The sequence below is a fragment of the Thunnus maccoyii genome, chromosome 8, assembly GCF_910596095.1.
Source record: "Thunnus maccoyii chromosome 8, fThuMac1.1, whole genome shotgun sequence".
Taxonomy (NCBI): Eukaryota; Metazoa; Chordata; class Actinopteri; order Scombriformes; family Scombridae; genus Thunnus; species Thunnus maccoyii.
In genome coordinates this window covers 378245-522423 of record NC_056540.1, presented here as the reverse complement: position 1 = coordinate 522423, position 144179 = coordinate 378245, and the positions used below count along the sequence as shown (strand labels likewise).

Sequence of the window (144179 nt, the reverse complement as noted above, 5' to 3'; positions counted from 1 at the left end):
AGCTGTAGTTAGCCTGAATTCACATCAGTTAGAATAGATTCCAAAATTGACCCTGAGTCATGAGAAAAAACACATCAAACCATCCATAGAAACTTCTCAAATCACCCCTGTAGCATAGTCCACTTCTATGCTGATCCCCACTGCTTTACCAAATAAATAGTTAAATATAATACTTCCAATGGAACTTTGAAGCTATGGAGATGACAGCGCAACACAGAAATAGTGTATTTAGCTTTATTGTGGAGAAAGAATGAGTTTGGAAAACACTGAACATACATATATCAACATGGGAGAGGTCAGTTACGCTTCAGGAGTGGTTTGAGAAGTTTGTTATGATACTTTTTTTGCTGCATCTCCATTGGGATCCATTGTAAGTGCTGTGAATCCATGCTGAGAACAGCTGCTGTCTTCTGCGAAGGCGCAAGCTACAAATTTCCTCTCCCAGATTTTCAACACAAGGCAGGGTATTGAATGTCAATACATTTTTCATACAGAGTATCAAAAACTATCGAATACTAAAAGCTGAATATCTGGTTAGATTCATAATTGACATTGACAAAAAGATTTTTTAGAAAAAAAACATGTTTATACTTCTCAATGTGAGGGAAAAAGTAGTTTTGATATCTGCATCAGCACAAGCATACATTTCAAACAATACCCAGTCCAACCTGCCAAACTCTCACTAGTAACAAACAATAGCAATCAGAGATTGATTGTGTGCTTGAACACACAATGAAGTGGTGAAGACAAAATGGGACATCTCATTCTGCCCAAGATCCCAAATACCCAAGCAGTAGTGTTGTGATTTTTGTATATGTGTGATGCTGAGGTATCAAACATATGCAGCAAGTTACAGACAAAACAACTTATTCAAAAATAAATTACAAACCTAATGCAAGTTGTAATTCTGCTTCCACACAATTAGATTGCAATTTTTGACATTAACATGAAAAATATGAATATCAGATGATATGTTGTTAAAATCTCAATATCTGTATTAGCCAAAAGAATACATAATATTTTGGGCTTTACTGTATTTATACAAACTTTCTGTCTGTATTTGAACCACAAATAACCAATGTTACTGACAATGCACATGTTTGTTGTACTAAAGACATGCTCTGCCAGTCAGTTATATTACAAAGAGCACAATCATCATCAGATCCTGGCAAACTAAGGGCTGTTTAAATTTCTTCTTTTCAGATTTTAAAACCAAAATACAGAGTCAAAACAGTTAGCTTGTTGGCAAGTCACTACTTACAGCCGTATGATGACATGTAAGTAGCCATCAAATGCATCCTGAGCCCTTGTCAGGCATCTAAGTTTTGAAAATTCTTCATTTTTAAAACCAAAAAGCCCACTCTGGTCCACTTTGGGAAATCAAAAACCCAAATAGGTTACTAGTGTGTGATGGGGTGTTAACTTACAGTTGGTCTTTGGGTTTACGATAGCCATGTAAAAGGTTAGTCAAGGAATAGAAAATATTTTCACAGATAACATACCAATTTCCATGACATCAGATAAAGATAACAAGAAGACATAATCATATAAACAGACGACAGAATTATGATGTATATCAGAAGATTTCTTAATTCTCTCTTCTACCCACTTCCATGTATGTGCATGCTGCAAGCAAACAAATACACTCTTTAATATTTATTGATTATGCTTGCAAATTATTGATTGTGCCTGCAAACCTGTTAGCCTACTATATGTTCAAGGTATTAGATTAACACTGAATATACACACTTAATGGAACACCACACTAATTTTACGCAAGAAAGTCAGTTTACATGTCATGGGGAGTACTTCAGCCTGTGAAAACAGTTGTATAATGTCTTCTGTGGCTCTGAAAGAGCTTTGTCAAGTCTGATGTGAAAAAAGTGAAGGGGTCTGAATACTTTCTGAATGCACTGTATCCCAGCTTGACCTTGGAGACTGTAAATCTATAAGCCTAAAAGCCTGTGTTTCAAATCAGACGTGGAGTTTAAAATACATTGGGATATTATATTAGTCTAATGAAGTATTGCATTATGGGCATTAGTGTTTTTGGGGTGTGACCCACACTAGGAACTAAAAGTTAGAATATCCTCATTTTTTGTCTGTTTTGGGTATCATAACTCGACGTGATGGAAGCGCAACATTAAACCACTGAAGTGCCCCTTTAAAGCAGCAGTAACCTGTCATGTGACCATTTACCATTTGTCATACTACTTACTAGCTGAAGTTCCAAATGATCAAACCAGAAAAATGCTATAATTTATGATTTAGCTTGTATCTTTTCAAATTCAAACAGCACACAAATGTTTCAGAGAATAATATAACCTTTTATAGATATGGTTATAATTTTATTCTACATAATCAAAACTATACACAGCTAAAAGTGCCATAGTATAAGTTGAAGCACAGTAGGATGCAGACAATATAGGGTACCAGGGGCTGTCCATGAGAATTATTTTCGAGGGAAATTAACAAAATTAACAAAAAAACAGCAGATGTGAAAAAACAAGAGAAGGATATAATAAGGGTTCTCCAGAAGCAGTGAAGCCATTCCTGTCTCTTTAATCATGGGCCTGGCCATCAGGGTCCTCCGACGCCAGAAAAACTACACACACACACACACACACACACACACACACACACACACACACACACACACACACACACACACACACACACACACACACACACACACACACACACACACACACACACACACACACACACACACACACACACACCAATGACACCAGTTCTTTTCATGTTAATACATGGAAACTGAAACAGTACATATACCAATCCTCCACTATATTCATCAGTGTTGCACAAAGATAACCATAAAGCATTTTTACTTCTATAAAAGAAGACTGACTTGTCCACTGATTTTCAATATTTGTTCAGACAGGCTCAGTGGGCATATTTATTAAATAGGTAGTACAGTCATTAACTAACATGTCTTACATAATTATATAGTAATAACTGGCTAAAAATGTGTTTATCTGTAGGACGTAGCAGGAAATAACATAGTAGTAGCTAATCATTTGTCACTAAACAATTCTAAAAAGCATAAATACTCAAAGTTCCCCTCCATTCAAAAATATTTTTTTCTTGTTCCTACAGTTGGATGTTTGAGCTTCACACTGTGCAGAGTTTGACACTGGAGGGCTGTTTTCATGTTTATTTGTTGAAGGTGGAAATTTATCTGTGCTTATTGAAAATCTGGGGGTGGGCCTATGAGCTTGATTTGTGACATCACGATTAGTTTGGAGACAATCCTGGTCCAATATTCAACTTACACAAGAGTGATGTGGAAACTTGAAGCCTCCAGTGCACATACACTGAGAATGGACTTTACAGTAAAGTAAGACGGGGGCACTTTTAGGTCTTGAAAAAGATCTAGGGCTAAGCCAAATTTGTCCAGGAGTTGATACGACTTGATGTAGACCTAAGAGAGAAAACATGTTTTTGGGCGACCTGGCCCTAGTTAAAAGGCCTAGATGTATCTGTGGAACAAAGAAGTTAATTTCTGTGAAGAACCAACCATCAAGTCCCAAAACACAATAATACCACTTCCTGTTTGTGCTTAATGATAGACCTATTTGTCTTATCAGGCAACACACACACACACTATGGTACAATAAAAAGTGTTTCTATAAGGATTTAAGGCTGTGTTCAGTATATGGAAACACGGATGCATGCCGTAATGTCACTGCAGCAAATATTGAGAAAAACTGCAGTTAAGCAGCAAAACTGAAATTTAAGATAACAAACTTGACAGGAGACAGTGAGTAGACTTTTAGCTACTTGTGATAAAAATGCCCAGACAACTCTGACGGACTTCCGGATTCATACTGAGAAGGGCCTCTTATTGTATAAACCAAGAAAAAGATCTGTTGGATGTGTATAAGAACATCTGAACAATACTGTAAGATCCTTACCAATCCGGTTGGCATGTTGGGGTGAATTTAAATAATTAAAGAAATTACCGCTACTGTGCCATGTGCCTCTTAATTTGGAGACGTACCAGTGGAGGCTGGTCCATAGAGGCAGAGGAGGTTGATCCTCCTCTATTTTTTTGAGAGGTAAAAGGGAGATCAAAATATAAAAAAGAATATTTGGTTGAAATAAACCATTACCAAATCTCAGTATTATTTATAAAGTATTTTTTCTCTCTTCTAAGGAAAAAATCCATTACTGAAATTCTGTTTTAAATGCTTCAACAGCGACACATGCAGGGTGGGAGGTGAAAGGGCAATGTGTGAAGTGTGGGGGGTGGGGGGTGGGGGGCGAGGGTTGCAATTGATGGAGGTGGAGTGGGGGACAGAGGAGGATGGGTGCATGCTGTCCTGTGCAGGGCGGGATCTCTTACATTGGACTCAATGTTTTTCTTTTTTTTTTCATGCTAATCTGTGATTGGCCATGACACGTAAAATGACACTCCAAGGGAGGCTGTCCTCCCTTACCAACCAACAACCAGAATGCAATATTGACATCGAGTTGGTCCAATGATAGTTTCCAGATGTCATCTTCAGTTCTCTCCACTGCACGGCAGAGTAGCAGCAGTAGTTAGCTCCTTGCGATAGCCAATGCAACAGCTGGCTTGTTGTAGCAGCCTGAAGGACTCTTTATACATCCATGGAGGGACTATTAAGGACTGTTGTTAAACTAATGGGAGAAATTATCTGGATTGTGCAGCGCAGCAGCAGCAGGACGCTGCCAAGGAGGCTGGAGAGAGAAGCAACTGGAGAAACAACCAGGAGAGTTAGCTTGTTTGTTATTGTTACTAATGATATCAGACTGGTTAACCAGCAGCCATAAATTTCTGTTAACTAACGTACAAGATGACTAACGTCAGATAACGTGAGTCAGATACAGCTTCTCTCTCTCTCTGTCTCTTTGGTCGCTAATTTCATCTCTGATGGTTAAATGTCTCTGTGTGGCTTTTTTGTGTTCTTTATTTCCTTAACAAGAATGCAGCAGAGATCATATAATGTGTTGTGGGTAATGTTAGTTTGCTTGTTGAAGTTACAGTGAGCTGTCTGGACTCACTCATTCATTTGTTTTTAATTGAGTGGTTGTTCAGTCACCTGTTGATGTGTGATTAGTGAATGAGTGCAGGAGGTCTGGCTGCTTGGTTCTGACAGTTTCTTTAGTTCATTTTTAAGCTGAGCCGTATATTGAGTAATAAGCTTAAAGTAACTAGAATAACAAGTGTTAACTAGTGGTGTAACAGATGGTAGTTGATCCGTGATCTGTACGGATCACCCCCCATGGTACGGCAGGTATATGAACTGCAGATTAATTGCAAAATTTAATGTCTCATTTAAGACAAAGTAAACAAACTGCTGTAAATACAAGTCATGGGCAGACAGCGTGTCGCTAACAGGGATTTTGAAGAGCAACGATCAAACCAGCATCTAACGGGTCCGAAGTGACATTTGAGTTATGTTTACCTGCTGTTTAATGTGCTGCAGCTGAGCAGCTAATTCGCTATCTAGCTGCTAACTGACATTAGCAGTGAATGTTTGTTATCATCAAGTTTTGATGATGTAGACAGAGGCTGTTTCATTCATTGTTTAAAAGAGGAAGGTTTCATGCCTCATATTGCAATAACTGAGCATTGAATATTTTATATATTTTATTTTATTTAATTTAAACATTGGACATCTTAAATGTTGTTTTCATTTAAGACCATGGGCAAAAGTTCCTTGCTGTTTCTGGCTGTAAGTGTGTTACAGATAAATAGAAAAAAAGTTTTATTTGTCTGCCCCCTTTTTTTCGCTGATCCTAATAATGATCTGATCCGTGACTCAAATCCGTGATATGATCCGAACCGTGAGTTTTGTGTTCATGTTAACACCCCTAGTGTTAACATGTCAGCTTTTTAGACTATATTTTGTATATCATACATATAGATAAGAGTGTGTAAGTCATGTAATTGACAAATGCATTAATACTTTCTGATGTGAACCTACACTTATAGATCTGTGAATGTTTTTAAGTGTTGAATCTTTCTAGTATTCAGCGCTGATCTGAACCTGTATCACATTATAAGCTTTGTGCTACTTTATATATTTCTGTATACTAAGAAAATATATAGGAAACACATGAAAATCATGTGATATGTTGTCTGTTTTTGATGAGAACATACATTTGTTGTCACAATAGAACATTACTATAAATTTGAATTTCACTTTGTTGGTAAAATGACACATTTGATCCACTCCATGGCTAAAATGAGCACTTCTTTGTTTAGAGACATTATGTATATGCTAAATGTCTTTAAAGAAGCAGCCTTTTCACCACTCAAGCAAATTGTTTTATTGGAATATAATATTGCCCCCCACCCCTCCGATTTCATTAGGTGGGACAATGATATAGTTTGATGCAGTTTGTTGTAAGATTCCATGTTGGTTTTCCTCTTGTCCTCCCCAATTCTTTGAGTCACCAGCCGCCACTGAGACGCACATATCACTTTCAGCTGCTGTGTGATCACTGCACGTATTTCAAAAACTCAAAGGGAAGAATTCTACTCACAGTCAGCTGTGGGCAACAAAAAGAACATCAGTATTGATTCTGCAGCAACCTCACAGATTATATTCAGTGACATGTGACCAACATTAATTAGTAAGATTCAGACATTAACCTCTTACAGACCAGTCTGAATCATTGTCCAATATTTCAAAAGACTAGATGAGAAATACTACAAAGAAATAAAAGAGGCAAAACTCAAGTTCATTTGTGATTTTGGAGAGCTCTGTGTGCACCTCTACTAATAAAACCCAAGCAGACTTTTGCAGAACTGAAATGTGGAGAAAACCTGGACACTGGAGGCAGCAGCTCACTGTAACTTTCCTGCCTGTCTGTATGCGTCTTGTCATGTGCAGCGCTATGGTGCAGACCCACAGACTCTGGCGACAACAGCTCTGGACCAAGCCGCAAGCTCCAGGGCTGAAAAACGAAGCCAATCCAGAAGTGCCAAAAACTGTAGTTCCTTGAATGGCCACTTGAGGCTGGCTAAAAAAGCAAGTCAATCCCCATACACCCCCATGTTAAAATGCCCAGCTTTACAGCAGAAATAAACATGTTTACAGCCTGGTACAAGAAACGGTTTTGGTTTCTTTAGCTAATTTCCCCTATCATGACAACTGTATGGGGGGTGAATTTTTTTTATAACTCACCCATTTACATTTTTTAAAGCCGTAAATTTATGCATAATTAAGGAAGTGGCCACTTTGAGTGACAGGTCGCTAGCCACTGGGTGGCTTGTTTCTGAAGTATGTTTCTGAAAAGATCAGAGGCGAGAAATAGGCAACAGAATAGTGATTCATATTTGATCAGCCTTGCCTAGTTTGATAGTTTGATCTGAGTTTCGAGGACCACCCCATTCCGCCGGATGGACCTTGTTTGCATAAAGTTGAGGTGGAGTCTTGATTTTGCAAATTTGGATACGGAGGTTGGTCCGTGAACTCGCCATGCCATATCTATCATGCACCATGCAGCTGGCTTTCTTGCACTCCATAGAAAACTAGAAATGCATTTCCTGCAGGAAATGCGTGTGAATGCAGAAAACTGGAAGAAATCGCAAAGCACTGCTGAAAATACTTAACACTTGTTCAGGATCCCCATCCATACAAATAGAATTCAATTACCATGGCATGTTACATTTAAGAGATTTCGTAGTTAATAAGTTGTGGTGTTTTATCTATGACCACAAGGTGGGACTACTGGTGCCATGATTCAGTATGTGGTGCACATTCTCATGGAAAACTTGTGTACAAAGTTTCATTTCAATTAAGACAACAGAATTGCTGAAATATCATGCTATAAAGTTACATAATACGATTCAGTATTGAGGAGTTACTGACCATTAAATGCATTAGGCCACGCCTTCAAAATTTTGCTAACCAATACAGACAAACTGTAAGTGATATCCGAAAACAAATGAATACGTTTTGTTTGGGGTCCTCTAAATATGGTATGTACTAAGTTTGGTGAAGATTGGATGAAACATATGTCTATTAAAAAAAACAACATGGCGGAAAAATTTGGAGGCACAAATGGGCGTGGCCTGTATCAGTCTAATCAGTATCATCCAAAGAACATCCTGTCCAAAATTTTTTCTGATAGGATTTACCGTTCATGAGTTGTTAGGCAAAGCACAAAAAACATATTAAAACATTTAATAACCGACCACATGGTGGTGCCATTGTTACCATGTTTTAATATGTTAAGCAAACATCTGCTGAATGAGCTGCACAGATTGACAGTTGAATGGTTTTTATAGCACAAAGTATGCAGCAGTTGAAACGCGGCATAAAACGTACGGAAGACGGAAAAAGAATAAAGAGTGAGAAGAACTAGAAAATGCAATTTCTGTAGAAATTGTGTGTGATTGCTGAAAGCGGATTTAGACTGCATAACTGGAAGCTGAACACTAATGAAAAATCTACCAAGATTAAAATCAGCAATGGGTGGAACTGAACCTACACCCTTATGTTTGTAAGACAGACATGCTATGCACCGAGCTAACATGTCACACAGTAATGCCAGGCCAGATTCCGGTGTTTAGTCTGTCAATTGCATGAAATTGACAAAAAAGCAGTCTCATTAAGCAGATTGACATCACCTGTGGACTCCTGCATCCTTCAACTCTACTGAGTTATGTCCTAAGCGGGGCTTGAACTCACAGTTTTTTTGATTTAAAAGGAGTTCAGAAGTGACATAAGCTCACACCACTGCACTACTCAGACATGCTTTGTAGCACAGGAAAAGATGTGTTTAACAAGCATATCAATCCACATTTTAGGTAATTTGTTTGATTTTAATCTTGGTAGATTTTTCAATACTCTTCAGCTTCCAGTTATGCAATCTAAATTCGCTTTCAGCAATCACACACAATTTCTACAGAAATTGCATTTTCTAGTTCTTTTTCTGTCTTCCATACGTTTTTTGCCGTGTTTCAACTGCTGCATACTTTGTGCTATAAAAACCATTCAACTGTCAATCTGTGCAACTCATTCAGCAGATGTGTGCTTGTATTTTTCTAAAATGTAACATGTTTCAGCGATTTTGTATGATTTTTTAAAACATTAAAATTTATAATGGCAGTCTATGGGACAAACCATCCAACTGAGTTGGAACCTTTTTCACTTTGACACTCTTTCCATTCAAACCTTAAAACTTGAATTTTCAAAGTTATCAGATTGTTTAGCAATATCTTTTGTAGTTTTTCAGCAATTTAAGCCCAAAATCAGGGGTTTTGCCAGATCTCACCAGTGTGTCATGTGATCAGGCACAGTGGAAAGCACAGATAATTTTAGACCAGAAAAAATTCTAAACAGCTATCACTTCTACAGCTTTAGCTCCTCAAGCACATATCCTGACTCAGTATGTTTCCAAAAATACATTTCACATGGGACTTATAGTTTTTGGGATCTGAACCTTAATTGATAGAGAGTCCCTGTCATGTTCTCATTGACTGCAATACAATCTGCAGGATGTGTGTCTCCTCTCACTCCAGTTTCTTAAACTTACAGATTTTCTCTTCCTTCAAACACTTTTTACACATATCATTCATTCTCATGTTAAACTAGTCTTGCTTTCACTAATGATGTACAAATCTCTGGGCTTCAGGCTCTAGTTTAAGACAAATACATTTTCATCATCAAAATGGAGATTTTTTCCTCTCATTTTTGTGAATGTCTGTTGACTCAGTGGTTTAGAACACTGTTCTCTGATCAGCTTTACCTCAGATGACAAGGTTGTGTGTTCGATACCTGCTCACTGCTGTGCTCCTCATAATATTGCTCTCATGTACAAAGTTGCTTTACATCTCTATCATGTACCGTAAGTCAATTCCTCTTTAGGATGCTGTCTGAGTAGTCCGGTGGTTTAAGCTCATGTCACTTCTAAATTCCTTTTAGATCCAAAGGTTGTGAGTTCGAGCCCCGCTTAGGGCAGAGCTCAGTAGAGATGAAGGAGTCCAGGTGATGTCAATCTACTTAATGAGCTGAGCTGAACTGCTTTTTTGTCAATTTCATGCAATTGACAGACTAAATAGCCGCTTTCAGCAATCACACGCAATTTCTACAGAAATTGCATTATCTAGTTACATTTTGAGAGATAGGAGGCTTGTGGCAACAAACTGAGGCTAGATATGTGCTTGAGGAGTCAAAATTGTGGGAGTGACAGCAGTTTAGAAAAACATTTCTGGTCTAAAATTATCTGTGCTCTCCACTGTGCCTGATCACATGACACACTGGTGAGACCTGAAAAAGTCTGCAAAACCCCTGACTTTGGGCTTAAATTGCTGAAAAACTACAAAAGATATCACTAAACAATCTGATAACTTTGAAAGTTCAAAGTTTTGTAAACATTTTACAGTTTGAATGGCATCTGTACGATAAGGGACTTCCGAGCAGTCAAGTGTCAAAGTGACCAAGGTTCCAACTCAGTTGGACGGTTCGTCCCATAGACTGCCATTATAAATTTTAATGTTTTAAAAAAGTATATAAAATCACTGAAACATGTTACAATTCAGAAAAATACAAGCACACATCTGCTGAATGAGTTGCACAGATTGACAGTTGAATGGTTTTTATAGCACAAAGTATGCAGCAGTTGAAACGCGGCAAAAAACATACGGAAGACGGAATTAGAATAAAGAGTGAGAAGAACAATGTGTGATTGCTTTCAGCAGAACTTTTTTTGTGGAAAAACATTATCAGACAAATTATTATTCGAAGTAGAGTATATTATATGCATCTTAGAACATGTCACGATTTTCTATATTTTTCTTATTGACAACAAATCTCATGTGCAGAGCCAAACCAACAATGAATTGATCTACATACAAGTATTGTGTGTGTGTATCCAACGCCTGATATATCTTATTCCTCTGTGCTGTGCTCTGTGTTATTTAAAATGCACAATGTAGCACAAAGTAAAGAGGTGGTGATATGTAGCACAACAAGCCTGCCAAACTCTGATTGCTGTTATTAGTCTTTGGAGCCATTTCTAAACAAACTATTGTTCCCACACTGAAGTGTGGAAACATGCAATGGTGTGGCTCAATGACGTGTTTTTAATGCACACAGGTCTACGACACAGAGGACTAAGATATATCAGGGTACACACACAATACTTGTTAGTAGATCAGTTCAGAGATTTGCTGACAATAAGAAAATAGAAAATCACCGGCCTTATCCTTTAAGAGTGAAAATGTATGGATGTATAGAGAAAGAGGATCAACATAAACTACAAATATCTGTTCTGGATTCTGTTGCTAGTTGGTGTTATGATACCAACTGATGTGTCTCTAAATTGTTTCCCACAACATGTGTTGCATCTCTCTGATCAGTATTTATCAGTGTCTGTGGGGATTTTCTTTTTTTGTTCCTCAGTGAGCGGTCTTTGATGTATTTCTCTGCTAGCCAGCTTCACCTTTCTCTTAGGTTTGAATAAACAAGCAAGATGGTCACTTCCACTGTCACATGTACCCATAACCAAGATTGTCAAAAACTTACTTGGTTCCTCAGTATGGTTAAGAATAAGCTTCAGAGTTATTTCAATGCCAGATGTTACATTTTAATTCTGAAGTTACAAGAGAAACATGGCCACTATCAGGAGCTAAATTGCAGTACTACTGGCCATATCTTATCCACCATTTTCTGCTTTGTCGGGGCTACCTGGTTACATGTTAAGGTTCAAGCTATGTTGAGGTTAAAAGGTTAAGAAACTTACATGATCTCCAGTCCCAGCCAAGTGGATACATACTGGTCTGTTCTTCTGCCATCTCTTAGGAACTATAAACTGGAACCTGAAACAACAGACACACTGTGAGGACTCACTTGGAAACCAAAGCACACAAACACATCATGAGTTAACACTTAAGTTAATACCTTATTTGGCTTTGTGAAACTCAATAGAAGGTAGATATGGCTGCAGTTCGTGACTGATGTTTCTTTTCATTTAACAGAACAATGCACAATGCATACAAATACAAATATACAGTACTGTGAAAAAGTTTTAGGCACTAAAAGTGAAGTGAGGATGCTTACAAAAATAATGCTGTGAATAGTTCTTATTTATCAGTCAAATACTACTACTACTACTACTACTACTACTAATACAAAGTTCAATAAACAGAAAAAAACCTAAATGAAATCAATATTTGGTGTGAGCACCCTTTGCCTTTAAAACAGCAGCAGTTCTCCTTGGTACACCTGCACAAGGTTTAAATGCAGAATAAATTTGGGACCAATCAGATTCTTCACCGATGGTATTGTGTGATAGATAAGAATCTACAGTGCCTCAATTTTTTTTTTTCACAGGGCCACATGTATGGCTCTGCCCTGCTTGTCTTGATTGACTAACAAACGTGATAAAAGCAGCATTATGAAATTAGATGTAGATCATCGGTTGGGAAAAAAATGTGTAAAATCAAAACAGACTTTGGAGACATAAAAACCTGCAAAAAGTATGAAAAAAACAGGAGGAAATCAAATTTCAGAACACTGAGCAGTGTTTCAAACATTTCTTGGATTATTTCACAATTCACATATTTTGTCTGATGTATGCTTATTTATTTCATCATGTATTTTTCTATATTTATTTAAATCTGAATAATGTGGGTGTCCATACTGCTCTACCAAGCTGTCTGGACTGATGTCATCTCCTGCACCCCTACACCAACCACTTGGCACCTTGGACATGGAATGATGTGAAGACGTAACATTCGATTTATTTATCATCCTGATTTCGCACACTATTTTCAATGTGTCTATTCCTTTCTTTGAATTTTCTTTTTACTAGATTCCCTACATTAGTATTATAATCCTATTTTGGGATTCAAATCTCATTGTTAATATGTATTCTATTAACTGTTGCAACTTCCTGTTCAGGTTTAGTAATTGCTATTTTCCTGCTATTCACCCAGAAACTATTCCTCAACAGCTTCCAGCGATCACAGGGCTCGCATTAGCTGCTGTGGCATCATCACATTAGCAGTGGATGAAGCAACAGAGGTGCAGGACTACATCATGTTCTGTACCTGGCTTTCACAGCCTCTGTAGGCAAGATTCCAGGAACCAAGTGCTCCAGAGGAGAGATGAAGAAGCCATCATGGATCTGACAGTCAGTGTGTTCCTCTGTCTGGACATAAAGGAACAAACAAGAACACATATCTGTGAGAATCCAAAAACAGTTACACAAGTGAGCAATGAAGAGAGAGCAGATGGAGTACCTTGTCTATGTAAACTGGATAGTCCTCAGGTACCAGAGACTTACACCTCTCTCTGTCTCCAATGATCTTACGGAACTCAAAGATTCTGCAAAACACAAACAAACACATCAGTTCAACATCAGCATAGATCCATCTGTTCCATTACCAATGCCACAACAGCATTTGAATGACCTCAAATCTGTTACAATGAACTGGTACAAATCAGTTTGATATTGACCAATGTAACAATATTTTTAGGACATAAAATTCCTGAGCCAGCATTTCTCATGCTGGCTCACCTCTGATTTGTTAGATTAATACAAGATTATTTAGAGATTCTGGACATACACTCAGAGAAACACCCCAATTACATGGATGCAAATGGGAAAACCCAAACAGGAAATTGCACTTGTTTGTAACTGTAAAATGTAAAGCTGTACCCAAATCAGGATATTCAGAGTTGAAATTTCAGGTCGATGCAAGGACATGCTGTCATGTTTCTGATGCAGGTAATAAAAAGGTAAACAGTGTATGAGAGCAATGCTACAGTTTGTGTTGTGGTAGTGTGATAATGTACTAAAAATGTAAGGCTACATTCATACTGAAAACATCCATCCATTTTCCACTGCTTATCTGGGACCGGGTTGCGGTGGTATCAAACTGAGTAAAGAAACCCAGACATCCTTCACCCCAGCAACACTCTTCAACTCCTCCTGGGGGATCCCAAAGCATTCCCAGGCCAGAGGGGATTTACAATCCCTCCAGCATGTTCTGGGTCTGCCCTGGGGTCTCCTACCAGTTGGACGTGCCTGGAACACCTCCAGAGGGAAGTGTCCAGGAGGCATCCTAACCAGGAGCCCAAACCACCTCAGCTGGCTACTTTGAATGCGAAAGAGCAGTGGCTCTACTCTGAGCTCCCCCAGGAGTCTGAGTTCTAAACCTTATCTCTAAGGCTGAGCCCAGATACTCTCCAGAGGACGCTCATTTCAGCCGCTAATATCCGCAATCTCATTCTTCCAGGTATTACCCAAAGCTTGTGATGATAGGTGAGGGTTGGGACATAGACTGACTGGTAAATTCAGAGTTTTGCCTTCTGGTTCAGCTCTTTCTTCACCACAACAGTCTGGTACAACGTAGGCATGCCGCGGTGGTCAATGTTACAAATGTTAGACAGTGTTGGGACATACACCAATTAAATTACTTGCCCACTGCCCATACCGTAGTTTTGCTTGTTTCTGTAGAAACAAACCCATTTATTTAATTTTTGTGTATCAGCGCCCATGTTCATCAAATAAAAAATCTCCAATTTGTACAGTATTGAGTGTGTTATCAATACTTAGTCGGATGACGGACGCTAAAATTATAAACTGACAGTGTCTGCTCCAGGAGCATCTGCAGCAGCGGCAGCAGAGTCGCAGCAAAAAGGAGCAGAGTGAGACGTCTGTTCTCCGACCTGTTGCTGTAAACAAACGTAATGCTGGCTGTTAGCAAGCAGCTGCTCTTATGTCTCAGTGCTTGTTTTCAGCAGCGACCCTCCCGCTCTCTGCCTGCTCAGCCTGCTCTCGGTGTGTCTCTCTCCGGATGGCAGGCGAGTTGCTTCGGTTCTGGTTCTAAGCCGCGGTCGTCCTCTGGCTTGTCTGCGCCACAGCCCAGCTGTACACAGAGGACAACCCGCTGGCAGCAGCCTGAAGCCCGCTGTCACTAACTCGTAAATAAGGGAAGATCTAAACTAAAAATCTAATGTTAAAGATCAAAGTAAGAGCTCTATGGATGAGCATCATTGACGAATATCTTATTTTGTAAAATGTCCGGTGTAACCGGTAACAGCGGTGTTGTCACAAGTCTATTAGTCGGTGAGAAAATTTCCTCACCGTGGCATCCCTAGTACAATGCCTGCATTACTGCTGATGCTGCACTGAGCTGCCTGTCAACTTCCCACTCCATCTTAGCCTCACTCGAGAACAAAAGCCTTAGATACCTTAACTCCTCCACTTGGGGTAGCAACTCACTCCCAACCCAAAGGGAGCAGTCCACCTTTTTTCAGCAGAGCAGCACGGCCTCAGATTTTGAGGTGTTGACTCTCATCCCGGCCGCTTCACATTCAAGTCGTCTGTCCGAGGCAAAGACGCAAAATCTAATGACAATCGCCTCTGCAGCAATCTCCCTTAATGCGTTTGTTTACGCACAAGTGAGCTCCCAGTTTAAGTCCATGCAGACCAGGAGGAAGGTTTGAGCTCAGGCTAGTCTACAGCAGGTCAATTTAGTTTAAGTCAGTTAAATTCTTGTAAGTGGTTTGTTCATATTTTAATAGCAATTGTCTAGCGTTGTAAATTTGCATTGTTCATATTTGCCTGTTAAGGCTCAATGGCTACAATGTTTTCAGTGGCCCCTGCTGGCACTGTGGGAAAAAATGTGGTGACTGTACATTGGTGTCTCTTTATCTTTCCTCTCCATAAATAAATAAATGCATAATGTATAAGCTTGTTCTGTAAATTAATGATTAAAAATGAAAATGAATGAATGAAAACAAAAGCTATTAAATATATCTTATTGTCATTAAAATATTAAAATTAAAATGACGGGTAATAATAGATGATGACAGAATTTTTACGACCTGGTGCGTCAAAATGACAGACAATGAGAAAGTCTAATGCAACCATTACTTGTTAGCTCTGCTCCTCTCTTTACCCGAGTGTCCAAGACATGCAGCCTCAGATCTAATGACACAACTACAAAATTGATCATCAATCTAAGGGGTTCTGGTACCAGGTACACTTATGAACAACCTTATGCTCGAACATGGTGTTTGTTATAGCCGATCCATGGTTAGCACAGAAGTCCAGTAACAATGCACCACTCGGGTTCAGATTAGGCAGGCTGTTCCTCCCAATCACCCCCCTTCCAGGTTTCGCTGTCATTGCCCACATAAGCATTGCCCACCCAGGGACTCCAATAAGGCCGGATATTCCGAACAGCTGTTTGGTGCATACACACAAACAACAGTCAGAGTCTTCCTCCCAACAACACGTAGTTGCAAGGAGGCGACCCTCTTGTTCGGCAGGGAGAATTCCAACACTGCTGCGCTCAACCAGAGACTTCCCACACTCACATGGCGCCTCTCATCCTGGGCAACTCCGGAAAAGAAGAGTCCATCCCATCTCCAGGAGTTTGGTTCCATAGCCGCTGCGGTGCATAGAGGTGAGCCCAACTATATCTAGTCAGTACCGCTCCACCTCCCACACTAGCTCCGGCTCTTTACCCACCAGGGAGGTGTCGTTCCACGTCCCTAGAACCAATTCACGATGCCTGGGATGAGCAAGTCCAGGTCCCTGCCCCTGCCTCCTGACCAAAAACCCTCTAATGAAACAGTACAAGAGGTTGTGCTGGCGGGGGCATGTTGTTTAAGACCCCACTGAGACAATGAAATGCCATCCAGGAAGTCCAGTTGGAGCTACAGATTTATATATTTAAAGGCTTTATCATTTACATTTTGTCATTTTGCAGACACTTTTATCAAAAGCAACTTGCAAGCAAGGTGCCAAAAGAAGCCAAAGCACTGCACAGTGGTTTGCGATACAGACAGGATTTTACAGCTCTGGAAAGTTATCATGGCAGCAACTGTTTTATCTTTTGTCATGATGATTGCAAAGTAAACAGCAGAAACCCAGCATTAACATTACAAAGTAATCCACCAGAAATGTGCACTTGCATGTATGTGATTGGCCAACGCAGCGCCTTGCCAGATGACGTCACATTGCATTGCAGCATAAGCTCAACTTTTTTGCCAGAAGATCCTCTGGTGTGTTGCCAAAGCTCTCTATGTTGGCACCCCCACTGTGTCAATGCACTGCTTCCATTGATATGAAAGAGAGGGGTGCATTTTTTCCACACAGGGCAGTAGTGTTTCTATTGGCCGAACAAGCACATCCACTCTGTAAAAGTTGAACAAAGGTTAACTCTGACCAGAGAATCCGCCAAAACCACCTGGACATTCCACTGAAACAGGAAATGAATGTTTGCGTTTGATTGCTGTGCTTGTTTCAATAGAAGTGAATGGGAAAACAGAGAATATTTGTTGAATGAAAACATAACGTTACCTTAAGGCAGCAGTCAGACTGACTTGAGCAACGTGAAAAAATGCTACCCTTTTTTTTCTGAATGGGCCCTATGTCAGTGTGAGCACCACCTTAAGAGTAAAGAAATATGATAAACAGCTTTAAATTTTAGGATACCTCTTGAGGTCTTCAGGCTTCCCCCATCCCCCGATAAAGAGTTTGGTGAGGAGCAGTCTTCGGTAAAATACATCCAGTCGGCTCACACCCATGGACCAGCACCTGGCATCTAGACAGAGCAACACGAAATTCATTCAGAGTGTGCAATAAAAAGTGCATTTAATTAATAATATTTCATTTCTATTTTTCTTCAATTTATATACGTTTGACCATAGAGGTACTGTACATGCAATAAAAGATTTGCAAATAAAAAAATCAGTGAGAGTAAACTTTTAAAAAGATAAGCGGCTTCACACACAAGCAAATGAAGCAAGTCTGTTGCATCAGCTCTGCTGATTTGAATGCACAGTGGGAAAGTCACCACCGACACTCGGTTTGTAATAATCATACTCTTTGGTAATACTGCACATGCAAGGGCTTTCATCAGTGGGCCATAGGCTCAATCACCCTTGCATTACCTCATTCGGCAATAGATAGTGACTTAACAGACATTTATTTAAATGAAAATCTTCAGAGAGCTTCAAGATTCCCACTTAAAGCACTGCACAAATCTGTTTACAAGTATTATGCAGGATCTTATTGTCAGTTAAAAGATTTTTGGAGATGCATATCTATTTTGACCGTTTAATGCCAGGAAATGTTAAAATCATTAGAGTTTTTGTATTGAATTTTAAAGCTATTGTACTCTTACACTCTTATTGTACAACATACCAAAGTTACTACAAATATACTGCAAAAAAAGCTGAGATAGTGTAATGAATGTTACCAGAAACATTCTGACCATGCTGAAGCCCCATTTGCAGGGATTTATTTCTCTAGTCTGGAGCACATGTGAAGTCCCATAATTGAAGTCCCAAAATAAAAATAAAATGAATTTCTGACTTTTAGTGCAAAAAAAGCTGCATATCACTGCACATAGTTTCACTTTCTGACTGTCACTGTCTGACAGTGAAACACATGGAGAAGGTTGTAGCTAACCTGACAGATGAAAACATTATGTCCACTTTGAGAGCCCAGGCAACAAATAAAAAAAAGAGAAGCCATTACCACAAGACCCCACAAAGTTACACGCAGGCTGTTGCAATGTCAGCCACAGATAATCATTCTTGCTGCTCTCCTATAACATGTCTTTCATAAATTTATCTATCAGCCCCCATTTTACCGTAAAAGCATACTAGGCATTCAGATAGAGCCATATTTGGAAATATATTGATATTGAATAATAAAAATCAAAATAAATAATTACCCATTGAATACAATACTGGCAGTTGAAACTGAGAAAACTGTCAACATACAATTCGATTATGGCAAAAATCATAATCATGATTATTTTGGTCAATATTCACGATTATTTAACATGATTAGGGAAATAATTAGGGAATTTGCAAATAAATGAAAAGCATTTGTGAATATCTTCCTAACATTTACAACTTTCCAACAGACATTTGTGAAGTTTTTATTTGTGAATCGAAAAAACATTTGTGGATCTCAGTTTTAAGCGTGTGAATTTGCTTTTTACACACACAGAGTTTTGAAAAACATTTTCCGCCAGTCTGAACTAAAATCCACGCATATAGCTGGCCATTTTCAAATAGCATGTGATTGCCTGCTGATGACGTCATGTCTGCATTTCAAAGTAAGAGCATGAAGTCTTTTGGGGTTTTTTTTTTTTTAATAAATCAGCGATAAGTCACATGCATTCATTGTTTCATGTTAGTGTCATACAGTGATCATTAATGTGTGTTCATTTGTTCTATGTATATTATCTAGCTCACACTTTCATATACATTTCTGTTTGAGTATGAAAGGCACAATGATGCTTGTGAGCAACGTTCAGCTCTCTAAAGCGGTGGTTTGGCTGCTTCTTCAGTTAGAAGTTATCAGCCACCACATCCTTTATATTTTTCATTTATTCTTTCAGGTGGGTAAAAGTCACAAAGCACTTCACATCTTATTAGTAGTGTACTCTTACTAATGTAGTTGTAATGTCTGTGCTGAACCGCACCGTGTTTAGTTTGATTACATTGATTCAGTGAGGCTACGTTAACTGTAGTAAGATATGACAAGTGACAGCATCCTGGTTAAGGTCTTTGATAGTTGTTTTGGTTTACTGTTGCCATGGCAACGGATGCCGGTTCAGTAGCTAACGTTAGTTTAGCGGAATCTACATATTAACAATGAACAATAAAACTATGATATGACATTTCTAAACCATGCGCTTCCTGTGTATGTCTACACAGGAGGCCTGAACGCCTCCTGTGTAGACATACAAGGTGCAGTGTTGAGCCTGGGTCACCTGCATGTTAGAAGCGCTAGAGCCCAATACACATGACTGTAATGACATGCATAAAACGGAGAAAAATAGACTTGAAGTGTAAATGAACGCTTCAGGTCATGGTTGTGCCTGTGAAAAACTGCTGAAACGCAAGCCTGCAGAGAGCCGGTGCAGACAGCTGCATAGATTACAATGACAGCGTATCTGTTGCATGTGACGTGCGCATGAAAAACTGACACATCTGACACGCTTGCTGTCTAGACACACATCACTACAGTCATGTGTATTGGGCTCTGAGCACTTCCAACACACAGATGACCTACACTCAACACTGCACCTGAATGCCTCCTGTGTAGACATAAAAGGCATTCCTCAATCTGTGTTCTTGTCTGTACTTGTGTTCTTGTGGACTTGTGAAAAGTCATCAGTCACAGCCCAAATACTGTTCAAATTCAAAGTCCACATCTAGCCAAGTACAGTCCAAATACCCAGATGTGTTCTTGCTCTCTGTTTTATTGGAGATGCATCAGGAGCTGACTTGTGTGAACTTGGGACCGCCAAGTATCCCAGAATGTGTTTTGCACCAACCAGCACTGAGATTTTGAGCCACGCTAAAAGTTGTTGTCATTTTCACTGTGGGACTGTTAATGTGACTTTATTAAGTTTTAATATTTTTTCAGGAAAGAAATTAACAGTGTAGATTCCCAATATGTGGTCAATTTATCCAAATAACGCCTGTTTGGAAATTTGCTCTGATGTTTTCGGAGGTGTTTCGGAGCTGCTGACTAGGTGAGACCAGCTGGTCATCTCAGCTGCCAGCAGCCCAACTCCTAAGATGATTGGCAGGTCAACATGTCATCATCCCAGGGAGAACATGATCTGATGAATTGATCTGTGCAGCTCTTTGGTGATTTGCAGCTAGCTCTAATGTCCCGCCAGAATTTTGATATATGATATAATTCCTTTGGAAGATAAATGTTGGTCCCTCAGATAAAAAGTCACTGCAGTAGCTGCCACATCGGTTTGTCTGAATGTTTTTACTGGACAGAACAACAGCGTTGCCTCTGGGGCTCTATATGTACAGATTTCACCACATTTACATTGACATGAATGTATTTAAATGGACAGCTCAGTTTAATTTCGTTTAATTTTATTAAGCTAGATACATTTGGATTTTTATCATAGCTACATAACAGACTGAAAACATAATTTACTTCATCCCTCTGTCAAGAAGGTTATTTTTTGTGAGAAGAAAAAGTGTTAGTGGAGTAATGTGGTTAAGTGTGTTGAAGCTGAACTGCTGCTATCAGCAAGTATGCTGCTGCTCCAATTGCAGAATGATCGTAAAGCGTCCTCCCGTTCTCGGAACTTCCAAAGTCCGAACTGACAAGTATGCGAGTCCGAACTTCGCATAGTTAGTACTGAGAAACGCCTACAGACGGAGCACTGCTGCTGCTCACGCTACGTTTGCTGTCTAGACACAGGGTAATGATAACATAAAAGCACAAGACAATCTAAACGTTGGCTTATTTGATCGTGTTTTGGCTCACATGCCAGCGCCGGAGCGATAAGCAGAAGGAATAGCGCAAATATAATACCATCCACCTTTTCCTGGAATATAGCCCGGTCACAATGGGGCCTACAGTTTCGTGGTAGCGTTAAAATGCGATAAAGATAATATTATGACTTATGCACAGAGCTATGTGTGGTTACTGAAGAACTGCACTTTGACAGTTAACGCTAACGTTACATGGCTTAGCTGAAATCAATGTCTATGATTTTGATTATTCAAAATGACAAAGCGTACTTGTTGTAACAATAACGATATGTTATCTCACCACTTTTATGGTGGTGTGTAGGAATATAAAGAACAATGACACTGTGGCTCACATCGGCTCCGAGCGAGGCTGTAAAACAATTGTTCGCCTGTTGTCCGAAGTTCAGCTTTTAGCTAGCAGTAAGTTAACTGGTTAACTTGGCCTTGTTCATTCATTCCGGATGGTTTCAGACGTCGTACAGATTTACAGTCGGGCGGGAAGTGAGACAGACAGAAAGACAGTTGAGAGAAACAGTGACTAACCTTACACTACCTCAGACTGAATAGGGACGTGTGTTGTCCTTGTGGATTGTTCACACGGCTAGCCAACAGCTAACGTTACCGTCCTCAGAATGACATACTCGCGTTGGACCATTTGTGAAGCTACCTCTGTTAATCCCATCCCATCTCTTATTATACATCCGTGGTTCATCCTTTCGAACAATAAAAGCACTTCCGGTCACAACATTCAAAATAAAGCCTGTGTCAAACACAGGCCTACCCATGGCATTATAAACATTCTATCAAGGCTCACGGATCATGTCAACATTTACGATGTAATTATCTACAGGAGTATTTATGAGCAGTTGTTCCTTTTATAACAATAAGTGGTTAAACTAATGTCCTTATAATATGCCTAACCTCTACAATACAGTCTATTAGCCTACAGGAATTCGCTGTGAGAAATCTCAGGTTTGACTTTGCTGTGGATGACGTGGACAGCCATCTCCATATACTTTAGTGTACACTTGGGCTAAGGTCTGTTTTTGCTAGTTTGTGCCTCCTAGTTCCCGTGAAGAGAGATGTTGATGCAACACCATATAATGATATTGTAGATAAAAGTGTGCTTCCAATTTTGTGTCAACAGTTTGTGTTTGTTCCTTTTACTGTTTCAACATGACAATGCCCATGTGCAAAAAGCCAGCTGCATTAAGAAATGCTTCTCCCAGTTTGCTGTAGTTGCGCTTGACTGGCTGACAGAGCCCTGATCTCAACCCCATTTAACACCTTTAGGATAATCTGGCACACAGCATTGAACCTCATGGTCTTGTGGCTGAATGGGAACAAATTCCTGCAGCCAGGTTCCAACATCTGCCAGAAAGTCTGAAAACAGACAAGAGGAGGCTGTTATAGCAGCAAATGAATGCCCATTATGTTTCTATCACAGGTTCAACTACCACATGTGGCTGGAATATTTGAATGTCCAGAAACATTTGAAAAAATAGGACCAAAAACAAATTATCAGTGAGTCCTTTTAATGAACGACCTGGTGTTTTATATACTTTTACTACAAATCACATGTATTGTACTTTATATCACTGCAAGCCATTTTTCACAACATATTATAACTACATTATATCCAGGGTTGGCATCCTAAATGAGCAATTTGATTTAAAATAAAGCTGCAATAGTTAATTAGTTTCAAAATATACCATTGCATTCACATGGTCTATCATTCCCCTCCTCGCCCCACCCTCTGATCCTCTGACAAGCACAGAATTACAGAAGTAGTGAAAATGTAGGATAGCTAGCTAGCTAGCTAGCTATCATTTTTGCTTCATTTCATATAAGAAGAACTGACAATGGCAGAAGCTAAAAAAGTAGGTTGTCTAATAGTCACCTCTTTCAGCCATCTTGGACAAACGAATTCAGATTTATTTCACTAAAGTTCCAAGCTGTGTGCACTCTCTGCTGTGAAAATGTTGTGTGTTGAACTTCAAGTGTAAAATGTCATTTTGAAACAAGGCACAAGAAAAACTTCAAAGATAAGGCTGATGAAGCTGAATCAACCATGAAAGCAGTGGCTCGGTACGGGAAGCAAAGCAGTGTGTTTACAATCCTATGTGCCACCAAAAACCAAGCTATAGAGGGCAGCTATGAAGTTGGCCAGTGCATTGCTAACCATGGGAAGCCATTTTCCAATGGAGAATATACAGTATAAAGGAGGTTTGCTCTGCAGTTCGGATTCATATGTGATGGGTTACCAGACATGATAATAAACAGGATCAAAGAAATGCCTGTTTCTGCGAAAACAGTGGAGAGACACATTATCAACATGGCTGAAAACATAAGGCACCAGCAAACTCTTGCATTGAAAGATGCATCGGTATTCAGCAAAGCTCTTGACAAAAGTGTTGATGTAAATGTTGTTCCATGTCTAGCAGATGTTACAGATATTGTGACAAAGCAGAGATATACAAGGAACTTTGTTGTTTAAAGCTCATGCATGGTACCACTAAAGGGGAGGGTGTGGCAAAAGCATTTACTGATAATTTTGAGGAGAGAGGGCTTGATATCAAGCAAATATTTGCTGTTACCACCGACTGAACCCCTGCTATGGCAGGGAAGCAGAGGGAAGTCGTTACTCTGATTAAAAATCAAATCAGTCATCCTGTGCTGATGTTCTATTGCATTATTCACCAGGAAAATTTGTGCTCAAAAATTTCAAAGTCTGATCTTACTAGCATGATGGCTAAAGCGGTGAAAATGGTTAGCTATATTGAAAGATGGTGTTGTCTTGAAAGAGTTCAATCTCAGAAGTACAGGGAAAAGTACAGGGAAAGTTAATTGAAGATCATCTTACTGTTACTTCTGGCTTTAATATTTTTTTTTCTTGAGTCTGCATATGGGTTAGGAAAAAAAAATATGAAAAGGAAACTGGATATAGTTCATATAGATGCTACATGACAGGTTTTGGAGCTGGTAGAGACTAATGAGTTACAAGTAAACAAAATTATCAGCTCCTTAAAAAGCTCCAAAAGTAGAGATGCTTTCCAATTTGACACCATGTTTGTTAAATCACACAAAGATATTTTAACTCCCCCCATTGCTCATTTAATTAACCTATCTTTTAAACACAGCTCCTTTCCTGATGACTGGAAATGTGCCACTGTGACACCTATTTTTAAATCTGGAGACTGCCTTGAAGCCAGTAACTATGGCCAATAAGTATACTTCCATGTTGGTTTTCCTCCTGTCCTCTCCAATTTTTTGGGTCACCAGCCGCCAATGGTAACTACAGTCCAATAAGTATACTGCCAGTACTCTCAAAGGTTGCTGAGAAAGTTGTCAATAAAACAACTGTCAGCATTTATTAGTACAAGCTATTTTGGTCTACATTGTGTACAGTTTGGCTTAAGAGCAAATCATTCCACCGAAACTGCTACCTTGCACTTAATAGAGCAATTTAAATCACGACTTGATAAAGGAGGAGTAGTTGGTGCTGTATTTTTAGATCTGCGTCAAGCATTCGACACAGTCAATCATGATGTTTTAATATTGAAACTCTCTAAATTTTACTTCTCATGTAGAGCACTGGCTCTGGATGTTGTCATATTTATCTAATAGGATACAATGTGTTAAAGTTTGTGATGCACTGTCCAGTAACATGAAGTGCACAATGGGTGTTCCACAAGTGTTAGGTCCCCTATTACTTAGCCTATATATTAATGATCTCCCTCAACAGTGTCATGATGTAGAACTGCAAATGTATGCAGATGACACGTTGTGTACACACATACAAAAACAGCAGAGTTAGCTGCTGCTAAGCTAACAATTGCATCGGAAAGGATCACACATTGGCTCGATCAATCAGTCTGAGTCTAAATGTAAACAAGATTAAGGGTATGTTTTTCTCTAAAACCATGGTGCAACCTCCTAACGCTGATATTCTCATCAAAGTTGAAAGAATTGACATAGTCACTGATTTTAAATATCTTGGTGTGACAATGGATCCAAATTTGAACTTTAAGAAACATGTTTAAAAAACGGTTAAAACCATAAAGAACAACTTAGCAAATTTTAGACATATTAGAAACTGTCTCTCTTTGAATGCAGCCAAGATATTTATGCATGCTATGATTCTTTCCCATATGTTTTATTGCGTCACATGTTGGGGACAGGCTGGAGAAACAGCCATAAAACCTCTTGAGGCCTTATAAAAACAAACTCTATATACTCTTGACAAAAAGCCAATGCATTTCAATCACTGTAGGGTACTGGAGAAATACAATTTACTGAACTTTGAGAATTTTAGATTATTCTCAAATTTGTGCCTAATTTATAAAAATTTTAAATGGTTTGGCCCCTCCTCCACTATGCAACTTTGTGTACACTTGCTCAATAAATTTTATTACATCCTCCAGAATATCCTCTATACAAGATTGTACCATACCATTTGGTCGCACTGCATTTGGGCAGTCAGTTTTCTCTGTGAAAGCCAGAACTCAGTGGAATGTCCTACCGGATGATATGAAGAGCTGCAGTTCAATCAGTATGTTCAAAACCAAATTAAAAAATCTGCTCAAAAAAACCACTCAGCTCTGTAACCACTGAATCTAAATTTAATCTCATGGTCTTCTCATGAACGCAAATAATCTTGCTTTTAATTTGACAAGTTTACATTATTAATTTCTGGTTGACCTTGTGAGTGTATGTGATGTGCTATTGTGTATAGTTTTGTATTTTGTATTATGTGTCATGTTATATGATTTAATTGTAAGGGACTGCAGATGAAAATTAGCTTCAAGCTAACTGGTGCAGTGCATCAAATTTTAACATTTATGTTTAAAACTGTACATTGTCCCAATGAATACAATACAACAACATTGCGGCTCACTCCTCTTTGACACACTGGCAGTTCAAATCTCTGCTGGAAGAGATGGACAGTATTCACAAGGATTTGCCACTCCACTGCAGTGTTAGGTGGCTGAGTGGCGGTAAGGCTTTGGAATGGTTTGTAGAGTGCTTTGATGTGATCAAGACCTTTCTGATCAAGAAAGGGCAAGAGTACCCTTAGCTGGAAGATGAGAAATGGCTTGTGAAACTCATGTTCTCCATAGATATCACAGGCCACCTTATCAAAGCCAGACAGTGTTAGCTCTGTTGGATGCATGGACAACATTTGAAGATTGGAGTCTATTCACAGGATATTCAAAGTGGAACCTTTTGCTACTTCAAGCACCTGAAGGAGCTGTCAGTGCATCAAACCGTCAACCGCAATTACTTCAGCATGTGCATGCAAGAGCTGGAGTTGGAGTTCTTTGCCAGATTTCAGGACTTCCAGCGACACAGCTCATAGTTTTATTTTTTGATAAGCCCAGAACAGCATGTCCCTGTTTCAGTGTATAGTAACTGAGGAGTTCAAAATACAGCAGACAGAACTCAACGCATTCTCACTGTGAGCATCTAAATTCATAGAGCGCAGTAAAACACTGGAAAAAGCTGACATTGATCAAGGGGCCTCTATTCTGGCCTGTTTGAGAAAGCTTGCCAGAGAAGTTTGACTGTCTGAAGAAGGTGGCCTTGATTTCAGCATTTGGATCCACATCTATGTGCGAACAGATATTCTCACAGATTAAGTCAATTCCCACATGCAGCCAAATGACAACAAACCATTTAGAGGCATGTGTCCAACTGAAAGTCTCCGAATACGGACCAGAGATCACACAGCTCAGCAAAGAAAAGTAGGGACAGGGGTCGTAAGATTGAATAAATTTTTTTTGTGCCCTAGTCATTTTCATACATGTTTACTCAAATAACAAAGTGTTTGTGTGTGTGGAGCGCAGAAGATATTTTGCCATATTTAATGTAGATGGGAAGACGAGTAGCAATAAATAGTATTTTAAATAAATTAAGTCAACATATCAGGTTATGATGACTTATTTTTTTACATTAATTTATTTAAAATTTCATTTATCTATTTCTTTTCCTTACTTATATCTTCATTCATATACTTTGGTGTTATCTAATTCTTTCACCTATGTTTTTCTAAAACAACCATGTAAGAGAGAAGAATGTTAAACAATGTGTGAGACTGTGGGATCTGTTTCTCTTAAAAGTTCCAAAAAACAAAAGAAAACAAAGACCTGCACTAGGGTTTACTCATCGAAGTTCTCCAGACAACTCAGTCAAGCTGCTTTAAAGACTGTCAGTGGATTGAAGTTGATTCTGTGTCACTGTAAGAAGTGATTAAAGTACTGCAGTGATGTGTTTTGAAGGTGCTCGAGCTCTTCCCGTTGTAATCAGCAAAAAGATAATTAACCTAATCTGGTTGAGATGAATACATTGACCAGTTTCTTAGAATTAGATCGGGATATACAGTAGATCCTCTAACTTTTCATGTTTTTCAAGTGATTAAAGCAGCTCTAATTATGTCACTGACCTGACTTTCAAAGATCAGAGCTGGATCAGTTCCTTTTGATTGACTTCGTGTCTGCACATACTGTATGTGCACTGTCTGAACAGACTACTAATAAAGGCAGTCATACAGTCATCACTGCCAGGGCAGCAGTGTTTCCTCTGTGTGTGTGACAAACACTTGCACATGAATAAAAGTCTGTATTCTGTATTCATACTGTGTACAGATCAGTCCTGCTCTAACACACATGACCCACTTCTACTGATAAAATGCCTTTATTTTATTTAGATCTATTAATTATTTGTGACTGCATTAGGATGTTTTATAAATACTGGAAAAATGTTTCAGGGAAAATGGAAACCATGTAACTCTCATTGAACTATAGGCTGGTCTATAACTGATGCACAGGGATTTTTAGCCTTACATGTGACTGAATGGAAATGATGATAAATGATTAAAATGCATTCCTCTCCTCCACTGTCTGACTATAATATCATCCATGATAAAGGTTAATGGGAAAAAAACAGATCATCAAGAGAAAAATCTTTAGTCCTTAACTAGATGGTGAATCAGAAAAGACATAAAATATAAAACTTGGGAGAGATACACATTGTTCAAATCTGTTATCTGTCTGTCCACTCCGGTATAAGTATCAGAGCAGTCTGATCAGCTGCAGTATCCAATCAATAACTGATTTTGTCAGCTGGAAAAAGAGTTCTGCTTGCACTGTATGGGGAGCGGATAGATTTACTTTAAAGTTTATATTGCTTTAATCAGCTCAGTTCTAGATTACGATTGTATTGCAGATTGCAAACTATTTTAATTCAGCTGTTCCACCATGGTGGTTACTACCTTAACCAATAATAGATTCCATATTGGATCAGGTTAATTCAAACATAAACACAATCAGTTTGCAGGCTTACGTGAACACTATTCTTTATGAGAGGTATGGACATTATATGCATATATTTACTGACATGTCCAAAAGCCCAGATAATAGTAAAACAAGTATGCATTTTATGTTCCAGAGTTGAAAGTTAAAGTTACAAAGAGAATAACTGACCACACTGCAGTATACACAGCAGAAATGATGGATCTTCCATCAACTTTACTGTGGGTAGAGGAAATCAAACACATGCTCAGACTCTAGTGCAGTCATGGCTAGTCTCAAACATACCTTTTCAAAATGGGCAGGATATTCTTCTCTCTTTTTTTATTATGTCAGGTATATATTTTATGTGTGCCAGCTATGCAGGAGTTTGAGGAAATGAAACAGTGGATTAAATGGCCAAATATGGATTAAAAACAAATAAAGTAGAGGTGTCAGTGCCAATGAGTAAAACAGAAACAAAATCTTTCATTTGGCATAAAATTAAGGTGCATGGGATGGAGCTTTTAAAGGAAGGCATCTGTGTCACATCCAGCAAAAATGGGAGTGGGAAGGTCACTGGAGAAAAGCGGGAGAGAAGAGACTCTGATTGGTGGGATCAGTTTGGGACACACCAAAATTAATTCATCTTTAAACATCATTGGAAAGCATCCAGATGGAAACTGTAATGCTCTCAATCAGACACTGTGGAACATGTTATTTTTATTTGGCCACAATTTGCAAATGACAGTTATTAAGGAACAAGCTGGGAATTAAAGACATGGACATGGAATTCTGTTTTTAAACATACAGTATCTTCACCTATCTATCTAAGACACAGTTATCTAAGACTGATAACAAGAACATAAGGACTCTAACAAACAGTAGGTGGCAATAATGCTCGGCCTGGTTGCCCATGGTTGTATAGGAACCATAATATGAACTGGATACAAGACTCAAAGGTAGCACCTATTCAGTTGAATGAAAAATGCAAACCTGATGCATGAGCCTAAAAAGTTTTCTTATTTTAAAAAAAAAATGCTTAACAAATACCTAAAGCTCTAGAGGCTATGTGGTTTTTTTCAGTAGCTTTAGGATTATTGCCAAAAAATGTGAGATTTTGACTATACATAATCAGCCACAAAGTTTAATAGATAATATTCTTGTTAAAAACAAATATCTGGGACAAAAATGGAAGAGCTTTCAAAATGAATTTATCCAGCATATTTTCTGTCTGGGCCTGATTGTTTAGTTAAAACAATGAATAAACTCCATTATAATTTTATGTGGAATGGGTTTATAAAACTGAGATGATTTAAGACTTTTATAAAAAGTGAACAGTTTATATGGTTTACTTTTCCTTTTTATATATTCAAACTTGTTGGTGCGATTGATTTTCTTTAAATTTGTGATTTTGATCCTTTAAAACTTCCTACAAGGTTATCTGCCTTTCTGTTATTGATTGGATACGTCTGTACAAGCATAATTTCACTCCACACAACACTCCTGTGTGGAATAATAGGTATATTTTATATAAAGACAAAATCTATACTTTGAATTGGATGGAGGAAGGAATTTGGGGCATAATACATTTAATGGACAGTGATGGTAATATTTTGAGTCACTATGATTTCTTACAATATAATATTGATAATACTATATATTAAAATACATTGCCTTAGGCAATCACGAAGGAATGTTTCCCTCTTCCAGTTAAAAGTAATGTGTCATTAAAAGATTTTTACAAGAAGCAATGTTGTCAAAATAAGAAAAAAGTACTCTCATTTCCTTTACCTCCAAGAATGAAATAAGTTAATTTTGAAATGTTAATTATATATACTCTTGTAGTAAATTCTGGGGAATTAGGTTAAATTTGGAATGTAATTAATGTACATTTTGTGACAAAGACATTGAATCTCAAGAACACCTATTTTTCACCTGTGATGTCATCAATATTTTCTGGGAAAGATTATATAGATGGTTGATCACCAAAAATGTTATGTCCTTTGAAAATGATACAAGACATTATTTTGAATCTCTAAGATAACTTTTTTATTTTTTTTTTTTTCTTGTTTTTCATTGTTATATGTGTGTCAGGTTACTGCTGCTTGGATTATTTCTTGCATGTTCTTATAATGCCTGTATGTTTGTGCTCAAAACTTTGGAAAATAAAAGGTTTCTTGCTTCTGTGTTGTGCAGCCCACTGATATACACAGTAGTGTTTCTTCCGTTGTCCCATAGACTTTACAAAGGGATGATGTCGCAAACTTTTCTAGGTTTTAGGAAAGTTTTACACATTTAAAACCTTCATGGATTAAAATTTCATAATACAAAGAGTAATAATTGACCTTATTTGCAGGTTGAGGTTTTATAGATGTCTCTTTTATAACAGTGGTCTATGGGGAAAATATATTTTGGGATCTCTTAGAAATATATGGCACAGGAAAAGTGCTAAAATTCAGACTACTGAGAGGTTGGAGCAGCCTGTGTCTACAGTATATGACAAAACTGAGTAAGATAAAACAAATAAGATTAAATACCCTACACTTCACCCTAAAAATACTACAATTATTTTAAGATGATACAATTTTAAATCATTCCACATTTTAGTGATATTGCACAGGGATGTGCTCAGTTTTGTTATATACTGTATGTAGTAGCCAGCAACTAATTTAGTCAATGGTAAGACGGCGGTGGTAAACGAGAGACCAGCAGGATTTCCTCCTTATCACTCTCTGAGCTGGACTATTAGTTTACCAATCCAAGTAGTCTACCTGCCTACCTCGGCAACCCACTGAATCAGTTACTGACTAGTGACTATTGACTACTGGCATTCCTTGGCAGGTAACTCACATTCCTATGGTGGCAACTGGCAAACACTGGATATGTAGCTTACTTCCTTCCTCACCAGCATTCCTTGTTGTACCCACTGCACAGACTTTGTACATACTGATTTTTTTGCCATGTAGCTTGATCAGTCTCTTTATTTGCCCATGACAATGTTAGGGAGATACACAAAACACAATTCAGCCAACAAGTAGATTTTTATTAAGACTCATTCAAAAACTTGACAACACAGAGTACTGTTGTATCCAACCTTGTAAATGATGTATGATCTAACACGAATGTGTACCTGCAGATAAACCCCATCAATGAACTGAACATCAGGTTTGTTTGGTGAAATTATGGTGTGTTTCTTGGTTTGGTAACCCTCTCATACCAACAGTTTTCAAGATCAAAATTGTGAAGAGTGTCCACCTCCCGGACTGATTAGGATAGACATGACGACAGAGCCAGGTCTGTCTGAGCACACGCTGCGTTGGGATCAGTTAGCCCATGTTGTGGCGGTTTCCATAACCTCTGCGATGAGTGTCTTTCCAGTCGTCCCAGTTCCTGGCTTTCAACAGAGACTCCTCATCGTCATTTTCAGCCTTTTTCTCCTTTTCTTCTTCTTCCCTCTCTTTTGCATCAGAGTCCTCCTCCATAGCGACCCTCCTGGGTATCCCCTGGTCAGGCAGGGCACCACGTTTCCTGTGCTGTTCATACCAGTCATCTACTGTCATGGTGGGAAGGCTGGGGTAACCAGCCCCGAACACACGAGCCTGTGGATGAAACAAACATTCTATAACACACTGTTGCATGTTTGCATGTTGAGGAAATACTACTGATCTATTGGTTGCCATCAATACCTTCCAGCTTTGATTAGTGTTGTTTCATGACCAATCCCTTAAATTGACTGTTGACTAAATTCATCTACAATTATAGAATTAGACAAGAAGTGGAAACAAAACAGCGGGACAAACATGCAGGTAGAACGCCCACATTTCTAAAAAGGAAAGCTAATATAACATTATCAAGTGCTGTGGATGTAATGTGACCGTTACTTTCAGTTGGATATCTTTCCTGTAGCCATCGGAAGGAATAAAGTTCCAGGATTAATGTCGGTATTCAAGCATCTGACAAAAACTCTACATGTTTTTCACATACAACAGAAATAATGTAACCTACATTTTGATTATTCTCCTTCTGAAAAGGTGCTAAAACTGAACGTTAATCAAAGATAACAGTGAAGGACAGCACTCTATGTAGTAAATATGCAAATAACATTGTATTATTAAGTATCAGGTCTCTATCAAGGAAACTGAGTTTTAATAAGGTTACAGAATAGCATTCATTTTTATATTTATATTTATTATAAATGTCTTTTTATCAGTTGGGTTTTTTGGACAGTGAAGTTGAACCCCTGACCCCTCGCTTATCATGCTTGCACTGGATATTTGTTAATAATATAATCCAGTGTCCCATCGTTTCCATAGGATGTTAAAATCAAATAACACAAGTCCTTGTTCTGATGACACAACCTCTATATGTTATATCTGCAACCACCACCAGCTTTTCTTGCTACTTTTGTTTATGAATGACTTCATGTGGCTGCCTCAGTAACATGCGCCTCTACATTTGACTCCAACACAGTCTCACCTGCATAGAGTCCTTGGTGAGGATGAAGGGCTTCATGGGAGGCCTGGGAGGCTGAGCCGGCTGCTCGACAGCACCCTGCTTCAGAACATCCATCTTCTTCAGTATCTCCAGCTCTTGGTCGATGCTCTCCACTTCCTCCAGACACACAGTGACCCATCTCCGGACATTCAGCAGGTAAAAATCTCTGCTGACTTCATCGTCAGCTTGTCCGCTGTCCACAGCTCTCTGTACATCTGACAGTCTGGCTTCCAGCTCCTTCTTCAGACGGTATCGCTCGATCTTAGCTTGTCTCTGTGCTGCCATGGCAACCAGGTCTGACGGGCCGTGGACAGGCTGGAACAAGAAGCAAACATCACAGGTCTATGGTTTGAAACTATGATAGACTCATTTATAAGTCACTCTGCTCCTTCTTTCTGTGTTTCCTCTTCATGCACCCATCATCTATTCCACCCTTTTTCATGCAAGGACATAACAGATTTAATACATCTCAGATGAAGCACAGTAAGGGAGAGTGGAAATCATAGGTGCGTCCCTTGTGCACTCAGTTTGTTTCAGAAAACAACCTCCCAGTATATCTGCTTTCCATTATTCCTAGTGTATATATATATATATATATATATATATATATATATATATATATATATTCAACACTCATTCCAGTTCTACAGTCTATGTTGTGTACTAGCCTTGTCTATGTTTGCTTGCCTGCTCTTGTTTTGATGACCCTCGATTCGTTTAATGACCTTGTCTGCCTGCCTATGTTTCTATTTGTTGCATGTAAATGCCCTCTCATTACTATTATTAGAACAAGTGAATGTGTTTTTAGTCATACTAGCGGCTCTAGCGATGGCAGTGTTGGTCAGTCTGACACTTCGCCACTTTGATTCGGACTGAATTATCTTAACAACTATTTGATTGCCATGAAAATTGGTTCAAACATTCGATTCTGAGTAGGAATGCCCCCTAAAAGTTGCTGAGTCGATAAACCTCGAGTCCACTTGCATATTGTCAGTTGAATCGCTGCCTTTTTTCTAGGCACGAGTAAGGCCATACTCCTTTTGGCTTGGCTGCAGTAATACTGTAGCGGCCTGCGGCGAGAAAAGTTGATCCAGAATCAACTTTTGGACAAGCGTAAGCCGATGTGACACTGCAGTGGCCAATCATAGCCTGCCATAAGGGAGTACCAAGACGGTTCTAGGAGGAATGGAGGACATGTCTCTTTGTTTGGTAATGTTAAAAGTAAAGTTAGGCTTTGCTGTCAGCTTCCCGACTAATTTTAAAAAAGATGAGGGAAAGAGAGAGAGAGAGCACTGAGAGCACCAGTGAACAAGAGAGAGAGAGAGAGCAGTTGTGGTTGAGCAAGATAGTGAGAAAGTGAATGAAGAGAGGGAGCAGTGGTAGTGAGAAAGCCAGTGAATCAGATCAATAAAACGTTATTTTATGATTGTTTCACAGCGGTTATGTTCTAGAGCACAAATAACATTTATTTAGAGACATAAATCTGTAAAAGATTACAGCCAGTTGCGTCCCACCACCGTAGGGTTGAACAGAGGTGTGTGGGCATGTTTATTTGAAACTGCTGCAGGCCAAAACGCCTATAGCCAAAACGCACAACCCCCATATAAATGAATGGGATGACTGCCGTTTCAACTGGCTGTAAACTTTTACAGATTCTTGTCTCTAAATAACCTAAATACAGAACTGTGATGGAAAGAGCAAGGGATATGGAAACGCAGTGCATAGGTAAATTCAGCGAAGTCGGCTAAACTCCTGTGTACCAGAATCTCTACCATCCAGTGTAATTGACTCTTTGGCTGACGGCACCGTCGGCAGTCGACAGGAGAGATGCTCTGTGCTGTACTTGCATTTTATAACTGAACTAATACCAAGTACAATTTTAATTTCTCTGACTGTCGAAATCATATGTTTTCACATCAGAAATGATGAACAACATTAAAACACCAATCTTACAGATAAAACATGACTCATGTAGCTGTTATATCATTTTAGAGTGGGGTGGCTGCTCTGCAGGTGCACTTGATTGTAGTGTTACCACAGTAACTGGGTGGAGACATGAATAATATTTCTCATAGGAGGCAGTGTTTCCCCTAGGATTTTTTTCAGCAGCGGTGCTGTTGTGCGCATGCAGAGCCCATGTTGCCAGGACCCATATTTGCGCACACCAACAGTGAAATAACTTAAAAGTACTTTAGAATTGTTTGAGATAGGTTTATTCAAGTTCAATGAGCCATATGTGTAATAATTTACAGGAGCTTTTGACACCAGGGGCCGGTTGCACCAACATGGCTTACGCCTGGTCTTAAGCTAAGTCGGTTGTAACTTGGCATTCTAAGTCCGACCTAATAGTTGTGCCAGTTGCACCATCCAGGCTTAAGCCTTCTTCTTGCTAAGACTGGGCGTAAATCTTACAGCTAGTCAGTGGCAGGCATAAAGTCAAAAGCTAGGCCATTTCTATAGCAACGAACACAACTTGTAACACTGATAACATTCTAATGATAGTGGCATGTCTCATATATTGTCTTTACAATGAGCAGGCTTTTAGATGGGAGAGAGTTATTAGGGACAGAAGCAATCCCTTGGACATATACAACAATGAGGAGCTGATTGAAAGGTTTCGATTCTGTAGGAGAGATCTGTTTGAACTTACTGAAGAGCTGTCACACGACTTGTAGTTTTGTCGGACCACAACGCAGCAATGTCACCAATGTCTGCTACTAATAGCATTGCATTTTTACGTAAACAGTGCCTTTCAAAAATAAAAAATACAGTTGGAGACATGATCAGCGTCCACAAGTCCACCGCCTGTTGGGCCATCCGTAGGGTGTCCCTGGCACTGAGCCACCACCTTGTATGGTATGTTCCACTTCCCACTGAAGCAGAGCTGGCGTTGATAAAACAACAATTCTGCCGGGCCTCTGGCATTCCTGGCATTGTGGGCTGCATCGATTGGACTCAGATCCAGATCCAGGCGCCATCTGAACATGAGTATCTTTGAATAAACTTTGTTCCAAAATGGCCCTGCGTTTGGGGGCGCTATAGAGCCTGCTGGCCACGCTGAGCCAAGGCAGTACAGAACCAGTTTTGCCAGTTTTGAGTTTTCGAGCATCACAAGCCCCTCAAAAATGCAATGCATGGGGGAACAATAATAATTAAAACTGAAAGCAGCGATGATCAGGTCCTCACTTCTTCGCACACACTGAGGTGAGCTGCAGTCGAACAAGGCCGCAGTCGAACTGATGTTATTGCAGAGCAACACAATAGAGCGAAATATTTACCAGCGGACACCTGACATGGATATACATTTTCATGTATATTGGACATTGCTTGTAGGAGACAACTATCGCACCATTCGGTTAGCACCATTCGGTGCTTGGGCCCTAATAATAATAATCATCTTTACAAAAACAATAGGTTCCTTGCACTTTCAGGTCCAGGGATCGTTGGGCCCTGGCACTTTAGTGCTTGAGCCCTAATGATCCCTTCAAAAACAATAGATTCCTTGCACTTTCAATTCCAGGGACCACTGGACCTCTGGTATTTTCGTGCTCAGGCCCTAATCATCTTAACAAAAACAATAGGTTCCTTGCACTTTCAATGCCAGGGTCTGTTGGGCCCCTTGCACTGACACTGACAATAGGGCCTTCATACCATTCAGTGCTCGGGCCATAATAATAATTCCTTCAGATACAATAGGGCCTTCGCACCCTTTGCTGATCAGGCCCTAATAGTAGGTATTGGGCTAAACAAATTTTTGATAGTTACAGCCTGTCACCAATGACTTTTGTTTTCATGTACTCCTTTATCCAGTTTATCCATTTACCAGCACTCTTTAGTTTCTATCTATACAGAAAAGCATTTTCCAACCACTGTTCATGTCAATAGATTGAAAACACTGGTTAAAAACATGCCATCTTTAATGAAGCAGTAAAGTGATAGTGACAGAGTAAATGCCACTGCAGATGAAAGAAGAAACAACGAGGGAGGGGGGCATGGGGATTATCTTAGTCAGCTTTCACTGTCATTGACTTTTCTCAATGTGCACCTTATATTTCTTGTGTTTTCCCGCCTAATTATTGTCAGTTCTAGCCAGTTGTTTTGCAATCTGATCAGACATTAAATGGATTAGTAACTCTGTGTCTCAGCTTTTAACTTCTGGGACAAACTACCGGTATAATTTCTTTGGTAAAATCATGTTTCCACTGCACCGACTGTTTCTTTACTAACACACTGAAATGCCAGTTGCAGGTATGGGAAATGCATTAATGTAGTCCCCTTTTAGTCTTATCAACCACTCAAAGCGCTTTACAATACATGCCATCAATTGGGCAGAATGAATATAATGCTATATGTTAACAGCATATTACATAAGCACATAAAGAAGATGAGAACAAAGTATAAAGGAGAGTACCATATTTAGTTAAAACTTAAGTTAATAGTTGCGTTAATTAGTACTATGTCAATTAGGCATGTTGTCATGTTAATTATGGCATGTGAATTAAGCATGAACCATGTGTAATGTTACTGAATAACGTTACCACCTCTTATCTTTCTGTTGAACAAGGACAAACAATTTGCATTAATTAAGGAAATTTAATGACTGAAATTATAAATAACTGAAAGCAACCAATGTGCAAACTTAAAAAACGTAAATGAAAAGGATACTTCGTGTATGAGTGTGTACTATCTACAACTATTTAAATTTAACATTAAACTGATTAAAAATGACAAACTAGAAATCAATTCATGAGCAGTAGAGCTGTTAATTCTGTGTGTGTATTGTACAATTATTTACTGATTAAAGTTGGCAAAAACTATATTGTGTGTGTGTGTGTGTGTAAGCTTATGCGTGTTTTTATGCAGACAGACAGCATTTATGACAGAGAAACTCAGTGTCTGGCACTTCCTCCACCTCTGAGCACTCCACATGAAACCAGAGAATGCAGAGGTCACACTGGACCCATTCATCAATGGCGTCATCTCCTGAGCCACATGGGACCACCCTACTGCAGATGGTACAGTGTTCCCCATCCTCCTCACCCAGAAGAGGTGGCTGTTTTGTCTTTGTTGTTTTTTGCCTTTTGGCCTCCTGCACTTTTCTTTTTTCCTCCTTTTTCTTTGCCATCTCCTCCTTGTGCTTCCTCTTCTTTTCTTCCTTTGCTCTCTCCTCAGCTTCATTCTCCACTAGCAGGTTGAAGTATTCGTCACTGATAATGTGGGCAAGCAGCGGAATACGACGCCTCACTTTCTCCATCCTCTCCAAAGCTGAACTCATCAGGATGCTGGCTAGATTCTCTAGAATCACACCTGCTGCCACTGGGTAGTTGTTTGGACTCACCCTCTGGGGCAAGGTGTTGGAGTGGTGGAGGGAGTGGCTGATGTGTTTGTGTCAGTAGGTGGAGTGCTATATGTGTGAGTGAGAGTGGCAGGAGCACTGGATGGTTTGGCTGAGGGAGTGGTGCGAATGATGGATGGAGTGACATCACTTCCATCTGCAGATGGGAACACTCTCACTACCTAGTAAATAAAGCATAGTTAAAACTCATTAGCACACATTTAAAAGAAATGCAAGTAAAGACAAAATGGATGAATCTGAATGAATGGATGAACAGAGGATGAATTACCATTGTATTAATGTTAAAATTACCTGGGTTGTGTCCACAGCCTCACTGGACAGAGGAAATCTGCCTGCCTTCCAGAACTCAGCCTTAATATTTTGAGCAGTGACAGCAGTGGGGAAGACATGCTTCAGGAGGGGTGAAAACTGCTTCTTTCCCACCACAAGATATCCTCACACCAGACCCATCCTGGAAACCATCGTGGAGAGGGCAGTTTTCAGCTGTCCAGGGGCTGAAGGATGTGGTATGTGTAGGTAAGCACAGTATTTCAATTTGGTTTTCCCTGCAGTACATGATTACATCTTTTGACAAGTCTCGTGTTGATCCATGATTAAAATAAGTGGTCTCTGCTCAGGGCTGTGCTTTACAAAGTGCTGGAGCCATTTGAGGAAGAGCGCCATGTCCATGTGCCCCTTCTCCTGGATGCCATAGAGGGTGTTGGGCCCATCCAGCCTATGCGCATTGCTTGGGAGGCAGCTGGGCTAAATGATGAAAGGTGGAATACTTTCCCTGGCTGCATTCACAAAGCAGTGCACTGTGATGTGCTCTCTGGTTGTCCGCTGCTGCTGGTATACATGTTTCCTCCCAGTCTGGCAAGGACTTTCTCCCTGGACCGATGCTGGTCCCTAAAGGCAGTTTCATCACAGTTGGGCGGCTGTGGCTCAGGAGGTTGAGCGGGTCGTCCACTAATTGGAAGATCGGTGGTTTGATTCCTGGCTCCTCCAGTCCGCATGTCGAAGTGTCCTTGGGCAAGACACTGAACCCCAAATTGCTCCTGATGGCTGTGCCATCAGTGTATGAATGTGTATGAATGGTTAGTTCCCTCTGATGGGCAGGTTGGGACCTTGCATGGTAGCCCCTGTACCCATTCAGCATATGCATGTGTGTGTGAATGGGTAAATGTGGCTCGTAGTGTAAAAGTACTTTGAGTCGGAAGACTAGAAAGGTGCTATGCAACTACAGTCCATTTACCATTTGCCATTTAAAGAGGAGATGTGGCTTGTCCTCCAAACGGTGCTTCATATAGAGGACCTTATACATCTTAAAGAAGCATTGAATGGCCTCTGGCATGGCAATGTGGACTCTGGCCCGAATGGGCTACATATTTCAGCCCTAGTGGTTGCCACTTGTTGTTGACCGACTTGCTGCCTTACTGCTCACTCTCAGTCTGAGAGTGAGATAGGCAGTGCACACGCAGTGGTGTGTGTGTGTGTGTGTGTGTGTGTGTGTGTGTGTGTGTGTGGTTGGGGGGGGGGGGGGGGGGGGGTGGCGGGCGTGATAGGGGATGACAAAGGGAGAAATGAAGATGAACACAGATACATATTTTATTCATGACCCGGAAGTATTTATTGAGCGGTCGGCGGTAAAAGGTCATCTGTACGGAAGATCATCAAATGTGTGTGCGGAACATGGTTAGTATACGTTAATGTAATTATTACTTTTACAATGAGTAACTTAATATGTAATCAGTAATTAGGACTGCTATTTTAACCAGTAAACGTGAAATACGTTTGCCAATGGTCTACACACCACTGAGCTGTTGAGTCTGTAAGAGGAGGTGACTGACCCCAGCTTATTGCAGCAAAACCACACTAACACGAGTGCTGTTGGGCTTATTTAGCTTGTACAGTAAGTTGAAATAAGGGGGTGTTGTTTATTATCATTCAACTTATGTATTTCACTCAAATGAGCATCTTACCACGAAAACACATTACAGACGCACAAACATTAAATCTGTTCACCAAATGATGAGAAACTGATTAATCGTTAATGAAAATAGTCGTTAGTAGCAGCCCTAACTTAGTTCACTGCGGAGCTGGGGAGCAGCGAGGCACATCAATAGTCTTAAGGGTTATTTAGCTAAATCACGTACCTTGACAGCAGAGAGTCTGTTTTCTGATGCTTCATCAGGACTTGTGTTTCCATTTGCTGATTTAGGCAGTTCAAACTGTGATATGTTATAATCTTTACATCTCCTCAGGAAATCCATGAAGTAAGCCCGGGCTGTTTGTACTATCTCTAGTCGTTTCTCACGGCTGGTCTGCTTCATGGTCAGGGCTCCTAAGAGCGCAGGCAGCAGCAGGTACTTCAGCTCCGCCGTGGCCGTCTCCTGCAGCTCTTCATTGCGGCTGAACAGGTCGAGCTGAGCCGCCATCCTGGACGCTTCTTCCAACATACTGATGCCGCGTTTAACTCGGACCTGGATATTATTAGAGCCAAGAGGTTCATTTGTTCGGTCAACCTCTTCAAATATCTTCCATCCATGATCTAGCAATTCGGGTAATTTCAGAAGTTCTGCGTTTGAATTTATTTGTCGAACATCGCTGATGTTATCACATTCCGCCATCTTGTCATATTTCCGGGTTCCGTCTTCTTCGTCTGTTTTTAACCAGTGCAGTGCTTCAAGAAATATTACTGCCCTCAACAGGCCAAACGTTAAAACACGTAAATGTCCAACATATAACATGTTCAATATACAACATGATTGTTATAATTTAGCATACTTTAATATATGTTCTTGCAACAAAACACTTATACATAATTGGATTCTCTATATAGATGAAGACATTTGCTAACGAGCTGACTGTCACAGGTGGTGAAGCACTGATCCACTTGCATGACGTCAGTAGAATATTCATAACATCCACAGGAATGTGCAACCTTTAGGGAACGTTCCCTGAAAGTTACCCATTTGCTAGAAAGCCATCAAATTTCCAATGGTAGAACCTGTGAACATCAGCTTATTCAACCGTCATGTTGTAATCTTTGTCAATTTCACACAATAGATATTTTATACCATATATGATAAATGACATTTTATGTTGTCTCCACACAAGCCTTGTGCATACTAAGCTTTCTCAGACAAAAAAGAAGGAAGACACAAACACTGAGAGGCAGTTAAGGCACTTTAATATCAGAAATAATCACCTCAGATCAAATATTCTCTCATGGTACAACCTGATAAGACCACGGATATTTAAAGCACTTAATTTTACATGACAGAAAAAAAACAATGTTAAAGAAGACCTGAGCCACTGATTTCAAAGTTAGCTTAATCTCAATTCTGCAACTCATATTCAAGTGATGGAGCCCATGTTAGCTTTTCTTGACACACTTCTGATGAGGTATACAAACTCCAAAATCTCATCTTGTTCTGAGTTCTTGAGGCCATTCTTACTTTTCAATAAGGGACAAAAATCATTCTTTAAGTACAGGAAGTGTCAACAGTTTACAGCTCCTATTCCATCAGACATCCCAGTGGCTCAGCAGTGTGAAGCACACTGCACATAGAGTAGCAGAGTGGGTGGAGCTGCAGTTCTGCAAGGATTTTACCCAGTGCAAATCTGCATTTGAAAGATTTTATTTAAATTATAACCTCAGTGTTAACATTGAACAACATTTATAGGGTTTTTTATGACCATTAGTCAGTCTAGTTAGTATTTCTATTTTGTTTCTATGAAATCTCTTTCTCCATACCTTTGGTATGACAAATTGCTCTGAATACTCCAGTTCCCATGAGCCTTAGTGGCCTATCCAACTTGGAAGACAAGGGGCACACATCACAACTGTAGAAACCTGAATACTTTGTTGCTGCAATCAGGAACAAATGACCACTAATGCACAATATCAATAGACATAAGGCCCTCATGGTGTGGTAGAACGGGTCTTCCACTAATCACTGGGTTGGCACTTCAGACCCCAGTTCCTCCTGTCCACATGTTGAAGTGTCCTTTAGCAAGACACTGAACCCCAAATTGCTCCTGATAGTCAGGCACCCACCTTGCATGGTAGCCCGCTGTGATGTATGAATGAGATAAAAATGAGTGATCAGACTTTTCTGCTCTGTCTGTGCTAAAACTGATTATTAAACTGGATGCCTATGCGCTGCTTAGGCGAAACATTTGGTACTGACAGTAAGTAGCTGTGTGGGATAGCCTGTATCTTATGTATAATGATGACAGCCTTGCAGGTGGTGCAGGTCTTTGATTATTCTTGCTCAACTGTCTTTAAAAAAATCCAATCCTGCATTTTGCAGACAAACAAAAATCAATTAAAATTGTGAATCGATCTGAAGCTTGAAAAAAAAAGAAGGATTTTATCTATATAAATGCAGCCATTTCAAGTGGGTCCTGCTTAATTACCAGATCTTGAGGCCTGTGTTGTGGAGGGGACTAAAATCTAGCTTTAAAGTCCAACTAATAATACATGTAGTATCCCTTCTTGCAGTAAAAAATAATGTCAAGGTGATTTACAGTAGTTTTCTATTATTTAAAGGAAGAACAAAAGGCATTTGAGGAAATATCAGAAATGCTTTTTTTCTCAGGAGCTGGAGAGCGTGTGTTGTTAGTAGTGGTACTGAAGAGTAAGAACAACACCAGCATCTCAGTGGACTGAAGTGATATTTGCAGGTACAGTGCTCAGCATGAATGGGACTCTATACTCTGGAGTGATGAGATCACTGTTTTTGGAACTAATGGCTTTAAAACTGTATGGCTTCGCAAAGGTGAGGATTTCAAAGAAAAATGCATGGTGCCTACAGTGAAATATGGTGGTGGCAGTGTCCTTATGTGGGGCTGCATGCTGCTGGTGTTGGGGAGCTGCATTTCATTGATTGTATCATGAACTCACAGATGTACTGCTCTATACTGAAAGAGAAGATGCTACCATCATTCCATGCCATTGGTTGTCATGCACTTTTCCAACATGACAATGATCCAAAACACACATCTAAAGCTACTGCTGCATTTTTGAAGATGAACAGGGTGAAGGTGATTGAATGGCCAAGTATGTCTCCTGATCTGAACCAAATTGAACGCCTATGGGGAATTCTGAAGAGACAAGTTGAGCATCACTCTCCATCCAGCATCCAGGCTCTAAAAAAGGTTGTTCTTGAAGAATGGAAAAAGACAGATGTTGCAATATGTCGCCAACTTGTTCATTCCATGCCTAGAAGACTTGGTGCTCTCCTTAAAAATCACAGCGGTCATACAAAATACTAGATGTAGTTTTTGTTGCTGGGTGTATTCATTTTTGCTTTGACTAATTTGAGTAAAACTGAAGATTTTGTGATCTAAGTTATATTATTAACCTTAATTTCATGTTACGGAGTTAAACAAGTGTTCAATAAAACTAAGCCATGTGAAAATTTTGGAAATTGTTCTTGTGTTCATTGAGATATTGATAAAAATCTTACTTTTGAAAGGGGGTGTACTCATCTATGCTGAGCACTGTATGTTTATGTGCTTTTTAATGTGCTGCAGCTACTTAGCTATCTAGCCTGCAAACTGACTGCAAACTGTTAGCAGTGTACTTTTCCCAGGCAAATATTTATTTGGATTTATTTGGTCACTTGTTCAACAAGCTATGGTGCAGGACAAGACATGTGTGTTAAGTTACATCTTTGTAAATTAGAGAGAAAGAGACTTTAACAGAAAAGCTAATGTGGGTTGTTCAGGGTCTGTGGCTCTTGTGTATCAGGCTGCTGTCTGGCTGTTAGTTAGTGTGACCATCTGCCTATGATGACTGTACTGCTTTATGCAAATAAGGCTTAAAATTAGGCCATTTGATTAGCTGTATGCCATCCACATAGACTGAGAACTAACAGGATTCCTACATTTTAATGCAAATACAAACTAATGCAAAACTGGGGGGGGGGGGGGGTCATCATGAGACCAAAAAAATAAAATAAAATATGAATTTCTCCCTTTTGGTTTCTGATTTTTTTTCTCAAAGGAACGCAAGACAAGTGATTAACAGCAGAACAACATGAAACTGAATTTCAGTTGGAGCTGAAAACCTTCACTGATATAATACATTTCATATTCTTGAATTCATGTGTTTCATCATATTACCGCACAGCAAATTTTGGTACACATTGCATAGACTATCAGGTGAAATAGGAGTAAAGCTTGATTTACGGTCACTCAGAATTTGTTCTTATGACGTGTTGTCCGATTGGATCGGAAATCAAATGTGTTTATAGTTGTTTCAATCAGCTTCACTCCAAGACGGAGTGAAAAGTGTATGAATGTTCTCATTGACTCCAAGCTGCTTTGACTTGCGCTACTGCTTGGAAATGCAAAATACAACCATGCCCCAATTTTTTACACCTGTATTGCGTTGCAGAGATGTGACTAGCCAATCATGGCCTGACTGAAAAAAACCTGTGTATTTTATTTTGCAAGTCCCACCTGTTAATACTTTTTAAGAAACAAACTGATATATAAGTGTAAATACTAATGAGGGGTGCTTAACAGAAAAATGGCATTTGGTACTAATTAATGGGTTGATTGGCACATTTGACCATTAATTTCTAGCATAACCTAGAGTTATATAGTCAGAGCACAGTAGGTCGCCTGAAAATGCAAAAATCTGAAAATTGTCTTTCCATGTGGTGATCAAATTACAAGCAAGCATAAAATTCAACATATGGAGGATAAAGTTTCCAATAATATATAAACATTTAATTGTGTTTAAATGGATCTCTGTGGACAATTGCTTGTGGACAACTCCACCCAACTCTATCGCTCTAATTTTCTTAAGTATGTAGGTGGAATTTGGTTCTTAAAAACTTGAATAAGTTAGTGGGTATTTGTATGTGTAATATCTTAATCTTAAAATTATTAAGTACCAAAATATATTCCAGAAAGCATCCAAGGAAATGATTAGATGATGATAACAGTTTTGATCATTTGACTGAATGATTACAGGCCCTGTAAAATAAGGTGTTACCAAAATAACTAACTTCCAGAAATCCTGGAGACCTGAAATATCCGCTCCCACTTTCCGTCTCTATAAATGTCATATCCTGGTTCAAGGTCAGCCACACACAAACAACTAAACAAAAAAGTCTGAATCCATGACCTGTTTATGGTCCCAAAAGTTTGAAAAATAAATTACAGACTGAGATTTGAATGTATAACTATTACTAATCAATCAATTTAAGAAAGTCTGATTTTTTCCCCCTAAAAATTCTAATCTAGAAAACAGCTTTTGGCACAAGACATTTTAGAATGTCAACTGATGATGAGGGCTCTGTTGTTGGCAAATGAATTGCTTGCTGAGTCTTTGCAAAGGCACACTGTGTGTATGTGTTGACACACACTTTTGGCTCAAAAGATCAGAGGACAAATCATGGCTTAGCAAACAGGAATGTGGCACTGCTGCCATGGACAGCACTCTACATGTTGACAGCACTTTGGGGAACTTCCTATGCCGAAGTTAATACTTGCTGAAAGCTGGAGGATGCTGGTCTGCTCTAACTCATCAGGAAGCTGCAAACAGAGACAAGATGACTTTCAGCAAATAAGAAATAAGGCAATCAAAGCAGGTAAAACAAGAGAACAGATATAAACCTGTGTGTCTCTACCTGTATGGGTATCCATGGTACTTTGCTCGGAAAATGGACAGCAACCAGCTGAAGAACAGCATCACCAGACCAATACCTGCAACACACATAACTGACACACAGAGCAAAAAAACATAACAAAATCAGTTTTGCTAAACAGTATATTTGTGTGCTTGTGTCATCAGCACATTGTGTGAGGCCACGTTGCCAGATGAGCTTAACTCATTCTATGTTCGCTTTGATATCCTCAACAAAGAGTCAGCTGTAAAATCCACTCTGCCTCCAGAGGACCTGCCACCGTCAGTATCCACAGCGGATGTGAGAAGAATCCTGCTGAGAGTGAATATGAATAAAGCTGCTGGGCCTGATAACATCCCTGGCGGTGTACTAAAAACATGTACCAACCAACTAGTTCATGTTATTACTGACATTTTTAACATATCACTGTCACAGGAGAGTGTTCCCACCTGCTTCAAGACAGCCACCATCAGCCCTGTACCTAAAAAGTCTGCGTCTGTGTCTAAACCACTACTGCCCTATGGCACTCACTCCCATTCTGATGAAGTGCTTTGAAAAACTGGTTCTCAAGTACATCAAAGACAACATCCCAGACAGCCTGGACCCTCACCAATTTGCATACAGAACCAACAGATCCACAGAGGATGCCATCTCCACTGTCCTCCACTCAGTTTTCAAACACCTTTAAAATAACAACACCTACATCAGAATGTTGTTTGTTGATTTCAATTCAGCATTTAATACAATCTGGTGGTGGTCACACCTCGTCCCCTCTAGTGCTCAACACCGGAGCCCCTCCTACAATGTCTCAGGAGAGAACTCTGTTGTGAGGTTTGCAGATGACACCACCATCATTGGCCGGAAACAGCCATGAGAGTTCATATCGGGAGGAAATCAACAATCTTGCAGAATGGTGCATAGAGAACAACCTACTGCTCAACGCCAACAACAAGTTCTGTAGGTTTAAACAATTCAATCTACCGACAGACCCACTGATGATGTGGTTAACCAGGTTGAGCCCTTCCTGAACAACTTAACTACATGATTAAAAAAAATGGAAGCCTTTAGTCTCTACTACTCCTTTATAGATGGCATTTCATCCTTAATGACAGGTGATTCATGAGTAGTTAAAGGATAGGTTCACATTTGTCAAGTCTGTCTTAGAACAATGCTCACAGGCTAACATATACATTGAAACAGTTTCTCCTGTCCTTACTGGCTGTGAGAACATAATTACACAATTACAATGCAAGCCAAAGCTTATATTAGTCTTCTTTAGCCTGAAGCAAAATCAAGTAGGTATCTTCCAAAATTATGTCTTTGTGTTAAACCTGACACTGCTTCCTTGCTGAGCAGCAGTGGAGGGATAGAGACACAAAGAAGGAATTTGGAATAAGGAGGGAATTAACTTTGGAATATATCCAACTGATTTGACTAACTTAGACTGCTGAAGCCTCATGTTAGCTTCAGCTGAACTTAAGAACACAGTTTTAGACAGAGTGAGGACTGTGTGTATGTTCTTAGTGAAGCCTAAACATTTGGACACCTTTTGAAACTTCATAAGTGTACACAAAAAAGCTGAGGGAAATAGAAATAATTAATGTGTGTGCATACTCTTCCTCTTTCCAATGTCCATGTCAGAGGTAGCAGCCTCACACAGCAGCACTATTCCCATGGTAACAGCAGCATCTGACAGTAAGGTCAAGGTTTAGACAACAAATTCATGTAATCCATATATCAATCTGAACAAAACTCCCAACCAAATACAAGTTTGGTGGTTTGCAGCTGAAAAGACGTCAAGGTTAAGTATGAATGTAGATTTTTTTGACATCTATTGTACATACAGTATCTTGACTCAACATTCAATATTTCAACAGAGAACATAGAACATTTACAGAGTCACTGAAATACTGTTAAAACACAATAAAACATGCAGCCTGACTAATTTTAAAATACATTTTGCTCATTTTCTGTCTCTCTGCATTTTCCATGATTGAATAAACGCAAAATGCCAAAAAGTACTCCTTCAAGGGGACATATTATGCTTTTTGTGGTTTTCTGTTATTTATATCCTGTTCTGATACAGGATGTTAAACAGGCCAAAGTTCCAAAACTTGAGGTTAAGATATGTAGAAATGCTCCCTGCAAGTCAAAAGCCATGGCTTCAACCTGCTCTGAACGCTTCATTTTGAACATTTTTTGCAAGAAGAGCAGTTTCCATGAGCTGGCCAGTCAGAAAAGAGTGGGTTTTTCAGGAGTGGCGGCTTTAAGAGACAGGAGGGAAAGTCTGGGTCAATTCATCACACTTTTGGTCCACATCATCATAGATATTAATGAAACTTGGCATGCTGATTTGGTCATCTAAGAAACTTGTGGAACCGAAATTGCTCATGTCTTGGATCACTTTTAAGGGAGATGTGGGCAAATTTTGAATTGATTAAAATTTTTTTTTTTTTTTTTTTTTTTTTTTTTTTTAAAAATCGGTGAAATTTTCAGCAAAGTTAGCTTATAATGTCATCAACACCTCCAGAAAGTTTGGTCTTTGGTTTTTGAGTCGTTGCCAAGATGTTATTACTTATCTGAAGTGGCATCACATCACTAATTCCTTACAATGTTGTTGAACAGCAGTTACTGATCAGTGCATGGTCAGACACATGCCAAATCACAATGCACTACTTTCTTGATGGGCTCCCAGGCCACTGGATAGTGTGCTCAAAGATATACAACATGGGTAGAATCATGAATCTGAAGATAAATGTTAATTCAATTTAATTGCAAAAGTCCTATTATACTATAACATATATAGTAAAATAAAGAGCTGGAAAAGAGTTTTACAACGATATGAGAACCATTTCTCTATGACCTATGTTAAGGGAGCTATGGCAAGTTGAAGTCACAGAGGCATGCTAATTAGTTCAAACTTTGTTAGCCCTCATCTCCCTTAATAGTGATCCGAGACACATGCAATTTCACTTCCACAAAACCTGTGGAATCGAAATTGTACGTGTCTCAGACCAAATCAGCATGCCAAGTTTGATTAATATCTATGACGATGCGGTCCAAAAGTGTGATGAATTGACCCGGACTTTCCCAGGAGCTATAACGGCCTCTTGCAGACAAAGGCTGAACTGAGGTGCTGCATAAAGGGCCTGTATAAGATAAATAAGTAGTTCTTTGAAATGTAAATCATGCAAAGATATTCCAGTAGAGGTCCAGATTAAAAATAAGACCTGAAAATGTACAGAATGTGTCCCCTTTAACTTTGCATTTTACAAGCAATGGCGTGGTCTGAAGCATTCAGTGTGTGCTGACTGTAAAAGTGTGAGTATGCACACAACTGAAGGATACTGAAGAGTAGGACGATATGTGTCTCAGCCACAAACTGGGCCTGACTGCTGCCGTGGATGTAACTCTGAAAACACAAACACACACCAGGGTAAACAGTATTATTATAATTAGTTTACATCTTATATTGTGAATGAGGATATATTGTAAACAGTATTTCTGTCTTACAACTTGTCCAGTGCTGGGGTTCTTGTGTGCATAAGGAGGTCCCCTGATGTGGTTCCACATCTGGCCTGAAGTCATGATCAGGACAAAACACTGAAACACACAGCAGCACAGGGAAGACTTCATAACAATCAAGAATAATCCCAGCAGTATTAACAATACAATAATATAAAGTTATCACATTCATTGGGTTTCTCCTTGTCATTCGACGCTCTTATTAGAGAGTTCCAATGCTACTATGGACGTTATTTCAAAACCTTGTTTAATAGCCATTGCACATCCCTCTGTAACACAAATCTAAATAAACAGCAGATTCACTTATGATTTTGGAACAAGATCCTTGTGGTTTGACTTATTGAACACAAGTTGTGTTCTCTGTGATATTGCTTAAATATATTTGTTGGGCTAACAAATGGGTTTTACCTTGTCCATTCATGCAAGTATACATCTGAGTGCACCAACTACTAATTTGTGTGTACAAGTTATGAATTTGTGCACACAAATTCTCAAAAAGAAAAGATTTTTCCCTAATACCCTTCAAGCAATGTAAAATACAAACCAAGAGATTTAAGAACTAGAATTGACTAAGTGACACTTTGGTAGACGATGGACACCACAGCTACTGCTGCTGCATACATTAACCAGATAGTCAATAGCAGATTAGAGCATCAGCAAGGCAAACAAATAAATAAGCAATACAAACAACAGCATGTTCAGTTAATACACACATGCAAACACTAAAGTTAGTGCTGGTTCATCCTCCCCTTTTTTGCAGGTTGCAATGCAGAATGAAAAAAATCCAACTTCTTGCTCCCAATTTGATCTTAAGTCACCAAACATCAGTCGGCTCTTTATTTGCTGTTTGCAGAGTTTGGGATTGTGATTCATATGGAGCTTAGAACAAAAATAATCAACATGTGATAATGTGAATAAAAGATGTTGTAATGTGGGAATATATAGTAACTGGGGAAAAAAGGGGTGTGCGGGACTTGACTGCTCTTCATCTGGTAGAGCCGGAAGTCCAACAGGTCGCTTTCTGAACATAATGAATAATTGAACAGATGGATGGCAGACTATTAATTACTACTACTACTACTAATTTTGATTAAAAGAGTCACTGCATTAAATAGGTGGGACACATTGATCTCCAAGCAGTCTACTTTCCACTTTCAAAAGCTTGGTGGAGAATAACCACCAAGTATTTATATATGTGTGGATGTGTGTGTAGGAGAACCAGTTGATCTTTGTCTCTCCTGCAATCTCCAAAGAGCCCAGGTGGGCTCAATCAACAATAACCCCTAACCTCTAACCTCAAAGGCATGGATGTATATTCAATTTCATCTGGAAGTGCTCTGAGTTAAACTAAGGACCCTTTCTCCACATTAAAGTGTCAGTTTTGACTCCTCACAGAACCATCTCCTCACCCCAAACTCTCTATAAACTGAATGGGACAATCCCAAGTGGAATTTATGACACTTAAGTTGCTACATGCTTATCAACCCAAGTTTCAGAGGATACCAGATTTAAGAACGCTTTCCTTGGACAAATGCAAAGAAACTGTTAATCACATTGAAACCTCATCAATTTGTTTGATGAATTTGGACAACTCTATCTACATGTTATGTTCTCTTTTCACCTCTAACCTCATACATACACACACATACCAACATTCCAAAGCACACCCTCCCCTGTTGCCTTCGCCCTGATGTGACTCCAGATAGAAGATAGTCCAGACCTGTCATAAATTTAGTTAGCTAGTTGAATTTCTGTGTTCCCTAAAACCAGAAGTCTGATTCAAAGTTTCTTAGTATATAACCATCTTGCAATCTACATATTATTGTTCATAAAGTAATGCCTGTCAAACCGGTCCAACTCTGATCTTTCTACGATAAAGTATAGCCGAAATAGAAATATCTAGGTTTAAGTGTTACATAGTAATGGAGCCACAGTGCCATCCAATGGACAACTTCAGTTAGGTTGGATGTTGAAATAAGACCTCTGCCAGACATATTATGTATGATGTTTTCTTATTGTGATCTATTAAATTGTCATTATACTCTATATAACTTAGTAGGAATATGATACGTATGAGGGATTACTCTTGATGAGCAAAGAATATTATGTGTGTTAGCTAGTAGGAAGTTAAAGTTTGTTAAATAACTATAGTATGTTTTAAGTAAACTGCACTGATGATGGTTTACTTTGTGTGTTAATAGATGTATAACCAAAGAAGATTACATTTCATTTTAATCTAATCAAATGATCCAACTCAGGTATTGTGACTGTGATTACATCATAGAGGTGTGTCTCTGAACCTTTGAGTAACATATCATATGTATGCAATTCATGTTTAAGTGTGGATGACCATGGTGGCATGTTTAGTTGAAATTTTATCAATTCAGAGAAGTTCACGTGTTTTCTCTTTGACAAAAGATTTTTTGTTTTGCACGGGAGAACATCTGTCTCCACCCACACACGCACATCTTAGCTTCAGCTTAATAAAGCAGCGTACTTGCTACGCTCAATCTGCTTTTTCTTTCCCATCTCTAAGGAGACACATGTCGCATCCTGAAGACTTTCGCCATTTTAATTCTCTCCGTACTTTTACTTTTTGTATCACGTGATCTTCTAAGTTAAAGTATCCTCTTTTTCTCTTAAGCTACATGCAGTATTGTTACTCCATTAAAACAAATTTCATATTTAAATTTTTTCACGCTTTTTATCTTGAAGTATAGTTTCGTCTGGCCGGCGAGATTATTTTTCGAGTTATTTAGTAAGAAAGTCAGTCAGTCAGAGACTTCAATTAAAACAACCCCGCTCTTCAACCTCTTCAAGGTTGTGTATCAGACACAACCATAAAGATCAGCCTTCATCCTTTTGTAACAGTAAACCCTGTGGTGATTCGGAGAATCACCTGAAGAAACCGTAACACCAAAACTGTTCCTTGAGGCTCCTGCAATGCTCACTAACGGAAAATCTGCTGGAAAACTCCACTGGAAACCCCGCCGTAGAACAGCTGATCTTCTGATCTGACGCTCTGGACAACAGCTGATCTCCCGCTGAGTCATTTGAGGACAACGCAACGCAAAGTAGGCTGAACAACTTTATTCCTGTCATCCATCTACCTCATGATTAAGAGTTGGTGTCGTTTAAATTGAACTCTCTAGTTAATTCTTTAGAGAAGTTGATCAGTTAAATAACCTCAACCTTAGTTAATACTCCGTTAATTACGCTATCATAAACATTTCACCATCACTCATTCATAACTCTTAACACACCATTTTGAACATTTGGTTGGTTATTCATTTATCTGTTTGCATTAACATTTCATTTATTCACTGTTTATCATTTAGTTCAATAAATATATCTTTATTAGCATGTTATTGTCTGTGGCTTCAATTTAAGCAGAGAATTAGATCACTGCATTGTAACATGCTACATCTGACATGAGACTGATAAAGTTGTTTCTGTGTTTCTTCCCAGCAGTTAAATTAGACTAATGGGAAATGGTGCCCCTTTTCAAACGAGGATTTTGTAATAAAAAAGGTGATGTCCCTACATGTGTGTAGTGGGTGGATGTGCGCATGTTGTTGTTACCAGTGCAGAGAAGGCCCAGACATTGTTGTTAAAGAGAAACTCCAAATTGTGTCTTCGTAGATATGCCAGTCCACCAATTACAGCCAGGAGGAAGCCCAGAAGGAGAGGCCCTGCGTAGTTCGGAGGACGAATGACACGGATCTGACAGACAACAGGCAGACATTACTATATTCATCAGAGGCTCCCATCATCTTGGTGTTTGAGTCCAGATTTACTGATTTATTTCATTATAGCTAACACAAATTATGGATCACTGTGATTCAGTTTTAATGGTATTACATTTACCTGCACATCAGTCCTGTCCGCCACCCATCTGGCCAGCTGCTCAGCTGCAAAGCCTCTGACTTGGAGCTCATAGGTATCAGACCTGCGAGGTTTCCCTTTGGATGGGAAGTGGAGGAAGGTTGGAGCAGAATTCATATTTAGCTGCAACAAAAACACACAAAAACAGTCAAACATTCTATATGTGTAATGGTGTGGTTCAATTGTATTTTATCTAATCTGTTGATCAAATCTGAATCCTCCTGAATCTGAATTCCTTATTAAAAGTCTTTCAGCTACCTTGATTTTAGTTAGCATCACTGGTACTATAGCAGTGTACATTCTTTTAATTGTTAGTTTAGTGGTGATGTACATCCAGTTCATGATGACCTCTATAATAATAATAATAATAATAATAACAATAATAATAATTAAAGCTGCAAGCAGCAATGATCGTGCCCTCACATCTTTGTGCATGTCGGGGCGCACCACAGTCAAAGGGCTGTTATTGCAGCACTACTTTACACTTATATTCTCCAGAAGGCAACAGACACAAATATACATTTTTTCCTGATTATTGTACATTGTACAATGTAGGAGATAACTATCGCTTCCTGAGTCCAATGTGGTGCTAGAAAACACGCACTAAATGTACACTATGTTGCTGCATACCAAATGTAGACCACTCACTTTAAATTTCACGTAAGTCAAAGCAAGACTGCAACATAAGGCTTCGTTTCCTGTTGCTAGTAGGCAGTGCTACACAAATGGATCTTTAGTGCAGCAACATTTAGCGGAGGTCACCTAACATGCATTTTCATGAATATCGGATGTTGCATGTCATTTTGCTGTATATCATGTGTAGACCACACCATGTCAATGTCATGTAAATCGGATGATGTTTGTCACATGAGGCTGACTTCCTGTCAGTAGGTGGCGCTATGACTATGACACAATATTGACATGTAAATGTGTTCAGCCCTTGACTCTTATCAAGCATGAAAAATCTGGGGCAGATTGGACAACGTAAAGCCGAGTTACAACAACTTCCCGTTTAATGCCCCAAACATGTTTGGGCAAAATTTACTGGCATGCCATGCCAAGGGCGTTCCGTGAAATGTAAAAAGCTTTGCAATTTAGCATTGCAGAGGTCTTTAGATGTCACTTACCAAATTTAGAGTCGCTTGGATTAAATCTCTAGGAAGAGTTTGTTAAAATACAATGCCTTTCAATGGCTTCACTTTGCGAAAAAAAAATGCACAATAGATTCAAAATGGCTGACTTCCTGTTGGACTTAGGGTATGGCTCCAGGAGGCTTTTTTTTTTTTTTTTTTTAAGTCTGGGGATGGTACATCTGCCTACCAAATTTTCATAAATCTAGGTCAAAACTGAAGGTGGGGGCTTTGACTTTGAAATTTTCTAGGGGGCGCCATTGAGCCATTTTGCCACACCCATGCCAAAGACCCATAGCCAATATCAAGTTCTGCCACTTCTGATATGTGTGCAAAATGTTGTGAGTTTCTGAGCACTCCTAGCACCTAAATATGCTAAAAGTAATTAGGGGGCACGATTAAGTCAAAATGCCACGACCAAGTCCAGTTGTGATACCAAATGAAATATTCACTAGTTCGACCAAAGTTTTGTGAGCTTTCGCACATTCCTAAAGGCCTAAAATGGGTTTGTAAAATGAAAATTGATGCATTAAATCCAAAATGTCTGACTTCCTGTTGCGTATTATGTCAAGAATGTTGAGAACAATGAGCCCACCAAATTTCATCAACATCGAAAAACTCTGTTCTAAAATGGCTTTACGTTTGGGAAAGCTATGGAGCTCGCTGGCTACACCCGAGCCCAAATCTCTACAGAGATTTACAATTTTCACCAGTTCCTGTGTGCCAATGTGTCAACTATGTGGCACTAGAGATAACCTACTAATTATACAGCATGTTGCTGTATATCATGTGTAGACCACACCGTGTAATTTTCATGTAAATCGGATGACGTTTGTCATGTAAGGCCGACTTCCTGTTCCCAGAAGGTGGTGTTATTACTATGACTCAATAATGACATGTAGATGTGTTCAGGCCTGGACTCTTATCAAGCATGAAAAAACTGGGTCAGAGTGGACAATGTAAAGCCAAGTTACAACAACTTCCTGTTTAATGCCCCAAACATGTTTTGGGCAAAATTGTCTGACATGCCACGCCAAAGACGTTCCATGAAAATAAGAAGCTTCGCAATTTAGCATCGCAGAGGTCTTTAGATGTAACCTACCAGATTTAAAGTCACTCGAGTCAAATCTCTAGGAGGGGGTTGTTAAAATACAACGCCTGTCAATGACTTCACAGTAGATTCAAAATGGTTAACTTCCTGTTGGACTTAGGGTATGGCTGCAAGATGCTTTTTTTTTTAAGTCTGAAGATGTTAAATATGCTTACCAAATTTCATGCATAAACATCAAATTTAAAGGTGGGGGCTTTGAGTTTGGTGTTTTCTACGGGACACCCTCAAGCCATTTAGCAAAACACCCATGTCAGATATCAAGTTCATCACTTTTGATACATGTGATGCTAATCCAATACTTATTAATTCAAACATAGGCACAAAGTTTCATGAGTTTTTGCCCACCCAAAAGGCCTCAAACATGTGTTCATAAAATGAAAACTGATGTACAAAATCGAAAATGGCTGACTTCCTGTTGGGAAAATTTTTAAAAAATATATGTATTCCGTTGATAATAATGAGAGCAATGAACCCACCAATTTTCATGCACATCTAAGAAACTTTGTTCCACATTGACCCTGCATTTGGGGGCACTAAGGAGGAGCCTGCTGGCAATGCCCAAGCCCAATCACTACAGAACTTTGCAGTTTTTGCCAGTTCTGGCGTGTGTGCCAATTTGCCAAGCATGACTTTGAAATTTTCTAGGTGGTGCACTCGAGCCATTTTCAGATATCAAGTTACGCCACTTCTGACACATGTGCAAAGTTTCAAGAGTTTGTCAGCACATCGAAAATGCTAAAAGTAATTAGGCGGCGCTATAGAGCCAACAAGCCACACCCAAACCCAATTGCGACACCAATCAAAATACTCACCACTTCAAACAAAGGTGCAAAGTTTCGTGAGTTTTAGTGCATCCTAAAGGTCTCAAACATGTTCGTAAAATGAAAAGTGACACACAAAATTCAAAATAGCTGACTTCCTGTCCAGTTAAAACATTTCAAAAAATGTGTTTTATGACCAGAATGATGAGGTCAGTGAACCCACCAAATTTCATCCAAGCATATTTTTACTCCAACCTGGCCATACATTTGGTGATGCTATGGAGCCCGCTGGCCACACCAGAGCCCAATCACCACAGAACATTGCAATTTTCAGTTCTGACGTGTCAATTTTCGTGAGTTTTCGAGCATCCCAAGCCCCTCAAAAATGCAATGGCATGGAGGAATAATAATTATAATAATGATAAAGCTGCAAGCAGAGATGATCGGGCCCTCGCACCTTCACCCACGCCAGGGTGTGCCACAGTCAAAGGGATTTTATTGCAGGCATGCAGATGTGTTCAGGACTGGGCTCTTATCGGACGTTGCACAAATGAGTTTAATATCACTTCCTGAGTGCACTACATGGAGGAAGATAACACCCACTATTCATACATCATGTTGCTGTCTAAAGTGTAGACGGCACCTTGTAAATTTCAGGTGAATCAGATGATGTTTGTCACATAAGGCTGAATTTCCTGCCAGTAGACAGTTGACAGTGCAACACAAGAGGGTCATCAATGCTACAAGATATTTACTTAATGCTAAGTTCTAAGTAAAATTCAATGAGCTGATCCATAACGGGGTGTTGCGCTGGGAGCAGCTGAGCAGAAATAGACATATGGCTCAGAAGGAATGAAAGAAGAAAAGTATTGCAAGAGAACAAAATTTATTGCAAGTGCAAGGTGATGCAAAACACATTGCAAGGAAACATAAAAAATTCTCTCCGTGACCCTTGGGGGGCACTGTAGAATTTAGAGTTTTCTCTATTTTATTCTGGTGTCAGCAGTTGACACTGAAAGTGTGTGTTAGGTTATGGAGCTGTTGAGTGTATCCCTGTTATGTTATTAATTATTCATCACAGTTTCGCAGCACTCTAAAATACACAACTACGTAGTGTACGTAGTGTAGCAAGTCAAGTAGAGTCTTTAGTAGGGTTGGTTATCGTTTGAATTTCATCGATTCTGATTCCAATTCCGGTTCTTATTGATTCCCAGTTTCAATTCCAATATGGTAAAAAAAAATTTAAAATCCAGTCTGTGATTTTTACAAACTGCTGTGCTGTCTTTTTCTGATCAGCCTTTAAAAGCAATAATCAGTTACTCCAACCAGACTTGCTGGATCGAATTTCATTGTCTTGCCAGCACTTTAAACAACATGACCACACCAACACAGCCCCCTGTATCGTTTAACACAGGGCTTTTTTCAATCTGAATGTAGCTGAGGAGTTCCTGAACAATAAAAAGTTGAAAACGAAAGTGACAGCTTAATAACAACAAGAATACTTAAATGCAAACATGGTGTGTCACAGCTAATTGTCCCTGGCTCGACTCGGGCTCAGAGACCGCTAGACATCAAACATTGTACAGTCTTTCAGATTGACGCTGTGCTGCCTCAAATGTTTGATCAGATTTGATGTGCAACCTGAGTTACAGATAATTAGCTTCCTACATGCATTGCACTTTGCCTTTTTTGTCGTTCTCTTTAGTAAAGTGAAGCCATACCTTTGAGTGTTTACCACGGTCTATCTTTCACTACGGTTGTAACATTAGCAACGCATGCTAGCTCACATGCACTTAAACTAGCAGTTGTTTTGATTTGGGAGGGCAGCGGTGCGGCCTAATGACAGTGCACCTTACCTGGCGTGCCACTGTGCCGCGGGTGGGACACCCTCCTGCCTACTAAAGCTGTCTGAACACTGTTGCCTTAATGAGTGATGTAAGATATGTAACCTTTGTTTGCAACAATAAAGGGTTATATCATGTTTAGGAACCAATAAGCAGAATTGATATTAAAATTTCTTAAGGATTCCTTTAGAATCGCAATTTTGGAACTGGTTCTCGATGCCCTACCCTAGTCTTTAGGCTTTCAGTTCTCAAGTAAATTGAGTCTCACATCAGAGTCAAGTCAATTTTATTTGTATAGCCCAATATCACAAATCACAAAGTCAAAGCGACTCACGTCCAAGTCTCCAGCTCTGTCTACTACTGAGGGTGATCAGCTGATCAGTGATCAGCTGGTGTGACGTTTGGGAGACTCAAATTCTGATGATTCTCAGCCCTCAGTGAAACACCGTTTAAGATGACTAACAATGACAATTGCTTAAGGAGAGACGTTACCATTTCTCTTGTTTTTAGTGTTAAGGTATGGGTGGCAGACTTTTAGAAAACAATAGGCAGTCTCCAGTCTTGGAGAACAGGAAGCTGTCTCACCATCTGAAAGACATCTGATCCTTCATCAAAATCGACGGATGCAAAGAAGACTTTATTAGTAAAGGCAGACGAATAACGCCAGGAGTTAGCCAGCACCTGGAACTCTTCATCGGCTTGTCTGAAATGGAAACACACATGTAAATTCATAGATTAGAATTAGACTATGTCTAAACTAAGTAGTCTAAATTGAAAACACAATTTTCATGTGAAAACAACTTGCCACCACACCAACATTTCCAGGTTATTTTTGTAGAGATCTCTGCCTACAGTTTAGCACCTGAACAATATAAAACATGTCGTCTTTGTCCTATTTTTAGTTGTCATACAACAAGTATCCAACATCTGGTAAGAAGTGACACAGACAGACGGCCTATGTGACTAAATCACTATTATATAGCGACATCGTTTTCTGACAAAATCAACATAAATGCAGGTTAATGACAATTGTGCTGTGTGATTGGCTACATCAACATTTAAAATGAGTGATCACAGAGAAAGTGACAACACAAACTTGAATTCTTAACTTCACTGACACATAGCCTCCACCTGTGACTGGGCAGCTACAGACAGTCGTTTACTCTGCTGAGTGCCAGCCCAGTTAAACTCCATTTTCTAAACACATTTTTTTCTGTTTCTGTCATCTGACAACAGAACAAGTATGAGTTAGTGATTTAATTGTGGCTCATAAAACACTGCCTGTTAACCAGCAGTCATTCTCAATTTGTGCATTGCTGTGATAAAATCATTATTTTAAAATTTTGATATTGTCTGACAAATCAACATAAATCCACAAGAATGCTTTGTCTTCAGCTACATTCACATAGGAAGTTAAAGACAAAAGAAAGCTCTCCCTCACTTCACTGCCACACAGCCCCCAACCCTCACTGGGCAGCTTACGTAGTTGTTGGTAAAAGCCCAGTTTTCCTTGTGCACACTGAAATGCCAAGCTGGCATTTTAAGATTGATACATTCTGGAGGTCATTTTGAAAAAGCTCCATCTCGGGGGAGAACAACACAGTTTTTAGGACTGAAACAGAGGAAAGAGATGTGTTTCCAAATTTATCCAGCTTAGAGTGGACATACTCTTAAAATAGCAGCAGCACCTGTTCTGGCTCCTCATTCTTACCTGCAGACCCCACACTGCCTCTGTGGCTGCAGTGCTGTAAACATGATGACTACTGAGTAGTTTCTGGGAGGAGCCTTGACAAAGCGACGAAACTTATCTCCATTCATCCTGATCACTGAACGCTTTGAGGCCCACTCCATCATCTGAGTCACCTTCTCTGACAGCAGAGTCTACAGAGGACACAGAAATGAAGACAGCTACTAATGTTAGGCGCAAAAACAAACAAAGAGAAGGGAAAGCTTGGAGCCATCCTAATACTACTGGCTTTACAATTAAGATAGGGCTGCACAATACACCTAAGATAGAAAGAAACAACACAAAATAAGATATGAGATAAAGAATAAAAGATAAACTCCAGGCAAGTTGGTGTGCGAACACCACAATTTCACTCCCTGACAGTACAGTTTAACTCACTGTTCACCTCTTTGTCACTAGAATAAAGGTTTGTCATGTAATGCATGTGTACTGCTGTTAAAATGTTGGGGTGGAGTAGCATTTACAGCAGGGGTCAGCAATTAGGTCCAACCATGAGCCAAGGATTATTCATACAGTTTGATTGAATGAATTTGAACACAATTGAATGTAGGGTTTAGGTTTCTTCCCGTTAAAGGGGAGTTTTTCCTTGCCGCTGTCCGCAGGTGCTTGCTCATGGGGGAACTGTTGGGTCTCTCTAAATTAAAGAGTACAGTCTAGACCTGCTCTATGTGAAAAGTGCCCTGAGATAACTTCTGTTATGATTTGGTGCTATATAAATAAAAATTAAATTGAATTGAATGTACTGTTGCCGTTCCCCTAGGCTTTCATTGAAAGAGTGTTAGAATTCTTCACATAAAATGTAATTTCTGATAGGTTTATCATACTTATGTTTAACACTGTGCACTGCTGAAACAGCATGATGCAACCATGATTTTATTGCATCTCTTGGTGTGGGGGCTGGATTCTCAATCTGCCTCGAACTTACTTTACCAAAGTAACAATGATTTGATCTATACACTGTTCAATAAAGCTACTTTAATGAGAAAAATGAGCAGCAAAGGTTAGCGATATACAATTTCAAGGAATAAATGAGGAGCTGCTGTTTACTGAAAACCGTTCTACCTGTAACATTTTTTAGATCTGGCTGATTTGCTGCCTTTTGGTTGAATTTAGTTAGCTAACGTTACCTGAATGGTGAAGCTGTCCTAAAAACCTGTTGAAATGGATCCACTCACTGGATTTACCACTTCATTTTCATTAATGTTATTGGCAGTCCAACATTTGAACCACCAGTTACGGCAGTTTAGCACACGTTACTAGCATGTTCTACATTTTAACTTCACACTTATCCGTTTCTGTGAGTGAAGATCAAATTAAAGTCACTGATTGAAAACAAGTTAGTTACTTATTGCCATACACAACCGCACGTTAGCTCATTTCTGGTTACTGTTAGCTTAATTTAGCTACTCTAGACGGACACAGACGGTAGACAACTTTGAAAACGTCGTTGAAACGTTGAAAAAGTTTATGAACTTTCTCCGATTTATGTTATCAAAGGCATGTTACCTCTTTTTTCTTCTGTGCGTCAGTTGGGTCATGGTAGAAAATAATAAGGAGAAACAGCGAAATAAAAACTTTCCCCAACATTTTGCTGCACGGCCGACACACGGCAATCTCCTGTCAGCTTCCTATTGATCACCTCTAAGCCAATCACAGTTGTTCTTCTTCTTCATCCCTTATGTTTTGTTTTACAGCGGTTGGCATCCATAAATGTTACATTACCGCCATCTGCTGGAATGTAGCGACTTCACAATACAAACTATTTACAATGTCCACTCAAAGTGATCCCATTCACGATATTGTCCATTCTCTAACCCAGACTCAGTGGTCCGTGCATGAAGTTTAATTCATTTGTTTATTACACGTTGTATAAAGAAAAATCCCATTTGTCGGGGATTTCTTAATTTCAATGCAACGCAATTCAGTGTACCAGAGGACTATCCACTATCCAATTTGTACAAAGAAAAGTGAGACAGGAAGTCCAGAGCCGGAAACAAAGACAGCTCTCGCCTTCAAAGTAAAAGTTGCGCGTTTTGAAGCTTGTTAGCTGCAGCTCAGTTTAAGGAGAGCTACACTAAATAAATGAACAAATAGCTTAAATAATGAACAAAATTCACTACTTCTTTTACACACTTTGGAGATAAAACTATGGAAAAGGAAGCAGAGGCGGCGGAACCAGCCCAGGGATTTTCAAAGTAAACACAGTGTGTGTTACAGAGATGCATTGAACCACTATAGACATCAACGTTAAGTACAGATGAGACCAATTTCATGTGTTTATTGTCTCGTGTGCATGACTTTATTGAGTAAACCTCTCCAACCAAACACTGTTTGAATTGTGTGACATCCACAGATGAACGGTGTAAGAATTGTAGCTTTAGTTTTTACTTGTAACTAAAGTTCTCCAATTCTAGTGGACCAAAAATCATTTGACCAATTAAAACTAACTTTATCATAATATCTGATATTTGGTGTCAAACTGTTTTCAGTCAGTTGACTGTCTGAAGTCTGTGATCCCAGAGGACACTTATATCTCCCCTGGTGATTCTATGCCGGACCTGAACTACAAACTGGACTTTTGCATTTGGTCTGATTTTTGGTGAGTGACACACCTGCTCAGCTGGACTGAGGTCAGGTGAATGTCAATGCCAGTCGAGAACATCCCACTGCCAGGTCATAAAAACCCCCCAGGCTGTATGTGCAGTATATTTAGGATCATCCTCCTCCTGCATTGTGCTACAATTGGCAGACTACCTAAAAAAGGGGGCAACAGTTACTTCACTGTTCACCCAATATGGATGTGAACATGTTAAAACTATTACATAGTTTTTAAAAACCAAGTCAGCACTTTCATTTCAGTCATTGTTTAATTTCAAATCAAATATGCTGGATTCAAAACAACCTGAATGTGTCACCATATAAATGATGGACTCTATTCTGCTCTCTACTTACCAGCAGCTAGTTTCCCCCTGGCTGTTTCCAGGTTATCCTGGTGCAGTCATTGGGTGAGTTTATGCACCAGCCTACCAGTGGAGGTCCCACACCTGTCATATACAACACATGACATTTATTATATTACTTAGAACATTACTTTGTGGTCTGCATGCACAAACATATTGCTGGTAATGTACACAGTTGTAAGCTTAATAAATCAAAAATGTAGCCTATGTCAAAACACCCGTTGTCCTGGCTTTCTATGATGTTTTCAATAAAGCCAGTCAGATGCCATAGACTTCCAACACACACATTTGTTTTTCTTACCGTAAGATGATTTTGCTTGTAGGCCATGATTGTTGCAATGGCCTCTGGTGAGTAATTATGAACATTGTCTTCAGCAGTTCTTCTTAGCGCATAACTGGCACAACTAGCAGAGGATGTTGCTCCAAAAAGGTGAATTGTCATTCTGTATTCAACAGGATTTTTTGTGATGTCACCGTTAGGCCACCACAAGAATCGCAGGTAGTTGGAGTCAGATGTTGTCACCTTGACTTGATGATACATGCTCTCCACATCTGCCATAATGGCCACTGGTTCTTGCCTGAATCTCAATAGTACGCCAAGTAATGTACTTGTGAGGTTGGGTCCTTGCATCAACTGATCATTTAATGATGTGCCTTGGTGGGATGCAGAGCAGTCAAAAACAACACGAAGTTTGCCTTTCCTTGGATGTCGAACGCCATGGTGAGGTAAGTACCATACTCATCATATAGCACAATTTCTGCATGTCCCTTAGCAATTACATTCTCTAGGAAAGCAGTATATTCCTACTGAAAGCTCTTATTTTTCTCAAACTTTCTTCTTACTGAAAGTGCTCGTTGCTCAGCTAACTGCCGATTGTCGGGCATTAATGGATCGTTCTGTTTGAAAGGTAGTTTAAGTTGATAATGTCCATCTTTTATTTTAGCTGAGCTTGAGACTACATCCATGAATCGTTTGTCTTCTACTGACATTTCTCTTTTCTCATTGGAAGTCTTTTCAGGGAAGTAATGTTTTATACTGATGTATCAAGAGGTCATTTAAGTTTACCACGGATATGCAGTTACTAAAAATGTGGTTCAGAGAACTTCCTTCAGGGTTGCCTTTATGCAATATTCCATTGACAACCCATCCAAGTTTGGTTTCAACTGCATAAGGCCCTTTGCCTTTGCTGTTGATCACTTTTCAGGGCTCCATCAAATGTGGTGCATCATTTCCTATCGAAAGGCCAACGTCTGCATCAATTTGAACTACTTTCACTTCATTCATGTAGTCCCATCCACTTATTGCTTCCTGTGTAGGAATTTGCTCTTTGGTCACTGGAATTTCATCTTGGATGTACAATAAGCTGAAGCAAGCAACACATCATTCCCAAAAGTCTTTCGCAACAGTTCTTTAGCCTTTTCAAATCCCCTTGTAGGTTCCATATGCATGCAGCTTCTAACAAGCACCTGTGGTCGACCACTTGTGAACTGTTCCAGGAAAAACAACCCATCACAATCATTATCAGTTTTGCTTTTAATACTGTGTTTAAATGTATGCACCAAGGACAAGTACTGCAGTGGATTTCCATGAAAAACCGGTATCTCTCTTGTTGGTAGAAGTGAGAGTCTTTGTTCTTTAATTAGCATTTAATTTTGTCTTTGCATGATTTTCGGCATGTCTGAATTTTTATTAACCTCCTTGGGACATTCCTTAATATGAGGCTGCACATGCACTCTATGACTGCTGGGGGCAGTATTGGTATATAGAAGTCCATCACCATGATCTTCCTCATCAACATCATCAACAAGCCTTTGTGTGGAGTCATATTGTTTGTTATACTGTTGAAAATCATCCTTCTCTTTAGAAGCTTCAAGTATGTCGATTTCTGCACTTGCTGCAGCAATTTCAATTTCCAAAGCTAGAGCCTCCTTTCTTGCTTGAAATTCAGCTTTTGACTTAGCTTCTTCTTCGTCAAGTTCATGCCTTAAGTGCATGACAGCAGCTTGAGCAAGAAGAACTGCCCTTTTGGCTTCTGCTCGTCTGAGGGTGGATGATATTGTGGAGGTTTTACTCCTGAAGCTGCTTACGCTCTTCACATTTTTGGCTTTAACTTTACTTATTTTTCCAACAGACATAGCAGTCAAACTCTCAGGCATTGTTGTATTTGCAATAAGTGACAGATCCATTTCTGCCAGTTGATTGGCATGTATAGCAGCTTCTCTTAACCACTTTTTCACAGTGTCTTTCTACGATGTTTTCAAATAAAGCCGGTCAGACGCCATAGACTTCCAACACACAAATTTGTTCTTCTTACTGAAAGATGATTTTGCTTGTAGGCCTCTCGTGCAGATGAGGTGAATGGATGTTTGAATATGTTATGTAAATGTGTATTTATGGCTGCCTTACGTCAAGTTCAAATCAAAGTGCTTCACGTAAGTTAAAGAAAATTATTCATATGAACTCTAAGTATCAAAACAACAAAATGGTAATAAAGATAATCAACAAACTAAGAAGCGTGCGGTTGAAAAACTGTTTCTCTGTGGCATCTCTTTCCTTTGTCGCACCTGGTTCAATTAACCTCTCGCTGCACCGCACGTACACTCTGCTTGGCTGGTACCAGTCTCAGCCAATCAACTAAAGCCAAACTATGCTCTAAAAAAAAAAAACAGCTCCAAAACCCATAATCCTTACATATGACTGAAGAGAGTCCAGTTAACTCACCTCTACCAAGTACATAGACATTTCACACAGATTTAGATGAGCAAATAATCCAAATGATGTGCAAAACAGCTGATAATAATAAAGGAGTAACACTGGCATACAACAGCAGTTTGTGAGCTACAACGGGTAGTTTACCTACAAACCAATTAGTATTACTAGTGTTGGTAATTCTCTGAAGTTAGCAGTTAGCTCTGCTGGTGGGTGGGTAAACAATTTAAAAAGTGTTTGGTTGGAGAGGTTAACTCAATGAAATCATGCGCACAAGACCACAAACACATGAAGTTGGACTCACCTGTATGTAACGTTAATGTCTGCAGCGGCTCAGTGCTTCCCTGTAACACATGCTGCATTTACTTTAAAAATCCCCTGGCTGGCCTCTGCTGCCTTTTCAATAGTTTTATCTCCAAAGTGTGTGAAAGAAGTTATGAATTATGTTCATTATTTATGCTATCTGTTTATTTATTTAGTGTAGCTCTCCTTAAATTGAGCTTCAGCCAACAAGCTTCAAAACTCACAACTTTTACTTTGAAGGCGAGCTGTCTTTGTTTCCAGCTCTGGACTTCCTGTTTCAATTTTCTTTTTACAAGTTGGATAATGGAACACGCAGACGCTCGGGTGCAGTGAACTGTATTGCACTTCTTAAGACAGCGAGTTTAAGAAATACTCTTTCTGACTGCCCCTGTATTTCAGCAGCACAATTTATGACCATGGCAATGAATGCCAAAAGTAGTTTCTTTTCCATGCAGATATTCTGATCAGCTCCATTGCTTTCCTGCTCCACTTCTTTTTGCACTGACACCATCTTGTTGTTTCTCTCAATTTTCTTAGCATCTTCAGTGTAACACAATCCCCTTCCTGCTTTGATTTTATTCATTTTCCCTTACTTAATTCTTTACACGGCGTTGTTGATATTAAATTCTGATTGGTTAATTATGGCATTCTGCGGTCTGTTATTTCTGAATAGCAGAACGCTGCTATGAATAACAGACCATTGCTATGGACGCAGTTTTGATCATAGACTCTGAAGGACCAAGTCCAATCTTATCAATCTGCAGAAAGAAGTCCGGTAAAATTGCCAACTGCAGCTCATTTGCAACACCCTGAGGCAAAAAACTACTGGGCTCCAACCATTACAGAAAGGGAAAAGTGGGGCAAGATCCTGTCCTCAAATCCAAGCAATAGCAGCAGATCTGGTGAGTGCCTCTCCCACTTGCCATTGCCACATACTAACTTAAGCGATTGTGATAATAGTAATATAGTTACCAGTTGTAACAGTAGTTACAATTGTGTTCGGTGTGTCAACTGCAAAGCCCTGGCAAGAAAGAAACGTAGAGATGAATGAGGACAGAAATGTCAACATCAGTATTCCCAAAGAAGTCTTATTCACCTCACCTCACTATCTATGGAAATAATCAGCTTAATGTACTGTATTGTATTGTATTTATTGGGACAATGTACAGTTTTCAATCAATCAATCAATTTTTATTTATATAGCGCCAGATCACAACAAAAGTCATCTCAAGGCACTTTTCACATAGGGCAGGTCAAGACCGTACTCTTTAATTTACAGAGACCCAACAATTCCCCCATGAGCAAGCACTTGGCGACAGCGGTAAGGAAAAACTCCCCTTTAATGGGTAGAAACCTCAAGCAGAACCTGGCTCTTGGTGGGCGACCATCTGCTTTGACCGGTTGACCGGTTGGGTCAAAAGAAAGAGGGAAACAGGGGGGGGGGGGGACGGGACGGGACGGGACAGAATAACAACAATCATAACAACAATCATAACAATAATGACAATGACACAGCAGCAGCCAGGGAAGGATGCCAACAGGACTGTGAAGGACCGCGAAGGCTTGGCCCAGAACCCAGGGTTTCCTGTGAGATGAGAAAGCACAAAAAAACTCCGGGGAAGAAGCAAAGTTAGTGACATGCACTGATGTTACATGACTGGATACAGATGGAGAGGAGGAGGAGGAGAGCTCAGTGCATCATGGGAAGTCCCCCAGCAGTCTAGGCCTATAGCAGCATAACTAAGGGCTGATCCAAGGCGAGCCTGGTCGACCCTAACTATAAGCTTTATCAAAAAGGAAAGTTTTAAGCCTACTCTTAAACATAGAGAGAGTGTCTGCACCCCGGACCGAATCTGGAAGATGGTTCCACAGGAGAGGGGCCTGATAGCTGAAGGCTCTGCCTCCCATTCTACTTTTAAAGACTGTAGGAACCACCAGTAAGCCTGCATTCTGGGAGCGCAGTGTTCTAGTGGGATAATACGGTACTATGAGCTCTTCAAGATATGATGGTGCCTGACCATTAAGGGCTTTGTCAGTTTGGAGAAGGATTTTAAATTCTATTCTAGATTTTACAGGAAGTCAATGTAGCGAAGCTAAAATGGGAGAAATGTGATCTATTTTTCTAGTTTTAGTCAGTACACGTGCAGCTGCATTCTGGACCAGCTGGACAGTCTTTAGAGACTTGTTAGGGCAGCCTGATAATAAGGAATTGCAATAATCCAGCCTAGAAGTAACAAATGTGTGGACCAGTTTTTCTGCATCTTTTTGGGACAGGATGTGCCTGATTTTTGCGATATTACATAAGTGAAAAAAGGCAGTCCTTGACATTTGATTTATGTGGGAGTTAAAGGACATATCCTGATCAAAGATAACTCCCAGATTCCTTACGGTGGTGCTGGAGGCCAAGGTAATGCCATCCAGAGTAGCTATATCATTAGATAATGTGTTTCTAAGGTGTTAGGGCCAAGCACAAGAACTTCAGTTTTATCTGAGTTTAATAGTAAGAAATTGCAGGTCATCCACGTCTTTATGTCCTTGAGGCATGCTTGGAGTTGTTAACTGATTGGTTTCATCTGGCTTCATTGATAAATATAATTGGGTATCATCTGCATAACAATGAAAATTTATGGAGTGTTTCCTAATAATATTACCTAAAGGAAGCATATACAAGGTGAATAGAATTGGTCCAAGAACAGAACCTTGTGGAACTCCGTGTCTAACCCTTGCCTTCATGGAGGATTCATCATTAACATGTACAAACTGAAATCGGTCTGATAAATAGGACTTAAACCAGCTTAATGCAGTTCCTTTAATGCCAATTAAATGTTCCAGTCTCTGCAAAAGGATTTGATGGTCAATTGTGTCGAATGCGGCACTAAGATCTAACAGGACAAGTACAGAGAAAAATCCTTTGTCCGATGCAGTAAGGAGGTCATTTGTGACTTTCACCAGTGCTGTCTCTGTGCTATAATGCACTCTAAATCCTGACTGAAAATCCTCAAATAAACTATTGTTATGTAGAAAGTCACATAACTGATTAGAGACTGCTTTCTCAAGGATCTTAGATAGAAATGGAAGGTTAGATATAGGTCTATAATTGGCTAAAATGCCTGAATCAAGAGTAGGCTTCTTAAGAAGAGAGTTTAATTACAGCTACTTTAAAGGACTGTGGTACATAGCCTGTTACTAAAGACAGATTGATCATATCTAGTAAAGAAGTGCTAACTAAGGGCAAGGTTTCCTTAAGCAACCTAGTTGGGATGGGGTCTAAGAGACAGGTTGATGGTTTAGCTGAACAAATCATTGAAGTTAGTTCAGAAAAGTCAACTGGAGAAAAACAGTCCAAATATATGTCAGGATTTACAGCTGTTTCTAAGGTGCCTGTGTTTGGGGAGAGAACAGTGCCTGTTGAGGGCAGGAGGGGGTTAATTTTGTCTCTAATAGTTAGAATTTTATCATTAAAGAAGCTCATAAAGTCATTACTACTGAGAGCTATAGGAATACATGGATCAATAGAGTTATGACTCTTTGTCAGCCTGGCCAACGTGCTGAAAAGGAACCTAGGGCTGTTTTTATTCTCTTCTATTAATGCTGAGTAATAGGCGGCTCTGGCATTACAGAGGGCCTTCCTATATGTTTTAAGACTATCTTGCCAGACTAAGCGAGATTCTTCCACTTTTGTGGAATGCCAAATCCTTTCCAATTCCGCGATGTTTGCTTTAATTTGCGGGTTTGGGAGTTATACCATGGAGCTAACCTCTTATGTTTAATTATCTTCCTTTTTAAGGGGGCGATGGAGTCGAGTGTTATTCGTAATGAGCCTGCAGCACTATCAACAAGATTATCAATTTGGGAGGGACTAAAGTTAACATAAGAGTCCTCTGTAGTATTGAGACATGGCATTGAATTCAGTACTGATGGAATGGCTTCCTTAAATTTATCTACAACACTATCAGATGGACATCTAGTGAGGACATTTTTGTCTAATGGTGTGTAATCCAGTAATAGGAATTCAAAAGTTACTAAAAAATGATCTGATAAGTTTTAAACATAAATGTTAACATTTGATGTAATGCAGTTAGCTTTAAAGCTAATTTTCATCTGCAGTCCCTTACAAATAAAACTTATAACAGCACAATAACAAACAGTACAAAGCAAAAAACACACAGGACACATTATACAAAATACAAAGCTACACACAATAGGACATCAGATACACCAACAATGTCAACTAGAAATTAATAATGTAAGCTTGTCAAATTTAAAGCAAGTTTATTTGAGATTATATGAGAAGACCATGAGATGAAATTTAGATTCAGTGGTTACAGAGCTGAGTAGTTTTTAGCAGATATTTTAATTTGGTTTTGAATGTACTGATGGAACTGCAGCTCTACATATCATCAGGTAGGACATTTCATTGAGTTGTGGCTTTCACAGAGAAAGCTGACTGCCCAAATGCAGTCCGATGAAATGGTATGGTACAATCTTTTCTCTCTCTTCTAGAGGATCTTCTGGAGGATCTAATAGAACTTACTGAGCAAGTGTACACAAAGTTGCATAGTGAAGGAGGGGCCAAACCATTTCAAATTTTATAAACTAGGCACAAATTCTCAAAGCTCTGTAAATTGTATTTCTCCAGTACCCTAGAGTGATGGAAACGCATTGTCTTTTTGTCAAGAATTTTCAGAGTTCATTTGTATAAGGACTGAAGAGGTTTTATGCTTTTTCTCCACCATGCCCCCAACATGTGATGCAATAAGATATATGAGAAAGAATCATCGCATGCATAAATATCTTGGCTGTGTCCTAAGACAGTTAGTTTCTAACATGACTAAAATTTGCTAAAGGTATTTTATGGTTTTCACCGTTTTTAACACGTTTCTTAAAGTTCAAATTTGGATCCAATGTCACACCAAGATATTTAAAATCAGTGACTATGTCAATCCTTTGACCTTTGATGAGAATATCAGTGTTAGGAGGTTGTACCATGGTTTTAGAGAAAAACATACCCTTTGTCTTGTTTACATTTAGACTCAGACATGATTGATCAAGTCAGTGTGTGATCCTTTCCAATGCAATTGTTAGTTTAGCAGCAGCTAACTCAGCTATTTTTGCATGTGTGTACACAATGGTGTCATCTGCATACATTTGCAGTTCTACATCATGACACTGTTGAGGAAGATCATTAATATATAGGCTAAATAATAGGGGACCTAACACTGACACTTGTGGAACACCCATTGTGCACTTAATAATACTGGACGGTGCGTCACAAACTTTAACACACTGTATCCTAATAGATAAATATGAAGACATCCATGCCACTGCTCTAGATGAGAAGCTAAATTTAGAGAGTTTTGATATTAAAAAATATTTATGCAGATCTAAAAATACAGCACTAACTACTCCTCCTTTTTTCAAGTCTTGATTTAATTTGCTCTATTAAGTGCAAGGTAGCAGTTTCGGTGGAATGATTTGTTCTAAAGCCAAATTACATACAATGTAGACCAAAATTGCTTGTATTAAGAAATGTTGTCAGTTGTTTTAATTACAACTTTCTCAGCAACCTTTGAGAGTACTGGCAGTATACTTATTGGTCTGTAGTTACCAGTGGTGGCTGGTGACTCAAAAAATTGGGGAGGACAGGAGGAAAACCAACATGGAATCATACTATATCATTGTCCCCCATCTGATGAAATCAGAAGGGTGGGGGGCAATTTTTTATGCCAATAAAACAATTTTCTTTCTAAAACAAAAACCCCTGAGTGGTGAAAAGGCTGCTTCTTTAAAGACATTTAGCATATACATATTGCTCCAACATTGTCCAACGTTGATGAAAATGCATATGCATTTCAGTTGACCTCCACTAAATATGTTGCTGCATTAATCCCTCTTGTGTAGCACCGCCTACTAGGGATGTGTAGAGGGCCCAATATTTGTATTTAGGGCCCGAGCACCAAGCGGTGCAAAGGCCCGATTGCATCTGAAGGAATTATTATGATTAGGGCCCAAGCACCAAGTGGTGCGAAGGCCCTATTGGATCTGAAGGAATTTTTTTTCTTCTTCTACTTCTTCTTCTAAAACAAACACATTTTTGAGGGCCTAAACGTGCACAAAAAGTACTTAAACTTTGCACATACATCAGAAGTGGTGAAAGATTTGATATTTTATAGGTCCTGAACATGGGTGTGGCTAAATGGCTCAACAGCGCCCCCTAAACTGCATCCCCAGCGGCATGTTTCACCGACATGCGCAGAAATCAGTGCGCACATGTATCATGCCCAGACGCACAATAAAGTCCATTGGAGCAAAACCGTAAACCCAACAGGAAGTCGGCCATTTTGAATTAAGCGACCATTTTTGGCGATTTGCATGCTTTGTATTTTAACGAACTTAACTTTGGTCAGCCAAGGTGTAAGACCTTGATGATGATTACTCCTGAAGCATTTCAGGAAAAGCTGTTGCCATGGCAACATATTCTTCGCCACAAAGTACGAAGCTTTAAAGCTTTTAAGGGGCTAGACATGCTTGAAAACTCACAAAACTTTGAATACACATGACAGGTCTTAAAGTCTGTAATACTGTATAGGTGGTGGGCATGGATGTGGCAGAATGGCTCAACAGCGCCCCCTACAATATTTCAATGAAGCAGCCCCCGTGCCAGGTTAAACCTATATGTACAAATATCGAGACACACATGTATAATGCCAGGGCGCACAAAAAAGTCTCTTGGACCCATAGCTTAAACCCAACAGGAAGTTGGCCATTTTGAATTTAGTGGTCAATTTTGGCGTTTTTGCATGCCTTGTATTTTGCCTTGTAACTCTTCCTAGAGATTGAACCCGACCGACTTCAAATTTGGTCAGTGTCATCTTAAGACCTTTGTGATGAAAAGTTATCAAAATCTTGAGTTTTCACTGAATGCCCTTGCCATTGCAATGCAGGAAACTTTGATGTTTCACCATGAAGCAGGAAGTTGCTGTAGCTTGACTGTACATTGTCCAACCTGCACCAAATTTCTCATGCTTGATAAGAATCCTGTCCTGAACACATCTACATATCAATGTTGAGTCATAGTCATAGCGCCTGATTCACATGAAATTTTCAAGGTGTGGTCTACAGTTGATATGCAGCACCATGATGTATACTTAATGGATGTTCTCTAGCACCACATAGTGGACACAGGAAATGATATTTAACTCATTTGTGCAATGTTCGATAAGAGTCCGGTCCTGAACACATTGGTATGCCCGCAATAAAAGCCCTTTGACTGCGACACACTCTGACGTGCTCAAGGGTGTGAGGGCCCAATCATCACTGCTTGCAGCTTTAATTAGGGCCGCTGACCAGCGTGAAGCCCTCTTGTATCCAAAGGAATTATAAGGGCTCGAGTGCTGACCAGCACGAAGCCCTATTGTATCCAAAGGAATTATTAGGGTCTGACCACCGAAGGTGCGAAGGCACTATTGTATTTCAAGTGTTTGTTTCTTTATTAGGGCCCGAGCCCAAAGGGTGAAGGCCCTCTTGTATTTCATGTTTTTTGTTTGTCTCTTTCTTTATTATTCCGCCACTTAAATCCTAAATTTGACCCTCTAAACATGCTCAACTCACCAAATTTGGCACGCACATCAGGTGTGGTGAAAAATTTGATAAATTGTAAAAATTAATGCCCACAGTGCCAAAATGTGCTCTCTAGCACCACCTATGTAACTAAAATGGCCACAGCCCATAGGAATGTCGTAAAGAGACACCCCTGACCTAAATCCAACAGGAAGTCTGCAATTAGCCTTTCAAAATAAGACTTTTCCTCAATTTTGGCTCCTGAACAAACGCCTCCTCCTCCGAGGGCGTTAATGGTATCGGCTTCAAACTTTAATAAATGACTTATGACACTGCGCTGAAAAAAAGTTGTTAAAAACTTTGTACGAACGGTTGGATTTTATAAACCCTGAAAGTTGCAGTGCCACATCACATCAAATGCACAATGTAAAAGAATGGGGAAGGCATGGACTTTGTGTCAAACAGAGGCTTCTGACGTCTAAACTATAAGTTTGACCACTTTCAAACCTGTAACTTATGTAACTAAAATGGCCGCCATGGCCCGTAGGAATGTCATAGTGAGATCAAAGTAAAGGGATTTATGTGGAGATTTCACAAGAAGTGTACTGCTCCTGGTGATGTCACTCCCTCAGTGCTGTGAAACATTCCGCAATACACACTCATTATAAAATCACAGGAGGAGCAAGAAAAGACTTTAAAAGTCAAATTCTAATATCTCAAAAACAGTAAAAGATAGAAAAACCATGTAAATTCAAGATTTGTAGGTCAAAGCCTTGTGACTCATTTAAAGTTCAAATGAAGTTTGTATCTAAATCTATGTGGAAGCAGTAAATGTTCAAAAAGGTGTGGGTTCGCTCACACTCTCCATTCAAATATATGAGTATTTTTCTGTGTTCAGCTCCAGTTAATTATTGTCTCTGCACACCTGACAGTACACATTTCAATCAAACTTTGACCAGGTCACGTAGGTTAAAAGTCTTTGTCTTGATGAAAATTAGGAAATTAATTTGTTTTAGACACAAACTCACTATGCTTCCATATTGTCTCTTTCTCATAGTGCCACCTACTGTGCACAGGAAGCCTGCCTTACAACACACATCATCAGGTTTGCATGATATGACATAGTACCAAATAGCTTCACCACTACATGCACTGTCCAAAAAACGCCTGCGTATGAAGAAGTCCACATGCAGACCCACCGACCACATCACAGCCCAATGTGCATGGGGCGCAAGGGCCGGTTCATCGCTGCTTGCAGCTTTAATTATTATTATATTCTTCTCAGTGGGGAAAAGCATTTTTGAGGGGCTAAACATGCTTGAAAACTCATGAAGCTTTGCACGTGCATCAGAAGTAGTGAAAAATTTAATATTTTATAGGTCTTGGGCATGGGCGTGGCAAATGGCTTGATAGCGCCCCCTAGAAAATTTCAAATTCGAAGCCCCTCCTTCAGAATTGACGTAGATGAATGAAATTTGGTAGGCACATGTATCACATCTGGATGCACAAAAAAGCCTCTTGGGGACATACCCATGTCCAACAGGAAGTCAGCCATTTTGAATCTACTTTGCAATTTCACTGCAGTTTTTGCAATTTACAGGTGCGACATGGCTTGACTCAAGTCAAATAACAAAAAAATCTTTCTTCAGTACAGTATACTGTATATATAAAAAATAATCAGCTTCTTAAAAAGCTCCAAAAGTAGAGATGCTTTCCCAATTTGACACCATGTTTGTTAAATCACACAAAGATATTTTAACTCCCCCCATTGCTCATTTAATTAACTTGCCTTTTAAATGCAGCTCCTTTCCCGATGACTGGAAATATGTGTTAAATCTGGAGACCACCTTGAAGCCAGTAACTACAGACCAATAAGTATACTGCCAGTACTCTCAAAGGTTGCTGAGAAAGTTGTCATTAAAACAACTAACAACATTTCTTAATACAAGCAATTTTGGTCTACATCGTATGCAATTTGGCTTTATAAAAATCATTCCACTGAAACTGCTACCTTACACTTAATAGAGCAAATTAAATCAAGACTTGATAAAGGAGGAGTAGTTGGTGCTGTATTTTTAAATCTGTGTAAAGCATTCGACATAGTTAATCATGATGAATGATTAATAATGATCATGATGATATCGAAACTCTAAATTTAGCTTCTCATCTAGAGCACTAGCATGGATGTCTTCATGGATGCGTTCCACAATCAGTGTTAAATCCCATATTATTTAGCCTATATATTAATAACCTCCCTCAACAGTGTCATGATGTAGAACTACAAATGTATGCAGATGACACTGTTGTGTACACACATGCAAAAGCAGCTGAGTTAGCAGCTGCTAAGCTAACAATTGTGTTGGAAAGCATCACACATTAGCTTCATCAATCATGTCTGAGTCTTAATGTAAACAAGACAAAAAGGTATGATTTTCTCTAAAGCCATGGTACAACATCCTAACGCTGATATTCTCATCAAAAATGAAAGGATTGACATTGTCACTTCATTGTCATTTTAAATATCTTGGTGTGATACTGGATCCAAATTTGAAATTTAAGAAACATGTTTAAAAAACAGTTAAAACCATAAAGTACAACTAGCAAATTTTAGACATATTAGAATCTGTCTCTCTTTGGACACAGCCAAGATATTTATGCATGCTATGATTCTTTCTCATATGTTTTATTGCATTACATCACATTGTTGGTGGCAGGCTGGAGAAACAGCCATAAGATCTCGAGTCCTTATACAAACTCTTAACAAAAGGCCAATGCATTTACATCACTATAGGGTACTGGAGAAATACAATTTGACTGAGCTTTGAGAATTTTAGATTATTTTCAAATTTAGCCTTGTTTATAAAATTTTAAATGGTTTGGCCCCTCCTCCACTATGTGACTTTGTGTACACTCGCTCAGTAAGTTCTATTAGATCTTGCAAAATATCCTCTATACAAGATTATACCATACCATTTCATCGTTCTGTATTTGGGCAGTCAGCATTCTCTGTAAAAGCTGCAACTCAGTGGAATGCCTTACCTGATGATATGAAGAGCTGCACTTCCATCAGTATGTTTAAAACCAATTTAAAAAGTCTGCTAAAAGCTATTCAACTCTGTAACCACTGACTCTACATTTTATCTCATGGTCTTCTCATGAATGCAAATAATTTTGCTTTTAATTTGACAAGTTTACATTATTTATTTCTAGTTGACATTATGGGTGCATGTGATTTGCTATTGTGTGTAGCCTTGAATTTTATATTGTTTTTTCTGTATTGTTTTGCTTTGCACTGTTTGTTATTGTTCTGTTATATGTTTTAATTGTGACCTGCCAAAGGGAATGCAGATTAAAATTAGCTATAAACTAACTCTGGAACAGTAGACTAAATGGTAACATTTATGTTTAACACTGTATATGGTCCCAATAAATAAATAAGGCATTTATTTGACAGCTTTTAATTATTAGCTGAACTTTTCAGATTCTGATTCTGAATACACAAAATATAATTAGATTATAAATGAAGATGTATTATTACAGATTAAAAAACCCAGCAGTCAATCAAGTAGTATCAAGTATTTAATAGTAGCTTTTACCACATTTACTAGCTGCATCATTAAAGTGATGCTTACAAATGAATGCATCAATAATTACAATCCAATAATACAATGGGCCATTCTGTATAATGACTTCTTTTTACTTCTGATACTTTAAGTATATTTTAATGCCAATACTTGTGAGTTTTTACTCATGTTAAATTTTGAATGCAGGACTTTTCCTTGTAACAATATCATTACACTGTGGTAAAAGTGCACTAGCATACATCATTTATATCACCCCAACAATAATCTCTACTTGTCTCCTTGTTTAAAAGTAAATTTCAATGGTTAAGGGTGGGTATTATTCCAGGAAAATGAAAGATTCAGGAAGGAGTGGAATCCCCCCAGCAAAAAGTGTATGAGTACATGTTTGGTTCTGAATACATGAGTGTGTTTGAAATGATGAAGGGTAGATGAAGAACTTGTGACTTGAGACCCCTAAGGAGGCCCAGGGGCCCCATCGATGGGGGATGAAGGCCAAGTCAGATTCCCTTGTGGATAAAAGGTAAGTAAGTAATGCATCCCCTTAAGGAGGATATATACAGTAGTTATTAAATGGAGGTGATTAATGTTAGGTCAGATGGTAAGGATCAGGCAAGGAGAGTAAAGGCTCATATAAGGTAGTAAGAGATGTTATGAAGAAGGCAGGATAAGGAGAAAAGGGAATAAACAAACACAGATGGAATTATTTACTGAGCATGTCAACTATTATCCACATTAAACATGGATCAGGTAGTCTTAGGAGGGAGCCAGTGAGTGTGTACAAAGTGTACAGTATACTATACTACATGAACTAAAAATAAGTTTGTAAATTTTCCCCTTTCAATCTTAACCCACTGCACATTTCAGCATTACAAATATAACCTCCTGGGATCCTTCAGAGACTGTTCTCTAGAGGTTCTCTAAAAGGTTCTCTAAAGATTTTCCATAATAACCTTGAGCGAAAGTTACTTGGAGGTTATCTCAAGGCTTTTCAAGAATAACCTTCTGGGAGCCTTCAGGGAATGTTCCCCACAGGTTATGTAAATGTTTTTTCTTTTTTTTAGGATCATCATATTTTTATTAAGGTTTTGCACGGCATAACAAATATTCAGTGCTGTCATTGAAGAGAGGTATGAAAAGAGTGCAGCAGCTGCCACCAATGTATACACTGTATCAACAATAAAAGAAGAACAAGAAGAGGAAGAAAAACAAAAACAGACTAGGAACAAACAAACAAAGCAATCCCTCCCCAGTCACTGCTAGTGTGTAAAGGTATTACAAGATAACCTTCTGGGACCTTTGGGGAACATTTCCCAGAGGTTATGTTAGGGTTTTACTTTGTATGTGTGCTCCAATGAAGGTCTGATAGTCTGATAGACCAAATGCTCAAAAATGAAGTGAATACTGCATAGATCTAAGTGTGTGGAAATCTATCTCATCAAGTTTGGACTCATTAATACAAGGACTTAGCCGGGTGGAGCGGTGGTCATCCTGCATTATCATAAAGGTGTTACAAAAAAAACCCTCTGAGAAATTTCACAGAACATTCCTCAGATGTTCTTTAAGGGTTTCACAAAAATAACTTTCTGAGAACATTCATTGAATGTTACGTAAAGGTTCTGTTAAGGTTTCACAAAAATAACCTTCTAGGAACATTCCTAGAACCAATGTACTTGATGACTTGAGCATTCTTTAAAGGTTTCAAAAAATGTAACCAAACTGGAACATTTGGAGATATAATGGACTCATGGGTTTTGGACTCTTTGTGTTTTCATTCTCTTGGTTTCCTCGGTTACACCTCTGTTGTTCAGTCCTTTTGTTCATATGATTTTGCTTGTTGATATGATTTGGTTTGTAGGTTTGAAGGACTGTCTTGCATTATTAGTAAGCTTGTTGTGTTGTGTACTTAAGTTTATATTACGCTATATTCTTTGACTGGTTAATGTATACTGGTTTGTGATTAAGAGGTACTATGTTTTCTGGGTTTTGGTTTTCTGTTTGCTCTGTGTATCCCTCTTGTGTTCCTGCACTCCTCTCCAGCCTGTTTTTCCCTCCACACTTGCCCTGCATCAAACTCATTAGCCCTGCCCTGTTCTCAGTGTTTTTCCCATGCCTGCTGTGGGGATTATTATTATTATCATTGTTGTTATTATTATTATTAGGGCCCAAGCATGAAAGTGCCAGGGGCCCAATGGTCCCTGGCACTGAAAGTGCGAGGAATCTATTGACTATTGTTTTTGAAGGGATTATAGTTATTATTATTATTATTATTATTATAGTACACCATTGCATTTTTGAGGGGCTTAGGATGTTAAAAAACTCACTAAAATTGGAAAATACATCAGAACTTGCGAAAATTGCAAAGTTCTGTAGTGATTGGGCTTGGGTGTGGCCAGTGGGTTCAATAGCTCCCCCAAACACAAGGCTATTTTGGAACAAAGTTTTTATGATGTGCATGAAATTTGGTGGATTCATTGCGTTCATCATTCTCAACATAATAATAATAATTTTTTCTTTTTTTTTTGCCCAACAGGAAGTCAGCCATTTTGGATTTTGTGTGTCAATTTTCATTTTATGAACACATGTTTGAGGCCTTTATATGTGAAAACTAACGAAAGTTTGCATATATGTTCGAACTAATAAATGCTTCAACAGGTTAATGTATGCTGGTTTGTGATTTAGAGGTATTGTGTTTCAGTCTTGTCAGCCCTGCCCTGCTCCCTGTGTTTCCCTCAGCTTATCAGTTCCTAGCCTGCCCTTGAGTCTTGCCACCTGTTTCTTGTTATTTGATTAGGTAGGGCCTGAGCGAAGGCCCTATTGTATCTGAAGCAATTATTAGGGCCCAAGCATGAACGTTGGGCCCCTGGCTCTTAAAGTGTGAGGAACCTATTCTTTTTGAAGGTATTATTATTATTATTATTACCACTACTATTATTATTATTATTTGTTATTATTATTATTTGTTATTATTATTATCCATATTATTATATTATTCTTATTCTTATTATTAGGGCCTGAGCACGAAAGTGCCAGGGGCCCGACAGTCTCTGGCACTGAAAATGCAAGGAACCTATTATTTTTGTAAGGATTATCATTATTATTATTATTATTCCCCCATGCCATTGCAGTTTTGAGGGCCTTGTGATTCTTGAAAACTCATGAAAATTGGCACACATGTCAGAACTGGTGAAAATTGCTAAATTCTGTAGTGATGGGGCTTGGGTGTGGCCAGCGGGCTCCATAGCACCCCCAAACACAGGGCCATAGTGAGATGAAGTTGCTTGGATGTTCACAAAATTTGGTGGGTTCATTGTTCTCATCATTATGGTCATAAAACATATTTTTTGAAAATTTTTTGCCAGAAAGGCAGTCAGCCATTTGGATTTCGTGCGTCAATTTTCATTTTACGAACATGTTTGACGACTTTAGGATGCGCGAAAACACACAAAACTTTGCACCTATGCTCGAACTAGTAAATATTTCAATTAGTACCACAGTTGGGCTTGGGTGTGGCTATTCAGCTCTATAGCACCCCCTAATTACTTTTAGCATTTTTTAGGTGCTAGGGGTGCTTGAAAAGTCATAAAACTTTGCAAATGCGTCATAAGTTTCGAAACTTGATCTGATATGGGTCTTGGGTACCATTTTTAGACGTTGCACATCTCAAACTTCAAAAAATCAAAATAAATCAGCTGTACCTGTACGTCCCATCTAATCTGTTATTCTTCTGGGAACCAGTGATGTCATTGGTTCTTGGAAGAACTTGAGGCTTTTTCAACTTTCAAGCTGTTTTCTGTTAGTGGTGCCTTCAAGGACAGTGAAATGTGGGTCCAACACTCCCGTCTACCATGCTACACCAGCGATGTGGAAAAGCAATCGCTAAAATATTATATTACTAAATACTTTAAAATATCAGCATATTTGGAAGAAAACTAGGTTTTTATGATATGTAGCTGAATATCACACTGTGGAATCAGACACTAACAGTTACAGAACTTACAGGTATTATGGAGGAGGACTGGGGTGACGTTACAGCAGCAGCTAAACTAAGCTAAGCTGCTAAGTTTCCCCATGATTTATCCTGAAGAGCTGAATCTGACACAAAAAACACTAGATTTACAATACAATGTCAGAGCAGTGATGTAGTGGTACTATTACAATTGATGAGGCCAAATATAGTGGTCGGTGGCCAAAACGTGTCAAATAAACTGCATATCCAAAATGCTTTGCGAATTTGCATGAACAGAAAACACAAATGCAAAAATCACAACACAAATGCAAAAGCCACTGTGGAAGTGAGTAACAATGGGTGTTGACAATTAAACAGCCGACTACTAGTGTGTAGGTATTGCCTGCACATGTGGAAGAGGAAAGTTCTTGCCTCTTTGAGAAGTGAAACATTGTTCACTGGCTAACTATGATTACTATCACTATGTGATTGTCACAAATGAGTAATGTTATTCAATGTCTTTATATATATTCATATATATTTACTGTATGTTGGGGTGGTAGAGGGAGTTGCAGCAGCAATCAGCATTGGTATTAGAAAATCAACAAAGAAGTGAGTAAAATAAGTAGACAGTTGTACAGGCTGCATACAAAACTTGTATGGATATGATTGGATGATACTTATCTGGTAGTAAATATATGATGCATAATTAAGTCAATGATATGTGCCAGTAAGCTGATGTGTGACTTAAGTGCACTACCTGAACTAATGCTATACTTTGTTTTAATGTTTTTTACTGTAATTATCTTTTTCCCTCCTCTCATCTATGATCTTATCTTTTACCTTCTATTTTTATTCTCTCTCTTTTTTTACCAGCCAATGAATTAATAAGTGAAACAATGAATCAAGTCAAACAAATGTTAGGAGTTTCTATACAATTCAATGAGTTTCAATATTATCTAGCAAAAACCAAAAGTGTTAACTGACCCAATCCTAACTGACACTTCAGTTATTCCTCATTCTGAAGTATTTTTGCACTTCTGAAGCTGTTGAGCTGACTAATAATATCCTAATGGATAAACAGAATCATGCTTTCCAGATCAGAGAACATTTATTTATAGAACACTTTTCACAGAACATGTGTGTCACACAGTGTCCTAGAGATCCAACAAATAGACATGACTAGCTGAATTAAAAAACAGATCAAAGCTAGAATCTCAATTGTCATCGTCCACCATACATACTCTCAAGATTTTAAACGAGCTCAAGCATGGAAAGGGAATAAAATTGCCTGAATAGATAAGGTAACAAGGCAACCAACTCATTTAGATAGGATTCGGTACAGCTTCTGACACTACTAAGTGTTTGGAGACAATAGTATTTCAAAACATCTCTGTGAAAATTACTAGTTTATATGTATTTCATGTAAAATTCATGTAAACCAGTAATTTTCACTTCTTCTAAGCCAACATAGGCTACAACATTGTCTCTTTAGGCACTGAGTGGATATTTTTCTTGTATTAACAACCTGTAGAAGTTTCTTGTTATAACAACATACAAATTTAACATATTATACTGAGAAGAATTGAATTACATACACTGCCGTAGGTAAACATACAGTCCAACATACATGGAGATCAATGTTTCCATTAATTAGTTATTACTGAATATATCAAGTTTAAACAGAGAAGTTGTTTCAAGGAAATTCCTATTTCCCTGTAATTACACTTAAAATTACATCGCTCTTTCCAGGAGGAAAGAACTGCCCAGAAGTCTATAATTACTAAGTAAGTAATAAGTATCTCTCACTTGTCATTTTTTATTATGATTGACAATAACTGGTTATCAAGAGAAATTGCAAGAGCATGGACTAATCCAAAACTCTGAAAATGCTCTGGCAAATAATTAAATTGAATTTTAAATTACATTATAGTTACATTTCTCATGGGCATTTAATGTCTGTATCAGCTTAGACATCGACACAGACATGGAGAGCTGGAGAAGATTTCCACCAAGACCTTTTCCTGCTCTCCATGTCTCCATGCTCTCTCTTCAGGATCCAGAATGGAAGTCCTTTTCTACTGTGTTGTGGGCTTTCTTCCAGGTCCATTCAGGAAGCTGAGATGACATTGGGGCAAACTCTGAAGGCTTCAAGTTTTTGGTCCTTTCAATTGCTCTAACCACTTTAAGGTGACATTTCCAGCCTATTTAATTTATTTCCCCATTCTTTCAGGTGCATTGACCTCTACATTGTTTAATGCTCCAACTCTTTATAGGAGGTAAATTCTAGCTACCATTGGATATCATAAACACTGTATTGTTTAATGTTTTAGTCCCACAGTGCAAGCAATATTCCTAACAAACCCATGCAGCAGGTCCAGAGCGTTACGGGGAGGGATGGACCATCAGTGCCATTCAGGAGGTTTTCTACCCGAGACCAGGACCCATTATTGGGCAAAGGTTTCACTCCCAATGCCCAGCACATCACATTATAGATGTCCACTGCTCGTATTGGAGCTGCCCGAACATTCTGCTTGAAGTCTAGATGAAATGAAGTACACAAAATTAAATCAACATCTCAAATTAATTGACATTACAATTTGCATTATTTAACCAGTAGACACCACCGCAGAAATATATGTAATTTCTCCTGCATTTTAAAGTTTACACTCTCCATCTACTTCAAAAAACACAGAAAACTGGGCCCAACTTTGGTTGTGAGTCAAGTCTAAATTACTAGAAACCGTCTGTTGCATACTGTAATAAGTTTTCACTAGCATGGTACAACCAGCTTGAGGCACACAGTGGATCACAGGAGAGGAGTATGGTAGCTTCAGGACAGATAGTATTGTAAATCAGTTTGCTGCTTGTTTGATAAATCAGAGGCAAAAAGTAATGCATAGATTGTACTGTGAAAACATGATTACCAGGTCCTGTTGCCAAGAAAATGCCCCTCATGTCAAGGACCTCATTGTCGTAACCATGCCAGCCATTTTGCCATGCTGAGGGCTCACCGGAGTCATTTTTCCAGTATGGGAGTCCATCCTTATTCTGGAGTAAACAAACACACACACATTCACATTGATTTAAACAAAAGATATAACATTAGTATGCAGTAAGGTTTAATGGGTGATACAGTCAAAAACTGCAGAACAGCTACTAAATGGAGCTTGAGATATTATTTTGTTCATATGTTGTTTCCAAGGTCAAGAAACAAACATCTTTTAAGTCAAGATAGATGAAAAATCCAAGGTGCTCAAAATCATCAAAAGTTTGAACATCTATAGTTAGTTCCAGATTTTTCTCTCGACTTCTGAGTGGATTCTCCATGATGGATATGTTCATAGAAATGTATATCTGTTCTTTATTTACCAGTAATATTTTTTTTTATCTCTAAAACTCGTTTAAGGGACTATAATCAGTACTCTTATTATCCTAACAGAATGGACCACTGAGTGTTGGGAAGAACTAAAAAAAACAATCTTAGTTTATTTCTGTGCTTTTCCCCTCTCTTTCTTGTTTGAACTATTGAGTATCATATGGTGTTGGGTTATTGTGACAAATGTTTCTTTGGTTTATTACATGTTCTATGGCTGTTTCTTGAGTTTTCACTCCCCCCACACCTTTTTAGTTTTGGAGGATACAATGAAGTAAATTGAGTCATCCTGCTGGATTGGTCTACTAACTGTCAGAGACTGTTGTAAATAATGTGAACAAACTATGCTCTAACTGCTCTTCTTATGAACTATTCTTTTTTGTTTCTGGGCAACAAATCCTGTTTGAGCCCTTGATCATTATATGGTGTGGAGTATCCGCGGCTGATAAATGTTTATTTAGTGTTTTTCATGCTTTATGGCTACTAATCCAATCCAATCCAATCCAATCCAATCCAATCCATATAGTGCCAAATCATAACAAAAGTTATCTCAGGGCACTTTTTACATAGGCAGGTCTAGACCGTACTCTTTAATTTCCCCCTATGAGCAAGCACTTGGCAACAGCAGCGAGGAAAAACTCCCCTTTAACGGGAAGAAAACCTCAAGCAGGTTCACAAAGACACACATCCATCTACTCACTTACATAGTCAGAGATGTTATATTGATCAGTTTGTCTTATCCCCCTTTGTTATCACCCTTTTTTGTCTTACCATCTATCATCTGTCGTGGTTGTTTGTTTTCCTGTACTTATTGTAATCTCACCTGTTTTGTACCTATTGTTATTCACAAACAAAAAAAAGTTCCTCTTTCTGCTGCTGTCAGCTGCCATTTCAGTGTCAGAACGATGCAACCCTCTCCTCCTATGCAAAGACCTCCAGTGTTCATCAGATCCAGTGTCCAGGACCCATGGATGCTGGATCTGAGCTCATCAGAGCCCTGCTTCACATCTCAGCTCATGGCATGATCTCTCCCTGAAAATGATAATGATGGGGTCTAATCTCCAAAGACTTCTCAAGTATTCAGGGATTAAAGCAAGAACACATTTGTGAGCCTGAAAAGTTGTCCTTGAGGTAATGTGTATAATATACTGAATTAAGTAATATATTAATTTAAAACTGTTCTATGCCTGAAATCAGGCATGGCGCCTGAGAACTTGAAACCCTGCATATTTTCTTCAACCTTCCCTATTGTGCACACATTAATTAATTTAATAACTTTAAAAAAAAAATACAACCATGGCTTAACCTCACAGGGGTCAAAAACCACAGACACCCTGCACACCTCATTCCCTGGGTAGGGGTAGGGGGGTCAGGTGCACCACAGCTGACACTCACACCACCCTTTTCACAAGTCCTGAGTCGCTCCTGCGAGCACGAACCTTGAAAAGTAGCCTGTCATGTCCAACCTTATGAATGGACCAGGTGTAGACCAGGACGCCACCATGCATATGTCCTTGACACTCGCCCCACTGAATAATGCTGTCAGTGCTGCTACAACATGTGTGGAATGTGCTCACAATAGGGGGGGTCCTTACCCACCTACCTATAGGCTTGAGAGATGCACTCACAAAGCCAACTAGCTAGGCGCTTCATGGATAGGGCTTTAACAGCCACTCCCTCTCCATAGCACACAAACAGCTGTTCAGTGCACTGAAAGCGGGCCGTGTGTTCGACATAATATGTCAACGCACGTATTGGGTACAATAGGTGCAGTTTTGCCTCCCTGGCAGGGGGATGGAGGACAGAATGCCTCTAGCTGAATCATTCTCAACCTGAATGAACTCCTTATGATCTTGGGAACAAAGGAGGGGTTTGGTCTGAGAGTAGCATCGCTGTGGTCACCATGAAGCAGCAAACAGGGTGACCCACAGGGCGCACAACTCACTTACTCTCTTAGCTGAAATCAGCGCAAACAACAAAGCTGTCTTGAATGACATTGCAACACCAACGGTAGTTCCCACTAGGGGCAGAGACATGCATCACTAGGCTATGTCTCCTAATGCCCTGTAAGAAGCGTTTCACAAGGGGGTGTGCTTTTTAGCAAGCAATGGTGGATCCTGCTCTCACTATTTGGATGGTCTGCACCACCTGTGCAGACGGTCCAACCTATATCAGCCTGTCCCTCTCAGGAGCCAAGCCTAGAGAGGCTGGCCAAACATGGGCAGCGCACCTATCGAGCCCATTTCCTGCGAAAGAACCCCCCGAAACATGAGGAATGGACCAGGGCTGGGCCGCCAACATCTGGGTCATCTCTGCACACCATGGTGGTGAATGGCGGTCTAGGACTCAAATCAGTGTTACAGCAGTGTTACAGTACTAGCTGTGGCTAGCGGTGTATTAGCCACAGCTATGCCAAACACTCCCAGGTTGTTAGCTGCAGTGGCCAGCTGTGCACACAGCCGGGATATTTCTTTGAGATATTCCAGCATGTCCCTATCCTGCATCAGTGAAGGCTGCAGATTCCTGCTTGCTGACCAGCCAGCTAAGAGAAGAATGAGGAGGGCTGCGAGGGCCTCTTTAAGGGGGGGCACACTGGGACAGTCTGTCTCTGTGTGGCACTGCACGCTCAGGAAGGAAATCAGTCCTGGGACTAGTGTCTTTGTTTTCAGTTGCTCCTTCCAGGACTGCCTAATGTCCAGGAGAAGAGGCAAAACAAACAACGTGGGGATCTATCTCAAGCTCTGGGTCACTGTCAATACAGCAGAGCAAAATGTCACACAGCCCAAAATGGTCCCACTGTTGCCAACATTGAATCAGAGCATGTCCTTGGCAGTGAACGCAGGGTGGTGGCTGCATCCTGCCACTCTCTGTGTGGTTCTGTCCACACTCAAAGCAGAAATGCGGTGGTGGTGGCGACGAGGTCAGGGCACGATGGGCAGGAATGAGCTTGCTGGAGCAGCGACTCCATCCCTGGAGAGGGTAAGATCAGAGAGCAGATTTGCCATCGCTGAAGTAAGAAGGATGTGTGCTGCGGCAAAACGCTGTCTTATATACTGTGTAAGACATATGTAATCGGTCGGCATATCCTGATTGGCCGGCTACAGTGATTGGAGGAGAGTATTACTCATAGAGTCCAGTAGAGGGCAGAGCTTGTGTGAGATAGAACATGCTGGAAGTTAGTATTGTTTGTATACAGTGTATTATAGACTTAATATAGGAGCTGTGGCTCAACTTTCAAAATTCTAAAAAAAATTACACACCTTTGCCAAATACCATGACTATAACATAATCAGAGCCAAAATGATTGAAAAAATAAAACTTTAAAGGCCCTTTTAGGTCCCTTGTGATTAAGGTTCATGAAAGATCTTGCTTTCGGTTAAATGTTAAAAAAACCAAGACCATGATCTTTCCCAAACCTGTATCAAGTGCTGACAGTGCCTACAACCAAAAAAAAAAGGTTAGAAGGGTTAGACGATAAGTTTATAAAATTAATTTCTCAGGTATTTACTTCACCACTTGCTGAACTATTTAATTTGTCCTTATCTACCGATTAACCTCCATCTATTTGGAAATGTAATGTAAGTAACTCTCCTTCTTAAAGGGGGTGACCTTCTAGATCTTAATAATTATAGACCCATTTCTATTATTTGTAATACATCTAAAATATTTAAGATACTAATTTTCATTTATTTCAATTATTACAGTACATTAATGACTTTAATATTTTATCACCATCTCAGTCTGGCTTTCATTCAAATTTTTCAACTACTACTGCCCTTGTAAAATTTACCAATGATATGTTCTCATCTTCAAAAAATGGTCAATTTACAAGTACAATTTTTATTAATTTAACCAAGGCTTTTGACCATTACCTACTACTTGATAAACTAAACACTACTGATGTTTGGCAACAAACATTATTTTGGCTTAACTCGTATCTTCATAATTGCCATCACTGTGCCTCTGAGAACGGAGTACCACAATGATCTATTTTAGGGCCATTACCTTATTCTTTATTATTAATAACCTTCCATCTGTTCTCTTCACTGATATGCAGATGACACTGTTATATATACATTTAACTATGATATAACTTAAAATTAAAAGCTCTCTGCAATCCTAATTTTCTCATGTTCAAAAATGGTTTTAAACAATAATCTCATATTAAATAAGCAGAAGTCTTGCAGCATGCTGTTTGTCTTCCTAAAAAAGTTGATACACACTTGGGACTTGGGATTGATTCTGAATTTTCCTTACAATGTCATCAATTATATTATAAATAAAACTAGAAGAGTGCACTCAGTAGAGTGCAGATCTCTGCCAGGTGTGTCTGGGGGAGTGTAGGTGGGGAACAGGAAATGCAGGGCAGGCTGCGTGTCCAGTGTGTCAGCATGAGAGTAGTGGAATGAAGGGGACAATATGCAGGTTACATTATCAAGGTGTAACCAGACTAGATAGGTTGTATGGAGACAAACCTTGGACACAATGTCCATACTGTATAAATTTAATAAGGAAACAATAAATGGGACAATAAGTCCAAACTTTACAATTTAAACAATGTTATTTATTTAGAACATTTTGTTGTAAGATAAAAACAGGGATTTATTCATCTCGTATCTTGCCTAACTTTAGTGGATCATAACATATCAGGTATGGAATTAATCTGCAGATGCTTCGGTTCAAGATGAGAACAAACTTTTCTATGGAATGCCTTTTGCTATGTCATAATATGCAAAATGGCGATGACTGCGGAAAAGACGAAAGTCTAAGCTTTATGATTGGCTCATAAAGAACGGTGTTATGAAATAGGTTTTTAAAAAATTGTGAATCACTGTAACTATGAGTGGTCCTTGAGCATACAGTCATTAATGTGCACAAAAAATATTAGGCTGATGGGTCCAGTAGTATGTGAGATTAGCCACGGACAGATACATACACTGAAACGTGCATGCACAAGCATTACCAAATGTATGATCCCCTGCAGGCTTATGTCTGGTAGAGATAACAAAGGCCAGTCATAGAATACTATATTGGTCAATTAATTATTTTGCTCTCCATGTGAAAAAACAAATTGCCCAGCTTTACATGTTATGTAATATCTGTGTATTTGTTTTGAGGTGTCTTTATCACATCATTGTTTCATGTATGATGCATTAAATTAGTTACCACTGAACACTGAGCTTTTTGTTTTTAAATGTACTCGTTTCAACTATCCTTCACACCAGAAACAGATTATAGTTCCAGCCAGATCATCATACTCAGACACATCCAACACCCTTTCTTTATGTACCAACAATTTCTTAAGAAATTGGGAGAAATGCTTTTAAATTTAAAACTCCATCAGATGCCAGACTCAGATCCATTACTTATTTTCAAGTCTTCTTTGCTTGTTGTCCTCAAATGAGCCCTGCATTTCCCAGTGTTTTCCTGTGTTTATCCTGCCTCCCCTGTTTTCCCCTGTCTGTCTCTGGGCTCTTCTCATTTCTCTATTTTGTGCCTCCTCATCTCCTCTCTCCTCTGTCCTCCTGCCCGTGACCCGGAAATCGATCTCAGCACATCATGCTTAAGGATGTCTCAATTCCTAAAATGCACCTGGAGGTGGGAGGAGCAAGGAGAGAGGAGGCTTGCAGGAGGAGCTATGAGCGAGGATGCACAGGTGTATCCTTTGCGGAAGTCTTTTCGGCACCCCTGACGTATAAAAGAGGCGTGACACACAGCTGGAATATACAAACCATTTGTAGTGCTTCATACAATAAAATATATAAAGGATATATATGTATGAGTTCTTTCATATTATGCCACGTTGTGATTTGAATTAAAAGTAAATATATAAGTTGCCATGAACACTGTTATGCTCATCTGACAGATCATAAAATACAGCGGTAGGCTGTAACAAAACAATGGACAGATGATGCAGCTCTGCCGCATATTATATTTAATTGACATGACGGCTCCGAAGCAAGGATGTCTCATTTTGTTAAATGCCTGTTGCCTCGACTCCTCTCCCGTGTCTCTTCCTCACCTCCTCTGCTTGCATCTCAGGTAGGAGGGACTAAGATGTGAGGAGAGTAGGCGAGGAAAGAAATCCAAGATGTACAAACTGAGAAATGACATTAACATTCCTCCCTGCCATTCATCCTCATCTCCTTCCCATTTTGCAATAAACCGTCATCTTTTCAACCATTACTGTTCTTTGCGTTCTGAGTTTGGGTTCCCACCAGTGTTTGTAACATTTTGACTGTATTTAGCTTCATCTTTTATGATTATTAAAAAAAATTCTCCCCATTTTACCCTTTTATTTTGTTATTTGACTTAGTACTTTTGACAATTTTGTTTGATCTGGCAGTTGCTAAAGTCTGGTGCATATGGTGTTTGTAATAGAGATGTAGAGGTTTGGGATTTTGTGTGAGCCATGTTTGTGTGTGTGACTTCTTTTTGGAATTGTTTGTGTTTTTAAATTGTCTGTCAATTTTCATAGGTTTTTTTTGTATTTATTATGCAGGAACCCCTTAAAAACGAGATGGTGCACCTCAAGGGGCATATCCTCAGCTCAAATTTTAAATAAAATAAATGATTAGTCTTATGTTTTACCTCTGCGATAAACCAGCTTGGCTCAGCCACCAGTGTCAGGGGGGAAACAAACTGTCCTCCTTTGTAATGGAGACGTTCAGGGATCTCCTGTCTGGCATAGACACGCATATTAGGGACCTGGGACAATGCAGCATACACCTGGCAAAACACACATACAGTGTTAACAGAGTTTTACTACTAAACCATAAACCACTACTTTCTACAAAAACTTGACATCTGTTGCATAAACATATGTATAGAACAAAATAGGATCTTGTACATGTCAACCCTTCGTCTTGAACTTCCTCCCTAGCAGGTTAGAAGAAGCAGCTGGTGACACAGAGTTCCTAAACAATTCCCTTATTTAATCATTCCTCTTATCAATCTAATCAATATTTTTATATTAACAATGAATGTGAAGTGTGAAGTGAAAACCGTTGCTTATAGTGACAGACTCTGAAAATTCTCACCAACTCTGCAGTTCACCCCAGCTCTGTAGATATTGGTAGCCTCTTTTAGATCATAATTTTGGTATTATGATCTAAAAGATCAAAATCCTTTACTATTTTGGTTCATTCTCACCAAATCTGTTTCCTGTCATGCAGCTGAAAACCTGCCTAAGAGGCTAAAACCAAAAAGCAGACAAAGTTTTTGACCATCTGGTGAAGAAAGTGGAACATTGAATGGCTAATGAGCCGGAGGACTTATATTTATATTTAAATAAATTCTAATGTTGTTATGTGTCTGCTGGATGTGTATGTGTATTGATGAAGAAAATGTGCTATCTGTCTGAAAGCAGTACCCTCTCCTGTTTTGTCCTCTTGATTTCATTATTGAAAACTGGCTGTCTGAATGCAGCTTACCATCTCAGGTAACATAAGAAAAGAGAAAATGGCCAATGAGGAATAGATTCTATGTAGGATAGGACTGAGGGTTGGTCCACAGTGTATGGAACACTGAGAAAATAGTCCAGTAGGGGACTAGAGAGAAATAGGCCTATGCAGGATTGGTAGGAAGACATAGGGATATGATTCGCTCTCCCAAGGATGACTTGCTCTCCCATTACTTATATTTCATTTTTATAGGGATCTGATTTGTTCTCCTTACAGAGTAGAATGTTGATTTGAAGAATTAGAGGTAACATTTCATTTCACGGGTCCACAAATTTCATGGTAATTAGGTGGTAATTAGTAAGTAACTTCTTTGAAATTACCCCAAAATTTACCTCAAATTTCATGGTAATTAGGTGATAATTAGCAAGTAACCTCTTTGAAATTTTGTTGAAATTGCCCTCAAATTACCCCAGCATTTACCTCAAATTTCATGGTAAGTGAGTTTTTGCAGCTTAATTTCCAACTAGCTTCTGTCTAATTTCTACTGAGCGGACCCCTAAATTGAAATGATTGTTGCTGCGTAATTTCCAAATAATTTCTGCTTAACTTCTGTGGATCATACCAGCTTAACTTCCAACTAGTTTCCGTCTAATTTCTACTGAGCGGAACCCTAAATTGAAGTGAGTTGTTGCTGCGTAATTGCTAAGTAATTTCTGCTTAACTTCTGTGGATCATACCAGCTTAACTTCCAACTAGATTCTGTCTAATTTCTACTGAGCAGACTCCTAATTGAAGTGAGTTGTTACAGCTTAATTTCCAAGTAGTTTCTGCCTAACTTCTGCAGGCCAGTAAAATGAAGTATGATTTTTATCCATTTACATTCTCACCCATTTCTGTATAATTTCGGATCAGTTCAACCTTGTAATAATTTTCCTAAATATCCCTTTTTTAAAAATTGTAGCCACCCTAAATTGCTAGTTATCGACAAATACAACTTCATAATCAAGAATCAAGTTACAAATTGCCCATTTTAAAAGTCCTTGCTTATTAAGGCCTGATAATAATGTCTTCACACCACTCAACAAATGTCACTTTTATATTTTGAGACAATACATTAACAAAGAAATTAAATTTATACAAGGTTTCTGACATGAAAACACAGCATTTGTGTTGTGCTACTTTTACACCTTAAATAACACTCCGATGTCTTTAAAAAGGCATCCAACCACTCCATCATGTTTTTTGTCCAACTGGTGGTTCCACTTGATGAATCTGAGGTTCATCTTAAGCGCTGTGGCCGTTTGGTTCCCCCTGAAATGGCAGATGTTCACCAGGCTCTTTCAATATGTTGTGTATGAGACCCTGTCTGTGGATACACAAAGTGTCACCTATGGTTGACATGATAATGGATGGAACCATCTTGTGACAGTCTTTGATAAGCTCTCCAACAATCTGTGATAAAAACAAAACTAATAAAAACAAACTACTGAAAATTAAACTGAAGCTTAACCAAATTCAACATGAAATTCAAAAATAGTATAGGATTAACAGGCTAATTCAAAAGAGAAAAATACCTCTATGAAGAGAAAAGACCTCCAGGCCACACAAAACACACACGACCGCTGACTTAGGAAAAATGATAGAAAATATATTTATAAAGGTATTCTGTCCTTTTTCATTCTCCTGATAGCTTCTTTTTATACATTCAAAGCATCTCTTTAGAATAAACAAAATTCCTTTGTTTGATGCAAATCTTCAACTCAATTATACCACGCAAAATAAAATTAAAAACAAATTAATGTACAAACAAAATCGCAGTAAATTAGAAATTAAGAAGTATTCAACTCTTAGTGCTTGATACACAAATTAAATGTATCCTCTGTTGGACCAAAATGCACTTATTATCAGTTATCGGTTCTTGACAGTCTTTGTTTTCCCTCAAGTTACCTTAAGGTTATTAGTCTTCTTTGGTTTGGGGTTCCTTCACTTCCAATGTTCCTTTAACGTTGTTTGTCAACTTTGAGTTTCTTTATGACATCAGTCGTAGTCAGTTTTTAAGTCTGTCTTGGGCCCAAGAAGAACAAAATAATATGAGATCTCAGGAAAAATTAAAATAAAATAGAATGCTCCTTAGTTCAGTTCCCTTTGATTTGGTTCCTAATGCCCCCTTGGAACAGTGCAACATCCACATGTCAGCATCTCACCAAGATGAAGGTATCCATGAGCAGCGATGATGATCTGGATGGCAGACGAAGCAGCTCCACTCACAGATACAATCGTCCCTCAAAAAAACACAAAACAGCGCAAACACAAGTGTGCAGAGCAGTTATCACACAGTCTGAATTTCTTTGTTTCATTGTCAATCAAATTAGAATTACAAGAATTAAATCTGCACACACACAGAATTAAACCCTTACAATGACTAAATTTAACATGGTAACAGTTTCTATGACGCCCATGTCTATAATGCATTATGAATATACTTATAATGTGTTATAATCTGCTTATATCACTGTATAATTATAGTTATATGCACTCATTCATATTCATAATGCTTTATAACAATGATCATAACACATTATGAAGCATTATGTTATGACTTATAAAAGTATTATATTTATCATTTCATAATGCATTATCAGTGCTTTTCACCCATCAGGCAACAAGAACCCCCGCCAGGCCAAAAAAATATTTTTTTAATGCCAAAAATAACGCCAAATATCCATTCATTCAGAAATCAATAACGTTTGGGAGCCTCTGTGCAGCGCTGTTCCAAAACGTTAGTTAACTTCTGTGTCGCTGCCTGGGAAACTCTTAGTAGCATAGCTCCTTTTAAGGAATACGGCAGAGTGAAAAGGTTAGCAATAACTTGTCAGTATGACAGTAAATGTACCGCACAGACTACAGTGTGTCAGTTAATAAATGTTGCAGCTTGTCAAGACCAAGAAAAGTCACGTCTGTTGTTTCCCCATCTGCTGGAAAAGTGTAGGAGGTTAGCACCAAATTTAGCAACAATGGGTTAGCCTAACCTGAAGACGCTAAACAGAGAAACAGAGAACGGAGATATGTCAGTTTTGGCAATTAGCATTTACAAGACTGCCTGTCTTTTTGAACTCCGTATCATCTGTGAACGTGGTATTTGGCAGCTTGACATATTTCACTTCGGCAGTAGAGACGTTGGAAGACACTTTGGACTCATTTTCACTGGACTAACGAAACACTTTTAGTGCTGTCTCTCTCTCAACCCACCGGTCAAAGCAGATGGCCGCCCACCAAGAGCTGGGGTCTGCTTGAGGTTTCTACCCGTTAAAGGGGAGTTTTTCCTTACCGCTGTCGCCAAGTGCTTGCTCATGGGGGAATTGTTGGGTCTCTGTAAATTAAAGAATACGGTCTTGACCTGCTCTATTTGAAAAGTGCCTTGAGATGACTTTTGTTGTGATATGGCGCTATATAAATAAAAATTGATTGATTGATTGATAATCACATTTCCATGCATTATGACAGTGATTATTGATGCATTATAAATTATTTTAATGTATTACAACTATTAGAAGTATAGTACACTGTGATCCTTGCAAAAAATGTCAGTGTATGTAAGTATTGTGATTATATACCTTATGTCATTATAAAATTCTTTATAATGTGTTATGATTATTGTTATAAAGAGTTATGAATATTTATGAGTGCTTATAACTATAATTATACAGTGCTTTAAGCAGATTATAACACAATATAAGAATGTTTATAAGGCATTATGGACATGGGCTTCATAGAAAGTGTTAAATAAACTTTGTGTGTTTTTGGTCTTTTTATGTTGTGTTCTTTGGGGTCTCCTGGTTTGCACTTCTACATTCCTTCTGGTCATATGGGTTCTCTTGTTATATTTGGGTGGTGGGTTTGGACTGCCTTTTGTTGTTTAGCCTGGTTTGTTGTATACTTTAGTTTAGTTTCTTGGTGGTTCTTGGACAGGTTGGTGTGGGTTGCATTTAGAGTATTGTGTTTTCTGGGTTTTGGTTTTATTGCTGTGTTTCCCTTGTGTGCTCATGTACTCCCCCTCACCTGCCCTGCTTCACCCTCGTTAGCCCTGCTCTGCTCTGTGTCTTCCCCACACCTGCCCTGCTTCCTGTGTTTCCCTCAGCCAATCACTCCCAGCCTGCCCTTGTGTCTCGTCACCTGTTCCCCATTCCCTGATTAGTTTAGTCTGTATTTAAGGTCTGGTTTTGAGTTGAGTCTTTGTTGGATCATTCGTTTTGTTTCGTCTGCTAGTTCTGTTCAGCTCTGTTTGCCTGTTCTTGACCATCCACGATTAAAGGAGATTTTTTCATCCAATCTGCATTCTGACCTCTGCATTTGGGTCCACTCCTGCTTCCCCAACCTGACAGAATGATCCGACCTAACATGGACCCAGCAGAGATGAACCCGGTTCCTGTTTTCCTGCCTTTGATACAACCCAATGACTTTGATGGTGGGCAAATCGTCAACTTTTTCCGGTCCATCAATGAGGACGACCCCATTCTGGCAAAATGGTTGATGGCAAGCCGCTGGGAGTCTGTGGAGCATGAGGCTCCGTTCCCCACTTCCTCTGTCCTCCCCAGTAGCCATCCAGCCTCCAAGCCAACTGACCTCCTGCCTGCTAGCTTTGGCCATGCTAGCCATCCAGCCTCCAAGCCAGCTGACCTCCTGCCTGCCAGCTTTGGCCATGCTAGCCGTCCAGCCTCCAAGCCAGCTGATCTCCTGCCTGCCAGCTTTGGCCATCCTTCAGCCTGCACCCCGGATGGCTCGCAACCAGCCAGCCCCCCAGTCACTTAGGGTTGGGGTTGTGAGCCTGCAGCCTGCCAGCCACCAGCACTGCCATTCTACTTCCATGCCTACCATTCCAGCTCAGATGACTTTGCTTCTGCTATCAGGCATCCAAGACTGCTAGCAAGGAGCCAGCTAGCCAGCAGCCTGCCACTCCTGAGCCAGCACCAACCCAAAACCCGTACCTGGGCACCCGCCTGGCTCTGGGACGCCCTTGGAGCGCCAACCAGTGCAGCAACACCCTGTTCCTGAGCTGCGCCAGTCCCCCGTTCCTGAGCTGTGCCAGTCCCCCATTCCAGAGCCTGAAGCATCCCCAGTGGCGTCGCCTTCTGAGCCTGCAGCATACCCTGTGGCGTCGCCTTCTGAGCCTGCAGCATACCCTGTGGCGTCGCCCCCAGGGTCTGCAGCATCCCCTGTGGCGTCACCCCCAGGGTCAGCAGCATCCCTTGTGGCGTCACCCCCAGAGTCTGTAGCATCCCTTGTGGCTCCGCCCCCTGAGGCCCCCTGCCCGGCCTCCTGAAGGGTCCTGCCTTCGCCGCCAGCCCCCTGCCTGGCCTCCTGAAGGGCCCCGCCTTCGCTGCCGGCCCCCTTCCCGGCCTCCTGAATGGTTTTGCCATCGCCGCTGGCCTGCAGTCCAACTTCCAGTGGGTTTCTGCCTTCGCTGCCGGCCTGCAGCCCAACCACCAGAGAAGCTCTTCACATCCGGTCGCCCTCCAGAGCGACCTCTGCCATTTGTTCTGCGCCCCAGTCACCCTCCCGAGCGACTTCACCTGTCTGTCCTGCCTCCAGGCCATCCCCCTGAATTTTCTGGCTCTGCCTCTGTCCAGCCCCCTGGCCGTCCACCTGAACTCTCATGCTCTGCCCCTGTCTGGCCTCAGGCTGCCCACCTGAGTGCCATCTCCCTGGTTCCCCATTTCCTGGCCACCTTCATGAGCATGACCTCTTTGGCCCCCTGCATTCTGGCTACCTACCCCTGCGCCACCTCCCCAGCTACCTGCTCTTTTTCATGGCCTATCGACTGTCAGTTTTGGCCTCCTCCTCCCCCCGTCTTGCGTCGGCCATCCATCCTGTGTCCCCCGTTTCAAATATGCACAAACTGCCTTATGTGCTTTCCCAGGGCTACATCAGCAGCTTAGCATATTGCACTTAGCCTAGCTTCTAGGCCGCAATTAAGCGGTTTGTGGCTAAAAAGCTTAGTACCATCAGCTATATTCTCATCACGTCACACAAACATTATAGCCTGACTGACTTTTTGCTTCATCATACCTTTCAAGGTAAACTAACACATGATTAAATTATTTTGGAACAAAACCTTAATGCTAACCAGCTAACCTTGAGTGGCTAACTCACCAAGATAATCCCTCAGTTTGGAGGGAAACGCCTGCTGGAGTCCCGAAGATGTTTTTTATCCACTGCGCAGTTAAGTAGTTTTCTCTCTCTCTGGCAACACGCAAGCTCTACTCGTCATTTATGTAAATCTCACATTAAAAGAAAATTATTTTAATCTTTCCAAACTTACTTCTGGCCACACACCTGTCTGAGTATCCTGACCTGCAGTAACTGAAGGAAGACTGGACACTTCTCTGTGCCCAGCTGCCTAGCAAGCATCTACCGATAGCCTGTGTGAAGGGTTTTGGGAAGATTGGTATATTGTAGCGTCTACCAATAGTTATAAGAACTCATAAATATTCATAACTCTTTATAACAATAATCATAACACATTATAAAGCATTTTATAATGTCATAAGGTATATAATCACAATACTTAATAATTGCAGGTCACTCTGACATTTTTTTGCAAGGATCACAGTGTATTATAATTCTTATAGTTGTAATACATTATAATAATTTATAATGCATCAATAATCACTATCATAATGCATGAAAATGTGATTATAAGTTACTCTAATGACGGGATCGCACCAGGCGCTTGTGTGCTGCGTTTCAGCACCGACAGGGTTTTGCTCCATCCTCTGCACGGCATCCTACCCCATCGGGAGCGTTTCAGAGGCGGAGTGTTTTGTCTGCAGGGAGGCCATGTGTCTTTTAAATTCAGTTGCACTCCTACTAAAGAAATTACAGCAGACTAGTCAAAGCTGAAGGAGTTGGCGGGAGGGTAGGGGGTGCGCTGAGTAAAAGTTGGGAGACTAAGCAGCCAGACATTTCTCTGCTCTCTATTTCTCTGTTTATCATCTTCAGGTTAGGCTAACCCATTGTTGCTAACTTTGGAGTTAACCCCCTTCACTTTCCCAGCAGATGGGGAAACAACAGACATGACTTTTCTTGGTCTTGACAAGCTGCAACATTTATTAACTGACACACTGTAGTCTGTGCGGTACATTTACTGTCAGACTGACAAGTTATTGCTAACCTTTTCCTCTGCTCCGCTTGCATTCACATCACTTTTATGCCGCTCGCTCTCTCACTCAACCACTCTCTCACCCGCTACGCACACTTATAATGCACTGCCGTATTCCTTAAAAGGAGCTACCAAGAGTTTCCCAGGCAATGACACAGAGGTTAACTCACGTTTTGGAACAGCGCTGAACAGAGGCTTCCAAACGGTTTTGATTTCTGAATAAATGGATGGATATTTGGCATTATTTTTGGCATTAAAAAATTTTTTTTTTGGCCTGGCAGGGGTTCTATAAGTCATTACGTAATGTATTATGATCATTCATGAGGCATTATGAATATTTATGGGTGTGTATAACTATAATTATACAGTGCTATAAACAGATTATAACACATTATAAGTATATTCATAATGCATTATAGACATGGGCATCAAAGAAACTGTTACCATGTTCATTTTAATCATTGTAAGGGTTTAATTCTGTGTGTGTGCAGATTTAATTCTTGTAATTCTAATTTGATGGACAATGAAACAAGGAAATTCAGACTTTTGCTCTGCACACTCGTTTTTGGGCTGTTTTGTGTTTTTTTAAGGGACGATTCTATCTGTGAGTGGAGCTGCTTCGTCTGTCATCCAGATCGTCATCACTGCTCATGGATACCTTCATCTTGACGGGATGCTGACATGTGGATGTTGCACCGTTCCAAGGGGGCAATAGGACCAAATCAGAGGGAACCGAACTAAGGAGCATTCTATTTTATTTTAATTTTTCCTGAGATCTCATATTATTTTGTTCTTCTTGGGCCCAAGACAGACTTAAAAACTGACCACAACTGATAAGTTGACAAACAACATTAAAGGAACATTTGAAGTGAAGGAACCCAAGACCAAATAAGACTAATAACCTTAAGGTAACTTAAGGGAAAACAAAGATTGTCAAGTACCGATAACTAATAATTGCATTTTGGTCCAACAGAGGATACATTTCATTTGTGTATCAAGCACTAAGAGTTATGGATGTACAGAGGGCCCAGTATTTGTATTTGCATCTGTATTTGTTGAGGCAGAAAAATTATTTGTATTTGTATTTGTATTCGAATAAAAGTGGAAACAGGCTTAAAAATCCTGTTTTTGTTTTTATTACACTTTTAATTTTAGAAAATTAAAGTGGTACAATAAGTGTTTATGACTAAACTATGTTATGAAGGAGGTCCCCACACCAGGTCTCAAACTGGAGTCTCCCAGATCATAGACGACTGCGCTGACTACTGAGCTAAAATTGTATTCATCATTTCATTGCAGACAGACCTCTAGCTATTTATACACCCATAACACAGAGACAGCACAGCGTATAATGTGTAGGGAAGAACTTCAAAGGTGATTCTTGCTTTGCACTTTTCATTTATTGCCTATTTTTGACAACCTAACTTTGTGGAAAAGAGAAGGGGAACAACAGGTTATGGAGAGTCCCTCAAGATCACTTAGCTTGTGTCAGTAGCTCAGCTTTATCTCTGGGGAACACCCCCAACTCTGGGAGTGATGTCCAAATAAGGAAATGTGTGTCATGCAGCAGGTTGATATGACTTTCCTCATTGAGACCTGCTGATACACATAACTGCGGAGCAGAGGAGAGAGACTGAGATAGCGAGATAGCTCGCTGGTATAACATGTTTTTCTTTTTTTTTTTTTCCTACCCGAAAACAATTTTTGAAATATTTGTATGAAATACATGTTAGTAAAAAAAAACACTATTTGTGCTTTGCCAAATAACATATTTGGATTTGGGCCCAAACCTAGTACATACAACCACACTGCATAAGTATGTATCATTTGATACAATTCTACCCACAGGGGGCACTCCTGCAATATTTGTTTGCTCTTTATTTATTATTGTGTGAGAGCTGTGAAGCTTTTCTAGTTTTGCAGCACTTTAAGTCAAAATACAGGGGTTTTAGTTGTCAGGTCTCACCAGTGTGTCGTGTGATCAAGCACAGTGGAGAGCACAAATGTTTTTAGACCAGAAAAAAAAATTCTAAACAGGTCTCACTCCCACAGTTTTAACTCCTCAAACACAATCTTACCTCAGTATTTTGCCACAAAGCCTCTTTTCTTTCACAATGTAAATACATTTCACATATGACTTATAATTTTTGAGATCTACACCCTAACTGATAGGGAATCCCTGTCACGCTCTCATTGACTGTAATATAGTCTGCAGGATGTATGTCTCCTCTCACTCCAGTTTCTCTTAACTTACAGATTCTCTCTTCCCTCAAACACTATGTTATGCTCTCTCGTTTTCCCTGTCTATTTCTGCTGAGAACCACACACGTCATGCTGAGAAAAAAGGCGAGACCTCAAATCTCTAGATGAAGCGACGCAGCAGCCTGTGACACGTGACACACGCGCCTCACGCGGGCAGTGTGGCCGCTCTACCCTGTTAACATGGGCGCCGAAATGAAAAGCAAGAGGTTCCGCGACGCACACGCGCTGCTCACGCATCCAGTGTGGCCCAGGGGTTAGCCTGACTCACCCACAGATTTGCCAGCTAAGAAGCAGCACACCACAAGCATCTCTCTCCCTCCATGGACTTGGTAACAACTGGGCATAGTCTAGCAACATATAGTGTAGCATAGCACAGCTAAGCAAGACTGTTTAACTCTATTAGTGTACTGTACTTGTATTGACTTGGCTAATGTTATTCACTGAACTATTGTTGTGATATCCCATTCATGATCAGGTTATTGCATAGTCATGCCGCTAAGTTAGTGTTAGCATGCTTAACGCAAGTAACTAAGCCTTGCATGCAACCTTTGTAAGCTGACACCTTTATCCTTTATCATCAATTGGCCTTGAACAGAGACCCACACAGTTAAGAGGTTTAATATCCAGCTTGCACACTTTGCTTTTGGCAACACATGTGGATTCAGGATGCCACATGGTCTGGCCTTTTGTCTCTGTGGTTCTCTTTGTCAGCCGTATTGTCTGCATGCCATGTGCTCAGTCACCAGGTGACTTCAGCCATTGTTCTCCACACACACACCTGCATATAGGTTTAGTTAATTACATATTGTGTGTTTTGTTCTTTTATCTTTTAAATAAATGCTTTTGGATATACATGCGGTCTGTTTAATGTTGTACAAGAGTAAATTTTGCCAACCTCTGCTCTGCCAAGAACTCCAGAATCCTTCAACCCTAACTAACTATTGATATAGTAATTTTGGTTATAGTTATTAAGTTAATTACTAATCAGAGTTCCAAATTGATGGCTTAGTACATTTTGAGACTGAATCTTTTTCCCTGACTCCAGGATGGTGCCCCGGTATTAATTTCTATTGATTTTAATAATCAATTATCTTTGATAATCATTTATTATTGCCGATAGCCAAACTTGTACCCAAGGCCCAACAGTTGCAACTCTCATTTTCTATGCAAGGAGAAGTGTAAGTATGAAAATCTGATATTGCTTGTTTTACATGTTAAGATAGAGAGCCATTAAGGGCATTCACTCTCTTAGTATAGCATCTAAAGTTTTCTGTTCAAGTTTCTACAGTGCCAGTAGAATTCAGGTTTGTTTAAGCTTCAAATGCAACCTTGGCTTTGAGTAATACTTTAGTTACAGGTACTTACAAGGTCTTTTTGACCTCCTGCAGTGTAAGAAACAACAACTCCAATCATCAGACCCCACTGTGTTATTTGGAGATACAAGCACAATTTTGCTTTTCAACTTCAAATCTTTGTACTGACCAAAGCCAAAGATTTTAACAAAACAAAATTTTCACTTGCAAACATTTACATAAGTTTTTACAAGTAGTATTAACATGAGGCAACAAAAGAGTTTGAAGTACAACAAAAATACTTCCTCTTTGGCATTTCTGAACATTGGGAATTTACAAAAATAAAGCCACAACTTAAACTTGTAAATAAATGACTTTCTGGTCACACAATTTCACCTGGACCTCTATTGGTAACTTAGTTAGGTCAGAAAAATTGAACCCCTCATAGGGTTTTGTTGATGTTGAAAACCTGGTCACCCTTTGGTGTGTCCAGATGCACCTTGAAGCCCTCACTCTCCTCCAGGACACCCAAAATGGTCACACACTGCAACCCTTTGGCATTCTCCTCCTCCTGAAAAGAGAGGACAAACATGTTTTAAAAGCATACTCATACCATTAACATTTTGTGCACACTCAAGTCTAGACAGGTTTTACACATAGCTTTGTTTGAGCAGTGTTACAGGCTAGGGGGCATCCATTGCTATACTGAATTTAACCTCAAGATCATCATGTATCACTTACTTTTTGGTGTAGTTTGTGGACTGGAGTTTGTAACCACAGTCTGAGTATGTCCCCGCTAAGTGGGTGAGGCAAGCCACCTCACCCACTTTAATGTCCAGCAGGGCAGCCTCACCACCACACATGTGTCATCCTGTAGAGCAAAAGAAATAGCCTTCAGGTACAAAATACAACCAAAACCAAGTAAAACCATGTTGTGCCCCATTTTGATTTTTATTAATCTCCTCAAATTTATAGATTAAAATGAACTTGTTCAGTGAAATTAATCAATCAATCAATTTTATTTATATAGCGCCATATCACAACAGAAGTCATCTCAAGGCACTTTTCACATAGAGCAGGTCAAGACTGTACTCTTTAATATACAGAGACCCAACAATTAAGTTTTAACTACAAGAGGAAAACATTACTGAAAACAGAAAATTGAAAACTAAAATTTAGTTTTAACTTTACAGAATGAAATGCATACCTGTTCAAGTGTGGTAGTCCTCAGGGGGACATATTGTCTGGCCACAGTTACTCTTTTGATTGAGCTCAGCTGGACAAAAAACCCAAGACAATATTACCACTTTCACTAAATGGAAGATGCTATTAATAATTCCAATATATGAAAGTTAGATAGTACATGTAAGATAATGTTTACTGACCTCCACCAGCCGACCCCTGGCCATAATGAAGCCAGGAAAAAGTCTGTCACCCTGAGGTGGGTGACCACAGAAGGTTGGTTGAGGAGAGCCTCCGTTTAAGCCTGCAAGGCTGGTGAGCATTCAAGGGGAGCTGTTTCAAAGAACAGGGTCTCACAGCTTATGCTGATGTAGAACTGTGGCAGTTGACCTCAAAGGCTATAACCCCTTATCCTATAAGTGTTGCCTTTTGCCACTCTGCCAGCAAATTCTTCAAAAAGAGTGACTTTGGTTACACTGTCCCACTAATGGCAATTAGTAGGTTTTTTTTTTAATGATGTCGGCCTTGTAGCCTTTATCAGAGCTCCAGGATATAACCCTTTTTTGGGGGCTTGTGGCCAACACCTTGACTGCCAGTGAGGGCGGGAATAGGGGGAATCTGGTCTTGTTCCCAGTAGTCAGAGCCCTGCTAAAAAAAACAAACAAACAAGACAATCATACTCACAAAGCACATTTAAGTTAAGTTCCTCAATAACAAGAAAACAGGGTCACTGGAAAATTGGTTGTAATGGGATAAAGTCAAAAAACATCCACACTACTTCAATTATTATTTTAAATAAAATTGCATACAACACACTCACCTGTAGCACTTCAAACAGTATCAAACATGAAGGTACTTCTTCTTACAAATGTGAAGGTATCACAGATGCAAGGGAATTTAAATCATTAGCATTTTAGGCTAATACCAGGGCTTTCAATCATGTGCCACAGAAAGCCAAATGAACACCTGAAACTGATATTTCAATAACAAGGTCATCAGGTGTTTGGGATTTGGCTGATTACTGAATAGACCTGTCCTTATAAAAGTTTTATTTTTTGTGGGTTTATAGGCAACATTCCCTGTGTTGGGAATTAACTCAGTTGGTAGAACATGGGTCTTAGAGGTCATATGGTGTTGGTTCAAGTCCTGCCTGTGCAAGGGGGCTTACTGCAACCACAGTCTCTAGAATTTCTTTTTTGGTCAGCTAAGCAATTTTTAAGAAAATCGGAACTTGTGCAGATTGTTGTGTAGGAACCATGTTATCTCAGTGATCAGCATTAAGATAAGACAGGATTCTGGGCTCAGTGCTGCTGAGCCCAGAATCCATACAATCTGCAGGCTGTGTGCTTTCTCACACTACCATTTCATAAACTTGCAGTTTCTTTCTTTCTTCAAACACTTTGTACATGTTATATAGTCTTATGCTCAACCACAAATACTTTGAAAATAATGTTCAAATCTATGACCTAGAGGCTTTAGTTTTAGGGCATTCAAATATCAACTTGTGCTGTGTTACTGGGATTCCTGGGTGGCTCATTTCATGCCCAGGGCAGCACTTTTTGAAATACTATTCTTATAATTGAAGTTGGTTGATATGTTTATTATTTATCATCATGCTAAACTATTCCTGCTCCATTTCATATTATACAAGCAAGTCTTATTTTTTTGTACAATTAAAGGTCTAGAGATGAAAATTGAATCATGGGACACTAAACTGTCAGTCATGTTAGCTCAGTGGTTGCAGTGATTTGCAAACAGTAGGTGGTAGGTTCGATCTCCCAAACAGGCAACTTTTATCTTGGTCGACAAAGATGACCCTGACAACAGCATTGTTGTAATTGGAGTTTGAATTCATGTTATTTCCTACTTTCTCAAGACTGTCTGGCTCACAAAATCAATGAACTTTGTGTAACAACTGCATCACCCATCCTTATATGTTGTTTTTTCTGTTTTGTTTTTGCAAACATTAATTCTTGCAGTACATGAAAATGTGTTTTTTAACTTCATAACTGATAATCATGAGATTCAAATTCAAAATTCAAATTTAAAACAATTTCATTAATCCCAGTTGGGGGAATGGTCATTAGCAATTAGTTACAAGCTTGTTATACACAGAAAAACACAAAAACATACAACAACATTCAAAGAAATACACCAAGGAGCTAAAATGTGGAATAAAATATATAAATAATATATATATATATCAGGGAAAATAAAAAGAAGATGTAACATCACCTCTTTTTCAGAGAAGCTATAATTTTGTCCATGGGTTAGCGGTGTATATTGTCATGTTGCCGCTTGTTGTATCTGTCCAATGTTGGAAGGAAACAAAATTGTAACCAGAGCACAGTATCTTACTGAAGATGTAAAGGGCTGTTGTCATATGATGTTTTACATTCTCTGTGGCTGTAGAACTGAAGTTTCCACTTATCTGTTCAGTATTTGGTGTGTTGACATCGTCACAATAATGTTATGGAGGAGCCCTAAAAAGAAAAACAGTGAGACACTTTAAATATGACATTCTTATAGACATTCTTATAGTTGTAACTTAAAATAGCTTGCACAAACAGTATGTCAAAAGTGTCTTTGTTAGTTGGTTGGTAAAACACAGATCTTGTTCTACAGGGGTGGAAATAAAATTATTACCTTTACAACTAATTTAGGGAAGAACTTTTCTGCACCAAGGAGACAGTGTCACCCTGAAAGTGATGACTGTTCTGTGGCAGTTAGTTTCCCTGCAGTAGTATGCCTGATCACTTGTGAAAGGATCAATAGTATTTAGGCTCTATTGTATGCAGCAGTGTGTGTACAAATGGTAATGTGGAAGCAGTAAGCTGGAGCTGGTACTGTCAAAAGAGTATGTTGTTGCAATAAATTTAATATGATTCAACAAATCAGCTTTATAATGTATATAATACATGACAATCGAATACCTTGAACACCACTGAACAGCAGAAAACAATTTTCCGTACGGTGGCACTTCACATATACTTTTGGAAGACTGCAAACACCCATGGTGTCCACTTAGTTATGTGTAGCCCTCCAGTGTGAAATGGGGGGTTACAGTAGAAAATACCTGATATAAGAAATGAATTACAATTAGACAATGTGATACACAATAAAATAATCAATACCTGTTGAATTAATGCACAATTAATGATTAATAGGTAATGGCACAACATAATTTAAATTAAAAATAAAATAACTGAATACCTTATGTTCTTTTGTGAGGAAACATTGGCACTGACAGAGGTGAAACATGTCTCGTGTGGCCCAGGAAGTGCAACATCTGGTCCATGGCAGCATGATGTCTGGGCTGCTATAAACAGATCCAGTGTGTGATGACCAGACGGCAGGTGAGGCAAAATTTTGCCATATGTTACTGTACCTCTGCCTTGAAAAAAGCTTGTAACTATCTGGAATTAGAACATGCTTATGTGTGCTCCGTGAAGTAATGGTTCTGACCATTAAGCTAGTGTTGCAGTATTTGGTCTGTGGCTGTTATGAAGTGATCCAGTACCTCACAGTGCTGTAATAGAGTTTTGACACAGAGCACATAGGAGAAATGTATATCCCATCCAGGGAAAACTAACCTGACAAAAAGTCAAGTTAAACTCAGTTATAGACTTGGGCAAGGCCATCCACCCTGCCAGAGAGGGTACTAAAGAACTAGATGGGACTGAAAGTACTGGTTATCAGCTGGTAGGTATCAATTACCCCAGAAAGTATGTGTTACATTCAGAACACATACTTTCTCCTAAATGCCAGCAACTGTACACAAATGCTGTATAAACAATGAAACAGTATCAATCCTGACCCACCCTGATTAATGCACAGGCCAAAACATGTTGTATAGCTCAATAACAACATTGTTACCCAAAATGACATAAACCCTAAAATAATTCAATATCCAGATAAGCTATCAATACCTACACAAAGTTTCCTTTTACTCAGTAAGCTTAATAAATTGCACCCACACAACAATACATTTGGTTGAAAAAATATGACATAACCACATAATATAGAAGTTTCCAAAGCTTAATTTCACAAACACATTTTCTTTTTTTAGATACACATGGCAAAATAATTCAACAAGGTAGTTACCTTATAAAATAGCTGACCTGTTGGAGAATGTCACTCAGAATACATAATTATGAAAACTGATATATACTGATATATTATATACCGTACCATAACCAAGATATTACTATGGTTGTGAGATAAAATTGTGGTCCTGCAGTGTGTTGTTTTTTCATCACCAAAACAACCCACCCTCCCTTCTCCTTCTCAGAGTGACTGGGGCAGCTGGGTGAGGTGCTCATGCCTGGCTGCACAGAGGATAACCCTATACTCTGAAAGTATTTACACTATTATTTTTGTAGTTTGACTTTTTGGCTTCTTTAATATTGTGTACTTTCATAATTCAGTAAAGTTTATCATTATGATATATTCTATTTTATCATTGTACATTTAAATTATTTGATCTCTTGAATCACACCAATTTACCATAATTATCATATGTTGTACCCACTTTTGTTTTTCACAATTAGTCATGTTCCAACATTGGTGTAACTAGATTTTTACACAAATATCTAATACAATGGTGGTAATATTTAAAAGAAAAAGATTTAAGTTGATTGACAAGTGCATTGATTCTGACCTATCTTTAAGTCTGAGTGTACATCTTTAACAGTTTGAGGATATTACACAGTAGACAAGATTGTGATAACTGTGATATGTTTTCATTACATCAGAATGTAGACATCGCTGTGGCTGACAGACAAAAATGGGGTCCAGTAGTGTGTTCTTATCTGTGGTTGCAGAAGTGATGAGAACAGCTGCAAAATTGGCTTACTTGCGTTAGACAAAAGATCCTCTGAAATCACTACAAACAATGATGGGGTGATGATCTATGATTGTCAATGCCTCCAAAAGGCTTCCCAAGTTTGACATTAATGACTCACACTGTAATCTGGAGGTCTGTATACAGCTGCAATCAGTGCACTTACTGGGGCTTCAACCTTCAGGTCAGTTATATTATGTGTTCATACATAATATAACTAACCTGAATTTCACATAATTTCACATAATTGAATGTGATTTTTCATATAACAACAACTCCATCACCATCTCTATTGGCCATTTGTAGAAGTTTGTCCAGGACCGTCTGTTGTGTTTGGACATGATGTAGCCCTGTAAAAACAGACTGCCTGCAACAAAGGAGCCATGTAGGTGTGTTTCTGTCAGACACAAAACAAGACACAGTTCGTGATGACCTTTGATGTATCGTCGACATGAGATGGCAATCCTTCTGTATTATGGTGAACAATAGTCAGAGTGTCAGGGTTGCTCAGTGTTTGCTTCATGTGAAGAAGAGGCATCATGTTCTCCAAGCTGGCTTTTCTCATGGTGTCCAGGGCTGCAGTGATCTCTGGGTTGGCATATATTTTACTCTCATCCATGTCCAGTAGGTACAGCCAACTGAGTGAGGTCACTCTACTGACAGCTACATAAGCCATGCCAGGTTCAAAAATGTGCTTTAGTGAAAATACAGCTGATGCTCTTGTCATACCTTGAACCTTATGTATTGCACAAGCAAAGGCAAGTTTATTAGGAAACTGCCTTCATACCACTCCCTTCTGTTTCAGGTTCTCCTCTGCTTTTTCAATGTACACTAGATTGTCAGGTACTCCAGATGCTCTATCACAGTAGCTCTTTCCCGCTGTTTCATCATCCATCTTAAGCCCAATGATAGAGACGTGTTCATCATTTTCAGAGGTTACTACTCTAAGAACCTGCCCCATAGCTCCATTCACAAAACCATTTTGTGCATCTATGTTTCTGATAAGCATGAGCACCCATGTCTATTGCCTTTAAATGGTTTGATTATCTTGTCATTCTGCCAGTTCACGGATCCTTTCTATAGTCATCTGCATCAATGGTAATGATGTGGGAACGGAGCAGAGCTAATGTTGCTGAGTTGTTTGGATCTACTTGTTTGTTGCAAAAATGTGCAACACATGAGTTGGACAAACTGCTGATTCAGTGATGGCTTGTGACAGTCTGCTTCAGACTAGCTCATCTGACTTTTATTTTACATGAATCCTGTTCAACATTTCTGCAAAGGCAACATCATCCTTCTGACGCATAACCTCATTCAGATTGATCATCTGAAAATGTTCTTGCCATAAATCAATCGCATATGGCTCATGCACAGAAAGGGTTTTACCCTGTTGCACTGGTGGTAGCTGATAGAAGTCTCCAACAGCTATGACTGACATTCCTCCAAAGGGTTTCTGACTGCCTTTGAACTGTTTAAGGCTGAAATCAACACAGGCAAAAAGTTGCTTTGACACCATAGACACTTCATCAGTGATAATGTTTTCCACATTGAAAACCTCAAATCTAACTTCATCCAGTTGGTTGCCAAGTCCTTGAAATGGGGGTTTAAGGTTTTTCAGTAGTTTGAGGAGAGTGCCAGAGATGTTAAATGCTGCAGTTCCGATGAAAGCAGTCAACAGGACAGTGGGCTTTGATATGTCAGCCTCCTCAGTATGTCTTGGCAGTTTGCTCAGTATCCTAGATGCCTCAGAACGGGTGCATTTGATAAGATGTGACTTCCCTGTTCTGGCACCACCGTTTATGTAAAAGAAATACATTTGGCATAACAATGCAGGAGCAAGGGGCTCTCTGATGACTCTGGCTTCTGTTACAGCCTGACGACTGCAGTCTGGCACATTCTTCTGTTCACTTTCATGGTCTGGCTCTCTTGTTTCCAGTCCCTTAATACACTCCAACCTCACAACTTCAGATTCAGGTGCCAGGTTACACTATTAATCTGTTCATACTCTTCAACAGCATTTTCAATCTCTTCAGTATTTTTCTCATATTTGTCTTTGTTTTGTTTTACAATATCTTTGACATTTTCAGGATGGTCTGAACTTGGTAGCTTAACCCAACCAATATTATAGAATGACGCATATGTGGGGAAGCACCTTCTTTTCAGCTCACAGTCTGATTGGTGTGGGACATAGAGTTTGAGTAATTTGCCGTAAAAATTCTCTGGATACTTTTCCTGTGAGGGGTGGTAAAATCTGATGACAGCAGGCTTATCATTTTTTCTCTTTTCTACAAATCCCATCTCATTCAGTAGGGGTAATACATTTTACCCTTTGTCCACTGGCCATAAACAAGTCTGCATGTAGAGGCAAAATTAGCCAAGCACATCTCCTCAAACTCTGGTGTTTTAGGTCTGGCTTTATATTTCTTGGTCAAAGATGTCATCCACACATTAACACTCTGGGGTTGTATTCTCTTGGTGCGACGGAAGCAACTCATGTTCACTGAGTTATCATCTGTTGATATGAATATGACCTCATGTGAACATTTCTTCATTTTAATACCACAGGCACGAGTGCCACATTCCTGAGCGCTGACTTCTCTCTTTTTGGAATATGCCTGCATGATTGCCCTTATTTCATCACATTCATTTATGGTGTCATTGTTTGAATTCTGAATGAGAGTTTTGAGGTACTCAGACATTGCGCCCTGTTTTTTGTAATGTAAGAGATAATGTATATAATTGTGCCATATGTGTGTTGAGGATTTGCTGCAAGGCGTGGTTAGCATTCCAGGCATCAAGTAGATAAGGGTTGAATCCCATTTACCCAGCAATCCTTTGGATCACGCTTCAGTATAATTGTGCTGGATTTTTTCATCATGTTCAGACAATGTTCATACCCTTCAAAAGTTAACTTACAGCGAGCCAGGACCTGCTCTTAAGTCATAGGTGCAATGTTCATTCAGCAGCAGTTTCAGTGGTTTGAGCCTCTTCTTTGCATTTTCCAGTTCAAGTGACTCTTCATCTTCTCCAAGTCTTGTTATCATTGTCTTTCTGGAGGGGGGTTTAGGAAATCCAAATCTGCCACCTGAGCCAAGACTTTTGAAACATGTTCTAGAGTGATTTTTCCTGTGCATTTGCACTTATTGCACTTTACTGTAGAGTTGCATATGTGAGTCAGATAACTGAGCTGTAATATATTTCGACACAAAATCATACTCCGCAATCCTTTGGATCATGCTTCAGTATCACTGTGCTTGATTTGTTAATCATTTTCAGACAATGTTCTCAGACTATCTCAGTCTCTCTCTTCTGCTCTGCTGTTACCTCTATAAGCAGGTCTCAATGAGGGGATTCACATCCACCTGCTATATGATACACATTTCCTAATTTGGACATCACTCCCAGAGTTGGGGGTGTTCCCCAGAGAAATAGCTGAGCTACTGACACATGCAAAGTGCTCCCAAGGGACTCTCCATAACCTGTTGTTCCCCTTCTCCTTTCCACAAAGTTAAGCTGTAAAAAAAATAGGCAATAAATGAAAAGTGCAAAGCAAGAATCGCAATTGAAGTTCTTCCCTACACATTACATGGTGTGCTGTCTCTGTGTTATAGGTGTATAAATAGGTAGAAGTCTGTCTGCAGTGAGGTGATGAGTAAAGTTTTAGCTCAGTAGTCAGTGCAGTCCTCTATGATCTGGGAGACTCCAGTTTGAGACCCGGTGTGGGGACCTAAGATAGTTTATTCATGAACACTTATTGTAACACTTTAATATTCTAAAATTAAAAGCATAATAAAATCAAAAACAGGATTTTTAAGCCTCTTTCCACATTTATTCAAATACAAATAAAAATACAAATAATTTTGCTTGTTCAACAAATACAGATACAAATACAGGGCTCTCTGCTTATCCCTAGTGGAAACCATGTTTCCCCAGGGACGCAGTCAGTAAGTCACCTCCTCTGGGGATGCAAAGGTCTGGGGTTCGAATCCCCAGGTGGCAAAGTCCTAAATGGCCGACAACATATTTTCAAGTGCTTATTGAGGTCATTTTAAGTTGAATGCTCACAACTTGCTTGAATCCCTATCATTGCCGCTTGTGGCTATATTTATTGTTATTATTAATATTCATTTCTTCACTATTCTCTCTCCCTTGTTTGTTTCTTTTTCACTTATGGTCATTAAGTTGGAGACTGCCCTTTTCGCTTGGACCCCAATCATTGCTGCTTGCAGCTATATTGCCATTATATCTTTCTTTAGCTATGTTTGTATTGCACCAATAAAAATAAATAAATAAACAAATAAAAACAACTTATGAACCTACAGCAGTTGTCTGCTAAACTGTAATTGATAATTAATGTTTTCCATCAAATACCCACTGACTGAGTGAATAGCAACATTGGGTCTTGCCATCAGCAGGAGTGACAAACCATGAGAACAGGCAGTTATTGAGTTACCCAACATGTAATTGATTGTATTTATTTATTGGGACAGTGTGCAGTTTTTAACATAAAAGATGCACTGCATCGGAGTTAGCTCAAAGCTAATTTACATCCGTAGTCCCCAACAAACAAAACATACAACAGCACAAAAACAAACAGTACAAAGCAAAAAACACACAGAACACACCATACAAAATACAAAATTCAAAGCTACACACAACAACACATCACATACACCCACAATGTCAATTAGAAATAAATAATGTAAACTTGTCAAATTAAAAGCAAGACTACCTGCGCTTATGAGAAGACCATAGATGAAGTTTAGACTCAGTGGTCACAGAGCTGATTGGTCTTTAGTAGATCTTTTAATTTGGCCTTGAATGTATTGATGAACTGCAGTTCTTGTGGAACACCCATTGTGCGCTTCATGTTACTAGACAGTGTGCCACCAACTTTAACACATGGTATCCTATTAGATAAATATGAAGACATCCATGCCAGTGCTCTAGATGAGAAGTTAAATTTAGAGAGATATTAAGACATCATGACTGACTGTGTCAGATGCTTTACGCAGATCTAAAAATACAGCACCAACTACTCCTCCTTTATCAAGTCTTGATTTAATTTGCTCTATTAAGTGCAAGGTAGCAGTTTTGGTGGAATGATTTGCTCTAAAGCCAGACTGCATACAATGTAGACCAAAACTGCTTGTATTAAGAAATGTTGTCAGTTGTTTAATGACAACTTTCTCAGCAACCTTGAGTAGTGGCTGTATACTTATTGGTCGGTAGTTACTGGCTTCAAGGCAGTCTCCAGATTTAAAAATAGGCCTGACAATGGCACATTTCCAGTCATCAGAAAAGGAGCTGTGTTTAAAAGACAAGTTAATTAAATGAGCAATAGGGGGAGTTAAATTATCTTTGTGTGATTTGACAAACATGGTGTCAAATTGGAAAGCATCTCTACTTTTGGAGCTTTTTAAGGAACTGATGATTTTGTTCACTTGTAACTCATTAGTCTCTACCAGCTCGAAAAACCTGACCTGTAGCATCTATAGGAACAATATCCAGTTTCCTTTAAGTAATTTTTTTTCCTAGCTCATATACAGACTAAAAAAACATATTAAAGACAGAAGCAACAGTAAGATGATCTTCAATTAACTTTCCCTGTACTTTGAGTTTAAAGTCTCCTAAAAATTTTGGGTCCCTCCTTGTGAGATTATCAATGTTTTTCCAGATCAATTTACTGTTGCCTCTTGCCTCATTCAAAATATTCAGATAAAAACAAGATTTAGCTTCTCTTAGCTCTTGGACAACTTTGTTCCTTACACCTTTATAAATCAGCATGTCAATGTCTCTTCTTGTTTTATTTGCCTTCCTTAGTGCAGCATCTCTAGATTTCATTAGTTTCCACAAATTTTCATTAAACCACGGTAAATTGTTTTTATTTTTAGATTTTATCTGTATCCTCACATTAACATTTCCCTCACAGAGTTGATTCTGTGAGTAAAAGTATCACAGCCATAGTCCAGGTCATCATCAGACAGTACATCATCCCAGTTCAAGCTGTTAATTTCACTGACAAATTCTTCTTGCTTATCCGTGGGTATGAATTGAAGGATCATTGTCTTACTTGCCGTGGCCTTAAATCTACTTTTAGCCAGTTTTCTCACACATAGGGTTAGGTTATGATCTGATAAGTCAGTGATCAAATTATAACTTTTAGTAATTCTTTCTGGTTTGTTAGTAAATATCAGATCAATGTGTTCACTGGAGCATTTTGCAGTCGTAGTTGGGCCTTTTACTAGTTGTTCTAGTTGGAATTTCTCTGTGATCATTTTTAGTTTTTTCCTCTTAGATTTATCCTCCCAGTTCACATTAAAATCACCCATAAGTAATAATTCTTTGTTTAGATTGCACTTTTTCAAGACTTCTGTGAGTTGATCATAGAAAGTGTCATCGGCAGAAGGGGGCCTATAGAAACCCATGATGTTAAAAGACATTTGCTGGGATAACATTATTTTTTTCCCAGTAAGACTTTTGCATGATTGACAGTTTGGAAGGTTTTATATAACCTCTGCCTCCTCACTGCAGGGTTTCAACAAACAGTGTTGTCAGCAGTAGGTTTTGTGAAAGAGCCACTGGAACTATCAAGATTTCCACAGCCCAGTAGCAAAAAGTTATTCATTGAGACATCATGCCTCATGTTAACAAAGTTTAGTCTGTTAAGGGAGAAGCCCAGCTCAGAGAGTTGCTGCTCATTTGTCACTGGCACCAGAGGAGTCCCAGACACATTCGAGCACAAATCAGCATCGAAGTTCTGCAGCGCTCCAGGGGTCACTGGTCCAGGATTTAGCTGAACATCTCCAGAGAGCAGGAGCAGCATGAAGAGGAGACCTGCTATTCTCCAAAATGGGGTGGCAGATGACCGATCCACTGGATCGTTGATTTGCTCTGCTACCTGGGCTCGTCCGTGCCACAGGACAGAGGAATAGATTGCAAAATATCCCAGTAAGTTATGATGAAAACTCATTGTAGGAGCGTCAACTGGCCATGAGTCAGCATTTGTCCAAAGCTCAATCACTCGGTATCCCAGCTGTTTTCCATCAATAATGATTGTTCTGGCCAGACAGACACGTACAGGCAATACAGCAATGAGTTCCAACAGTAGTCCAAAAAGCACTCCATGAAACACAGCCCAGGTGTTTTTGCTGATAAAACACTGCTTTGAACTTGATGCAGGCATGCTTTGTGGTACGATAAACGGCCTTGGATGACAGTCCTATGTAGCAATCCCATCCACGATCCCGGTGGCCAGAGGGTAGTTAGGAAACCCCAGAAGATCCATGTGACCTGGACCGTTTCCTTTGATGTTGGAACGGATATACAGATGGTCTTACTTGATGTCTAATCTGATGTTTACATTTGAAAACCTGAACTGGCCTGGTAGCAGAGTCAGCAGGGGGGTGAGCTGACCATCTCCCCATTCCGATGAGTGACCCCCAGTCACATACCATCACTTCTTGAGTCCAAGGTGCATAGAGAGGCTCCAGCATATGTAGATTACATTACCAGCCAATGTTACAATCCACGTCATTTTCACACACTGTGGAAAATACAGTCTGATGGCTTCTAGTATCTAACTTTCCTCTGATGATAACCAGCTAAGTTAAAGAAATTAAATTGGTGAGCTAATGAGCAACCATAATTCACAGAAGGGGTGATAACTCTGTCTGACGATAAAAGCGGTTACAATTAGTGGTAATTATGACAAAATAAACCAGGTTACACTAGACAGAGAGGTAGTCTGTCTAACTTGGTGTTACTTATGCTTCCACTAAATAAAACTAACTCTAACATGTGATAACAGAAAAATGTAATCCCCACATGAAACCTAGTAACCAATGCAGAGCAAAAGCCAATGTTAGAAGTTACGATAACGCTCCGGTTTATGATGCCTGTTCTATTTCCTCCGACATGTTTATTGCAGTCACCTTCTTGTTCTTTGTATTTTCATGGTGGCTGGCAAACTACTGTATAAAGTGACACAACACTGCCATCCACTGCTATTGGGTGTGTCTTTGCTTTTCCCTCAGAACCTTTGTTTACACCTTGTTGCCTGGGAACCAAGATATGACAGTATTTTAAGCTGACACAGCTGACTTCAGAAAATTAGGCTGTACCGACCAAAATGGAAGTTAGTGTTGCTGGGGTAAATTTTTATTGCTTAGAAATATAAATAACACACTTTTTATATATTTAAAAGTTAAATAGTTTTGCTTTCAGCATTCCTTAACTTGACCTTGATTTTTCATGTATTTTTTTATATCTTTACTATATCTTAGCACTTTATCGGTTTCTCAATTAATCATTTTATACTCTTTTAATCTAAAATTCTTAATCACAAAGAGCATAATGGCAGAGCAGAAAACACAGATTCCAGTCTCACCTGTTGGTACTTTTTATCTTTGGGCCACAGACTGACCACTGGTCCTCTGTCCATCATCTTGACAATGTCTGACATATTTATATACTTGTCCAGTTCAATGACCTTCTCCATCCACTGGATTTTTGTCATGCCGTGGTCTGAAAATAGCAAAATGTTCAGCTGTTTCACCATGTTCTTCTCCTGCAAGAATATCATAAGCAACAGAAACGGATGAAAATAAATCACATGACAAGAAAAGTATACCAGTAGCAGCTGTAATTGTAACAATATTAGTGATATTACTAACTTTGATTTTGCAGTTGAGTGTCTGCATGGCAAGGTCAAGTTGTTGTACAGCTGCTCTGACCTGATGAGAGTCTGGACCAAAGTGATGACCCTCCACATCTATTTTCTCAAAATATATTGCTGCCATGTCTGCATGACCTGACCTACACACACACACACACACACACACACACACACACTGATATTATTGTCAGTCAGGTGAAAACCAAGAATCTATAAAATGTCCACCTTTGAGGTCTTGCGTTAAGCTTGAGAACTATACATTTTAAGAATACTGTGTGTATTGTATGAATGTTTTGATGTATGTACATTCAACAAAACATCCGGAACGTGAAAGATATAAAATTATTATCCTCACTTTATTGTCTTCTGATTTTCTCAGCAGAGCCATACTCTGGGTTATATGATTAATAATTAATGTGTGGCTATAAAATCTGTCTTATGCTGCTTGTTTTGTTTTTTTTTACCCTCATACCAGTCAAGGAAGTCAAGTTGACAGCTCTTCTCCATATAATGGCTAAAGATAACCAGAGGACATCACATGATAAATGACAGGTGCTGGTCATTGTTTTGTTACCTTAGCACGCTGAGAGCATTCTCAATTGAGTCTGTGAGGTTTTTCTCAGATGGGTTGTAGACATACTTCTCACAGAACGATGGGCGAACACCCAGAATCTCCACCTCGCAGCCTAAAGACACACACACACGCACACACACACACACACACACACACACACACACACACACACACACACACACACACACACACCAGATAACTGCAGAATTTACACAGTACTTACAGATATAAATATAGCACATAGTAGCACACAGGCCTTAAAATTGACTTCTTACCCAAACTTTAAACTTTATCACTGGGTATTTGTGCTCAGGAGTCTGTGTCGGTGGTTTAATGCTTGGGTTAGAATAGGATTTAAGCAGCTTAAAAATAAACTGAATGGAGTCACCTGTCATTAGGCCCAGCAGATATATAATGCAGAAATATGACGCATAACATGAAAAATGGGGAAACAGGAATGCTTACCCAACTTTTGGCACATTTTATTGTGTACTGATGACTGCATTCAAAGAGCTGATTTTAGAATATACTACTGATACTGATATTTCAGATCAAGACCTGTAATGCTCCATGAAGGTCAGACATAACGTGTGTGTCCACAGAATCTGTTTGCGTCTCATTTAGGTTGCTCTCTGGCTCAGTCAATGCTCTGTTGTGGCATCAATGGCCATTGGAGGTAAAGCATTCTTCCAACATTTTTTGTCTTTTACAAGCAAAAAAGCATCTTTGCAGATGCTTTGTGATACTTGAATGTGACAACCTTGCATCTAACTTTTCTGTTATCATTCATTTTAAATGTCAGGATAGCTGATCTCACGCACAGCTGCTGTCCTTAACCTGTATTTTTGTTTGTTTTGTCTGACAATGCCGTGATCATACAATAACAATTTTATCAGCAGCTCATTAATAACTGATTGTCAATGTAGTATTTGAGCTGTGATCAAATTATATACTTATTCTGTTACCTGACAACAGAAACAGAAAGAGATATAAATGAGAAAAACTGTATCAGTGATTTGGCTACATTAAAACACAATGTATGTGATCACAGAGCAAATGGACATATACACACACTGCTGGAATGGTGGCAGATAATCTTCCAGTTGGCCAATAATAAATTGGTTAGAGACAAGAAGTGTCCTGTCCCATGGCTTTGGTTATGATCAGCTTTCCTCCCATAAAACATCTCTAACTGCAGGACTGAAAGTGCGGGAAAGAGAAATGTTGGGGGGAAGCCTCAAACATAGCAAAGCCTCAAACTAAATAGACTTAGGGTTGAGGCTTAAGGGTTAAGGTTTCTCTTCAATTGTTTTTTTAAGACACTTGCTTTTAGTATTGTATGTATTTTGCATTGCCAATACAAATTCTTTTATGTTTTTTACTAGCTATATGTTTATGTTTCCTTCACTCATCTTTCAAACAATCTGTCATCTTTCACCAAAAGTTGTAGTAAAGACACCAGACTGACTGAGGAAGAAAGCAGAACAGGAACTCTCTGTCATCTTGCCTTTGCAGTCTGAAAAATATAATGTTGACAGCTTTTTCTAAGTTTTCAGGTTAACTTTCTCTGTACTCACCTGGCCAGTAGTACATGGAAACCTTCTTTCCCAACTTCTGCAGGGTGACCCATAATGGCTCTGATCCATCCCACCAAAGAGGCAATCGGCTGTCAGGATTGGTCCCAATCAGGAACTCCTTCTTAGAGGCTTCATCCCACATGTAGTTTCCAGTCATCTGATGAACATCACAGTGACGGCCTGACAAAAATCAACATAAATAAAAAAAAAACAACTGTAATCTATGTATCCAAAACCTCATATCTTATTCCTCTGTGCCATAGAGCTCCATTGTTGTTCACAAATGTCACACATTAAAGAGCCACATAGTTGCACTGGGTGACATGTTCCTTCCTTTGCATGAACACACAAACTGTATTTTTTTTTAGGACTGAGCTTTGTTTTTAATGTGAAACAATTTAGTTATGATGTGTTTTAAAGATTTATATCTTCAGTAGGAAGGGCCGCAGACAGAGTTTTGAGAGATGGACGACCACATTGTTGGATTTGGTCTGAAGCAAATTCAGTAAATTCAGTCTAAAGCAAAAGAAAGGATATACCTGTGCTGAAAACTCAAAAGCCTCATTATTTCACATCATCAAAGTCTTACAATGTAGCTGATCAAATTTGAGGTGGATATAGTTAAGCTGCTAGGAGTTGTCAGTAAAACAATGGGGCCTATAACTTCCTGCTGCCAGTAGGTGGTGCTATGTGAAAGTATGTGAAATTTGGGAAAGATCTGATGTTGTGCAGTAAAGTTACAGCAATTTGAAGTCAAAACATCAAAATTTGCCACACCGAAATGGCAACAGTGTTCAGTGACAACTCACAAGCTTCACAATATGGCATCATCACAGTCTTAAGGCTTTTCTGACCAAATTTGATGTGGATCTGTTCAACCTGCTAGGCTGAGATCATAAAAGTACAGCACCTTTAACTTCCTGTTGACAGTTGGTGGCGCTATGACTATGAGTCAATATTGACATGTAGATGTGCTCAGGCTGGGACTCTTATTAAGTATGAGAAATATGGGGCAGATTGGAAGATGTACATTTGAGTCACAATAACTTCCTGTTTCATGGCAAAACATCAAAATTGACCGACCATGTCAAGGTTGTTCGATAAAAACTCAAGATTTTGACACCTTTTCACCGCAAAAGTCTTTAGATGACACTGACCAAATTTTAAGTCGGAGTCCGCTAAAATACACCACCTAGAAATGGCAAAAACTGCAAAAATTGCACAGTAAATTCAAAATGGCCAACTTCCTGTTGGACTTAGGGTATGACTCCCAGAGGCTTTTCTTTTTGTCCGGAGATATTATATCTGCCTACCAAATTTCGTAGACAGGACACTTCTTGTCACAATAACTTCCTGTTTCATGGCAAAACATCAAAATTGACCGACCATGTCAAGGTTGTTCGATAAAAACTCAAGATTTTGACACCTTTTCACCGCAAAAGTCTTTAGATGACACTGACCAAATTTTAAGTCGGAGTCTGCTAAAATACACCACCTAGAAATGGCAAAAACTGCAAAAATTGCACAGTAAATTCAAAATGGCCAACTTCCTGTTGGACTTAGGGTATGACTCCCAGAGGCTTTTTTTTTTGTCCGGAGATATTATATCTGCCTACCAAATTTCGTACTTACATCTAATATAAAGGTGAGCGCTTTGACTTTGAAATTTTCTAGAGGGTGCCATTTTGCCACACCCAAACCCAAGATCATATCAGATTTAAAGTTACACCACTTCTGATGCATGTGCAAGGTTTCATGAGATTTCGAGCACCCCTAGCATCTCAAAAATGCTAAAAGTCATTAGGGGGCACTATAGAGCCGATGTGCCACACTCAAGCCCAATTGTGATATCAAATCAAAAGATTTACAAGTTCAAACATGGGTGCAAAGTTTTGTTAGTTTTTGTGCATCCTAAAGGCCTCAAATTTTGGTCTTTTGGTGAGTTTTCAAGCATCCACTTGGTGCTCGGGCCCTAATAATAATAATAATAATCTCTGAATAAACAATAGGTTCCTTGCACTTCCTTTCATGCTTGGGCTCAAAAACAATAGCGTTCCAGCAGTAAGCTTTGCTGCTTAGACCCCTAAATATAGCTGCAAGCGGCAGTAATGGGGGTCCAAATATGTTGCGAAACATTGTGAAATTTTACATTTTTAGAGCAGAAGACCAAATGCAGATGAATTGAAAGATTAAACTGATGAATGAATTTTGACTCTAGGCCACGAAGTTTTTGAGATAATTGTGAAAATGTAAACTTGATTATTACAGTGTCACCTTGAGGTCAATGAGTGTCATTATATGTGCCAGTGGGTGGAAGGTGGAATTTGCAACCCATCTGCCAATTTTTGGTGTTTCTAGATCTTACGGTTTTTGCTCCACTAACACTTTTTCACTAGCAAGGACCACACCATCAACGAGATACGTTCGAGTGATTTTATTGAAGAAAACTTAGTGCATGAAATCCGCTGGGTTGCTTGTAGTGAGCGGTGTAGGGAAGCTTCGCAGGGAATCCGCCGCAGCGCCCAGGCAGTGACAGACCCCCAAAAGGCTTCCATTACTTGAGGTGAGCTTGAGCAGCTCTGAGATCTTGGAGATCAGAACGAATGTAGTGATGGTATCTTAGGGAGGACCATCGGCCCATGAGTTGAATGAAATGTTCGGGAACTCCATTGCGGGAAGCTAGAGTGGCGGCTCCGATTCTGAAGGAGTGTCCGGAGTAATGAGAGGGAGATATTTCGGACAGGGAAAGTATGTGGCAGAAGTGATGGTGGAACCAGAATCGAGTAGCAACTTGACTGGATTCAGAGATACAGAGAGGATCTGTCGCTATGGTGCTCTGAGATTTTCTGTATACTGAGTAGTTTGCCAGGGTTTCGAAGGGATTCAGGGGCAATTGAATTTTGGTTGGTTTTGGTTTGCTTTAAGTATAAGACCATAAGACCGTATTATATAGAAAAAGGACAGATCTGAAATGCAGACATGGCGTCGAGGGTCAAAGTGAGAGGTTGAGGAGATGAATTCGGAGCACCTGAGGAAACTGAAGGCAAGCAAGAACATAGCTTCTAGCGTTCAAGCCACGTGAGGAGTGCCGTATCCAGAGCGGATGGTTTAAATGCATGATGAAAGAAGGTCGGCTGTAAGAGGTAGGCGGCGAGGATTTTTAGCTGGCTCTTGATGGAGGAGTCCTTTGAGGAGAGAAGCCACTGTTTAACTATTTTGTAGGTAAATGTGGATTTTTTTCAGTAGAAATTTAACTTGAATGACTAGTTAACAAGCAATCCATCACCAAGCATCATTATGTTAAATTATATTTTTTTTAGTTTAGTGTTATTCAATTCTCTGCTGAAGAGTCTGTTGGCGGCTTCATTTTGGCCATCACCCTTAGAGGAAAAGCTTCTCACCTCGTGCTTTTTGGTGAAGTACCTCCTTGCAAATGCTATCCTTCTGCCCGGGAACTTCACAGCCGCACAGCCAGGGCTGAATGTGGCAGGTTAGCAGCCACATGAGCAGTGGTGGTCAGTCGCTGTTCGCTGCTCTGTATTCAGTGTTAAAAATCTGATATAATATTGTCAGAAAACAAAGTCAGGTTTACCAAAGCACTGCAATGTCCATTTTTTCTGACCATCCATCCTCACTGGTCACCGGGTTGATGCTGCAAAGCTCCCTGGGCTGCAGTGCGTCTATTTTGGTAGCGCCTGTACATAGCTCTGGTGGTTGTTGCTCCTCCATACTCTGTTTTGTCTGGGTCCACAGTATGGTGGCTGAGACATGTCAAATGAACTGCATATCCAAAACGATTTGCAAATTTGAAAAACACAAGCGCATTAACAGAAAAAACAAATGCAAAAACCATAACAACATGAGCAACAACATTTATCGACAATGAAACCCGCCTACTATTAGTGCCGGCGCACTATTATTTCCTTCACATGTGGAAGAGGAAAGTTCTCACCTGTTTGAGAAGTAAGTGAAACGTTAAAGCATCTGTATGGAACTGTAAATGAGTGTGGGTGATTCTGACAGTATCTGTTGTCCACAGCTGTTATTATTGTATGTTATATTGTATGAGACGCTCTTCCTTCAGTTTATAAAATCCCAGCAGCATCTGAAAGCAGTAGGACTGATATGTCAAGAAATCCGCAGCCTCTGAGAAGTGCCACGCCGGAGCGCAGTGCCGTTATGCACGGCCGTTCGCTGTTTACCTTCGTCAGATGACCTGAAAATGACACCTGGCCTCTGCAGAACACACACACACCTCTACACACATCAGACTGGTCGGTTATAATTTGATATTATGCCTGTTCAGACATGGGATGGATGGGATGTCCCCCTACTTCAAAACTCATCTCATCGTATCATGGTAACCAACTCTTCACCTAACCTGCTCACTGGCAGGTTTTCTTCAACAAACCATGAGTTTCTCTCTGTCTCTTCCCTCTTACAGAGCCAGATGCGCTGTTTCATTTCTTCCTTCATTCAGTCTGTATCAAAGCGTGTATTGAAGTGCATTACAGTTTTTTCTGATTGCTTAGGCACTATCTTTGAAACTAAAGGCTATTTTTGCAAAACTCCGGACACTAACCACAAAACCTTATATCAAACCAGCAAAACATTATACATCTCTTGAAAAAGCAAACAATTCTTGCAAAACTCTTCAAACTCTTTTAAAAAATTGTGTTTGTGAGTCAGTACAGTACACACAAACCATAATTTGAATAAGCACATGAAGCACCAACTATGCACTGACAGTATAAACGAAAAACACTTGTGGCTTTTGCTTTTTCTCCGTGCAGGGCATAGCAGTTTGAAATACAGTTTTCTAATAGTAGTAAATACATACACACATGTATCAAAATGTGTAAAGTATGGATGTATATTTCGATTCTAATTCCATAGTCACTCTAATTTTTCTTTTAAATGCTGTGCTAAAAATGTCTAAATCTTAAACCCCATAATGTTCTACTGGTTGGATGGTATGACTTCTGGTCTATTCCCCCAGCTGACAACATCAATGTTTACTGTTGCCATGGCAACGGAAGCCGGTTCAGTAGCTAATGTTAGTTTAGCGGAATATTAACAATGAACAATAAAACTACAATACGACATTTCTAAACCAAAACAACTATCAACACCAACAGCCATTCTATCAAAGACCTGAACCAGGGTGCTGGTTCGTAGCCTCACTGAAACAATGTAATCTGAACTTAAGACGTTGCGGTTCAACACATTACAACTACATTAGTAAGAGTACACTACTAATAAGATGTGAAGTGCTTTGTGACTTTTACCCACCTGAAAGAATAAATGAAAAATATAAAGGATGTGGTGGCTAATAACTGCTAACTGAAGAAGCAGCCAAACCACCGCTTTAGAGAGCTGAATGTTGCTCACAAGCATCCTTGTGCCTTTCATAATGAAACAGAAATGTATATGAAAGTGTGAGCTAGATAATATACATAGAACAAATAAAAACACATTAATGATCACTGTATGACACTAACATGAAAAAATGAATGCACATTACTTATTGCTGATTATTAAAAATGGATTTTCATTCAGACTGGCAGAGAATTTTTTTCAAAACTCTGTGTGTGTAAAAAGTAAATCCACATGCGTAAAACTGAGATCCACAAATGTTTTTTCAATTCACAAATAAAAACTGAGTTCACAAATGTCTGTTGGAAAGTTGTAAATGTTAGGAAGATATTCACAAATGCTTTTCATTTATTTGCAAATTAATTTAATGTATTCACAGATATTTTTTTTATTTGTGGAATTTGTTTGTGTATTTGCAAAATATCTTTGTGAGTTTACAAATCTTTTTTTGTATTTGTGGAAGGTGTTTATATTTACAGATTACACGTTTACACACACATTGTCGACCTGTTCACACAAATCATTATGAAACAAATCTATCTCCATATGAGAGAAACATCTAGAGGAAAAATATTTAGGAGCTTCCATATGCACCAAGAGGTTTTTGACACTTCGGTTTAATTTCCTTTTTTATCGTCTTGTTGGTTGTGAGGCCGAAGGATTATTTTGATGTTGGTGTACCCGCTTTTGGGATTAATCCATGAATCTCCACTGTTACAAATCAACTGGTTTTCCTGTTAACTGGTTACCTTTGTTTGTAAATGTCGGGCGTTTCTCATGGTGACAGCAGATGTTCAAATCACGGAGAGGAAACATTGCTGACCTTGCAAATGCCTGATTATGATTTTATATCACTCATAACTTCATATACTAGACTATCCATCTGATTAATTCAGCTTATGGTTTATGGAGTTCAAAGTAACTGTGGGATCAGCAACATTCTTAACCGCATTTTTATGTATTTCCTTCAAAATAAAAACTCCCTACCCGGGTTTCGACACCAGGTATTAAATCTAAAGGAAAACTACATTGTACTACACCACTGAGCAATGCGGCTTTGAGAACTACCAGTATACCCAAACACACAGCCTATTTTTAAGCAAAAACAACCATATATTATATTTGCGTTTTAAAATACCTCTGCTAGATTAACTTGTGACCACTGTTATTGCAATGATAGCAGCCACACAAGCCCAGTTTGTTGTGCCTCTGTTTAACATTTAAGTTTAACATTCTTTGTAGATAAATAAACCATCAATAAGCTGAATTAATCAGTCTACGGAATAATGAGTGATATAATAATATAACTATAATATTACAATCAGGCATTTGCATGGTCAGCAACGTTTCCTCTCCACGATTGGAAATCTGCTGTTGCCATGACAAACACCCGTTGTTTACAAACAAAGGTAACAAGTTAACAGGAAAACCAGTTGATTTGTAACACCGGTGAGTTGACGTACTAAGTTAGCATAGTAAGCTAGCGGTTAGCCAAGTGTAAACATCCATGTTGTGTTTTTTTTTTTTTCTTAGATCACTGCATTCATTTTTCATGTTTTCATGTTTCATGTTCGTGTTTTTCATTCATGTTCTTTACCTTATGAATACCATAAACCAATTGGAGATGTTTATATAAGATTGAAAAAATGGTTTCTGAGTTTTGTTTTCTGTGTTGTTACAAAGGATGTTGTAAACATGAGTGGTCTTTGACTAGTGACACCGCAAAAGCCATGTTGTTTTCCCTCTCATAGTAATGAGGCAGGTTTCTGACATTAAGTGAGGAGCTAGTTTTACTGTGGCTAGTTTTCACAGAAGATTAACAGTTGAATGTAAGATGTGAATGCATTTAAGTTCATATAGGACTATAAGAATTGTTTTTTCTGTGTGCTGTAAAATCCAGTTGTTGGTATGGGTAGGAGTGCGTTTGGTTATTAGTAATAATTCAGAATTATCATAGATAATTATGAATTATGAAATCAAAAGATTATTAATATCAATCAATAATTAAGGCACCAACTGTTGATATCACACAGGAAGGCACCAATACATTGGATTTGTGAGGAGCACAGTTGGTTTTTAGCAATAATTAACCATTATCAGTGATAATTAATTAATTATAAAACTTAATAGAATTATTAATATGAATTAACTAATATGGGTCACCACCCGGAAACCGGGACCAATAACCAAACAAGGTAGTCTCATAAAAGAGTTCACCTAGAATGTTCATATCTGAAAGATATGAACATTCACAGGTGAACAAAGAAGGGTTGAATTCGAGCTCTGACTCCCTCAATCAGCCACTTTTCACAATATATAAAACACAATAATGACAAAAGAACTTCTCTTTAAAGATATAGCAGTATTTATTAAACTTAGCAAAATTAATGAAGTTAACAAATGCTCTGATCAATAAAACACTGTTTCTAATTCTACTAAAGCAAAACACAAAAAGCTATGTACAGAGTTGAACACATGCAGGTGAATGCGTGTGTGTGTGTGTGTGTGTGTGTGTGTGTGTGTGTGTGTGTGTGTGTGTGTGTGACAAGATGGTGACATGATCTGTTGTGATGATGTCAAGGGTTTTGGGTGCTGACGTGACTATAGGAGAGAGTCATGCGAGAACCAAATGGCGGAAGCACGGCGGTGTCTTGGTTAGACAATAGCAATATGGTGCTGCCTAGTAGGTTTTTTATTTGAGTCTAAGATTGTTTCCAAGGAGGTGGTCCAGTTTTTGCAAGCCAGGATCCATACCAGGGGCGCAGAGAGAGTATTCGGCCTGCCTTTCTCAACATACCTGTAATGATAACAACTTTACTCCTGGACAGATAAGCATATGAGATCTCAACATACACACTACCCAAGTAGCGACAACAATATTCAAACATCCACACCTGAACTGAGGAGAACTGAAAAGAACTGTGAACTGTGGATGACTGAACTCTTTTCTACAGACTGACAAACAAAAGACTAAAACAACAGGATTTTGCTGTAAGAGACAATTTGAGTTTAAAAGTTTATTTTCTTGTTTTTTTGTTGTTTTTTTTGGTTGTGTTGTAATAAACTGAGTTATTTTCTTTAATCCCTACTTAGTTGTGTCACTCTCTCCTGAGTTGAAACCTAGATGGCCTAATTGTCATAAAAGATCATAGTTGACTATAAATTCATGAGTAGTCAAGTACATAGTGTTACATGCTTATGTTTTTTCGAATCTGCAAAGCGTTTTGGATATGCAGTTGACACGTCTCAGCTGCCGTACCACAACATTATATTTGGCCTCATAAATTGTAATACTACTGCTGCATCTTTGCTCTGACATTGTATTTTAAATCTAGTTGTTTTTTGTTAGATTCAGCTCTTCAACATGGATCATGGAGAAATTTAGCAGTTTAGCTTAGCTGTGGCTGTAACGTCACCTCAGTCTTCCTCCATAATCCACGGTCTGTAACTGTTAGTGTCTGATTCCACAGTGTGATATTCAGCTGCTATTATATGATGATATTTTAAAGTATTTAGTAATATGATATTTTAGTGTCTGCTTTTCCCCATTGCTGGCGTAGCATGGAAGACAGGAGTGTTGGACCCACATTTCACTGTCCTTGAAGGCACCATTAACAGAAAACAGCATGAGAGCTGTAGTTCTTCCAAGAATCAATGACATCACTGGTTCCCGGAAGAACAACAGATTAGATAGGATGTACAGGTGATTTATTTAAATTTTTTTAAAGTTTGAAATGTTAAATGTCTAGAAATTTGCTTACTTGCTTACTTTAATCAATCATTACCAAATTTTATGCATCTACTGAGTCATGAACTGACCCTCGGTTGTGCGAACTTAATTTCATACAAATCCATGCAGCCAATTACGAGATATAAACTTTTTGCATTTGTGGCACCCCCTAGTGACAGAATATTCTGAGATTCTAGCATCCAAACACATGCACTAAGTTTGGTTACAATAGCTTAAGCCACTTTTGATTCATGAGTATTTATGTAAAATTTAACTTTAAGACACAGATTTCAAAATGTATGATTTCAAAAAAGAATGAAAATCAAAATTTCCTTCATAACTTTTGATCTATGAAGTCTGTAGATGATCCTTACAAATTTTCGGGATGATTGGTCGAGTGGTTTCTGACAAGCTCTCAAAAATACGTTTTTGGGAAAATTGCAATAGCAGAAGGTCATTGGAGCAAAGATGCAGAATTGAGAGATTAAAATTATGAAATAATTTTGACTCCAGACTGAGCCGTTTTTGAGAGATTGCAAGAATGTAAACTTGATTGTTACAGTGCCACCGTTAGGTCAATGAGTGTACTTTTATGTGCCTGTGTAGTAAGTGGAATTTGCAACCCACTTGTTAATTTTGGTGAGTTTTGGTTGTACAGATTTTACTGCACAAACACTTTTAGCAGAGAAATAATAGAAGAAGAGGAAGAAGAAGAAAGAAAGAAAAAAGAAAGAAAGAAAGAACAAAAACAATAGGGCTCCAGCAGTGAGCCTCACTGTTTGGACCCTTAAATAACAATAGGGCTCCAGCAGCAAGCTTCGCTGCATGGACCCCTAATAACAATAATTCCTTTAGATACAAAAGGGCCTTCACACCACTCAGTGCTCGGGCCCTAATGAAGAGCTGTGTGTAATGGCAAGCTCTGGCGCAGCATTCAAAGGCTGCAGATTTGTCAACATACCTGTCCTGCTGCCTTCAGGGGCAACAGGGATTTAATGAACTGAAGATGTTTTTCTTACAGTATAAAGCAGCTATGGACAACAGATATTGTAATATCCCAGATTCTTTTATAGATCAGTGCAGACTCCTTTGCTGACTTTCCTGCTGTAACCACATTAAATGTTTATTTCTGTGCCAACTTTAGTTGGAGAGTGTTCATTAGAAATAACTTTTTTATATTCAATGCATTTCCATATTGCAGCAAGTATTTAGTTTGCTCTTGTTAATAAAATCACCAAAACAGCAGCAGATTGACGTTGCCCCACAAACAGATGTGGCTTTGTTATTTTCAGTGCTAAGTCTATTTAAATTTCAACCAAAATACAACAACTTGGCTGTTCATCTTAGTTGAATGACCAGTCAACTTATTTGCCCCTCTCACTGGTTGTTGCGCCTCCATGAAAATAGGGTCCATAGTGTGATAAACTACCTGTTAAAGCCCCATTGGTTAATGATTTGTGCTTCTTTATTGCCTTGGGTTGGTGAAGCTCCAGGTTCAAATTGCATTGGGGTGCTTAGACCCCATTATACTTGCCTGCAAGTTTAGTTCTAACTAGATTTAGTAGGGGTTCAAATTATTTCAGATTTGCTAATTGCGTACTGGATTCTGTTTTAGTAAATAGAACACCAACCCTAATTGTAATTCCATGTGTCATATTAGCTAGAGCTCTCAGTTATTTTATGGCTTGTTGTTAAACGCTGAGAACGCAGAAACTTGAGTTTGAGTTATTTCTAAATGTTGAAAATGTTTCATCAGTGTTTCTGTGTCCTGGCTGTGCATGCACACAGGAAGCCTGTATATAGTATTTGTCAACCTACTTTTCTGTTGTGCCTTCAGTTCTGATGATTCAGCATTGTGGTCTGAGTCCAGCCACTGACAACATGTTCAATAATAAGGCAGCACTGCTGTTGCAGTGTAATAAGTGCAAACTGCCTTGTCAGCATTCTGCATGACTGGTCACAAGGAAGACAGTGTCCTCCAACACAATTGATGTCACTTCATTTCATACTCTAACTGACCAAATACAGGCTGCTTTTGATCCCTGGCCTTCATATTTGTGCCTGTCAGTCAATAGCTTCAGTTATCTCTCACAGGACTGAAACTGCCATACTCAAAAATAAATACAGAAATAAATAAATGAATATGCCATTAAATGCACCAAAAATAATATTAAAAATAGATATAGGCATTGATGAATTGATAAAATGTGACATAAACTGATATTTCTGTTTTAATTTGCTTCTGTATTTATTTACCTTTGTATAAATTCCCCTATTTATTTACTTTCCTATATAATTTTCCATTTTATTTATTAATTTTTTAATTGATGTACGTATTTATTTCTATATTATTTTCCCTTTGCATTTTCCCCTTTTTCCCCCACATTTATTTACTTCTGTATGTCTTTTTACATTTCTTTATGTATTTCTGCTTCAATATGCAAATGAGGGGGCTGTCATTCAAAGTATGTCTTGGGGTCAACTTTATGCCTGTTGGTTGAACGACATCTGAGTGCATAGATGACTATGTCTGTGTCTGGAGTTGAGTAATGGGAAATATTAATTCTGAAGGACTATGAGTTAACAGTTTGAGTCAAGCATAGAGGCTGCATTATGTGTAGCTTGGAAAAGACTAATATGGGAACTGAATACTGAATTTGAATTTACTGTGTATAAGAAAACAAATGAGACAAGAATTAACACAACACACGAACCCTTCATCTCACTCACTCTCTTCTTTTCCATCTCCTCCTTCTGGATATAAATCAACAGAAATTAGCTGTTGGTTATTTTAGAGGCAAGGCAACCATCTGATAGAAATAAATACATTAAATAATGAATGAATGAATTAATTGGGAAATTGAATAAATAGGAAAATACATACACACACACACATATTAAACGGGATAAATATCAGTTAAGATAAAGTAAAGGAGTAAAAGACAAATTCTAGCGAAAGGATAAAATCATAGGTAAAACAAAATCAATTAAAGGCAAGGTCATATAAGTAGGTTTTGAATTGCTTCTTAAAACTGTCAACCGGGGTGGCCTGTCTGATATGAGGAGGGAGCATGTTCCAAATCCTCGGTGCATAACAACTGAAGGCAGCGTCGCCATACCTCTTGCTGTTCGTCAGTGGCACCTTCAGCATACCAGCACCATGCAATCTGAGGGAGCGAACATACTCCGACAGGCAATCTGACAGGTAAGAAGGTGCTAGCCCATTCAGAGCTTTAAAGACAAGTAAAAGAATTTTAAAATCTATCCTCAATGTTACTGGGAGCCAGTGCAAAGATGCTAAGACAGGAGTAATGTGACCTCTTTCACTGGTTTTTGTTAGAATTCTTGCTGCAGAGTTTTGGACAAGTTGCAGTCTATCAATAGTTTTTTTTGGCAAACCAGTGTACAGTGCGTTGCAGTAATCTAACCGTGAGAGTACAAAGGCATGAGTCAGTTTTTTTGCACCCTCCAGGGAGAGGTATGGTCTGACTCTTGCGATGTTTCTCAGGTGATAAAAGACTGTTTTAGTATTTTCCTAAAAGGAACATTTAGATTTCCTCGAGCAGCGCTGGCATATTTTTGAGTGGTAGTGTTTATAATACTAGTCCTGATGCCGACAATCTTATTTTCAAAGAACGAGACAAACTCCTCACACTTTGACTGTGAGGGAAGATGAACATGCTTGTTAAAGTGGGTGGGTTTTAGGAGATGGTCAATGGTTTCAAATAAAATTCTGGGATTATTCTCATTGGCGTTAATAATTTTAGAGAAATATGCCTGCCTTTCACAGCGCAAGGCATTGTTATAAGCAGAAATAGATTTTATGAGAATATCGCAGTGGACTGTTAGCTTGTTTTCCCTCCAAGCACGCTCTGCTCGATGGCATTCCCTCTTTGGGAGGCCTATTTGCTCATTTTTCCAGGGGGTGGCCTTAGTTTGTGATTTCTTTTTTATTCTCTCCAGTGCCACTATGTCTAGAGATGGCCTTGATTTATGATTGAAGTTATTAACCTTTTCATATAATGATGTAGGTTCATCAGAAAAAGCCTGACTGTGCAAATGGTTTGAGAACATAATGGCTGAGGAGGGACCAAGAAATCGTCTTTTAGTAAGACACTTAGTGTCATTGTTATCTAAGTGTGAGATGGTGACATTAAAAAACAAGCAGTAGTGGTCTGACGCAGCTAAGTCAACAATCCTATCAACCACAGTATGCAACCCTCTAGAAATCACTACATCTAAAGTGTGGCCGCAGTTGTGAGTTGGCCTGGTAACATGCTGCATTAAGTCAAAGGAATGTAAAACTTTTAAGAAATCCACAGCCCTGCAGTCAAGGGTACTATCAATATGCAAGTTCAGGTCACCAGTTAGGAGAATGCTGTTATAGTTGGTGACACAGACTGAGAGTAGATCCGCGATTTGAGGTAGAAAAGAGGCTGAATACTTTGGTGGTCGATAGATTGTGACTAGGAGCACAGAAGTTTGACTTTCCAGTATAATGGCCTGATATTCAAAAGAAGTAAAATCACCAAAGCTGAGGTTTTTACATTTAAAAGTATCTGAGAAGATAGCAGCCAGCCCTTCTCCTCGCTTCCCTTCACGGGTCGAGTGGATAAAGTTGTTATTTTAATATTATTTAAATATTTCGACGAAACAATGATGGAACTTAGCTTTTCAAACACTAACCAGCGATTTCAAAACCTGATTTTGTATCTGTTTATTTGAGGATATTATATATACTTAAAGCATAAATGAGGACTTATGCAGACTTAAGCACTTATACAAATATGCAGTGGAGGAGTAGAACTGCAACGTTTAGTTTAATTATCCTATATTAATTGTTTGCACAAGATAAGCAACAGTGATCAAAAGTTATCAAAACCTTGAGTTTTTGCTGAACGCCCTTGCCGTAGTGAAGTGGCAAACTTTGACGTTTTGCCATGAAGCAGGAAGTTATTGTAGCTTGAATATACATTGTCCAACCTGCACCAGATGTCTCATGCTTGATAAGAATCCTGTCCTATTTAGTCATAGTCATAGCGTCACCTACTTACAACAGGCAGTCAGCCTTATATGACATCATCTGATTCACGATGTGGTCTACAGTTGATATAAAGCAACATGATGTTTACTTAATGGGTGTTCTCCAGCACCACATAGTGGACACAGGAAATAGTATTTAACTCCTTCGTACAATATTTGATAAAAGTCCAATCCTGAACACATCTGCATGCCTCCAATAAAAGCCTTTCGACTGCGCCACACCCCGACGCGCACAAGGGCCCGATAATGAATAATGAATCATAATCACAGCGCCACCTTCTGGCAACAGGAAGTCATAAGCTCCATTCTTTTACTAACTATTCCTATCAGCTTAACCAGATCCACCTAATATTTGGTCAGCTAATTTGTCAGATCTCAATGATGCTAAATACCGAAGCTTTTGAGTTTTCACCAAAAGCTATTGCCATGGCGACGCATTGTTCACCATGAAACAGGACATGACAAAACGGCTCAAGGGTGCCCCCTAGAATATTTCAAAGTCAAAGCCCACACCTTTAAATTTGACTTATGTGAACGAAATTTGGCAGGCACATGTATCATGTCCAAATGCACAAAAAAGCCTCTTGGAGCCATACCCTAAGTCCAACAGGTCCATTTTGAATTAACTTTGCAATTTGTGCTCCATTTTTGCCATTTGCAGGCTTTGTATTTTAACGAACTCCTCTTAGAGATTTGAACCAACCTACTTCAAATTTGGTTGGCTTCATCTTAAGACCTACGATGAAAAGTTATCAAAATCATGAGTTTTCGTGGAACAGCCATGATGTGGTGCGCTGCTCAATTTGCAGGTCTCGCCATGAAACAGGAAATTGCTGTAACTCCATTGGACTTTGTCCATTCTGCCCCAAATTTCACAAGCTTGATTCAAATTCCTTTAATTTACGTGTGTGGTGTACATTTGATATACATCAAAATATATGGTTTTTCCATTGGCACTATTGGCTACACTGACTCAAACCATGCCACGCTGATTTGCGTTTCCGAAATGAAATTTGTCTATCCACCATTTTACAGCTGTTATTTGAGTGAAACCAGTAAACCATTACTGGTTTCACTCCGGGGAGTTGTGCCCGAGATTGGCCATCTCCGAAGTCGAGCCAAAGCACACCCGGCCTGACTCAAGGCACATAGCAATGATGGCTTGCCGACCACGGTCAACCCATGATGACCCCTCTTCTCCCCACTTCTCACCCTAAAACAAGCTGTGTTGCGAGACTCAAGACGTCTGTGTTGAAGATGACAGAAAGATGTTTTTAAAAGCCTGTGTGTGTTCAGCTCTCACTACTTATGTAGCTTCCAACTGAATCTCTGTGATTAGTGTCGCTCCTGTGTCCCTGTTTGTACTTTCAGAAATCTCCTTTATTTTAGCATTTCCTGATGGCGTTCAGCTGTATATAGCAAAAAAATTAGGAGCACACATATAATATATATATAGCATTAAGACCTTAATGCTATATTATGAAGATTGTGAGTTTTCCTCAAATTCTGTTGCCGTGGCAACACGGCAACTTTCAATGTTTCATCATGAAAATACATACAACTCAATTCCACATTGTCAGACCTTCCCCAAATTCCACATGCTAGGTAAGAGTCCTGGTCTGAAGACATGTACAAACCAATACTGAATTATAGTCACAGCACCACCTACTGGCAACAGGAAGTCATAAGCCCCATTCTTTTACTAACTTAAAATTTGGTCAGCTACGTTGTAAGACCTCAGGGTAAGACCTGCTAAATAGTGAAGCTTTTGAGTTTTCATCAAAAGCTGTTCACATGGCAGTGCGTTGTTCACCATAAAACAGGAAGCTGTTTTTGAGGTGCTAGGGATGCTTGAAAACTCACAAAACTTCCTCTTGGAGCCATAACCTAACTCCAACAGGAAGGTGGCCGTTATAAATTTACTGTGAAATTTTTGTGCAGTTTTTGACATTTGCAGGCCTTGTACTTTAACAAACTCCTCCTTGAGATTTGACCCAACCAACCTCAAATTTGATTGGTGTCATCTGAAGACCTTTGTGATGACAACTTAGCAAAATCTTGACTTTTCACAGAACGCCCTTGATGTGGCGTGCACATAAATCTGTGTTTCGTCATGAAATACAAAGTTGTTGTAACTCCACTGGACTTTGTCAAATCTGCCCCAAATTTCACATACTTGATTGGAGTCCAGGCCTGAACACATTTACATGTTAATATTGAATCACAGTCATAGCGCCACCTCCTGACAACAGGAAATCAAACTCATGTGACAAAAATCAGCAATTTACATGAAATTTACATGGTGTGGTCTACACATGATATACAGCAACATGATATATAATTAAAGCTGCAAGCAGCGTTGAACGGGCACAGTTGAGGGGTTTCTGTCGCGGGCATGTAGATGTCTTCAGACCCGGGCTGTTTTCAGACAGTGTAAGAAGGAGATAAACATCACTTCCTTTGTCCACTATCTTACCTGCTGCTGGGGCTGCTTTGCTGCAATTTCGTGGGGGGCGCTATTCAGCCAGTTTGATTGCACTTCTAAGTGGCGTACATTTAAATGTCCATTGTTATGAGTACTTGCTGGACAAAGACGTGTAACTTTAGTTTTTCACTGTTATCTAACATTGCATGAAGGAGTTAAATATCATTTCCTGAGTCCACTATATTGTGCTAGAAAACACCCATTAAGTGAACATCATGTCGCTGTATATCAACTGTAGAGCACACCTTGAAAATTTCATGTGAATCAGATGATGTTTGTCATATAAGGCTGCGTAGCTCACACCTGTGTCATCAAAAATGTGCAAGTTTTGAGCCTGGTCACTTGAATTTCAATTAGTAAATTGAAAAGTCTTGATGAGTTTGTGTGTAAAACAAATTAATTTCCTATACTTCATCGTCTATTTTTAGAAAAGTAAACACTTTTAATCTGGTCAAAGTTTGATTGAAATGTGTACTGTCACTGGGCTCTACAGTGTGAGTATTTAAATCGCATTTGCCCCTAAAAATAGATATGTGTGAAGTGGAGAAATAATTTACTCACACACTGTGCGACTACAAATTACAACCATAACACTATATGAAACGCTAGAGGGATTTAAAGTTGAAACAACGGATACAGAAAGTGGTGACGCTCCGAAGGCTAGCAGAGCGTAAGCTGCAGCATGACCGGAAAGAAGCACAACCAGTTAGTCTCCGCTCAGCTCTCAGCTAGCCCCGGCTCTCTGTTCGGATCCAACCGGACCACCGAGCCCCAGTTAGTTATTCAGGTTAAAGTGGGAAAAACCAGTGGGTCTGTCCGCCAGCTGAGTGAAGTGAAACCTGCGGAGGAAACACCAGGACCATCATGGAGAAACAGTCCGTAAAGGAGCTGCTGTGTTCAGCTGCACAGATAGGAAATCCCACGGCTGACAGGATGTACCATTCTGTTTGGAAAAATATTTTACTCTTCTCTTTTTGGTTTATAACAGCAATTGGCAATGTTGGGACGGGCAGTGGTGCGTTTGCTTATTAGCAATAATTCATAATTATCACAGATAATTCATAATTATCACAGATAATTATGAATTATGAAATCAAGATATTGTTAACCTTAATCAATAATTCAGGCACCAACTGTTGGATCTGTGAGGAACACAGTTGATTATTTGCAATAATTATCAATTATCAACTGGGACCAATAACCAAACAAGGTAGTCTCATAAATGGGAGTTCACCTAGAATGTTAATATCTGAGAGATAAACATTCAAGGGTGAACAAAGAAGGGTTGAATTCGAACTCTAACTCCTTCAATCAGCCACTTTTCACAATATGTTACACACAATAATGACAAAAGAACTTCTCTTTAAAGATATAACAGTGTTTATTAAACTTAGCAAAATTAACAAAGTTAACGAATGCTTCATTCAATAAACAACTATTCTAAAATCTAATTCTACCAAACAAGACACAACAGCTATGTACAGGGTTGGACACATGCAGGGGAATGCATATGTGTATGTGTGTGTGTGTGTGTGTGCGTGTGTGCGTGCAAGACAAGATGGCGACTGGGCCTGACGTGATGACGTCGAAGGTCTGCAACACGGACGTGACTGTGGGAGGAAGTCACGTCACGCGAGACCCGAATGGCAGAAGTACGGCGGTGTCTTGGCTAGACAAAAGCAAGATGGTGCTGCCTGGTGGTCGATGGTGAACAAAACTAACAGGCAGCAAACTTAAAATACTCCTAAGTGTAAGCAGAGAAAAATGGACTCAGCGGTCCGTCAACTCACACAACAAGAACAATAGCAATAAAGCTAAAAAGCTAAATACTAAACAACAGCAACTGATGCTGAAAAGAACACACAACTAACACTGCCTCTGCCCAGACTTATGCCTCTTACTTGGTCGCTTCAGAAAGCGAGCAGGGAGTGTGTGTAGTCCGTCTTAATGTCCAACTTTGTCCTTGGCTCAGATGCAGACGGTGGCCATTCTCACACGGTCGGCGAAAATCACGGCAGCTGGCTCTCAGTGGAATGGCGGAGAGAACAGCAGAGTCGACTCGGTGAAGACGAGCGGGGCAGAGAAGTTCCACATTTTCCTGATGTAACTTTGTTTCTTCCTTTTCGAGGGAATTTGAGGACGCTGGTTGCAGCAGCGGTCTCTCTCGGATCCAGGAATGTGTTCGGGTGCACACGGCAAAGTCTCATCTCGTCCGGCGAGGGGAGTCTTCGATGAGGGGAAAACATGTGCGTGGGGTACCCCCTTTAGTCAAGCTGACTCACAGAGGAACAGAAGTTACCCCTAGCTGAGTGACATGGGAAAGACATGTGTTTCAGGGCGTGCTCACATTTTAAAGGGGCGGTGATGTCATGGCTGCATCATCAGGACACTCCGCTGTACAGGAGCGTCTCCGCCAATGAGGGACTGTGTGTTGACTGTTCCCTGCTGAGGTGTGAAAATCGCAAAGCATCCTTGGAAATGGAGTTTGCAATGGAGTCCCATTGTCTGTATGCAGCATTTTGGTGCTATTCCTTTGTCTCGGGGGAAACAAAAGAAAAAGCACCTCGTGGTCAGGCCTCACAGGTTACATGTAGGCCTTCTCTGTGCTTCGGACTACTAACCAATGATTAAATCCTACACATTAATCCTGTCTGTCTAATAAACTAAAAAAAAAAACTGCTGCTCCACCCTCATGGCAGGTCCATTAAAGTTTTAATGCTGAGCTCCGGAACTCCAGTCTTCCTGAGTTCTTCTCTCATATAGGCTACAGTCTTTCTTGATCATTAGTACAATATATGATCACATATATTGTACTAATGCCACAGCCAAGTGGGAAAAAATATGTGCATATATCAACATCGGCAACTGGCAAAAAGTGATCATGTTAAATAATCATGATCTCAATACTAAACAAAAATAATCGTGATTATGATTTTTGCCATAATCGAGCACCCCTAAAAACAACATAAATTGTGATTTACATACACACACACACACACACACACACACACACACACACACACACACACACAAAGAGTTTAAATATGTATGTGATAAATTGTAAATATATATGTAATGAATTGCTTCTTTAAGAAACTGTTACTTGAACATTTTTCAGTGTGTTTCTAAAGTTATATGTGTGCTCCTAATTTTTTTCATTTAGGAGCACAGTCCAAGGGCTTCTGTCACAGGCATGTAAAGAAAACAATTCATTACATACATATTTACAATTTATCACATACACATTTAAACTCTTTCTGTGTGTGTGTGTGTGTGTGTGTGTGTGTGTGTGTGTGTGTGTGTGTGTGTGTAAATCACAATTTATGTTGTTTTTAGGGGTGCTCGATTATGGCAAAAATCATAATCACGATTATCTTGTTCAATATTGGATCACAATTATTTAACACGATTACTTTTTGACTGTCATTTTTGCCAATTGCCGATGTTCATATATGCACATATTTTTTCCCACTTGGCTGTGGAGACTATTACACATGCAATCATATATTGTACTAATGATCAAGAAAGACTATAGCCTATATGAGGGAAGAACTTTAATGCTGAGCTACTGAACTCCAGTCTTCCTAAGTTCTTCCTTCATATATTGCCTTTCTTGATCATAGTATAATCTATGCTTGCATGCATAATAGCCTCCTCAGCCAGCTGGTAAAGATATGTGCATATATCGGCATCGGCAATCAACAATGAGTTGGAAATATCAGCATATCGGATATTGGCAAAAATCCAGTGTCGTGCATCCCTAGCTAAAAGTCTTAACATACCTAAAAATAGACTTGATGAAAATTAGGAAATTAATTTCTTTTACACACAAACTCATCAAGGGTTTTCAATTTACTAATTGAAATTCAAGTGAATGGGCACAAAACTTGCATGACTTTTATGACACAGGTGTGAGCAAGGCAGCCATGTCTCACCCTGCAGAAAATTCTCATCCTCACACTGTTGAGATTTGATGTTTCGCCATGACAGAGGAAGTTGCTATAACTTTATTGTAAATGCTCCAGTCTGCACCAAACTTTACATGTTTGATAAGGATCCCGGCCTGAACAAGTGTACATGACAATGTTCCATCAGTGATGCAAACTGGATGAATAGCGCCCCCTACGAAATTTCAGTAAAGCAGCCCCAACAGCGGGCAAAATAGTGGACAAAGAAAGTGATGTTTATCTCCTTCTTGCACTGTCTGAGAACAGCCTGGGTCTGAAGACATCTACATGCCCATCACAGAAGCCATTCGATTGTGCCGCGGCCCGAAGTGCGCAAGGGCGCGAAGGCCCGTTCAACACTGCTTGCAGCTTTAATTAGTGTGTGGTCTCTAGCACCACATAGTGGACACAGAAAGTAACAGTGAACTCCGAATGTCCGATATTCATGAAAATGCAAATGCACTAAATGTATGTCTGCATTATTGAACCACTTGTGTAGCACTGTAGCAAAAGGAAGTCAGCCCTATGTGACAAACATCATGTAATTTACACGAAATTTACTGTTAATGTGGGTATTGCCACATAATGGACACAGGAAGTGATAGTTATCTCCTACATGCAATGTCCAATATTCATGAAAATGTATATCTATGTCAGCTGCCCTCTAGAAAATGTATTGCTTCATTGATATTTCACTTATGTAGTATTGCCTACGAGCAACAGGAAGTGAAGCCTTAATGAAACATAGTTCATCTAATTTATACTCAATTTCTATATAAGTCATCTCCACCACCATGTACTGCACACAGGAAATATTATACCAATCACACAGTGTCCGATAATCCTGAAAATTCAGAGTCGTGTCAACCGACCTCCAGTAGTGATACCACGGCTGCTGTTCCCTCAGATGCCTGTGAGGTGCAAAGGCCTGTTCATTACTGCTTGCGTCTTTAATTTTAAAGTGCCATGTTTAATTTATATTTATTTGATTATTTATGTTGTTTTCCTCCCAGATATTTTTTTATTTCAGTACTGTCTGGTAAGAGATGTCTTTCTTAAATAAATAAATACAGGGTGCACTCATCACGTGCCGTTCTTACTCAAGTTGGCTGGGGTACATTTTAATATGTATAAATAAATTAATAAATTAATAAATATATCAATAAATTAAACTTTCTTATATTCATTTCTTATTTAAATTAGTGTTATGTTTAATTGGTTGGCTATTCATGTGAAATTTGTTCAATAAAAACATGGTCAAAATAACTGGTTATTGTGTATAGGCCATTCATTGTGTTGGGTCTTTGTTAGCAGTGTACCTATTAAAGCAGAAAGACTCAGGAACTGTATAGCAGATATGCACACTTCAATATCAGGCTTACTATTTATGATGCATAGACTGCAATATTACACCAGTCTAAAAGTAGAACAGTTACTATGGCAGACTACTACAAGGTCCCAAATTGTCTAAGGCTGATCTGTGCTGTTTGTATATTCATATTAAAATCATCTCGTACCTGAATCCATCATCATCATTCAGTATGTATAACATTTGTTTTTTAAATCTGTAGCAAAAAATAAATTTAACATTCAGCATCTCATTATTGTGAAGAACATTTCAGTTGTGACCCAGGAGAAGTCACAAGTGCCATCAAATATATATTTTTTTTACCTAAATGTAAACAATATTGTGTCTAAAATCCCAGGTTTTCATGAAATCAGTTGAGGGTATTTGTGCTTTGATTAGTATGACAGTGACCACCTACATTTTAGCTGAATAAAGCCTTTTCTCTTGAAGAGTGAATAATGAGAAACCCACACTGAATTAACACCAGAACGGACACTTCTAACTTGCCATGGACCACCAGAAGTATCCTCGCGGGACAGGGCTGTCACACTTCTAGTGAGTCTTCAGGTCCTAAGGAGTCAGTACTACAAACCATTGAGCACCTTTAGATCTCTGCTGGTACACCACAGGACCCCCTACCCTGAGAGGAAGACTGGAGCACTATATGACATCATCATGATATTACATGTGAGTGGATGCTATATTGGTGAAACTGCAAAAAACCCTGACAAGAAACAGAATGAACACTGAAAACAGACATCAGCTGTCTGTGAACACCAGATCAAGGGAAGGGGTCAAAGATAATCGACCAGGAGTCAGTGGACAACGGGAAAGATCAAGAAGGAGATCTACATCCGCCACTACTGACTATATTTGAAAATAGACAGGGTTTATACAGGGTGCGCTCATCACATGCCGTTATTACTCAAGTTGGCTGGGGTACAGATCATCCCCTCCCAATTATTAAATACAAAATTAATATGCATACCAGTCATTAATAAATCATTCATACATATTATGTATCTTGTACATTATTTATATTATCTTATGGATTTGACCTGTTTATATATTTCATTCCCATAAATGCATCTATAATTATTCAGCATAAATCACAGGCATTCTGTATGTTCATTCAGTTATGTTCTCATCTGGTCACATGATTTTCCTTTTCACCAATTACTCTCGAATCTACAAATGGGTGACAACTTAAAACAAAAATCAACATAATTTTGAGATATTATTCCACCGCTAGTCTACAGAACAGCTTCTGTGGTCCCAGTCATAGATTATCCAACTCTGTAGAACATTAATGAACACCATTTTTCCAAAACATATTACCTGATTTGGGGTCTTACATAGCTGTTCAGCTGTGTTGACCACAGGTCACCTTTTGGGTTGTGACCCATTACAAAAAAAATCTGTCTATTTGGTGTCCCTTGTCACGTTTCAGATGTCTATGAGTTGTTTAAAACTCTAAACCTTTTTACATTTACTTTTTAAATAACAGCTTGAGGTCTAAAGAGGTAAAATCATTCATTAAGATTAGAGAAAAGTCCAACAAAAGAAAACGGATCTGACTATGTTTTTTCTTCTTTCCTCTCTGATTCATCATTTCATAACCCCTCAGATTTATGTGATCCTTCGGAGGGGCAGGACCCCCAGGTTGAGAACCAGTGGATTAGCTAACTGTATATAGAGTAGTTCAAACGAGCTCCACCTCAGGCAGCTACAACAGTAAAATGCACAAACAAATAAAGAACACAAACAAGATCTGGAGATATTTGAAACTATTTGGTCAATGAATCAGTTGTAAATACAGCGGGGAGGATTTATAGCAGCCGCGGTGAGATTTTAGAGAGCTGTAGACAACAAGCTTTTAACGCATTTTCGGCAAATAGCACATCTCCAAAAGGTAAATAACTTATTCTAAATTGACTGCTCGCAGAATGACTTGTCTTTTAACTTTCAACCAGATTTGGGCCGATTTTTCGACCAAATGTCATTAAAAAGTTGAAAAGACGACACGATAGATAGATAGATAGATAGATAGATAGATAGATAGATAGATAGCCCACCTGTCATTAATGAGTAATAGTTAGGGTATGATAAACTCGGAAAGTCTGGCGTCATGTAGTCCACCTTCACCCCATTTCCCACTAGCTCCCGAAATCCGGGTAGGGCATGCAGGTCGTCCATGTAGTCATAGCGGAATCCATCGATCAGGAACACGAGCAAGGGGCGGGCCGCGAGACACTGATGCCCGAACAGCAGCATCAGCGGCGGGAAGAGACGCAGAGACAACACGGGTGTGTGTCTCGGGCACATACTGGTGTCACGTCCTGCGTTGGCTGTTGTAACAGACGGTGGTAACCCGAACGGGCTCTGGCTGGTGCTGGAAAGGAGCAGGCAGCTGAACGATGTCCCACACTGCGGTGGGTGGGGAAGCTCCGCGCACGTGGGTTGGGCTAATTTGGAAATAGGAAGAAAGCATTTTAGAGCCCTAACGGAATTTGATTGGCCCCCAACCCACTTAATTAATAAATAAATAAAGGTAAGAAGCAACCATGCTGTACAATTCCAGTGGTGGAAGAAGTATCCAATAATAGCGGGCTGCATGCAGGCCTATTTAAATACAGTTTAAATTAATTAAAAGTCCTGTATTCAAAAACGCATTTAAATAAAAAACGAGTATTGTCAGCTAAGGCTATTTGAAGAATTCAAATAGCCTGAGTCACAATGACATCTTACAGAGTAGACTATTATCATAAAGGCTATTATCAACATGCACTTTACACACTTTTGA

The 144179-nt window shown here is 39.3% G+C and overlaps 4 protein-coding genes and 2 long non-coding RNA genes across 9 annotated transcripts in view; all 6 read right to left on the bottom strand.

Annotated features, from left to right (window-relative positions):
* The window catches only part of abhd18 (abhydrolase domain containing 18), a 29741-nt gene extending 7787 nt beyond the window's left edge, over window positions 1-21954 (bottom strand). The window contains exons 1-7 of one of the 2 annotated variants that reach the window (XM_042418874.1): window positions 21823-21954; window positions 17458-17566; window positions 13247-13331; window positions 13055-13155; window positions 11746-11821; window positions 2521-2605; window positions 1428-1455 (exon numbers count right to left, since the gene is read on the bottom strand). In XM_042418874.1, coding sequence (XP_042274808.1) covers window positions 1428-1455; window positions 2521-2605; window positions 11746-11821; window positions 13055-13155; window positions 13247-13331; window positions 17458-17549 — 467 coding nt within the window. In that variant the 5' untranslated portion in view covers window positions 17550-17566; window positions 21823-21954. Of the gene's footprint in view, window positions 1-1427; window positions 1456-2520; window positions 2606-11745; window positions 11822-13054; window positions 13156-13246; window positions 13332-17457; window positions 17567-21812 lie in introns of both variants that reach the window. The other variant, XM_042418873.1, reaches the window with a different exon arrangement.
* A 9626-nt stretch (window positions 21955-31580) lies between these two features.
* Window positions 31581-41063, bottom strand: igbp1 (immunoglobulin (CD79A) binding protein 1). The gene is made up of 3 exons (XM_042419666.1): window positions 40544-41063; window positions 33035-33367; window positions 31581-32157 (listed from the first exon to the last, which is right to left on the bottom strand). The coding sequence occupies exons 1-3, from the start codon at window positions 41015-41017 to the stop codon at window positions 31885-31887; spliced, it is 1080 nt and encodes a 359-aa protein (XP_042275600.1). The 5' UTR covers window positions 41018-41063; the 3' UTR covers window positions 31581-31884.
* A 4457-nt stretch (window positions 41064-45520) lies between these two features.
* LOC121901775 (magnesium transporter protein 1-like) lies at window positions 45521-61713 on the bottom strand. The gene is made up of 10 exons (XM_042418728.1): window positions 61546-61713; window positions 60004-60173; window positions 58878-58995; window positions 53429-53569; window positions 53144-53284; window positions 49550-49639; window positions 49385-49448; window positions 47651-47725; window positions 46040-46130; window positions 45521-45944 (listed from the first exon to the last, which is right to left on the bottom strand). The coding sequence occupies exons 1-10, from the start codon at window positions 61624-61626 to the stop codon at window positions 45929-45931; spliced, it is 987 nt and encodes a 328-aa protein (XP_042274662.1). The 5' UTR covers window positions 61627-61713; the 3' UTR covers window positions 45521-45928.
* A 20481-nt stretch (window positions 61714-82194) lies between these two features.
* Window positions 82195-143773, bottom strand: enpp6 (ectonucleotide pyrophosphatase/phosphodiesterase 6). The gene is made up of 8 exons (XM_042419044.1): window positions 143452-143773; window positions 119448-119627; window positions 117871-117982; window positions 117295-117436; window positions 117009-117188; window positions 91070-91207; window positions 84030-84153; window positions 82195-83643 (listed from the first exon to the last, which is right to left on the bottom strand). The coding sequence occupies exons 1-8, from the start codon at window positions 143699-143701 to the stop codon at window positions 83432-83434; spliced, it is 1338 nt and encodes a 445-aa protein (XP_042274978.1). The 5' UTR covers window positions 143702-143773; the 3' UTR covers window positions 82195-83431.
* On the bottom strand, window positions 92359-98435 carry LOC121901941. Its single transcript, XR_006097425.1, has 4 exons — window positions 98032-98435; window positions 94086-94163; window positions 93829-93945; window positions 92359-93247 (listed from the first exon to the last, which is right to left on the bottom strand). It is a non-coding gene; the product is annotated as an uncharacterized LOC121901941 (long non-coding RNA).
* On the bottom strand, window positions 102707-106031 carry LOC121901940. 3 transcript variants are annotated; one of them, XR_006097424.1, is made up of 5 exons: window positions 106012-106031; window positions 103980-104421; window positions 103802-103870; window positions 103336-103465; window positions 102707-103165 (listed from the first exon to the last, which is right to left on the bottom strand). It is a non-coding gene; the product is annotated as an uncharacterized LOC121901940 (long non-coding RNA). The 3 variants fall into 3 exon arrangements; XR_006097422.1 differs by lacking the exon at window positions 106012-106031 and adding an exon at window positions 104597-104706 and having other exon boundaries at window positions 103980-104424; XR_006097423.1 differs by lacking the exon at window positions 106012-106031 and adding an exon at window positions 104597-104706.
* Window positions 143774-144179: the final 406 nt, after the last annotated feature.

What these genes read in the sequence shown, in the direction of transcription:
- igbp1 (XM_042419666.1), bottom strand. Translation starts at nt 41,017, where the DNA reads ATGGCGGAATGTGATAACATCAGCGATGTTCGACAAATAAATTCAAAC. An exon ending in ACAGACTCTCTGCTGTCAAG is followed by an intron (nt 33,368 to 40,543) that starts GTACGTGATTTA and finishes TTCTTGTTCCAG; the next exon opens with CCTGTCCACGGCCCGTCAGA. An exon ending in TCACCAAGGACTCTATGCAG is followed by an intron (nt 32,158 to 33,034) that starts GTGAGACTGTGT and finishes TTTCATCCACAG; the next exon opens with GCTCGTGTGTTCGGGGCTGG.
- LOC121901775 (XM_042418728.1), bottom strand. Translation starts at nt 61,626, where the DNA reads ATGTTGGGGAAAGTTTTTATTTCGCTGTTTCTCCTTATTATTTTCTAC. An exon ending in TCTGGGCCTTCTCTGCACTG is followed by an intron (nt 49,640 to 53,143) that starts GTAACAACAACA and finishes TGTGTGTTTCAG; the next exon opens with TGTTTTGTCCTGATCATGAC. An exon ending in ACCCCAGCACTGGACAAGTT is followed by an intron (nt 49,449 to 49,549) that starts GTAAGACAGAAA and finishes TTGTGTTTTCAG; the next exon opens with AGTTACATCCACGGCAGCAG.
- enpp6 (XM_042419044.1), bottom strand. Translation starts at nt 143,701, where the DNA reads ATGTGCCCGAGACACACACCCGTGTTGTCTCTGCGTCTCTTCCCGCCG. An exon ending in CAAGCTGGTTTATCGCAGAG is followed by an intron (nt 84,154 to 91,069) that starts GTAAAACATAAG and finishes TGTTTACTCCAG; the next exon opens with AATAAGGATGGACTCCCATA. An exon ending in TTTCTTGGCAACAGGACCTG is followed by an intron (nt 83,644 to 84,029) that starts GTAATCATGTTT and finishes CATTTCATCTAG; the next exon opens with ACTTCAAGCAGAATGTTCGG.